The sequence below is a fragment of the Heteronotia binoei genome, chromosome 6 (assembly GCF_032191835.1).
Source record: "Heteronotia binoei isolate CCM8104 ecotype False Entrance Well chromosome 6, APGP_CSIRO_Hbin_v1, whole genome shotgun sequence".
NCBI classification, from domain to species: domain Eukaryota; kingdom Metazoa; phylum Chordata; class Lepidosauria; order Squamata; family Gekkonidae; genus Heteronotia; species Heteronotia binoei.
The window spans coordinates 19768408-19912586 of record NC_083228.1 but is presented as its reverse complement, the minus strand read 5'-3'; the positions used below and the strand labels follow the sequence as shown (position 1 = coordinate 19912586).

The window sequence follows — 144179 nt, the reverse complement described above, 5'->3', positions numbered from 1 at the left end:
GGGCAGCTAACAAGCCAGACTGCATCTGCTGTATTTCAACCAACTTCTGAAGACTAGCAGGAAAATGAAAGCAGAGCAGCTCCAAACAAACAGCAGGGCTCTGCTCACTTCTCTTCCTTTTACACACTTAGCAGGAAGACTCAGGAGCCCTCAGCCAACTGGGGGAAGGCCTTTTGCAGTTGTTTCCCTCCTTCTCCCATCCTCAGCCAATGGGCTGCAAAATACATTGATTGATGGTTTGACGGGCCAAAGGTTGATGCAGCATAGTCCCAACTAATCAGGGTGCTCCATTTTGCCATATCAAAAGAGCTTTTATATATATATATAAAAGATTGGCAGAAGCACCATTTCTGTTTGACTGTATATTTCTCTCACTAAAACCATGAACTACAGGCTCCTGATCTGTAGCTGTAGCTGTAGCTGGCACCTGCATTGTAAAAGTCAGTGAAATGTGCCACCTGGTGTGAGAGGGAGTGCCATTATTTAGATAGTGTTTGAGGTTTTATCCCATTCTTTCCCCTTTGAATTCTAATTCTAGCGTAGTCTCCTCCTGCATGTGTTCCTTGCAGCATAAAAAAAGGGTGTTGTTGGATTGCCAAATACAAGCCATTGTATCCTGTCTGCCACATCACACCTTTTGTGGATTGCCAGAAGCCTCCAGGGCTGTGCTTGCGCTGTAGGTGGGAATTTAAATTGCCTCTAAATTGAGGAGGCTTTGATCTAACATAAACTTGGCATGGAGGACGCTTCCGGTGAGGGGTACAACCCAAAGCAGCAAGAAATCACAATATACGTTAAAATTCCAGTGCGATGGGAACATTTCAAGTGAGGAATGCATTTCCCATTGAAACTAACTGGAAGAAAAACAAATGTTTATTCCAAAAATGAATAGTAGTAATTAATCAAACAGAACACATGAGTGGTACCTCAGTGGAACCGGCTTCCTCAGGAGGTGGTGGGCTGTCCTTCTTTGGAGGTTTTTAAACAGAGGTTAGATGGTCATCTGAAAGCAATGCTGATTCTATGAATTATAGAAAAATGATTAATAACAGTGTGACAATATTTACCAATATGAAGTTATACTTCAGTTTTCTGGATCCAAAAATATACAACTAACAAAGTAATAGTGTTACAAAAACAAAATTCACAAATACAATAGAACAACATGAACATCATAGAATCTAGTAGACAGGTGAAAAGTCCTTGTTTCCTTCCGGAATAGTCAATTCTCTGATGAGTAAAGTTCTTAAAAAGTCAATTTCATTGTTGTCATTCCAAATATCTTATAATCCCATAATAGTCACAAGAACGTCGACTTGGCTCTTGTTTCAATGTTCTTTCATTAGGCAAAGGATTAGTAAAATAAAAGTAATCAGGCAAGGGATTACTAAAATAAAATAGAGACCAGCGGTTCTCGCCCCCCCCCCCAAATTAACAAAGCAATTTGTTAATTTTACTATTCTGTCATTGGATCTTAAATAAGTACCATTTTGCATTCTAAACCACTGCCTACCAGCTAAATATAGCCCTGCTCACTGTACCTGATTCCTCGTCTGATGACGTGTGCTTGGAGCACACGGAAGCTTACGTTCTGAATGAAACTTGGTTGGTCTTAAAGGTGAAACTTGACTCCTACTTTGTTTTAAAGTAAAAGTGTAAATCACTGAAATGAAGCAATGAAGCTATACACTCCTCTCAAGATTTTCCTAGATCTCCATATGTACTTTACAAAAGGCAACTTGCTCAAATGGCTGCGAATGAGGCAGATTGTGAGAGGGAGGGCAGGAAGTTGGGCATCACTGCTTAGTTCTCATGCCCCTTTCTTACACACCCAGGGAAATGCTGAGCACCATTTTGGAGTCAGGCAGCAGTTTTTCTCCAAGCCAGTTTGGCCCCAGGGATCTTGGAGGTCTTTCTTTCTTTCTTTCTTTCTTTCTTTCTTTCTTTCTTTCTTTCTTTCTTTCTTTCTTTCTTTCTTTCTTTCTTTCCTTTCTTTCTTTCTTTTCTTTCCTTTCTTTCTTTCTTTCTTTCTTTCTTTCTTTCTTTCTTTCTTTCTTTCTTTCTTTCTTTTGCCATCTTCCGGGCATGAAGCAGGGGTCACTGAGGGCGTGGGGGGAGGTATTTGTGAATTTCCTGCAGGGAATTGACTAGATGACCCTTGGGCTCCCCTTGTTCTAGAACTAATTATAGTCATGCCATCATACCCTAGTGGGTACTTTGGTACAAAAATCTAGGACGCACGCTATTTTGCAATGTGTCGACAACAGTTCCCGTGCAAAAGTAGAAGTGATGTCATCACATCAGGACAACAGTCTATGATTCACTCCAAACTCTATGGTTAAACCATGCCATTTTAGGTGAATCCTGCAGCACTAAGCCAGCCCAGTGATACTACTTCTGGTTTTGCTGTGGATGTGAGATTATGCATTGGCATGGTGCTGAATTGCCCTCCCCACTCTTCCCTCACCCTGACTTTCTACCCTTACCTGAAGCGTCCTCCATGCCAAGTTCAAATTGCAGGATTTGCACATGCAGTCCTAAGCATGTATACTCAGGTGTTCATTTTGCTGAAGTCCGTGGGACTTACTCCCTACTAAGTGTTTTTAATAGGGTTGCCAGCCTCCAGATCGGGTCTGGAGGTCTCCAGCTTTTACAACTGATCTCCAGCTGGCAGAGACCTCTTCCCCTGCAGACAATGGCTGCTTTGAAGGGTTGACTCTACAGCATTACACCATGCTGAGGCTCCTTCCCTCCTCAAACCCTGCCTTCTCCCAGATCCACCCCCCAAAGTCTCCAGGTATTTTCCAACACCTGGCAACCATAACATTTAGTATTGCAGCCTTAATCCTTGTGATGTACCTATGTGTGTAGATCTGCATACCTTTAAGTGAGCCCTCAAGCATCAGTGTGTTTCTCCCTCAAGGCCCGTAGGGGGAGGAGGCCTTTCTTAGCTCTTGTTCTTAGGAGCAGCCCCCCAGCACGTGTGTGTATTTTCCATCTGCAAGTGTTCTTTTCCCGTTGGAAGCACTAAAGAGACCTCTTGTGAAGCACATGGAGTGACCTGTGTGCTGGTTAGGGTTGTCACCAGCTGCAGCTTGGGAGGGACTTCAGTGGGATATATTGTAGGCGTCCCAGCCTCCTGCTGGAGGCAGGGGCTCCCCAGTTTTGAGGCCCCCAACCCACTGGCATGGAGCTGTCCGGCGGGGGGATCCATTCCCAAAGAGCTCCACTGTGCCTGACATGCCTGGCGTGATGGCATCACCAGAAGTGACATCATCATGTGGGGGACACTACCAATTTGGGTAAAAACTCTATGGTAAGACCTGGCAACCTTATAATGCTATGGAGTTCACCTTCTATAATGGCCATTTTCTCCAGGAGAGCTAATCTCTGTTGCCTGGAGATCAGTTGTAATCCCAAGAGATCTCCAGCCTACACCTGAAGGTTGGCAATCTTAGTGCTTGCTCTAGAGACAGACTGAAGAGGGGACTGAAGAAGGAACAGTAACCACACCTCTACCCACTGTGTCTCCGAGGGTGTTGCAATTGCTATAATACACTAGGTCCTGCAGTCTAGCCTCAAGAATGTATTATAGAAGATTACAACTGTGCCTGCTGCTTGTTTGCAAGCCTTTGAAGTTTTATTAGACCATCAAGGACAGAACTTCCATAGAATGTCAAAACTACTGTCCCACACATAAAGCCACAGAGTTATCTGATTAACCCAGAACAAAACATGAGCTCAGATTCTAGGGCATGTCTGTGACATTGCTCAGATGCTTCTGTACTTTAAAGGGATGGCCCATCTCGGAAGCTAAGCAGGGTGGACTCTGCCATGTACCTGGATGGGAGACTTCCTTGGAATACCAGCAGTCGGGAGGACAGGGGAAAGCTTTATTTAGCCACTCCAGGCACACACACACACAAGATACAAAAATACCAGAGAGAGAGAGAGAGGCCTGAGGCCTCTATCTTTGTGTGTAGTTATGCTATAAACTATTGACACTGAAACCCCCTTCTACGTTATTCAGACAAAAACTCAGAGCTGAGTAAAGAAAACACTTAGCTATGCCAAACTTGATTTGTGGCTAAGCACCCTCCACAGTTCCTTTGGATCATTTTAGCAAACTGACTGAAATGGAAAACAGTTTGTCTTTGCTGATTTAGAATTCAAATGCAACTGCTTCAAAGCTACCATTCCACAACTGCTTACATTGCTATAAGAGACAAAAAATATAGTCTACTGGTTCATGCCTGAGCAAAATAATTGGTAGTAGGCCCAACCAGAGTACAAGCTTTTGAGTTCTTGAGAACACATCTGGCAGCATGTTCAGGACAAGAAGAAAAGGGGAAAGGAGAGAGAAAAAGAAGTTTTAGAGGAGAGTCCTCAACTTTTTTGAGCCTGTGGGCACCTCTGAAATTCTGACACAGCCACAAAATGGATCCCACTGGAGGCAGAGCCAGCCACAAAATGATTGGTGTCGCCCACCTTCAGTCACACAGTGAAGATTCTTGTGTTGTGGTGGTAGCAGCTGCAAAAGCAACATTTTTAGAAATCTTCACAGCCAATCAAATCTCCAGTGGGCCCACCTGGCCCCACCCACTTTCTAAAAACACTTGGCAGGCACCAAAGGAGGCGTTAGTGGTAGGGTTGCCAGATCTGTGTTGGAAAATACCAGGAGGCTTTGGGGATGGAACCAGGAGAGGGTGAGGTTTACAGAGGGGAGGGCCTCAGAGTAGTACAATGCCCTAGAGTCCACCCTTCAAAGCAGCTGTTTTTTTCCAGGGGAGCTGATCACTGCCAGCTAGAGATCGGTTGGAAAGCAGGAGATCTCCAGGCCCCACCTGGAGACTGGCAATCCTAGCTGGTGGGAGCCATGGTGCCTATGAGAATGACATTGGGGGCCCCTGTTTTAGGGCATAGTTCATTCTTGCCTATCCGTTTGCTAACTGAAGGATTATGGGATGATGCACATTATAACATCTGCAGCTGTTCTTCTTGTAACTTTCCTTTCCCCAGTATTTGTTGAGGTGTACTGTGGCTGCCTATTGGACAGAACCCTATTAAAATAACCATGTGAGTATTTGTTCTTTGGGAGCCAGAGTTGTGTAGTGGTTACAGAGTTGGATCTGGGAGATCCAGATTCAAATCCTCCCTTTGCCCTGAAACTTGCTGGGTGACCTTGGGCCGGTCATGTGTTCTCAGTTTAACCCATATCCCAGCATTGTTGCAAGTTTAAGATAGAGGAAAGGAGACTGATGTAAGCTACCAAATGTCTTAATTGGAAAGAAAGGATAGGTATAAAGTACCTAAGCAAATATTGGGAGAGAACTTTAAAAGTGCCACACTACAAACACTTTCCTGAAAGTAAGCCCTACTGAGTAGACTTGAGCAGGATTTTTAGTACACTAAATAATGCCCTTGGAACATAGGAAGAGAGAGCCCTGCTGGATCAGACCAACAGTCCTTCTAGTCCAGCATCCTGTTTCACACAGTGGCCAACCACTTCCTCTTGGCAATCAACAACAGGATGTAGAGGCTGAGGCTTTGCCCCTGATGTTGCCTCCTGGCTCTGGGATTCAGAGACTTCAACCACTAGGTAATACTATCCAGAGAGACTGCTATTCTTCATTAGCTGAGATGAAGATGATAGATAGATAGATAGATGATAGATAGATAGATAGATAGATAGATAGATAGATAGATAGATAGATAGATTGATTGATTTTATTTGTATCCCGCCCTCCCCGACCAAGCGGCTCAGGGCGGCTAACAGCATAAAATTCGATACATACATTGTATAATAAATAACATTTAAAACAGTTAATTAAATCCATAAAATTCTAAAAACATTAATACATTTAGTGCTATTCCATCAGTAAGTTTAGTTGGCAATTTAGTAGTATCAGCTGGTGAAGGCCATTTGGAACAGAGTGGTTTTGCAGGCCCTGCGGAATTGTTCAATGTCCCGCAGGGCCCGCATTTCCTCTGGGAGCTGATTCCACAGCTGTGGGGCCAGAACTGAGAAGGCCCGAGTATGGGTACTTTGGAGTCTTACCTCCTTTGGCCCGGGGATAGTCAGAAGGTTCTTCCCTGCTGACCTCAGTGCTCTCTGGGGTTCGTACGGGGAGAGGCGGTCCCTAAGGTAGGCAGGTCCTCGGCCATATAGGGCTTTAAAGGTAATTACCAGCACTTTGTAGCGAATCCGGTATACAACTGGCAGCCAGTGCAGTTCACGCAGCCCCGGCTGTATGTGCTCCCGCTTTGGGAGCCCCAGCAACAGTCTGGCAGCCGCAAGCGGACTCAGGGTGGCTTACAACAGTTGTTTACACGGTTTAAAACAATAAGTCAATAAAATCTATAAAACATTAATACAATTAAAATTTAAAAACTATTCCACGGTGCTGTGCCATTACTATATTGGCGGTTCTGCTTTTCAGGCAGTTGGTCACCGGAAACTCTAGCTGATGTCAGGTGGCAGCTCTCTCTCTGTTTAAACATCGAAGGCTTGTCGAAACAATTCGGTCTTACAGGCCCTGCGGAATGTAGGAAGGTCCCACAGGGCCCTTATGGCCTCCGGGAGAGCATTCCATAACTCTGGTGCTGCCACCGAGAAGGCCCTGGCTCGTGTCAGACGCAACCTGGCCTTCTTTGGTCCAGGGGTGGACAGCAGATTTTTTGTCCCTGAACGCAGTGCTCTCTGGGGGATATATGGGGAAAGGCAGTCCAACAGATAAACAGGTCCCTGACCATAAAGGGCTTTAAAGGTCAATACCAACACCTTGAAACGGACTCGGAACACAATAGGTAGCCAGTGCAGCTCTTTCAGCACTGGCTGAATGTGCTCCCATCGAGGGAGCCTCATTAACAGCTGTGCTGCAGCGTTCTGCACTAGTTGTAGGTTCCAAGTCAACGTCAAGGATAGCCCCATGTAGAGAGCATTACAGTGATCTATTCTTGAGGTGACCGTAGCATGGATCACCATTGCTAAGTCATTGTGCTCCAGAAAAGGAGCCAGCTGCCACACCCGCCGAAGATGAAAAAAGGTGGATCTAATAGTGGCTGCTACCTGGGCCTTCATTGTAAGGGAGGACTCAAGGAGTATGCCCAAGCTCTTGACCTTAGGGGCCAGTATCAGTGGCATCCCGTCTAGAGCCGGCAGCTGGACCCCTCCCCTTGGACCATCCCGGCTCAGATAGAGAACCTCCATCTTCGTCGGATTCTACAGTTATGAAGGACAGTTGAGGGTGGCAGTTAAAACAGTTAAGTTCAGTTAAGAAGAGTGAAGGGTCCAGAGAAGATCCTGACATCAGAGAAGTGGGACCAGTTGACCTTCCCTAAGGGAAATAGCCTCTAGTAAAAGTGGGTGATCCCAATCAGGAATTTAAGAAGATGATGATATTGGATTTATATCCCACCCTATACTCTGAATCTTAGAGCTGTCACAATCTTCTTTACCTTCCCTCCCCCCACAATAAACACCCTGTGAGGTAGGTGGGGCTGAGAGAGCTCTTACAAGCAGCTGCCCTTTCAAAGACAACTCCTGTGAGAGCTATGGCTGACCCAAGGCTATTCCAGCAGCTGCAAGTGGAGGAGTGGGGAATCAAACCCGGTTCTTCTAGTAAGAGTCCTCACACTTAACCACTGCACCAAACTGGCTCTCGAAAGAAACATGGAACTTGTGTGTGTATTCCTACCTTCACAGACTTAATTAATTTTAAGACAAGGATGTTTATGCCTGTTCATTTAAGCAGTTTTAAAGACCTGTCTGTACAATAAAATAGCTACCTGAGTGTGACAAACTATTGTTTATAATTATACAGAGTTACCTCATTCCTGTTGCCTGTTCTCCTGCCAAGTTTCCAAACCGGACACCTACCTGCTCATTTCCCCATAGAAGTGAAATAAAACTGTTTGTTTTGATTTACTATCAGCCTCTCTTGTGCCATAATCTGACATACACAAGCATTTTATGGTTTCTCAGCAATCCAGGCTGGGTCAGCATATATCTAAACTAATTTAAAGTCAGACAAAGAAGAAGAAAAGGATCTACTCAGCCAAGAAAGGGGGAAGCGAGGAGAATAATTATAACCGTAAAGAAATAAAATAAATGAATAAAATACCCTCTGAGTTCAATACATCAGTTATCTCAAAATCTTCTGTCCTAAAATTAGCTGCATTTTGCACATTCTACTTCCAAACAATAAGGCACCATTTCCTTTGGTAATAAGCAGTACTGCTTGTACTTTTAAAAGAAAACCTCTTGTTACAGATGGAGGAGATAAGAAGGAAGCTGGCAGGCAGGAAGTTCTAATTTCACATCAGCCCAGAAACTGCTGCCGAGAGCCAGAAACCTTTTGACAACATGCCCCAATGAGTGCTGAACTCAGACTTTTTTTTTAAAATTTACATTCAAGTTGCAAATGTTATTTCAGGTCCTACCCTGGATGGATGGATGATGATGAGGATGATACTGGATTTATACCCTGCCCTTCACTCTGAATCTCAGAGTCTCAGAGCGGCTTACAATCTCCTTTACCTTCCTCTCCCACAACAGACACCATATGAGGTAGTTGGGGCTGATAGAGCCCTTCCAGAAGCTGCCTTATCAGGGACAGCTCTACAAGAGCTATGGCTGACCCAAGGCCATTCCAACAGCTGCAAGTGGAGGAGTGGGGAATCAAACCCGGTTCTCCCAGGTAAGAGTCTGCAAACTTAACCACTATACCAAACTGGCTCTCTACACCGTTACACAAAACTGGATGCTGTGTGACTCAAATTCCACTGCTTTGAAGTTCACACTGGTAATCAATAACCGCTAATCCATTTCCCTTTGCCCAATATTACAGATCAATGCACTAATGCCGGTGAATATGTGTCATATAGCATCTACCCAGGGTAGGAGAGGTCAGGTCTTTTTTAGAGCAGGAACACACAGGAATGCATCAGGATTTGTGGCCAAATATATGAAAATAAGTTCCTGCTGGGCTTTTTCTATAAATAAAGCCCTGGGAGAGGCAAAACAAAAAGTTCTGCTGTTTGGTCAAAACAGAAGTCTAGCAAAACCTTAAAGAATAACAACATACCATTGGACTTGTGTTTCATTTTGCTACAATACAATACAGTACATTACAATAAAGTTGCCCCACTGGAATTAAAATAGATCACTCAGGTTCATCTCTCTGTCAGAAGTGTTTGAAACAAGTAGGCAAGTTTATGTATCTCTGGCAGGAATGTTTGGTAATAGGTTTGAGGAAGCAGGTATTTGAAGTAATTTGAAAATTTTGGGGATACACAATAACTTATGATCCAGGGATGGTTTTATTAGGCTTGACACACCGAGGAGTAAAGAAAAAGCATTAACATTTATATTGTATATATACTCACATAATCTGATAATATCAGAAAGATTATTAGTGGTAAAAACCCCCACAAAACTGTAAGCAAATAAATACACCCGCTGGATAATTGGTTTGGAAAATGGCTTGTGATGTTGATGAACAAAGCAACATGTTATAAGCTAGCAGGTGTATGTGAGTGTGTGTCATTTCTCTCTCTCACACACACATACACAAAAACAACCCTGGGTCAAAATTGGTGGCCATTTGGGCCCTGACCTGGATAGTCCAGGCAATCCCAGTCTCGTCATATCTCAGAAGCTAAACAGGGCCGACCTTGGCAAGTTCTTGGAGGGGAGACCTCCAAGGAATACAAGAGCTAGGATGCAGAGGCAGGCTGTATCAAGCCTTTTACCTGAACGTTCTCCATGCTCCAGTTGGGGTTGACAGAAATCTCCATGACTTCCCGGCATGCATGTACACAAATAGAAAAAAAAATACCCCACAAAATGTGGTCTTTTGTGATAAAGTAAAATAAATCTAGACTAAAATACATGTACAGACATTTCATCTTTGCATAGCACTGAGAGCCAGTTTGGTGTAGTGGTTAAGTGCATGGACTCTTAACTGGGAGAACTGGGCTTGATACCCCATTCCTCCACTTGCAGCTGCTGGAATGGCCTTGGGTCAGCCATAACTTTCTTATCTGAGAGAACTGGGTTTGATTCCCCACTCCTCCACTTGCAGCTGCTGGAATGGCCTTGGGTCAGCCATAACTCTCGCAGGAGTTGTCCTTGAAAGGGCAACTTCTGGGAGAGCTCTCTCAGCCCCACCCACCTCATAGGGTGTCTGTTGTGGGGGAAGGAGATAAAGGAAATTGTAAGCCGCTCTGAGACTCTGATTCAAAGAGAAGGCTGGGGTATAAACCTGCAGTCTTCTTATATGGGAGAGAAGGCAGTATGGTATAGCCTGATCTCATCAGAGCTTAGGAGCTAAGCAGGGGCCATAACTGAATGAGAAGCCACCAAGGAAGACTCTGTAGGGGAAGGTGACGGCATGGAAACCCCCCTCTGCTTCTTACTTACCTTGAAAACCCACTGCTGGGGTTACTACAAGTTGGTTGTGATTTCATGGCACATATATACCTATAATAGTTTATAGTAACATGTGTATTATCATGATGTTATTTTACTTTTTTTGCGGTCAAGTTGCAGTTGACTTATGGCTACCCTGTAGGGTTTCCAAGGAAAGAGACGTTCAGAGGTGGTGGTGCCATTGCCTGCGTGTTCCTTGGTGGTCTCCCGTCCAAATACTGACCAGGACTGACACCACTTCGCTTCCAAGGTCTGAGGAGATCAGACTAGCTTGAGCTATTCAGGTCAGGGTGTTATTTGACTATTAACAACATACTGTAAATGCTGTACCATCGCTTTTTTTGTGTGGAATTCTGTATTATTATCATTCTGTGTTTTATTTTATGGTCTTGATTTTTTTTATGAAATTACGTATGTTGCCCAAAGCCCTGCAGTAGCAGGGATTGGGCAACCCATAAATTTAATTCATTATTATATTTTTTTGTAATTTGCTTATAATAAAATCCAAAAGGCCATTAAATCAGGTTGCTATGTCCAGTGCTCCTGATACATACGCATTCACCATGTTGTCTGAACAGGAGGGGATGGACACATTTTACATCCACATTCAGTTTGGGTAGGTGCAAGCCAGAACCCTGGGAAATCCAGTGATTAATTCATGGGTCTCAAAGCTGCACACACATACAAAATATGCACATTAGTGCTACCAAGCTCTAGGGAGGGCCTGGACTTCTCCTACAATTTCAACTGATCTCCAGGCTAGAGAGATCAGGGAACAGCAGCTTCAGGCATCTGACTCTGTGTGCTGACCTCCATTCCCACCCCCTCCTCGCTGTCCTTTCCAGGCAACAATCTCAAATCTCCAGGAATTTCCCAAGCTGAAGTTGGCAACCCTAATTCATATCCCCCGTGTTTGGAGAACAGGGTGACTGCTGACGTGAGAATGATCTCTCTGTGCTTGTAGGGCTCTGGGAGTGACGACCTCTGTTTTCTATCCATAGCACTTTGTTGTTGTTGTTCAGTTGCACAGTCGAATCCGACTCTTTGCAACCCCATGGATAAAGTCACACCAGACCCTCATGTCTTCCACAGTCCTCCGAAGTCTGCTCAAATTCATGTTAGTTACATCAGTAACACTGTCCAGTCATCTCATCTTTTGCTGATTTATAAAATTCATTTTGCCTTCTGTCTTTCCCAGCATCAGGGTCTTCTCCAGTGAGTGCTCCCTTCTCATTTGGTGGCCAAAGTATTTGAGCTTCAGCATCTGACCTTCCAGGGAACAGTCTGGGTTGATTTCCCTTTGGACTGATTTGACCTTCTTGCGGTCCAAGGGACTCTCACGATCCTTCTCCAGCACCACAGCTTCTGCACTCAGCCTTCCTTATGGTCCAACTCTCACAGCCATACATTACCACTGGGAATACCATAGTTTTGACTATACCGACTTTTCTTGGTAGGGTGATGTCTCTGCTATTTATTATACTGCCTAGGTTCATCATAGCAGTCCTCCCAAGGAGCAAAGGTCTTTTAATTTCATGGCTACAGTCACCATCTGCAGTGATCTTGGATCCCAGAAATGTGAAATCTGTCACTACTTTCATGTCTTCTATTTGCCAAGGTGTGATGGGGCCGGATGCCATGATCTTAGTTTTTTTGATGTTGAGTTTCAAGCCTACTTTTGTACTCTCCTCTTTCACCCTCAACAAGAGGTTCTTTAGGATCTCTTCACTTTCTGCCATTAGAGTGGTATCATCTGCATATTTGAGGTTGTTGATGTTTTTCCTGGCAATCTTAATTCCAGTTTGTGCTTCATCCAGGCCGGCATTCCACATGATGTTCTCTGCATATAAATTAAATAAGCAGGGGACAATACACATCCTTGTAGAACTCGTTTTCCTATCCTAAACCAATCAGTTGTTCCATATCACATTTTGGCAGTTGCTTCTTGACCCTTATACAGGTTTCTCAGGAGACGAGAGGTGGTCTGGTACTCCCATCTCTTTAAGGACTTGGCACAGTTTGTTGAGCACTATTGTGCAGAAAACCTGCTGGGCTTTGTAGGAGCGGCTCCTCTGCTACAGCAAGGCTCTAACATGGTGTCTCTCAGGCACTTCTTATGACCAAAATGCTCCTCCTGCTCCCTGCGTTCTCATTGAGTGAAGTTGTTGTAACCAATTCCAAATTCAGCTCCATATGGGATCTCAGCAAAAAATGACTTTGTTTTTTTGCATACCAATAAATGCAGATGTGGTATCTGAAAACAGAGCTTCTATTTTTGCTGCCCAAGAGATGTATGGCTTTATGGCCTCTGAAAGAGCTTTCATTCTGCATGCAGTTTATGCATGCTTTGCTCCTTACAATATGTAGTAATTTCCCAGACAGTTCCAGGCAAATGCATTTCTCTGACCTTTTGCTCATCATAGCACATTTGCATCAGCTAGAGGACAATACGAAGAAATCGTTAGTAATATCAATGCTAATAAATGTAAAAAGCAAGCAAAACCCACAACTGAACATTGACCTGGGAGTGTGGGCATAGGAGTTTGTGCAGAGGCTGTGCCATGCATCTTCTTTTTGGCCTCAGAATAGAAGACATGGGGTTGCTTGTCACCCCACATCCTCCTGTTATGCTTGGGGGTTTTCTGGTTTTGGAGACCACCATGATTTCTCCTTGAATTTCCCCACTCTTCCTGTTCAGCTTCCAGGTGGATGTTCCTGTGCAATCTGTTCAACCCATACCCTTTCCTTTCTCCGTCACTCCCGTTTGATTCAAGTTGCATTTCATAGTGGCACGTTCCAGTAGTGTTTGTCCCTTCTCCTTGCTGGGATGCTCATACATCCCCCAGCTGGGATTGCTAATTGTGTTCAGCACCCTTGAACACTCTGATCGCCCTCCCCCCCAAAAAATTCTCAAATGTCCAAGTGTGTGCACATGTGTACTATGTGCTGTCAATTCACTTTTGATTTATGAAAGTCTTATGAATGAAAAGAGCCCCATGGCGCAGAGTGGTAAAGCTGCAGTACTGCAGTTGAAGCCCTCTGCTCACAACCTGAGTTCGATTCCAGCGGAAGGTGGTTCAGGTAGCCGGCTCGAGGTTGACTCAGCCTTCCATCCTTCCGAGGTCAGTAAAATGAGTCCCCAGCTTGCTGGGGGAAAAGTGTAATGACTGGGGAAGGCAATGGCAAACCACCCCATAAAAAGATCTGCCATGAAAACGTTGTGTAAGCAGTATCACCCCAGATTCGGAAACGACTAGTGCTTGCACAGGGGACCTTTCCTATGAATAAATGACCTCCAAAATGTCCTATTGTTAACAGCCTTGCTCAGGTCCTGCAAACTGAAGGCCGTGGCTTCCTTGATTGGGTCAATCCATCTTACACTGGATCTTCTTTCTCTTTTTCTTCTGCCTTCAACTTTTCCTCGCATGACTGCCTTTTGCAATGAGACTTGTCTTCTCATAATGTGATCAAAGTATGATGGCCTCAGTTTAGTTATTTTTAGCTCCTAGGTTGAACTAAGGCTTGTTTTGATCTAGAATCCACTTATTTGTCTTCTTGGAGACAAATGGTAAAATGGTAAAACAACCTACCAACATTGTGATCGATTTCCCACTCACCTTGTTTTGGTCTCACTGCTCTTTTTCCCTGCGGGGCTGCTGCTGGATTTCGCACAAGCTGCCCCGAACCGGCAAGCTGCCCCACCCCTTTTCAAGTTCCCTCCATGGCAGACAGAAACCAGTTTTCAGAGGATCCTGCCTGCTGCAGAGAGAACTTGAAGAGAGGCGGAGCAACTCACTGGTCCAGGGCAGTTTGTGTGAAATCCAGCAGCAGCCCCAAGGAGAAGAGGAGAGTGAGAGTGGCGTATGTTTAGTGGGAAATCAGTCTGTATTTCGAAGGAAAATGCCCATGGACTGGAAATGCTCTGCTCATGTATGTTCTCAGAGTTGTTTTTCCATTCTTTTCATAGAATCAAAGAGTTGGAAGGGACCTCTAGGGTCCCCCTGCACAATGCAGGAAACTAACAAATACCTCCCCCAAAATTCACAGGATCTTCATTGCTGTCAGATAGCCATCTAACCTCTTTAAAAATCTCCAAGGAAGGAGAGCCCACCACCTCCCGAGGAAGCCTGTTCCACTGAGGAATCGCTCTAATGGTCAGGAAGTTCTTCCTAATGTTGAGCCGGAAACTCTTGATTTAATTTCAACCCATTGGTTCTGGTCCTACCTTCCAGGGTGACGGAAAACAATTCCGCTCCATCCTCTATATGACAGCCCTTCAAGTACTTGAAGAGGGTGATCATATCACCTCTTAGCTGTCTCCTCTCCAGGCTAAACATCCCCAGCTCCTTCAACCTTTCCTCATAGGACTTGGTCTCCAGAGCCCTCACCATTTTTGTCGCCCTCCTCTGGACCCGTTCCAATGTGTCTATATCCTTCTTAAAATGTGGTGCCCAAAACTGAACACAATACTCCAGGTGAGGTCTTACCAGAGCAGAGTAAAGCGATACCATCACATCATGTGATCTGGACAATATACTTCTGTTGATACAGTCCAAGATTGCATTTGCCTTTTTAGCCACCGCATCACACTGTTGAATCATGTTCAGTGTATGATCCACTAAGACCCCTAGATCCTTTTTGCACATACTACTACTAAGACAAGTCTCCCCCATCCTATAATCCATGTACTGGATTTTTCCTACCTAAATGCAGAACTTTACATTTATTCCAGTTAAAATTCATTTTATTGATTTTAGCCCAGTTTTCCAGCCTGTCAAGGTCATCCTGTATCCTGTTTCTATCTTCTTCTGTGTTTGCAACCCCTCCCAATTAAGTATCATCTGCAAATTTAATAAGCATTCCCTCTATTTCTTCATCCAAATCATTGATAAAGATGTTGAACAAAACAGGTCCCAGGACAGATCCTTGAGGCACTCCACTTGTCACTCCTATCTAAGAGGATGAGGAACCATTCACAAGCACTCTTTGGGTGCGATCTGTCAACCAGTTACAGATCTACCTAATGGTAACAGGATCCAAACCATATTTAACCAACTTGTAAACAAGAATAGTATGTGAAACCTTATCAAAAGCCTTACTGAAATCAAGATAAACGATGTTTACAGCATTCCCCTGGTCCAGCAAGGTAGTCACTTTCTCAAAAAAAGAGATCAGGATAGTCTGACATGACTTGTTCTTGAGAAAACCATGCTGGCTCTTAGTAATCACATCCATTCTTTCTATATGTTCCAGGACCGACTGTTTGATGATTTGTTCTAAAACTTTTCCAGGTATAGACGTGAAGCTGACGGGTCGGTACTCGGTAGTTACCTGAATCGTCTTTTTTCCCCTTCTTGAAGATGGGAACAATTTTCGTCCGCCTCCAATCTTCCGGCATCTCTCCAGTTCTCCAAGAATTCTCAAAAATAATAGCCAGAGGCTCAGAAATTACATCCACAAGCTCTTTTAGAACCCTTGGATGCAGTTCATCTGGCCCTGAGGACTTAGTTTCATTTAAAGAAACTAGGTGTTTATGTACTACCCCTATGCTGATCCTAGGTTGGAACTTCATACCCTCCTTATATGTTCTGTTTTGCCATGTTGAGCACCGTTTCCCTCAGAAGAGGAGACTGAGGAAAAGCAGGAATCGAGCAGTTCGCCCTCTCTTCATTACCCGTTACAATTTCACTTTCTTGCCCTCGCAATAGGCCTACCATGTCCTTGCTCTTTTTCTTACTCTGAACATAAGAAAAGAACCCTTTTTTGTTGTTTTTAGCATTTTTGGCCAGCCTAAGCTCATACTGAGCTTTAGCTTTCCTAACTTTTTCTCTACAAGCACTGGTGATTTGTTTAAATTTATCCTTGGTTATAAGGCCCTCCTTCCAATTCCTAAAGGAGTCTTTTTTATTTCTCAAGTCTTTAGAGAGCTGTTTATTGAGCCACTTTGGCTTCTTTAGGCTTTTTCCATTTTTTCTTCTCATAGGAATCGTCTGTGATTGCGCTTTCAGTATTTTGCTTTTAAAAAACTCTCACCCCTCCTGAACCCCCTTCCTCATAAGTATTTCTGACCATGGAATTTTACCCAGCATAGTTCTAAGTTTATCAAAGTTTGCCTTTCTGAAGTTCAACCTATAAGTCTGACTAGGTATAGTTTTTCCCTTCCCTAAGACTGTAAATTCCAAAATCACATGGTCACTACTGCCTAGGGTGCCCACTATTTCCACTGCTTCAATCAATTCTTCCTTGTTGGTGAGAATCAAATCCAAGACAGCAGATCCCCTTGTTTCCTTCTTCACTTTCTGGAAAAGAAAGTTGTCAGTAAGACGTCAGGAATCTATTTGACTTTTCATTTTCAGCAGAGTTGGACTTCAAAAAGATGTCCGGGTAATTGAAATCTCCCATGATTACTGTATCCCTTCTCTTGGAGAACTTTGCAATCTGCTGTAGAAATATCTCATCCAAGTCCTCTGCCTGACTTAGTGCTCTATAGCAGACCCCCACAATAATATCACTGTTTTTTCTTACTCCTTTTATTTTTACCCAGAGACTCTCAACTGAGCTGCCATTCTCAGATTCACATATTTCCTCACAAGTATATACCTCCTTCACATATACTGCTACGCCTCCGCCCTTTCTCATTTGCCTGTCCCTTTTAAATAAGTTGTACCTCTGAATCCTAATATTCCAGTTGTGTGTCATCCCATCAAGTTTCAATAAGGCCTATTATGTCATAGTCTCCCTCCTTTATTAGGACTTCCAGTTCCTCCTGTTTGTTTCCCATACTTTGTGCATTAGTGTAGAGACATCGGAATCTACATTTTATGCATCCTGAGGTTTTAGTTTCTGTACAAGCCTGCAAGTTAACATTACCTAGCATATGCACCACTCTCTGCAAATCTTTGATGTTCTTATCCCCAGTTTCTGGCTTTGAATTATTGTCTCGCTTCCCCATACAATTTAGTTGAAAGCCCTCCTTATTAGGTTAGCAAGGCTGTTACCAAACACCCTTTTCCCTACTGCTGTAAGGTGCAAACCATCTCCCGATAGAAGACCACCATCTCGAAAGCATAAACCATGGTCCAAAAATCTGAATCTTTCCTGAGGACACTGACATAGCCAGTCGTTTATTTGACGTATTCTTCTTTCTCGTAGTAAGCCACGACCTTCAACAGGAAGCACTGACGAGAACGCAACCTGTGCTCCCAGCTCGTTCACCTTCTGACCTAGAGCCACATAGTCTTTTTTAATACGTTCAGGGGTATGACGGGCAGTATCGTTCATTCCCATGTAGATCAACAAGGAAGGATAGTAATCCGTGGGCTTGATAAGTCTTCCAATCCTTTCTGTCATATGTTGGATCCGTGCACCTGGCAGACAGCAGACCTCTTGGGATGACAAGTCTGGTTGGCACACTTTCGGCTCCACCCCTCTGAGCAAGGAGTCTCCATTCACCAACACCTTCCTCTTCCTATATTGGGGAGCAGAAGCTCCAGGCTTCTTATCCACATTATTTCTCCCACCCCTCATCTTTGTTACAACTGTGTTTAATGTAAAATAATTATAAAAAACATTTTGATCCTGGTGGGATGAGGGAAGCCGTGTGGCTCATCTGTAGCATTGAATTGTGCTCAAGCTGTTTGATTTAATGTTTGGATATGGACTGAAAATCATCTGTGCATGCACAGTCTTACTCTGATCTGCCACAGCTATGACAGAGAGCCAGCTTGGTGTAGTGGTAAGGAGCAGCAGACTCTGATCTGGAGAACTGGACTTGATTCCCAGTCCTCCACATGCAGCAGCTGGGTGACCTTGGCTCAGTCACAGTTCTCTCACCTACCTCACAGGGTGTCTGTTGTGGGGAGGTTGTAAGCCACTCTGAGACTGTGAGTAAAGGGGGGGGGGAGTGTATAAATCCTTCTCCTTGTCCTCCTACCCCATCCACCCAAAGCTCTTGTGAGATTAAAAAATCATTCAGAAAAAAAACCCCGTTTTTCTTTGGTTGATGAGGACAGATACTACATGGCTTTTCTGTAATATTCCATCCTTACTTGTTTTGCCTGCTCAGTTTCCAGTGTTGACTTGTGACTTAATACACAACTTTCAAATATTAAATGCAAAATATTTATGTGTTTTCACATCGCCATCTGGGAACTATAATTTGATACTGTAACCCACTGTTTCCCATTTGCAGGGTTGAGACCCGGTACCGGACCATGGAAGCCTCACTACCAGGTCACAAGAAAAACCAAAGCATGACCTCTGCTCTACTTCCTTCCTTCCTCAATCTCTGTGTTGTGCAGAGAAAAGCTAGCCTTGAAGACTGACACAGGCTGCAAAGCCTGAGCTCCACTTGGCTTCCCTCCTTCCCCCATCTCTGTGTTGTGCAGAGAAAAGCTAGCCTTGAAGACTTACGCAGGCTGCAAAACCTGAGCTCTACTTGGCTTCCCTCCTTCCCCCATCTCTGTGTTGTGCAGAGAAAAGCTAGCCTTGAAGACTTACGCAGGCTGCAAAGCCTGAGCTCCATTTGGCTTCCTTCCTTCCCCTGTCTCTGTGTTGTGCACAGAAAAACTAACCTTGAAGACTGACACAGGCTGCAAAGCCTGAGCTCTGTTTGGCTTCCTTGCTTCCCCTGTCTCTGTGTTGTACGGAGAGAAGCTGGGCTGCCTCTCCTACCTTCTCCTCCTCTCCCAGTGTTTGAGAGAAAAGCTGATGTCCACTGGCACTTTAGATCCATGAAGTGTTCTTCAAGGTATGAGCTTTCATGTGCCTTGCGGTATGTTCTTTTGGGAAGATTTCCCGGGAGGCCTGGGCGGCAAAGAATGAGTGTTTTTTTCAGCTGGGAGGGGCAGGGAGTGGGCATTTCAGTAGCTATTTTTTTTACCAATGAACTCTGGACAGAATTGTTGCTGGCTGGGGTAATCTGATGGTGATTAAGGCTTTTTTCCCCATTGTCCCCCCTTCTTTCTTTTTTCATCTGCAAGGGATGCTCTGTCTGTATTCTTGGTGCTAGGGGTGGGGGGAAGCAACAGTGGGAGGGCTTCTAGTGCCCTGGTCCCACTGGTAGACATTCTGGTGCTTCCTGGGCATTGTGTGAGAGAATTTTGGACAGGACTGTCCACTGGTCGGATCCAACATGGCTTCTCTTATGTTCTTTCTTTCCATGTCTTTCCTTTCCTTTCCTTTCATTCCATTTCATTCTTTCCCTTACTGGATGAAACTTTTCTGTTCATCATATTGTTGTTGCAGACATAGGAGCTCTGTCAATAAAAAAATGACATTCCCAGTTGTAGCCAGCTGGCTTTTCTATGAGATTTCTGTGTGAGTGAATGAGAGTTAGAGGTGTGGGGCAGAAAGAGATTATTGGAGATTACTGCTGTATATCTCAACAGCACTGGAAGTGATGGTACTATGAACTTGGTACCATTTTACTGGTCCTGCTTTTAACAGCTGTCTGACACCAAAATTAAACTCCTGTAGATATTAAAAAGGATGAAAGAAGTTCACTGGCTAAATATCTGCACAACAGGTTGCTTTTAAAGGCATGGGAAACACAGCCAGTAAAAATCTGCAAGCTTCTCATAAATATCCTTTTTGGGATAACTGCAGAAAAGCTTGTATGAACTTTATATAACTTGAAATTAATTCATTAATTGCAGTACAATTCTCTGCTACCTTTCACAGCAATTTCCCAGTGTTTCAGTTAAGGAAAAGTATGAAAAATAGCTGTCAAAAGATTTTCTTGAAACCAAGCAAGCTTGGTTGTAGCTTGAGGAAGGTTTCCAGTAGTAGCAGCTGAAGGAAGGGCCTACTAAATGTGTCAGCATATTTTGAGGCACAGCAGCTGCCAGGGCCCAGTGTGGGTGGTACACAGCACTGGCATTCCTGATGGCAATGGCAACAGCACTTCTAACTGCATACACTGGCCAGTGCTGTTGAGGAAGGGGTGTGTAAATGGTGCAGGCAATTGAACATGGGCATTAGGAGTGCTTGCAAGCTGGAGAAGAACACACAAACAGATAGGTGCATGAAGGTGTGAGGGTGGAGAGGACCCTGGGAATGTATGAAGAAGTTGCAGACCACCCACTTTCCTCCCCTATTTTGGCTCAGCATGAGTTTCAGAGAGATTTTTCTGAAAACAAAGTTACTTCAGAGGAAGAGGCAGGTTTGGGGGAATGACCTGGAAGTGACATCACAGAAAAAGGTGGAGTTTTGGTTTTGGTGGAGTTTTGGTTCAGTGTGCCCTGGAAGTGACATCAGTTGGCCTTGACCTGGAAGTGACACCACAGGAAATGACATAATTCCTGTCTCCTGTCTCCACCCCAAAAGTCTCCTGGCTCCACCCCCGAATTTTAGTGGGCCACGAAGGAGAAGTGTAAAAATAACCGGGCCACAGGAAAGAAAAGTTTGGGAAACCCTGCTGTAACCTATGCCAACAGGACGCCGACATTGCCAGTGTTGAATGCCACCCACTTCATATCACATATAACTTGAATGTAGTTGGTTTAAAATGCAGCATAAATGACCTGGGAGCATACATAAACCGAGCAAATCGTAAACAGACAACAAAGCATCTACTTGGTCAAACTTTAATAGCCATGACGATGATGATACTGGATTTATATCCCGCCCTATACTCTGAATCTCTGAGTGGTCACCATCTCTTTTATCTTCCTCTCCCACAACAGTCGCCCTATGAGGTAGGCGAGGCTGAAAGATCTCTCCCAGCAGTTGCCCTTTCAAGGACAACTCCTGCAATAGCTGCGGCTGACCAAAGGCCATTCCAGCAGCTGCAAGTGGAGGAGTGGGGAATCAAACTCGGTTCTCCCAGAGAGTCCACACACTTAACCACTACACCAAACTATGGCACATTGTGTAGACACAAAGCCACATCAATGTTGGTCAACAGAGAGCAAATTCTTGAGCTGATGAAATGACTTGTTTGACTCATTACACAAAGATTTTTATGAACAAGATAGGATTGAATGTTCAGCAAATTTTTTTGGGGGGGTGAACTTCACACGTTCCTTACTGAAACCACAAAGAAATTACTTTCTAGAATTGGATGAGATCTGTGGTGCTGTGGGGTTAGGGTTGCCAGGTCCCTGGTGGGGATGCAGGGTTAGGGGTTGCCAGTTTCAGGCTGGGAAGCTCCTGCAGATCTGGGGATGGAGCCTGGGGAGGACAGGAGGACATCGGGGGTGGGGTGCAAGGCTGTAGAGTCCACCCTCCAAAGCATCCATTTCCTCCAGGGGAACAGATTTTTGCAGCCTGGAGTGGAGATGAATTATAATTCCATGGGATCTCTGGGTCCCACGAGGAAGCTGGCATCCCTAAGTGGGATATGGGTACTCTTCCAGATCTAATTCTGCAATGGAGGTACATGTGGAACACATTCTAAAATGATAAATTAAAATACATTCTGTCACATTTGTTATAAGAACTCACCTAGGCTTGCCAATCCCCAGGTCCCAACAGAGGATCCCTGGTTTTGCAGGCTCCTCCCCACCACCAGCTAGCTGGCTGATGGGGGGGGGAGCCCTGCCCCAACAGCTACCATGTGCCTTTCCACCTTACGAGGCCAGAAGAAGCTTGGAAACTGCTCGCCTTTTGAAAGGTGTGTGTGCCTTTAAATCTCTGAAGCCAGTCTGAATGGGGGCAGGGCGAGTGGACAGAACAACATGACTGTTCCCAGTGAGCTGTGAGAAAGAAAAGGAAACTAGCACAGTCCCTCCGTTTGTTTTCAGAAGTCATTTGCACAATAAAATAGAGAGTAAAGTAGAACCTTTGGTTTCCCTGTGTTAGTCTGAAGAATTTGGTTGAATATACAGCAGATGGTTGGTTACATTCAACAACTCCCATGAGTAAATTGTCCCAGTGAGATCATAAAAATGTGTGCTTGCAAACTGCACTTATTTTGGCTGCTTTGTGAGAGTGTACATGCTTACTTTCATTGATTGGATGTGCAGCTGCTTTGGGGTGAGGAAATGAAGACTGTATTCGAGGGACTGCATTGCTGTATTTTTATTCATTTATTTTAGGGAATGGGAAAGTCTCCTGGCTCCACCCGCTAAGTCCCCAGATCTTCTCTGAGTTAGACTTGGCAACCATAAGTCACATAGGATAGGGCAGTCCTGAAATGTTTTGCGGGGTTTTTTTTTTGCTCTTCTTCTGCATAACCTGCCACTTCTCAGAAATAAAAGCTGTTTCCATCACTCTAAATCCCATCTAATGCATTGTTTGCAACTGCTCCTCCATTGCCTACCAACAGACCTTGGTGCCAAAATCTTATTTTTTCCCCTTCAGTTTATGCAACTTGCATTAACAAGCTTCTTGGAAGTTGTCCACATCTACAAAGCTTGGCTATTAAAATGTCTGCTCTATATTACAGCTCCCCTGTTCATTTAGGAGCCAATCATGCGTTGGTGAGTAATTTAGTAGACTAAATGAACATGACACATTTGGGAGCATCAAAGGATTGGCTGGATATATAGGGTATGCAGGCCTGTCCTTCAGGATTGTAGAAATTATTGTGTTGTATTAGAAGTACACTTTCTTAAGGTGGAGCATATTATAAAACAAAAAACCTCACTCAGCAAAGAAAGAAAAGCAGTAGCACATCTATGCTATGTGCCTCCCAAAGTGTTCATGCTTACAAGCTCTTCCAGCAGCGTAGTGGATGGCATTTAGGGTTCCCAACTCTGGGTTGGGAAATTGCAGGAGATTTGTGGATGGGTGGATACATGTTGGAGATGGTAGGGAGCAGGGAAGGGCAGGACCTTAGCAGCATATAATGCCATAGAGGACACCCTCCAAAGCCACCATATTCTCTAAGGGAACTTATCTCTGTAGCCTGGAGATCAGCTGTAATTCTGGGAGATGTCCCGGTTCCACCGGGAGGCTGTCAACTCTAATGGTACTACTTCAGCACTCCCTTTATAGTTTCTAGCGCTGTGGCCACTGATCTTGCTGCTGCAACCATGCAGCCCAGACTAAAGGGGATGAGAATGGCCCTACCAATTGTTTTAGGGAGTCATTGTGGCTCAGTGGCAAAGCACATGCTTTGTATGTGGTAGGCCTAGTTCCTGCCACTTCCAGTTATTTGAAAGCAAGTAGCACATGTTGGGAAAATGTACTACCTTGCTTGAGACCTTGAGGAGTCTACACATGCTCATACGCAGCCAGGAAGAAGCAATTTTCCTGGGTGCAGGAATAAATAATTTCCATGTATTTAATTAAACTTCACAATTTGCATTTGGCTTGTAAGTTTGTGTGTCTTACAATACTGATTACCAATGTTTTGGCATGAAATCTGGTACACAAGTTCAGAGCACAATTCTGTTTCAGGTTGGAATTCCTGCCCAGTCTTGCATCTATTTTCAAAGGGTGAGGAAAATGTAAAATAAAAGAGCAGGTTTTTATCCTAAGCAGTCTCAAAGCAGGTTGCAATCACCTCCCCTTCCTCTCCCCACCACAGTCACCTTGAGAGGTAGGCTGGCCTGAGAGAGCTGTGAGAGAACTGTGAGTGGCCCAAGGTCATGCATGTGGAGGAGAGGGGAATCCAACCCAACTCTCCAGATTAGAGTCCATTGCTCTTAACCACTACACCATGCTGGCAAATACAACACATTTGCAATATCTCAATTGCATCTTCCAAAAGAAATTTCTGAATTCTTTAATTTATCCAGGCTTTGAGTCATGATATTGCAGGGCTTTTGTTGTAGAAAAAGCCCAGCAGGAACTTATATGCAAAGCAAGCCACACCCATGACATCACCATTGTTTCACACAGGGCTTTTTTGTAGAATAAGCCCAGCAGGAACTAATTTGCATATTAGGCCACATCCCCTGGCACCAAGCCATCTGGAACTACGTTCCTGTGCGTTCCTTGTCCAATGATATTGAAAGAACTGTGTTGGTCAATATCCCTGAAAACCTGAGACTTGACTACCAATCCTATGCAAGCTTACTTGGGAGTGAAGTCCAGCTAAGGGTAATGTAGTTTACTTCCAGAAAAAAATTGCATAGGATCTCATCCTTATTCAGTATTTCAGTTGGAGCTCACTTTTTTTGCAGCTCTGATCTTATTGATGCAATTACAGTGCACACACAAGCAGAGTTGTATTCTTCTGAGTCCATTAAACTTAGACCTACCACAAAGAGGCAACCCTACCTGAGTAATATTCATCTTTATTTTAAGTAAGAAGGGGGGGGGATCAGTCCTTCAGCTATGGTTGGAAAGAACCAATAGGATAGATGGTATGATTTATGAATGTATCACGGAGGAATTTATTATTATAGCCAAGGTTGAAAGGAGTTCTACTATACAAAAATTATTTTAAAGTATATAACAAAGATATATTACCGTATATACTCGAGTATAAGTCGACCCGAATATAAGCCGAGGGTGGGAAACGCAGCAGTTACTATTCCTGTGGCAGGTAAGGCCACAATGCTGCCTGCAATGAAAGATGAGGAGAATGGTGATGAGGGAGTGATCAGCCGAAGGTTGCCAAATGAGGGAGACGACAGGGAGAGTTGAACTCCAGCTTTAGCTGTCCTTGGAATTCCGGGGATGCGGGCGGAATAGTGACTCGAGTATAAGCCGAGGAGGGGTTTTTTCTGCCCAAAATTTGGGCAGAAAAACTAGGCTTATACTCGAGTATATAGGGTAATTCCTAAAAATATGCTTGTAACATATAAAGGAGCTCTCGGTCATTTTTGCTATATGAAAATGGGGGAAAGTAGCTAAGTCAAACCCTAAATCAGGGGTGGTCAACCGTAGCTCTCCAGATGTTTTTTGCCTACAACTCCCATCAGCCCCAGCCATTGGCCATGCTGGCTGGGGCTGATGGGAGTTGAGGGCAAAAAACATTTGAAGAGCTACTGTTGGCCACCCCGCCCTAAATCATTACAAATTTATTTCTATGGTGCGACAGCATCTGCTGCCAGGTGTCTAAAATATTTTTTTCCTCTATAAAACCTCAGCATGACACTAAAATGTTATACTAGCAAAATTATTATAATCTCTTAGGGATCTCATTTAAAGGAGGCATGTTATGTTTTCAATATATGCACAAATCTAAATGTTACAGTACTAATTCTGGGGGGGATCGGGGCTACAGAGATGGAGGAAAGAGAGTTAACCCTTTCTTCTCTACCGTCTTCCCAATGGCAACTGATTTTTTTGAGCTACTATTTTATACAGGTGCAGATCTTTGCTCCATAACCCTACTTGATCCTGTGGGAACATAGTCATGGGAAAGTGCCATCGAGTCACAGAGAATTATGACAGGAGACGAAGAGAGGTGGCTTGCCATTGCCTTTCTCTGCGTAGCAACTCTGAACTTCCTTGCTGATCTCCCATCCAAGTATTAACTAGGGCTAACTGTGCTTAGCTTCTGAGAACTGACAAGATTGGGCTAGCTTGGGTCTATGGGCACACACCAGGCCTCAGATTCAGCAGGAGCTCATAGGAGCGCACTTCCTCCCCACCTACCTTGTTCACTGAATAGTAGGTACAGCTGCATAACAATCCCTGGATTAGGAAAGCAGGTAGCCAGCTAGCCACCATGGGCTTTGCCACACCCCCAGCAGCCCTCATTAACCCCTGGAGAAGCTCGCACCACCCATTCTCCACTTCTTATGTGATTTGGGGCAGCAGGCGGCTTGCTGGCCTTTTGGCCGGGGTGGGGGCAAGGAGAGCCCCTGGTGAGTGAGGCCTGATGGGCTGGCTGGATCTCTTGCCCAGGGCTCTCCTTTCTTGCATTGGGTTGCTTCTGGCTGGGGAGCGGCATATGCTAATGAGTTATGCTAATGAGCTCCACCACCTATTTATCTACAAAACGACCTCTGGCACACAGACTTTACTTATAAGAAACCCCCTTCTCCCTTTGCACTCCATTGCAACAAAATCCACATTCAAGATAGCTTTAATTTTATTGACACCCAGTATTTGCTTTCCTAGTTTAATTCCTACATTCTCACAGGTATACTTCTGTATTTGCACAACACTGTGAATTACAAATAATTACTTATTATAACAGTTTACAATTTAATTATTTCATAGCAAGTAATTTAAATGGGCATTTATAATTTGCATAAACTTCTCTTTGTTACCGTTTTGGTAAATTAGAGTTTTAAATAAATATCTGATTGGTCCGTTGCTGAACATTTTTGACTACTGAACCTTCTAGTCAGCATTATTTCCATTTTAATTATGTTATTTGAACAGTTTAGTTCAGCATCTTATATTCGCTTCAGCACACTTGCACTGGAGTTAAGAGAATGGGGAATTCATTGTAATGAGTGAATGGCTTCGTTTTTGAAGAGGGTGCATCTGGGTAATATTCCAGACTCAGAGAATTCCGCAGCTGTGTTATGTGGCTAGAGACCAGCTGTCAAATCATAGCTCCTTGTGGTTTATTAATGCAAAAAACTACCTGACAGGAGAACTCAACAAACTACCCACTATGTACTCTTTTTCTTATCAAGGTCCCACTCTATGCAACTGGTTGCAGTGCCGGTGCATGGGAGTAGGTGACCTAGGCAATTGCCTAGGGCGCTAGCTCCCAACAGGAGCCGTCCCTAAGCCTCTGACTAGATGCTTTCAGGCTTCAGCGCTGCTCATTGTTTCTGGGTGCTGAAGGGTCGGAGGAATTCCCCCACCTCTCAGTGGCCAGAAACAACTGCACTTTCAGGCATCAGTGTTCTCCTCGGAGAACTCCAAAGCCTGAAAGTGCCACTTGTTGTTTCTGGCCACTGAAGGGTCGGAGGAATTCCCCTGCCCCTCAGTGTCCAGAAACAATGGCACTTTCAGCTTCGGCATTTTCTTCGGAGAACGCTGAAGCCTGAAAGTGCCGCTTGTTGTTTCTGGGTGCTGAAGGGTCGGAGGAATTCCCCTGCCCCTCAGTGCCCAGAAACAACGGCGCTTCCGTGACTGACGTGATAATGTCACCTCTGGTGCATGTGCACAAAAATTTTCCCTGTGGAAGGGGGGTGGGTGCGCGTCCCTGACTGGTTGCTAATAGCTGCCTTAGTCGAACACAAGTGTATGATTGCTTTGAGCACCAGCAATTTCTGTACGATGATGCCCACTTTTTTTTGGCAGAGGATGCCAGCGTCTGTGTGGATGCTACAAGGCTAACCATTTAGCCTGCTGATGTAGAATTCAGAATTGTGAAACACATTCCCAGGGGCATATTCATGAGAAAAATCAAGTTAAATTGCTACCTTCCAGAATGTAAGCTGATAACCCAAGAACCATCTGCTGCACACCTTAGGTGAAAGAGGAAGTCCAGAATCTACGTCTGGAAAAGGGCGGCTAAGTAAAATCCAGCTGCCTCCTGTTGCTGCCTAGAACCTCACTAGTAGGACTCCTGCTCTAAGTCTATACCTCTTTGCAGAAGCAGGCCTTCATAGTCAACAGTTTGTTGCTCAGGAGACAGAATGACATCATCATTCACCCCTGGGCTACTGGGATAAGGCCCAGACACTTGCAGGGGCTACCACTCTGGTGGGGGCATAGGGGTGAAGGCTGATATCCTTGTTTGCAGAACCAGAAGTACTGGAAAGGTTAATGGGCTTGTGAGTTGATTAGAGGGTGGGAATTCTAGTCTTCAGCTGTTGAGTTTGTGCCTTGGGGAAGGAGCTGCCATTTTCCTGGTCCTGGAGGGAGATATGTGGAGTGCCTCAAGGATCTGTCCTGGGACCTGTTTTGTTATCAATGATTTGGATGAAGGAATAGAGGAGATGCTTATTAAATTTGCAGATGATACTAAATTGGGAGGGGTTGCAAATATAGTAGAAGACAGAAACAGGATACAGGATGACCTTGACAGGCTGGAAAACTGGGCTAAAATCAATAAAATGAATTTTAACAGGGATAAATGTAAAGTTCTGCATTTAGGTAGGAAGAATCCAATGCATGGTTATAGGATGGGGGAGACTTAGTAGTAGTATGTGCGAAAAGGACCTAGGGGTCTTAGTGGATCATATGCTGAACTTGAGTCAACAATGTGATGCGGTGGCTAAAATGACAAATGCAATTTTGGGCTGTATCAACGTGAAGTGATGGTGTTGCTTTACTCTGCTCTGGTAAGATCTCACCTGGAGTATTGTGTTCAGTTTTGGGCACCACATTTTAAGAAGGATATAGACAATCTGGAACGGGTCCAGAGGAGGGCGACGAAGATGGTGAGGGGTCTGGAGACCAAGTCCTATGAGGAAAGGCTGAAGGAGCTGGGGATGTTTAGCCTGGAGAACAGGTGGCTGAGAGATGATATGATCACCCTCTTCAAGTACTTGAAGGGCTGTCATATACAGGATGGTGTGGAATTGTTTACTGTGGCCCCAGAAGATAGGACCAGAACCAATGGGTTGAAATTAAATCAAAAGAGTTTCTGGCTCAACATTAGGAAGAACTTCCTGACCGTTAGAGCGATTCCTCAGTGGAACAGGCTTCCTCGGGAGGTGGTGGGCTCTCCTTCCTTGGATGTTTTTAAACAGGGGCTAGATGGCCATCTGACAGCAATGACGATCCTGTGAATTTAGGGGGAGTTTCCTGCATTGGTCGGGGGGTTGGACTAGATGACCCTGGAGGTCCCTTCCAACTCTATGATTCTATGTATTGGGAGATTTGGTTAATATCATAGCAGAATTTGTCCAGGCAGATGGGACCTGGAGATCCCACAAAATTGCAGCTCATCTCCAGACTACAGAGATCAGTCTCTCTGGAGAAAACGGATGCTGTGGAAGGAAGACTCTAGGGCATTGTACCCCACTGAGGTGCCTGTCCTCCTCAGACCATCCACAAATTTCCAACCTGGACCTGGCAACCCTAAGCCCCAACCCCTACCAGTGGTCAGGCAGGACCCGGCAATCTTACATGGAAGTGTGATACTGAGTGCAGTAAATAAATCTCCCAATGAGTATATTGCAAAAGAGGTAAACTAACATTTATTCATGTAGATCCAGTTCACATTCTGGTTGCAGTCGAAAGAAAAGAAAGAAGCCTGATCCAAAGAGTACTTTCACAAATGGCCAGTTAATCCTGCATCATGTGTATTAGAGTATGAAGGCATGTGCTCCTAAAGGTGGGCGACTGGGACATTCTGCAAAGGTGCCATCTACCCTGCTGCCCAGCTGTCTCTCTTCCTGAGCTAGCTAATTTGGCAGGGCCAGCTCGCCCACTAGGCAGTTGCCCAGGGCACCGAGAGGCAGGGGCCGCCGAATTGGGCTCCCCCCTTCTGGTGTCCAAGGCAACCAGCTAGTTTGCCTCCCACTCCCCCCCCCCCCCCGCTGCCGCCAGCCTCCTTTGGCCTACCGCGCTCCACTTGCCCCCTGCCACCGCTGTGCTCCACTCGCTCGCCCCCCCCTGCTCACCGCGACTACAGCCCTACTGGCTTCTAGCAGCCTGCGCCTGTGCATTTCGTTAAACGTGCAGGCACGGGCTGTGAGAAGCCTATAGGGCTCTTTTAGTTGCAGCGAATGAGGGGGGGGGGAGCGAGTGGAGCGCAGTGGTGGGGGGGGCAAGTGGAGTGTGGCAGCGGGCCAGAGGAGGCTGGTGGTGGCAGCAGAGGCGGGGGGAGAGGAGTAAATCAGGGGGGGGGGAGCAGAATGCAGCAGTGGCCCGGAGGAGGCTAGTGGAGGCCGCGGCAGTGGTGGGGGGCGAGCAGAGCGCATCTGGGGGGGCGCCTGCCTAGGGCGCTATTTGCCCACGAGCTGGTGCTGCAATCTGGTCTTGGGCATGCTAGTGGAGATCCCAAGACTGGCAGTCCTGGGAGACTTCAACATCCATGCTGTCAGAATGGCTCAAATTTCATGGCCTCCGTGGTGATCATGGGCCTGTCCCAAGTGATTAGTGACCCCACACATTTAGCAGGGTGTAGGTTTGGTGTATTACACTGCTGAGGAGGATGATGTGGAATACAGGGGGTGAAAGCTTACTTCCTTGTCACGAACAGATCATTATAGGGTTCAGACTTACTGCTACCTCTTTCCTCTGCAGAGGTGGTGGACCAATTAAGATGGCCAGCTCCTGGTGCCTGATGGGTTCATGTCACTGATTGGGGATTTTCTCACCCAGATTGCTGACAATTCTGTTGAGGCTCTAACCACTGTCTGGAACAGGGAGATGGCCTGGGGTGTTGATACAATTACATCTAAGCACCCTCTCCTCCCAGACAGAGTCAAGCAATCTCCCTGGTTCACTGGGGAGCTGATGGCGATGAAATGGAGGGATGATGGCTAGAAAGCAGGTGGCAGAAAACATGGAGTGGGAGTGGTCAAACACAGCATAGAAGTGGTAGAACCCACATTAGAGCCTATTCTATGGCAATGATGATGGTGAAAAGGCAATATTTTCTGCCACCACTGCATCTTAACATAATTGTCCAGCTGAATTGTTTTGCGTGGTTCAGAGATTGTTACATCACAGCCCCAAGGATTTGGACCTGGACATGATATGATCAATCTCCAACTTATTTTGCAGCCAAAATAACTCAGATCCTCTCTGGGTTAGATGCCAGCATGGATGTATGTCCAAATAATGTATCGTTTGGCATCTGCTTGTATGATTTATATGGATACTTTCCAGCTTGTAGGTCCTGAGGATGTAGAGAATTTTCTTGGACAGGTGAGATGTACCACCTGTGTTCTCGCGCTTGCCCTTCCTGGCTGATAAAAACTACCACTTCGACCCACTCAGCCTGGAGGAAGTCGACAGAGTCCTCTCTGCTGCTCGCCCGACAACATGTGATCTGGACCCTTGCCCCTCTTGGCTGATTAAATCCTGCCAAGGGGAGCTTAGATGTCCTTTACGGGACATCATAAATAGATCCCTTTTAGAGGGGCATTTTCCAACACCTCTGAAAGAGGCTTTGGTCCGCCCTCTCCTGAAAAAAGTTACAGCAGACCCGGCTGAATTGGCGAACTACCGGCCGGTGTCCAATTTACCGTTTTTAGGTAAAATTATTGAGAGGGCCGTGGCGCAGCAGCTACAGGGGTTTCTGGATGACGCTTCTGTCCTAGACCCATGTCAGTCTGGTTTCCGGCCGGGCCATGGGACGGAGACGGTGCTGGTCGCCTTAGTGGATGACCTCCAACGGCAACTGGATCGGGGCGGCGTTGCGGTACTGATGTTGTTAGACCTGTCGGCTGCATTTGATACAGTCGACCATCGGTTACTGACGCGCCGCCTCGCCGACATTGGGGTTGAGGGGTCGGCCTTGCAGTGGCTTTCCTCCTTTCTCCTAGGTCGGGGACAGAGGGTGGCTATCAGGAGCGAGCGGTCCCGGAGGCGCACACTGGATTGTGGGGTGCCTCAGGGAGCAGTTCTCTCCCCGATGTTGTTTAACATCTATATGCGCCCCCTTGCCCAGATTGCCTGGCGGTTTGGGCTGGGTTGCCATCAATATGCAGATGACACCCAGCTCTATCTACTAATGGATGGCTGGCCCGACTCCGCCCCAGGGAACCTCGACCGGGCATTACAGGCTGTTGCGACATGGCTCAGGCTGAGTGGGCTGAAGTTGAATCCAGCGAAGACAGAGGTCCTATGCGTGGGTCGCGGCGCTCTGGGAAGGGAAATAGCTCTCCCGACCTTTGATGGTGCGCCATTGAAAGCAGCGCGCCAGGTAAAGAGTCTGGGTGTTTTACTGGAGCCTTCACTATCGATGGAGGCCCAGATAGCAGCCACTGCCAAGTCAGCATTCTTCCATCTGAAGCGGGCAAGGCAGCTGGCCCCTTTCCTTGAGCGCCGGGACCTCGCAACAGTGATCCACGCAACGGTCACCTCAAGACTAGACTACTGTAATGCCCTCTACTTGGGGCTACCTCTGTGCCGGACCCGGAGATTGCAGCTAGTGCAGAACGCGGCGGCCAGGCTGTTGTTGGGACTCCCAAAACGGGAACATATACAGCCGGGGCTACGTGGACTGCACTGGCTGCCGATTATATACCGGGTCCAGTACAAAGTGTTGGTCGTTACCTTTAAAGCCTTATATGGCCGAGGACCTGTCTACCTGAGGGACCGTCTTTCCCCATACGAACCCCAGAGAGCACTGAGGTCAACCGGGAAAAACCTAATGACTGTCCCTGGGCCGAAGGAAATTAAATATCAGAGTACCAGAGCACGGGCCTTTTCGATCGCGGCCCCTACCCTGTGGAACCGACTCCCAGAGGAGGTGCGGGCCCTGCGGAACCTTGAACAGTTCCGCAGGGCCTGCAAGACCACCCTTTTTAAATTAGCATACTCGGACTGCTAGGAAAAACGGTAACCAAGGGTCCGCCAATGCGGTCTAAAGATCTATACCGCATCACAACTGTATTATTGGATTGGTTTTAAGTTAATATTTTAATGTTTTATTGCTCTATATTGTAATTTTAAGGTTTTACTTGTTATTGTATGATTGTAGAATGTTGTTAGCCGCCCTGAGCCTGCCGTGGTGGGGGAGGGCGGGATATAAATGAAATAAATAAAGAAAGAAATAAATACCAGAGGAGGACTTGGCTGAATGGATAAAGCGAAATGCTTCCTTGAGAGTGGGAGTTGTGCCGCTCATGCTCAAGGAGGCAATGATTAGGCCTGTTTTTTTTAAAAAAGGGAAAAAGCCTTCCTGAACCCTACTATGTTAGTTCAGTTTGTTTATTGCAATTAGCCATTGGCTGTTACAAGTCTGCAAGAATCTCAAGGAAAGTAAACTAGAAGTTAATGAACATACAGGGTATCATGTAAAACAAAAGGGTATAACAACAAATGCAATACAAAAGCCATGGCGATAGAGGTATACACATAAATCTATAAATCATCCCTTCCCATTGCTGTTAGAAAATTGCAAGTCAATAATACTTTCGTATTAAGTATTAAATTGCAACTCAACATCAACTTCAACATCCATGCTGTCAGAATGGTTCAGATTTCATGGCCTCCATAGTGACCATGGGCCTGACCCCCCCACATTACTGACCCCCCACATTCTTTACACCTGGAGGCACACCCCCAAATCTCTGGGAATTTCCCAACATGGAGTTAAAAATCCTGCTATAGATAACAGCAATTATTTGTTCTAAAGTCTTGGAAGGATGCCTATGAGTCTTATCTATGGACTGTACAGCATACAAAGAACATAAGAGAAGCCATGTTAGATCAGGCCAATGGCCCATCCAGTCCAACACTTTGTGTCACACAGTGGCCAAATATATATATATATATATATATATATATATATATATATATATATATATATATATATATATATATATATATATATATATATATATATATATATATATATATATATATATATATATATATATATATATATATATATACACACACACAATGTGGCTAATAGCCACTGATGGACCTCTGCTCCATATTTTTATCTAAACCCCTCTTGAAGGTGGCTATGCTTGTGGCCGCCACCACCTCCTGTGGCAGTGAATTCCACATGTTAATCACCCTTTGGACACTCTGGACTCAGAGAAATATAAGGCCTCAGGAGTTATATACTGCCTTTTTGTATAAGGCCAGTAAAAACACTTGTTGCCATTTTTTTTTTAAAGGACAGGTGCTTGTAAGGTTATCCTCTCCATTGAATTCCTCAGCCATGCTATTTTGTCAACTTATTTTTTGCTCATCCTGTTTTAGTTTTGTTTTAACACCGTCTTGCACCCCTTTCTTTGACCTGCTATGCACAGAACAAAAGGTCAGTAGTGCTTCTGTTTTGAATCAAAAAGAGCTGTGTTTCTTTCTTTTCAGGGCTAGCACTACTATCTTCTGATTTTATCTTAACAGTGCACGTTAAAGCAAGATGCAATTGGGGTATATGCTTTGTGCGACTGTGGTTAAAAGTCCTCATATTACAATCCAAAAATGCTAGCATTGATAGCTTTTAAAAAAATTACTTTAGTATTGGTCTCAGCTAAATAAAGGGAATCTTCAGACACACTCTTCCTAACTGATCTCTCCCCCTCCCCCAGCTCCCCTCTGGCACACACGTATCATGGTCAATGAAAGCAGCTGGCCATACATAATTAAGCAGTGTTCACTTCTGAGACACCATACCTCTTGTTCATCTCAGTGCATGCACTGTGTATCCACTGTGCTTCATTGTCCTTGAAAAAGAGAAAGATGCTAGTAGCTATAAAAACACAGAACAAAATTGAAGATGATGGTTACAGTCTGCCGTTCAAAAACACTTTTCAACCAAACACACAGCAGAAAGCAATTTAGAAATGGAAGAAGGCCAAACGCCCCATCTACAGCGATCCACCCAGTCTATTGTTACCAACCTAAGTGCTTTCTCTACACATCACATGTAATACATCCCCAAAAGCAGTTTCCATTGCTGCCTCTGATTCAGTTTCAAACATTATTTACTCATCCTGAAAAGCGATTGCTTTCTCTGTTTCCTTTGTACCTGCTGCCATCTGAATTAGATTTTGAGTGTCCTCTTTTATATCACCATTGGCAGCCTGCCTTAGCTTCATCTCTCTCAGTTGTCTATAACCATGGCAATTAATTTTTTCTCTGGGCAGAGACCCATTAAAGGATGATTGGAAATCATAGCACTTCTGGAGAGGACTACTAAAGAATTCTGTTCTTGTACAGTGTTCCTGTAAATATGCAGGCAAACATGGAGTGGCTCTGGTTTGGAAAAGTTGCCCACTTTCAATCAAAATCTTCATAAACAGATTGAGATCCAGCAGCTGAGTATCACAAGAGAACATAAGAGAAGCCATGTTGGATCAGATCAATGGCCCATCCAGTCCAATACACTGTATCACACAGTGGCCAAAAAAACCAGGTCCCATCAGGTCCAGCAGTGGGGCCAGGACACTAGAAGCCCTCCCACTGTGCCCCCCCCCCAAACACCAAGAATACAGAGCATCACTGCTCTATCAATATGCTGTGACAGAAGCTCTATCAATATGCTGTGGCTAACAGCCACTGATGGACCTCTGCTCCATATGTTCATCCAGTCCCCTCTTGAAGCTGTCCATGCTGGTAGCCATCATTACCTCCTGTGGCAGTGAATTCCATGTGTTAATCACCCTTTGGGTGAAGAGGTATTTCCTTTTATCAGTTCTAACCTGAATGCTCAGCAATTTCATTGAATGTCCATGAGTTCTTGTATTGTGAGAAAGGGAGAAAAGTACTTCTTTCTCTACCTTCTCTATCCCATGCACAATCTTGTAAACCTCTATTATGTCACCCCTCAGTTGATGTTTCTCGAAAATGAAGAGCCCCAAGTATTTACAGAGTGGCAGCTCTGTTAGCAAAATAAAATGGGAGTCCAGTAGCATCTTAATGACATTATAAGTATATTTAAGTCTCAACATTGCCAGAGACTGGGGCTATGGACAAATAAGATAGATCTTTCTACAAACCTGACAGAAGATCTAAGTTTGCAGAAAAATCTGAAAAAGGAAGAAAAGCTGAAGGGGAGGGGAGCTTATTAAAGTATAGCAAGAGTCCTTCCAGCATTCATGTAGAAATCCTGTCCCATATCCCTAGAACCTGAACTTAACACTTTTAATGGCTTTGCTTCTACAAAAGATGTTCATTTATTTATTTTGATTTTTCAACTGCCCTCCCCTGCAAAACCAGGCGCAGGACGGTGCACAACTTATCATATAAAATATCAATTAAAACAGACTCTAATTCATAAAAGCAGGAAGGGAACCAAAAGATGGCTCTATACAATCCATTTGTGCTGATGTCTCATGGGGGGAGGCAGTGGGACAGGAGTGCCAAGATGGAACCATCGCTGCCCTCAACCAAATGCCTGGTGGAACATCTCTGCCTTACTAGCCCTGAGGAACTGTAACAAGTCCCAAAAGGCATGGATGTCAGTCGGCAGTTTAGCAATGCGGTTCTCCTGGATTTGTCTTATTAAAGGGTTATTTACAACCTTTAATTCTGATAATACAAAAGGGGGTAAGTACGGTTCTTTGGGTATAACCAGAAAACCAGATAGAACATCTCCAGAACTTTTTTATCTTTTATTGAGATAAGAAGCTATTTTCTTTAACGGGCTAGACAGAATGAAATGCAAGTATGAAAAAATTAACCTACAATTACTGTGCAAATAAATGCTAAAATTATTAAAGTATCTACCATTACTTTTTACAAATAACAGTTTTAAACAAGAACCAGGTTTCAGCTGTTAGTCACTCTGCTTTTAGGGGTAATCAAACAGCCCAAGTTATCCATCAAAAAAATCTTACCTATTCTTTATCTGAGACTTCCATCCAGGGAAATCTGAATTGCTCATCACAGGAATACATATTTATAGAGAAATTCCTGTTATCAGATCTCTAAACCATGTCTATCATAATCATGTGATATTATTTAGCTAACTGATTGATTTATAAGTAACATAAATGCTGCTTAGCTTAACATAATCATGTGATATTATCTAGGTAACTGATTGGTTCATAGCTATGTAAGAGACAAAATGTTGAGTAAGCTAATCTGCAAATACATATGAGATATATCTGGTAAAGCAAGATAAGCAGGCCAATCTCAACTTCTAGCCGCTATTAAAAAGCAAATAACTTCCTGTCCAGGATGAAGGTAACTTGAAACAGAGTTCATGGACAGTTTAAAAGTTCTGGAGCTCTTGGTTTGAAAACTGAGCAAGAAAAAACTTAGTGATATCATAGCTACAGCTACAAAGGTGGGTTGGTTGCTGGGTGGGTGGGATGAAAGCAGGAAAAGGGGAGAGGCTTTGGGGGGCATTTGGGGAAAGGAGAGAATAGTGGGGCAGGGTAAAATTAGATGCCCCCTGCAACTCCTTGCAGGTCTCATAATAAAAATTAAATGCCTTCAGGTCATAAGCAATTCATGGCAATTTCTCCTGGGGTTTTGAAAGCAAGAAATGAACACGTGCTTTGCCACTGCATTCAGAGTACTAACCATGACTAACTCAGCTTACCTCAAACTAGTCTGGGCTACTCAGGCACTTTAAAGACTAACAACATTTATTCCAGCATAAGCTTTCCTGAGCTGGAGCTCACTTTCTCAGATGCTACTGCAGGAGCAGCAGTGGCTTTCTTAATTCAGGGCCTTTTCTGAACAGGAACACAGTTCTGGCTGGCTTGGCCTCAGGAGGTGTGGCCTAATATACAAATGAGTTCTTGCTGGGCTTTTTATACAGGAAAGCCCTGTGCCAAACAATTGTGACATCAGGGGGGTGGTCTAATATGCAAATGAGTTTCTCCTGCTTAAGATCATTTCCTTTCCTAGTGACGGAACATTATTTTTAAACAGTCTTTGAACAAGTGGGATGGGAAACTATGGAAGAAAGGAAATTAGAAAAAAAAATGCAGACATTGGTGCTGGTACAGAGGAAGTTAATTGCAATTCCCCTAGAATGCAACAATCACAAGCAGAAAATCTGCTACTTTATTGAGCAGCTGCTGCAATGACTTCCTAAACACTGAACATTTTTACATCAAGTTGTAAATGCATTCTGTTATATTTTCATTGCTCAGCTTTTTTATGTTGTGTAGTTTGAGTAAACTCTTTTCCATTTCAGGTAGACAGATATACCTCCATCAAGTCTGCCTCCTACTGAAGCACAAATAGATAAGAATTGACCACAAATATCATTAATTGGAAGAATGTTCAGAATTGTATGTAAATGCAAATGTTACTCTGAAAAGGTGAAGCTCTGATAGAAAGAAAATGATCCTGTACCTGGTATTCATTGTAATGGCACGTGCTAAATCCAACATGCACAAGAAGAACAAAGAACATTTTAATCTACTTTTTGAAAAGAGCTTCTTTTCAGAAATGTCATTTAATCCTGAAAATGTTATTAAGAAATAACTGTTTTGATATTTTAAATCCCTCAATACCTCCTGCAAAGACGAATATGAAAGATATTTGAGGCAGATATGGTTTTGTTTGCAAATACAAGACAAAACAATGCTTTCAAAGTACTCACTGGTCCTTGAACTAGGTTATATAGATTTATTTTCATCTGTATACTATCTCACATTTATATATCAGAAGTTGATACAATTAGCATTGGTGGAAACATGACAATCAGTTGTGGTACTTGTTATACATTCTTTCAATCCCTGATAGAAAATTATTTTGTTAGGCTGCATTCCAATTCAAGTACAAAAGAAGCCATCATGAATGTAGGCAATGTCTAGCGACATGATACTACACAAGGAATATGTGTTACAGCATCAGAATGTTCTCAAAGTGGCACTGTTATGTGTTATGGGTTAATGCCAAATCATCTTGTACTAGACTGCACTTTAGTTATTCAGAGGGAGGCGTCAATCAGCAGCATTTATTTTGTTCATAATCCCTGTTGTATGCTGATTTATTTATGGGAACTTTGATTGCTTTGGGCATACTTGAAGAGAATGGGCTTGCTTATATGAACTATGAATTTGCTTCATATTGAGCTAGACCCCTGGCCAATTTGTGCTATCAGGGACTCTCTAGTGTACCTAAAGGATGCATTCTACCACTAAGCTCTGGACCCTCCCTGACTGGGTGATTATTAGTCATTAGAAATCTTACAAGTATGATTCTAGGCATTATAAAATCTGAGCTGTTATCCAAGCAACTCTGTTTTATGACACTAACATGCAGTCTAACTGCACCCCTTACAGTGACAAAATCCTGTCCTTTCCAGCCATAATCGTAGGCGGAAACAAGATCGGTCTTGAATCAGAAAGTGGAGTGTTTTATGCAGGAGTTTGCAAAAAGAAGTAAGTCACTTCAAGCAGGTTTCTGAGACTGGCATTTTCTAAATAAATAAGAAACTAAAAGTAACAGTCCTGTTTTTCATGTGAGTTTTCCAACCTGTACTTTGGGACACTGCAAAGGTTTGCCTCATTGGCAAGAGGAGTGCAACTCAGTATTGTCTGGACAACTGCAATTAATTTGATTTAGGTATTCCTATTGTCTTTTAGCAGAGACACTCATCAGGAACATTTGCCATAGATCATGAGTTTCTCTTGGCTTTCATGAATGAAATAAACTTGTTTTCTTGGGTCTCCACCAAAATGAGTTCCTTACAGCCAAAGTGGGCTAGAGGGGATGGGGTAGGCTTCCCAATCGCCAGGTCCCAGCGGGGGATCCTCAATCCCCAGGTCCCAGATTCCTCCCCCTCGCCCCCAGCCAGCTGGCCGGTGGGGGAAGCCCCGCCCGGACAGTCACCATGACGTTTTAGAGCTCCTGCAGGTTTAGAAACCTGCGAACAGGTCTGTGTGCCTTTAGGGCTGAGCAGGAAGCAGGAAACAGGAAGGTCTTCATGGGAAAGGGTCATTAACAGTTTTGTAGGCGAACGGCCCCCCCTTTTCTTTTGCTTTCAGTTTTTAGAGCAAGTAAAGTTCTGCAGGAACAAGACCCAGTAAGTATTTGTGTGTGAGAGAGAGGGAGAGGGCAGGGGATTCCCTGGTTTGGAGGCCCTCCCCCCGCTTTAGAAAGTGTGTGTGTGGGGGAAATGTCTACTGGGCACTCTATTATTCCCTGTGGAGAATGATTCCCATAGGGAATAATGGGGAATGGGGAATTCCCGTGGGTATTGGGGGCTCTGGGGGGACTATTTTTGAGGTAGAGGCACCAAACTGTTAGTATAGCATCTAGTGCCTCTGCCCAAAATACCCCCCAAGTTTCAAAACGATTGGACCAGGGGGTCCAATTCTATGAGTCCCAAAAGATGGTGCCCCTATTCTTCATTATTTCCTATGGAAGAAGGCATTTTAAAAGGTGTGCTGTCCCTTTAAATGTGATGGCCAGAACTCCCTTGGAGTTCAATTATGCTTGTCACACCTTTGTTCTTGGCTCCACCCCAATGTCTCCTGGCTCCACCCCCAAAGTCTCCTGGCTCCGCCCCCAAAGTCCCCAGATATTTCTTGAATTGGACTTGACAATCCTAGGATGGGGGCTTCTCTGTTATAGTCTATCCCAGGAGTGTCAATCTTATTTGTTATGAGGGCCGGATCTGACATAAATGAGACCTTGCCAGGCCGGGCCATATGTGTTATAAAAGGTAACGCCAGGTAAGAGAGATATAAACTTTACAAAAGACACAAACACAATTAAAGACTTTTTTAAAAAGTGTAAAGTTTTAAAAACTTTGTGTTTCAAGTTTTTAAAAAACTGAAAATAAAACATGCTTAAAACTTTAGCACTCGGTCTTAAAGGTGCATTCTTTGTATCTCTCCCATGGGATCCAGGGAACTGGGCAAAGAAAGCTCTGGCTCTTTCCTTCATTCGCCATGGGGCCAGGAGGGGGAAAAGCCTCAGCCATTAGAAGGAAGAGAGGCTTGGCCCGGTAGCTTTGCTGTGCAATGGAGAGAGCCTGGCAAAGCAAGCTGTGATGCAGAAAGAAGCAAGAGAGAGAGAGAAGGAAGCAGATGACAGCTAGTTGCTCGGGGGCTTGATAGGAGCCCTCCAGGCGACTGATTCAGCCCCCGGGCTGTGTGTTTGACACCCCCGGTCTATACACTCAGTCCACACTGGCCCTGCTGGCACTGAGCAATTACCGATCAATATAGCTATACTATACATATAGATGGCAGCTATATTGTTATGGAGGATTCTTATACCACACTGGTGATGCTCCTTCAGGAACAACTTTCACAATTCTGCTTTTAGCAATAAAATCCAAAACTGCATATGAAACACTTCCAGTTGTTGTTTTATCAAGATACATTCACAGCTTTCGTACACAGGTCTCAAAACATTGCATTGAGTTAATGGAAATGGTAAGCATTTACATTCCTCCATAATTCTAGTCTGGGAGTATGTAGATGAGGGGTGGGTGTAGGGAAGTGGGAACAAACAACTCACGCTAGATTTAAATGAATAAAGTTATACATTCATGCATCTTAACAAGCAGCAAGGGAAACATTTATATGATAGTGAAATAAATTGCTGCAAGGAAAAGATATATATTATAGTGAAATGAATTCCAGTGTGCCTGAATTTAAATAAGTCGCAGTGCGAGTTTTAATCATTAAAAAAGCCTTGCAAATGCTTTTGTTTGTGAAAGGACTATAAATTGTGAAGACCATGCCTATCGGTAAAACAAACAATTTTATTTCAGAGCAGTTAAACTCCTTGTGTAATCGGCCAGCATATTGAGGAAAACGGTATTTGCATACTAACTGCTCCAACCAAGAGCTTACATTGATTGCATGGTAGCATCTGAGAATGCCAAGCAAGAAAAAGATCACTCATAGATAATCCTGCTGCCAGAAGTCTTGTAATCTAAAAACATCCAGTAATATCACACCACAGCCAGTAAGATCATACCATGTGTGGTAAATAACCATATAGCCTGCATGGTTTACTGGAAAAACAACTGGTGCAACTAATGGTCCTAATATGAATTTGATCAAAAATGAAATGAGTCAGTTGGATGACTCAGTCCCCAGTCAGTCTTTACATACAGCACAAAGCTACCATGACTTGTCTTTTAATGGGGAAATTTAGGCAGCTGATACACTGCAACAAAAGTCCTTTCCTTTGATTATTAGAAGAAACAGACTTGTGAAACATGTCATTTGGATCTCCATATTGTGTCCACTGACTCTCTTTTGTCTGCTACTCTGTACCTATGTACATATAAGAAAGCACATGTTTTTTATAAGTCAGGAGCCCCAACTTTTTTGAACTTCTGGGCAGTTTTGAAATTCTGAAAAGAGGCAGCAGCTGCGGCCACAAAACGGTTGCTGGTGTGGTGTGTGTAGCCACCCACAACAGTGATTGGCTACAGCTCCTGTGGCAAACACAGCATGAAAAGTGTTATCCTGCGATGAACACCTATGATAGTTACTCAATGCACACACACAAATGATGCCCCTTTTACATTCTTCATGCTCCAGTGATGAGAAGGAAAGCTAGGACTGGGTCTTACTTTGGAGAAGGAGTGGGCAACATGAAACACACTGGTGGGCACAGGGCCGTCTCTAGGGTGCCTGGTGCCCGAGGCAAGGCCCCACCCCCAAACCTTTCCTTCCTCCCCACCCTTGCCTCCTTGGCGAGGGAAATAGGAGAGTGCAGTGGCACGGCTCCTGTGCCTCAGAGTGTGCACACCCATCGCCATTGCTTAGCCTCCCAGCTCCCAGAAGCTTCTGAAACCCAGCACCCCCCCCCCCACCGGGCTCCCTGATGGATGGGCCAGCCTTGGGGGGCGGGGGCGGCATCATGATACCTATGGGTACCCCACTGAGGATCACTGTTATGAGCAGGGATGTCTGAACACCTAAAGATTCAGATTACAGCTTAATCACCAGATGCAAACATGTCTCCGATTTATCTATGACTGGATCAAGTATTCACCGAACCATTTGTTGGGAGTTGCTAGGAGGGAGCAAGCCTATCACTACAGCTTTGCTAGTGTGCAGCCAAAAACATTTTCCACACTTTGGGCTCAATATGTCCCCTAATTTGCATACCTATGGTACTCCAGGGCTCCACTCCATACACTCTCCATCCCAGATCTGGAACAACCTGGTTCACCAGGACAATGGGACTGCCCAATAATAAGGCTCAGAGAGCAACCAACTAGTAGAGCTAGTAGTGAAAAACAAAACAAAAACCCTACTGCGCAGATGCCACCCATTTTATAAGGCGTTCAGGGCATCTGCCGTGTCAACAGACTAATCCCAGCATTTATTCCTCAGTATGGAATACGGTAAATTCATCTGTATTGCTGCCATATAATATGGTGAGTTCATCTGGTAAGCTTATTCAAGATGAAAACTGTAAGTTGTAATGCGAAGGCAATGTAAATTAAACATGCACTATAAAGGACTATCTATTGGATTTGCTCCTCAAGGCTTAACTAAAACACAAAGTAGTTACACTCTGTAAACTAAGGGAACAGAAAATCATCCAAACGTGTTAGGTTGTGCCTTCTCTCACTAGCTTTGCTAGTGTGCAAATTCTATTCGGCTGGACCGAGAAAAATTTGGTAGGTCTGAAATTGGAACACCTATATGGTCTTATCTCCAAGCCAACTGGCTGAGCAGGTAGGATTTAGATCCAGAAAAATGGAGTCTAAATAAAAGGTCTTCCAGTAAAATCACACTTCGTTTTGGGATCCCTATTTTGGATCTTTTTGACGATGTTGAACAACCATCAAGTTGCCAGGTTTCTTACCGGTTTCTCTGATCCCAGGGCAGAGGGCGAGGATGCATGTACTGGCCATTGACACAGTGGTCTGCTGTATGCTTTCCTTCCAAGCAAGTAGGTCAGCTGAGGCCTAAATGAAGTGTCAAAGGAAGCAAAAGAGGTGATTTTCACAGCTCCCTTCTGGCACAGTTTTTGGGTCTTAGAGCTAGTGAAGATGTCCAGGGCTTTTTTGAGCAGGAATGCACAGGAACAGGCTGGGTTGACATCAGGGTGTGTGGCCTAATATGCAAATGAGTTCCAGCTAAACTTCAGGGCTTTTCCTACAGAAAAAGCCCTGAAGATGTCAGTATCTCCAGCAGATGGGAGAGAGGAGCAAACTCAACCAATCGAGTGCAATGGAACTTGAGTGGCAGTTGACAGGCCAATGGCTGATGAGGTGAGTCAGGATCAGTTTGTCTATACACACACATATATCTTAGAGGCACAGTGTTCCCTCTAAGCTGAGTTAACATCAGCTAGCTGTTTATTAGCCTCCAGCTCACACATTTTTTGTCTCAGCTCTGGAAAAACAGCCCCAGAGCAAACTAATTTATATATATAGTTATATTTTTATTATATATTTATTGTTTATAGACCACCCTTCCCCACAGAGGGCTCAAGCAATAAACAACTTTGATTTAAAAAAAAAATAAGTAAAATGTATACAATCACATTAGCACTTAAAACAGTAACACTTCTAAACAATTTTGGATGCTGCTTAAAGGCAAATTATATCTTTAACCCCGGGAAGCGGGGGGAGAAAATCTAGGAAGCCAGGCTTTATGAGGGGCAGTGTTCCCTCTAAGCTGAGTTAGTGTGAGCTAGCTCACAGATTTTTAGCCTCCAGCTCACGCATATCTGTCTCAGCTCAGGAAGGACGGCCCCAGAGCAAACTAATTTATGCAGTAGCTCACAACTTTAGTGCCAGTTGCTCACAAAGCAGAATTTTTGCTCACAAGACTCCACAGCTAAGAGGGAGTATTGCTGAGGGGCCATGCTTGAGCCCAGGGCTTTTTAAAAAGCAGGAACGCGCAGGAAGGCAGTTCCGGCTGGCTTGGTATCAGTAGGTGTGGCCTATTATGCAAATGAGTGCCTGCTGGGCTTTTTCTACAAAAAAGCCTTGTGTGAAACAATGTCAGGTGGTGCGGCCTCGTATGCAAATGAGTTCCTGCTGGGCTTTTTTTCCTGCATAAAAAGCCCTGCTTGAGCCCCTGTTGAGATTCCTAGGCTCGTTTATGAGAGAGTAATGGCGTGACTGGAAATGCTTCCCTTGCGAAGAGCCTCGTACCGGTTAACTGTGGTCAGTTTGAACCTGAGCGGGAAAACCCGTTGGCGGCCGGCAAACGTCAGGACGAGACTGCCGGGGGGGGGGGGGGAGGGGACGCTGAGGAGAAGGCTGACGCGGCTATAGTTAGACTGGGGGGAAGGCGGGACGTCTCGGCGGCCCCGCCCCCAGCCGCTCTCGCGCTCCGGCTTTTTTCCTAATGATTAACCGTCCAGGAGTGAGGGGGAGAGGACGGGGCGCGCGCACGTAGAAGGCGCGCGCGACAGAAAGCCGGCAGCATGACGTCAGCGTCAGCTGTCAGGCCCGGCGAGCGGATGAGGCGAGGAGACCGGTTGGTAGTTCCTTCCGGGGCGTGGCCACGAAGGGAGGCGGGTCCTCGAGGGGACGCTGGTTGGCCGGCTGGCCGGCCGCGAGACCGCTCTGCTCTCATTTTCTCCTCCCCCCCCCTCCGTCGCCGCTATCGCAGCCTGAGGAGAGTGAACAACCCCAGCGGAGCAGTGGAGGACGGCCCCTGGAAAGCGCTTCGTCCCTGGGTGGTGAGTAGCCGAGGTAGGAGGGGGTAATAAATAAACCGGGCGGCGGGGCGGTGCCTGCCCCTTATCTGTGGGGATGAGAGGGAGACCTGGCCTCTGTTTGCTGGGGGGTGGGCGAGTGGGGTGCAGTGGCGGGCTGGGTCTGAAGATATTGGTTGCCAGGAGACAAAGGGGGCCCGCCCCCAACTATGAGGCTATCATTTAATTTTTATACGAAATACATAAAATTTTCAAAAAATACATAAGTGGGAAAAAAGGCACAATTAAAACTTTTGTGAAATAAATGTGTGTATGTATATGTGTGTATGTGTACACATATATTACGTATTTATTTCGTAAAAGTTTTAATTATACCTTTTTATGTGTTATACCCACACACACGTAATTACAGTCTACATATAATGTACATTTTACTGGCAGCATGCAGAAAATATTAAATATAAATACAGATTGCATTTTCTCCAGAGGAGCTGATCTTGGCCAGCTGGAGATCAGTTGTAAAGCAGGAGATCCCCAGGCCCCACCTGGGGGCTGGCAACCCTAAATACAATGTACATTTTAGTGGCATTGCAGTAATAATATTGGTACTTTTATTATATTTTCAAGCTATTAAAAGGGGATTAACATTTTTAACATGTCTAGTGTTTAAGGGGGCCCACTTCATCAGGGGCCCGCTTGCCATTAGGCAAGTGGACACCCTGGCCAGTCTGCCACTGGTGGGGTGCTTCTCTGCACTTGTCAGCTGTGTCAGAACCAGGTCATAAAGACCAAGACCTTCTCCTCTTATTGCCTTCTGGCAGGGCTTTTTTTTGGTAGAAAAAGCCCAGCAGGAACTCATTTGCATATTAAGCCACACCTCTGATGCCAAGCCAGCCGGAACTGCATTCCTGCTAAAAGAAAAAAGCCCTGGTCAACAAAGTCCAGAATAACTGCTCCCCCCCCCCCCCTTTTTGGGTTTCCATTCTGTTTTCTTTCTCCATCTCTTCTCCCCCTCCCCCCTCCCAATCTCGTGATGCCGGGGTGGTGTGATTGGCTGCACAGCCCAGATTTGGAAGGGAGATGCTGCTGCAGCAGCGGCGGCAGCCCCTGTCGCTTGCTAGCCTCCCTTTCCCAGGCCCGAGGCGATGTCTGTGTCATGATTCAGAGAGGGAGGGACTGCCTTGGCGATGCTGGCTTCCTGGATGATGCTACGAGCTTGAGGGAACCCATTCTCCTTCCCAGAGAAAGGAAAAGAGGGTGGGTGGGATGTGCAGGGCTTGAATCTGCCGAGGAAAACCCGCCACCATCTGATCTGGGAGTTTTTCCTGAGCCTTGGGCTATGAGAGACTGTTTGTAGTCTCGCAGGGATGAGGGAAGTGCTTTGACCTGCCTCAGGGGTGGTGCCATCTGTTCTAATTCTTTTTGTTGTAGGGTTGAGCCCTGGCATGGATACCAGATGTTGGAGCAGGTGCAAGTAGGTCTTCACTTAGGCGCTATATGGGCTTGAATGTGCAGCAAAGTACCTTATCCCGCTTTTGAGTAATGGTCTATCAAGATCAGCCTTGCCTGACCTGGTTGCAACTCTCCAAAGGGCTTATATATACCACTTGCTAGCTGATCCTTTTAACTGGAGTTGCCTGGGATTGCACTTATGACCTTTTGTGTGCTGGTGTGTTGTGTCCCCGCTTCACAACACTTCTATGTTGTGTCCCCGCTGCATAAAACTGGCTTATTTATGTGCATGAAGACAAGATTGCTGGCTTTGCCTCCAGCTTGCTGACTGCTAGTTTGCAGCAGGACGCAGCCTTGTGGTGTTCTTTGCTTCTGGTGAGATTTTTCTGTAGGTGTGGCCCTTAACAATCTGTGAGGACAGCTTGTATGTGGAGATAGGTTGAGTTACTCATGCCTTGTGGGGCATGAGATAACTTATTTCCTTTTCTACCTGGGGTTGTGCACAAAGTGTTAGGGTTGTGATTCATTGAGTATCAGTCCTCTGAGTGTCTTTTTTCTTCCTCTAAAGTGACAGGCTAAGGATATAGAACTACAAAATCTCCCCCTCTAGTCAATGTTTAACAATTTAGAGTGATAAGATCAATTAGAAGAAACCTTTTAACCCATTATGGTGTGATTAAAACTGAGCAGTTGTTCATATACTTAAGTCGGTCTGAGTAATTCTAAAATTTTATTCTTTGTTCCTGATTGTCTGAACAGAGAACCATACTTTTGTAGGCCAGATTGAACTGCCATTGAATATATCAATCAGCAAAACTTGGCTTCTGTGGTTTTGTTAGTTTTTAAACAAAAACTTCACTTACGTGCTAGTGCCAAACAGGTATACAGGAAGCTGTCTTGTGGATTGTTACCAATAATTACACTTAATGTGAAGGCCTCAGTTCTAGAAAAGTTCCTGTGTTGTTGATAGGGCTGCAGAACCAAATGCACAAAAGAGGATTAACCCTCAGGAAAATGCCTCAGCTTCACCATAGGCAATGAAGGAAAGGTTTGCATCGCTACCACTCATGTAGCCAGGGTTTAGGATCTTATTTGTCTGGCCTGCAGACGTATTGGCTTACTTTTTTATAGAATTAGCAGTGAAGAATGAACTTTCTGAAAAGTTTGGAGTAACCTAAGGTTATAAATATTTGATGAGTTATGATTATGTAGCAATAATGGATAAAATGCTTTTCTTTTTTAAAAAAGGACACACATTAATAGTATGATTGGTCTTCTCTGAACTCTTGTAAGCATTTAGAAAAATTGATCACGTGGTTTCTAAAAAGTCAAACATTTTCTAGATGAGAGGATTTGTTGGCCTCTCAAATCTAGCTCTCATGCAAATTCATTGTGCTATGACTCATGGTAACTGGCTGGAGGAATCCTTTGAAAAGCTGTCTCTGCATGCGTCTGCTTAAGATTCCTTTTTTGATTAGGTTTATGATTAGTAGTCCTACACAGACTGCAGTATCCGATCTTGTGTAGAATTAGGCAAGCCTAAGTCTTGAAATCAATGGGGGGAGTAGCTATGCAAGACCCTGCAAAGGCTGCATTTCTGATTCCTGAGACGACAGGGACAGGTCCGCCTAGAAGTGGTTTGCGCTGCCAATTTATAGTACTTCAGATTTGAAGTGCAAGGAAATAGTAATGAACAAAAGCTTGTGCCACATTGTGCTTGGTTATTGAACAAGTGCTAAGTGAACAAGTTAATCTAAGTTTAAAAATGTTAGCTTTAACAGGCTATATAACTGGATGCTTACAAATAGTGGGCTGCATGTGCTGCAATAATGGCTTGTCTAAGAGAGAATGTATCTTTTGTCGTGATAGTTGCTGATGTTAATGGGAAGTTGGTTTCTAGATTTATTTTCTAAACCACATTATATATACACACACAAACACAAACTGGGAGGCAGTAATTACAATGCCTCAAAGTTAATATTAAAAAAAAAGATATCTCTTCTAAAAATAACATTTTGGAGCAATGGTTCCTAACCTGGATGTCAGAGACCCCTGGGAACTGTGGCATTATTGCAAAGGCATCCATGAATCTGGTTTATTTTCTCTATAGATACTAATACTACAACTGTTATTGGGGACTGGGGATATTGCAAAATGCCTCAAATTACAATAATTACAATAATTACAATGCCTCAAAGTTAATATTAAAAAAAAAGATATCTCTTCTAAAAATAACATTTTGGAGCAATGGTTCCTAACCTGGATGTCAGAGACCCCTGGGAACTGTGGCATTATTGCAAAGGCATCCATGAATCTGGTTTATTTTCTCTATAGATACTAATACTACAACTGTTATTGGGGACTGGGGGTATTGCAAAATTTTTGATGTTAGAAAAGGGTTCTCATGCTTCAAAAGGTTGGGAAATGCTGTTATGGAGCATAATACATATGTTACCACACATAGTAGTCTTAATTGGACAAAATTTGAGAACATCTGTGAGATATTTCTGAGTAGTCCAAGTGATTTAGACTTTGATGCTGTAATAACATTTTGTAGTTAAAAGCTGTGAATTGTAACAGGGTCGCTCTCTGGATTCTAGTTTTAAAAAGTATGTCTTCGAAATGCCAGGTATATGATCTGTGAAATACTCCTGGTATTCTTGCCTTTTCGTCATTCAGTACTGATAAAATCAAGGCAAAAGAAATACTTAGTGCATTAGAGCTGCACAATATACTGAAGGGGCTTAGTGGTTGGAGTTGGATGATGGATTGGAAAAATGCAAGTGCTTTGCCCTAATACTACTTTAGAGCTTTTATTTTCAGGAGTGTTCTAAAGTAAGTGGTAGTATAGTGATTTTGATGGATCTTGTAAAGTTGTAAAACTGTGCTATTAAATTGTCAAATTATTTAAAGCCAGATTTTATGATAATTCACGTCTGCTCCTAAAGCCCTAATCTTCCATACTAACAAATGATAGTTTAAAAACTGGGAATAACTGTTGGAGCACATGACTTGCGATTTCATTACACAAATGCTGGCACAGATAATTTAACTTGGCATGCTAACTTTGCCTGAATTGAGATTATCTGCACCTTCAGTTAAATTGTCCTGGGTCATTCTGCTTGAGGCAACACCAAACATGAAATATTTTGACACTGTTTTCTTCTGTCTTTCTGATTTTCAGTTCTTTATTCTGTCCTTATAGATATGATGTTGTAGCTATGTTTAATTTATTTATTTTATCCAAATGGAAGACAGGATTTTTCCAGATGTGTAAACTGCAGCACTGCAGCCCATGCTTTCCTCATGACTGGAGTTTGAAGCTGGATTCAGGTAGCCGGCTCAAGGTTGACTCAGCCTTCCATCCTTCTGAGGTTGCTAAAATGAGTACCCATCTTGCTGGGGGTAAAGGGTAGATGAGTGGGGAAGGCAATGGCAAACCAAGAAAAAGTCTGCCAAGAAAACTTTGTGATGTGACATCACCCATGGGTCAGTAATGACTCGGTGCTTGTAAAGTGATTACCTTTACCTTTTATCTTACATACGATCACATTATGACAGCAATAAAACCATTCTTGCCTGTTACATTTTTGTGTGTGTGTGTTCTGTATTCAGAGTTGTCTTCCTTCTGGGTATAGTATGTCACTAGTTCAGTATATCTTTGAGTATCTTGCTAACAAGATGAAGAATTGCAGATTTAGACCCCACCCTTCTCTCTGAATCAGAGACTCAGAGCGGCTTACAATCTCCTTTATCTTCTTCCTCCCCCACAACAGACACCCTGTGAGATGGGTGGGGCTGAGAGAGCTCTTACAGCAGTTGCCCTTTCAAGGACAATTCTTGTGAGAGCTATGGCTGACCCAAAGCCATTCCAGCAACTGCAAGTGGAGGAGTGGGGAATCAAACCCGGTTCTCCCAGATAAGAGTCCACACACTTAACCACTACACCAAACTGGCTCATTTGGTAGTACAAGAATTAGGAACTGATTCACAGGGAGGGCATTTTCCTTCCTAATCTTTTTGCAAGAAATGACAACAGAGTCCCTAGAGGCATGTTGCCTAGTGGTTCCTTCTATTGGTCTGCGAACTCGGGTCTACTTAATTTATCTTCCCTCATTTCTGTGGGCCCAGACCTAGAAGTCAAGTGGTTGTGCCATACTATTTTTTGACCAACTCAAGTCTTTTTCATGGGTGGGGTATAGTGAATGCTGCGTGGCAGACATCTATCTTAATAACGGATCAGTGTTTGTGTATCAGTATGAATCCCTGTAGGAGCTCCATTCTTCTGATCAATCCCTTCTCTTCAGCTTTTAAACAAACAGTGACTCATGAAAACAGCTGCTCCTTGAGCAATTTTCTTCTTCTTTCCAGTCATTTCCTCAGCTGTATGAAATTGCCTTCCCGAATAGGGATATGAACGTCAGGGGTGGGGTGGGGGAATGAAAAAACAAAAGTGTTCTTCGGATAGCCTTTTCAGATTCTCAGATTTTAAAACATTGGGAAATATGGAGGCAAATACCCATGCTTTGGGGTTTTTTTGGAGTAAAATACCTTTGTCGTAATTTCACTCTTTCCAGATGTATAGTATGAAAAAGGTTGCAAACTTCCTCATTTTTTTCCGATGGAAAAAATACAGAAATCTTTTTTTCTTATAGGTAGTCCCCTGTGCAAGCACCAGTTGTTTCCACCAGATGTTACCAGTATGGGGTGACGTTGCATCACAATGTTTTCACGGCAGACTTTTTATGGGGTGGTTTGCCATTGCCTTCCCCAGTCATCGGCACTTCCCCCCCCAGCAAGCTGGGTACTCATTGTACTGACCTTGGAAGGATGGAAGGCTGAGTCAACCTTGAGTCGGCTACCTGAACCCAGCTTCTGCCAGGATCGAACTTAGGTCATGAGCAGAGCTTAGGACTGCAGTACTGCAGCTTTACCACTCTGCACCATGGGGCTGCGTGAATCTTAGGGAACGCTAAAAAATAGTCCTACTATGAACTTCTCTCTTGGAATGAGTAAAATAAGGGACAATGTTTTACACAAATTTTCATAGTATAATTTTTAGTAAGAAATTCGTAACATTAGGTATTTTTTGTGCATGCTGTCAAGATAGCATTTAAAGTTTATTGTTTAAATACTTTTGCCAACAGTTATTATTCTGTAATATGTTTAATGATATCTGTTAAAGAACTCATGTTTTTTAGTGTATATATAGAACCAGAATGGTGTAGAGCAAGGGTGTCAAACTTTTGCTGCCTGGGGGCCGAATCAAGCCCCCAAGCAACTGACTGCCATCTGCTTCCTTCATCCTTTCTCTTTCTTCCTTCTGCATCACACCTTGCTTTGCCGGGCTTGCTAATCGCACAGAAGCTACAGAGCAGAACCTCTGCTTTCTCCACTGGCTGAGGTTCCTCCCTTGGGGAGGCATAGCTTGCTTTGTCAGGTTGTCTCAAATCACACAGCAGAGCTACTGAGACAAGCTTCTCTTCCTTTTGTTGGCTGAGGCTCCTCCCCCTTCTTGTCCCCTGGAGAAGGAAGGAATGAATGAGCCAGAGCTTCCTTTGCCCAGTTCCCTGGATCCCATAGGAGAGATACCAGGAAAGCACCTTTAAGACCAATGAGTGCTGATGTTTTAAGCATGTTTTATATAAAACTTTTTAAAAAAGCTTTGTTTGAGTTCTTTACAAAGTTGATATCTCTGCTACCTGGCATTACATTTTATGACACCCATGGCCCTGCCTGACAAGGTCTCATTTCTGTCAGATCTGGCCTTCATAACAAATGGGTTCGACACCTCTGGAGAGGTTTAGTGTGTTGGACTACAACCTGGAAGATCCAGGTTTGAATCTTCACTCTGCCATGACTGCTTGCTAGGGATGACCTTTGGCCAGTCAATACTTAAAAAGTTTAACCTCAGTACTCTTTAAGTTTAACCAAGCACACAGTGGTGTTGTGAGGATAAAATGAAGGAAAAGATCACAGTGTAAGTTGTTTTGAGTCCCCATTTTATAAGAAAGGTGTGGTATAAATTAAGTAAATAAATATAAAGTTTAACTTGATATCCTGCAGTATGCTGGTAGTCCTATCTGATGTTACTGTGTGAGAGTGTTTCTGTCCAAATAATATTTATTTTGTTTGCTACAGAATTTGTTTTCTACCTTCAACATTTTTTTTTACATCTCACATATTCAAAAGATATGTCAACGCAGAGTGGTAAGCTGCAGTACTGCAGTCCAAGCGCTGCTCACAACTTGAGTTTGATCCTGGTGGAAGCTGGATTCAGGTAGCTGACTCAAGGTTGATTCAGCCTTCCATCCTTCTGAGGCTGGTTAAATGAGTACCCAACTTGTTGGGGGTAAAGTGTAGGTGACTGGGGGAGGCAATGATAAACCACCCCATAAACAGTCTGCCACGAAAACATAGTGATGTGACATCACCCCATGGGCTGGTAAGGAGTGCTTGGTGCTTGGACCTTTACCTTTTATGCTATAGCAGCATAGGGTGTAGCAGTTTACAGCTATAAAGTACTGGGAAGACTTGCAGTTTTTCTTGTAGAAAATAAAATCATTTATATACATTTAAATTCCATATATGTTCAGAGTAGCACAATTTTACGTGCTAAATCATTAATGATATATTTTATGTTAAATTGTAAAAAAAGTTTGGTTAGGAGAGTGTTATATATTTCAGTTTTCTTCCAGATTTCCATTGTAATGGGGAAAAATGTTCTTTTCAATTTCCAGAAAACTTACATCTGTTTTTGAATGCTTCATAAATACATCAATTCTTTTAATTTTTATACAATTATGCAAGGTGGAAATTTGTGATACTTTGTTATAGTGATTTTTAAAGTTAAATGCTAGCATGTTTAGAACAAAATGAAGGGTTTTTTTTACATATGCAGAGACCAAACAGCAGTTACAAGCTAAGTTCATAGGGTCACCATTTGTTTGGATTTTATAAGGGAGGAAACAGTGAACCGATAAATATGCCTAAATTGGAGATGGATGACTAAAAGCGTCCCTCTTAGTTGTTAACGTTCCATTAGTTGAGACATTTCATTAAGTTGCATGCTAATTTGCTGCTCACCTATGTACAGGCATATTGTGTGTGTGTGTGTGTGTGAACTATTAACCTCCATTCCAATGTGCCTGAGGAAATGTGCAAACACACATTGGTCTTAAAGGTGCCACTGGACTGAAAATTTGTTCTGCTGCTTCAGACCAACATGGCTGCCCACCTGGGCGTATCATTTTTAGATGCCATTGTTAGTTACCCGGAGTCCTTTGCTGGAGAAAGGTGGTCTAAAATGCTTCAGACACACTTAAACACACTAAACGCTCTACCTATTCACTTACAAACCTGCACAACAGTTATAATCATGTTCTGCAGCTTTGCTTAGGGTACCCCTGCCTTCTGAGGTTAGGCAAATAGCAAACCAGGGAGGGCCTTCTCAGTTGTGATATCAAAACTCTGAAACTCTTCCCCAGAAATGCTTGGCTGTCTCCTTCTGTGGCCATCTTCCCTCAGTGATCCCTCCTTCCTACCCAGTGTTTTAATTGCTGTTTTAATGTTTTTGCTTGTGTATTTTAGCTTTCATTTTAGTTGTTTTAATGAAATATTGTGGTTTGATTTTGTTGGTGTTCAGGACCTGTTTTTATTATGTATGTATTTAATGTTATAAAAATACATAATAAAAACAGGTCCTAAACACCAACAAATTCAAACCACAATACTTCATTTTTTAATTATATATGTATTTAATTTTATAAGAGCCCTATGGTGCAGAGTGTTAACGCTGCAGTACTGCAGTCCTAAGCTCTGCTCACAACCTGAGTTTGGTCCTGACAGAAGCTAGGTTCAGGTAGCCGGTTCTTGGTTGACTCAGCCTTCTATCGTTCCAAGGTTGGTACCCAGCTTGCTGGGGAGAAAGTGTAGATGACTGGGGAAGGCAATGGCAAACCACCCCGTAAAAAGTCTGCTGTGAAAACGTTGTGAAAGCAACGTCACCCCAGAGTCAGAAACGACTGGTGCTTGTGCAGAGGACTACATTTTTTTAAAAAAATGTTAACTGCCTTAGTGGCCCTGCTGAGGATAGAAAGGCAAGATATACATTTTGTAAATAAAATGTTGTGTTAAATCCTGCAGTCTGTATGTGGAAGGCACTGGCAGGTGTGGATTTCTCCTGTATTCTCTTCCAGTCCAACAATTCATTTAAGTTGGAGAATCCATACAGACTAAATGGCAGATGGTTCAGGGTTATAGTAGGGAGGAGGTGAATTTGCTTTTGTCCCTCTTCTTTCAGCAGAGCTGAACTTGCAGAAGAAATAGGGGGCACACAGGTTTGCCCCATACCCTTTCTTGGCGTTGACTTCTGACCTGCGTTAGGTTGTTGGTCTCCTGACCACAGGTATCAACTTTCCCAGAGTCAGAAAGAGCTGTTGGAAACAAAAACTTGGTACCTAGACATGCTCCCAGTAACCCTTAAAGGATAGTGTTAAGGTGATACTAAGCCACAGACTATAAAAGAAAACAGTATTGTTTTCTGTGTGAAAGAGTGGTATTAATATGAATTGTTTCTGTGTATCTCCCTTATGGTTAGAATATGTTGTATAATCATTAGGACTTAAGGCTCGGTTGGTCTAAAGCAGTCAAAAATAGCACAATACAATTCCTGGAACCGAAGAGCTTATGCTGTTGTCCAAGTGAGTCCAGTGAACAAATTAAACTGAGCTATAAGACAGATAATGTATCACGAAGCTAAGCTTCTTTGTAGTTGGTTAACTATGGCTAACTTTAATTTGCTAACTATGGCTAACTTTTTAATCTGCTCAGTATTGATGTGAAAATCCCAATACTCAACAATTGCAAACCACTGATCATTTGGTAGTGACTTTGCTTTTGTAAGCTGCCTCCCCCAAATTAGCAATAATAAGCAGGGAAAAAATGTGAAGGAAAAGCAAAAGAAGCTGGTCACTGTAATCTCAGCATGACATAGTGATGGCCAGGGCTTTTGGTGTAGGAAAAGCCCAGCAGGATCTCATTTGCATATTAGACCACACCCCCTGACACCAAGCCAGCTGAAAAGCCCTTGTGATGGCATATTGAATGTGTAATCTTAGAACAGCAAAAATCTGCTGAAGTAAAGGGTTACGCTGGTCTTGGCAATGTCAACAGAAGTCCCTGCACACGCATGCCTATATGATTTAATTTTTGGTTTAAAGGGCAGGGTAGTGTGGCACAGTGTAGGGTTGAGCCAGAAGTTCAGATCCTTCCATATCCATGAAGCACACTGGATGACCTTGGCAGCGGCTGTCTCTCAGGCTAACCTTTTCTTACCTTGTGGATGTGATGATTAAACGGAGTGGGAGAGATCCAGCCAATTGCAAGTATGTTCTGTTGGAGAGAAAGGGAGCTGCAAACTGCTGTAGCTGGTGCTATTTCAGCTTTTATAGTATGTCATAGCCATAAACACTGAAAATAGAAACTGTTTTTGGTAGGTAAATGGAAGTTTATTATTTGGATTCCCAACAGTCTTTATTCAGTCACAACAGGAAGGAATATCAGTATATCTGGGTGCTGAAGACATTAACTCATTCAGTGTAGTATAATGCACACAGTGTCATATTGTCCACAACTTCTGTCAGCCACATTTAATCAAATGTGTCCTTGAGCATATGCTGTATGTGCATATAATGTACACTGGAGTTATCTTGTGCTGTAGGTTGTTACAAAGGGGGGGGGAGGGAGAAAATCTTTGAACCACCCAGTACTCGAGTGAGTGAAACCCTCAGAAAAGATGTCAATGATTGCAAATGAAAAATATTTCAGATGTCTCAGTCATCCCCCAGATTTCCAGTGCTCCTAACATGGTGTTAAGGGAAGGTATGGAATAAACTGTATCCTTACCCTGAAGGCCAGTGCAGTTGTAGTGGCTACAGTATGAGACTAGCAGCTGGGAGACCCAGGTTCAAATACTCGGTCTGCCATGGGAACTTGCTGGGTGACCTTGGGTCAGTCACGCACTCTCAGCCTAACCTGAGAGCCAGTTTGGTGTAGTGGTTAAGTGTGTGGACTCTTATCTGGGAAAACCGGATTTGATTCCCTACTCCTCCATTTGCAACTGCTGGAATGGCCTTGGATCAGCCATAGCTGTTGAAAGGGCAGCTTCTGTAAGAGCTCTCTCAGCTCCGCCTACCTCACAGGGTGTCTGTTGTGTGTGTGGGGGGGGGAGGTAAAGGAGATTGTGACCGCTCTGAGACTCAGATTCAGAGTATAGGGCAGGATATAAATCCAATTTCTTCTTTCTCCTCTTCCTCCTCCTCCTCCTTCACCTCCTCACAGGGTTCTTGAGAGGGCAAAATGGAAGAGAAGAGAATAGTGGAAGCCCCTTTGGGTTCTCACTGGGGAGAGATGTGGCGTATAAATTAATGAAGTAATCAATTTTGTTTCTGGGACTTCATTTCCATAATAGCAATTCAAAGCTGTCACATGGCAGGTCCCTGCTGTTGGGGTGGAGCTCTAGTAAACCCCCTTCCCATATGTTGCTCTGTATTGAGATGGAGCTATGCTGTAATGACTGTTTAGTTTTCATTCTCTTCTAAAAGAGTTCCTGGCTGTAGCTGGAAGGGGAAGTCTTGTGTAATATCTTCATAGTGGAATTCTGGTATGGAGACTGTCTATATAGCTTTCTTCCAATAGCTTTGGATGAGACATATCTGGCATTATTCCAACAAGGGAAAGGAGGTGCTGGAAGTACAGGGATGGAGAAAGGTATGGCTGCCTTCTGAATGGAACAAGAGATGGAGAACTGTGAATAGTTATTGGCAAGGCTGCATTAAGCTACAACTTTGTTTCACGTGACCTACATTTCACATTAAAGAATGTAGGTCATATCTAGCTTGAAACCACAGTTTGTAAGTTGACTGGAAATTGATTTGACTGTTCAGTTGTTCAGAATGTTACTGTAAGCCCTTCTTATAAACCATAGCAGCCTTTAATATTTATTATTTAGGTCTTCCTTTCAAAACACATTAACATTACTGAAGCTAGATATCTGTTCCTTGCTTTCTGCAGAATTCCCCCCCCCCCTTTTCCTTTATAACGAATTACTTTCTATAAAAGCTTGTGATCGGAGCAGATGAGGATTTGTAGGATTTTGGTTGACCCATTTCTAGCTTTAAAATTGCTTGCTGTTCTTAGCGGAATCAACAGAAATAACTTGCTGTGGGAAGGATTTGTCAGTTGCATCTGCATTTGTCAGTTAGTTACACTGTTTTAGACTGGGGCACAGTATGTATGTTTACTTTCCATACTATGCCTAAAGCTACAAACACATGTGTTTACGTACAGAAATCACAGAAACCTGTGAACTAAGTTTAATGTATGTGTTCTTCTCACATGCAGTCTGTTTAAAGGTTCTCTGGGGGTGGGGGGTGGGGGGAACATCTCAAATCTCTCTAGACATTATTAGGAAGCCTCAATCATGCTGCCCTTTTGCAGAGATAAGATTAAATTCCATGTTTGAATATAGATACAGTGTAATGTATGAACTGGCAATGCATCCGTTCATATGCTCAGATCGTTTTGATCTCTCTTTAGAATCTGAAATTCTAGTTTCATACCAGAACGTTGTTCCAAAAGGCTGTCTATTTAATTATCAGATTTGCCTCGCTTTATGTATGTGGGGAATAACTTTCTCCTTCAAAGGGGAACAGCTGATCCTGCTTAGAGTGTCGGCTTTCGCTTAGAGGAAGTGTTGAGAGGAAGTGTTGCTATTTTTCATGCCAGTAGTTGTTAATAGCTCTGAAGTATTGAATGGATAAATTGTAGCTGTTGCTGTAGAGCTCTAGGAAATGCTGCATGTCTTCTGGAGACAGCAATTATTTATAATCAGTGAGAACTCCTGATGAGGAGTAGCACTTAGGAAGTATACTGGCTTGCTCAGCATAACTTTTGACATGATTGCTTAATGTAGGCCAAAGAGTCCAAATAGAATCATGTGAAGTGGATCCAGCAGAAAACACTGTATGTGTGGTTCATTCCTATGTTTTTCTTTATGTGAAAAGCCCCGTGGCGCAGAGTGGTAAAGCTGCAGTACTGCAGTCCAAGCTCTCTGCCCAGGACCTGAGTTCGATCCCAGTGGAAACTGGGTTCAGGTAGCCGGCTCAGGTCGGTAAAATGAGTACCTTCCAAGGTCGGTAAAATGAGTACCCAGCATGCTGGGGGTAAAGTGTAGATGACTGGGGAAGGCAATGGCAAACCACCCCATAAAAAAGTCTGCCGTGAAAACGTCGTGATGCGACGTAACCGCAGAATTGGAAACGATTGGTGCTTGCACAGGGAGCTACCTTTACCTTTAAAACAAGTAATATCCCCGTGAGTGCGAAACATTAAGAATCGCTACATCATGAACAGATTTATTAAGATCTTCTTCCAACCCCGTGTCTGTTCCCTTAGTCATATAATTTCAAAATGGTTCTATTTGGCAGATTTACTTGTTCTATACTTGAAAGACTTGCAAAACACAAATGTGTTCCAGTCGCTTAGTTTGCTGTTTCAACAAACAGCTAGCTCTATTGTACAGGTATCTTTTAAAATGTATTTATTTTATACTTGTACAGTTACTAATATATATATATTTTAATCTCCCTCTCTCTAGAGTCAAGCAGCATTCAAGGGCTAGCTCTCATGGAAGGACTATAGCTCATGGAAGAAAAAAATCCCATCAGGACATCCTTGGTTTCCAGGTTACCAAAGTATGGAACAAAACCTGTTGGAAGTATCCTACAGACCGTTCCAAATGGGACAGCTCTTAACTTATCAGGGAATACTCAGAGAATTGACAAAAATTTCAGCAAGCACAATGGCACTCTTCGTATGTCTTCCTTTTCTTTTAACTGGAGAAAATCAAACAAGTACCAGCTGGGTGACGCGGTCAGTAGTGAATCTAGCTCCAGTCACAATTCCAGTGAAAGACTGACTGATTCTGAAAAGTGCCCTCAACAAGGAGCAGTTGGTAAAGAAGCACTCAGGATAGGTTTATGCAGTGCATCTTCACAACCTGGAAAACAAAGCAACATGTTTGTGTCTTCTGCAGAAGAATTAAGCCAAAAGTCTTTGCCTGGGAAGCCTCGTTCAGCTAAATTCACCAAAAGTTCGTTGTTGGGCAGGACTTTGTATTCTGGACTAAATGCTCCGAAATCACACTTGAATGGAATCTGTGGGACCCAGGCGACTGTAGGCTTGCAGAGGAACAGAGGTAATTCTACTACTCCGAGAAGTAGCTCAGGAGAGAGTCTGTCAAAGTCAACAGACAGTGTTACATCTTCCTGTGAAAAAATGGTTAGGTCGCAAAGCTTTTCTCATTCCATTCAAAACAGCCCGTTGCCTCCTGCATCCTTAACCAGGTCACATTCTTTTAACAGAGCTGTGGATCTTACAAGGCCTTATCAAAATCAACACCTAGCTATTAGGACATCTCAGAGATCAAATCTGTTGTCAAGAAGTGCTCGGCAACTGGAGATACCCAATGGTAATGAACCCCTAAGATACGGGTTTCCTAGATCTTACACTACTTTAGGGTTCTCTGGATTGAAGAAAGCACCACTGTCAAATGGCTCTGGGGATGCACCATCTTTAAAATTCAGAACAGGCCGTCCTTCTTTATTAAAGCCTAGCAACCAACATTTGGGGAGAAGGATTCCAGTGGATGGTAGCTCAAATAACGACCCTGAAAAATGCTTAGAGGAGGACTCAATAAATATCAGTGGAGATCCTGATGCGAAAGGCCCACAAAATAGTGAAAGACCAGAAGGTAGTGAAGCTGGGTATAATTTGCTGGAAGATGCCGGTAAAGTTATTTGCACAGATGGTGATGTAGATGAAATATCTATATCTTCCTTGTCGTCTTCTGATAAAAATGATCTGAGTGAAGACTTCAGTGACGATTTTGTAGATCTAGAATATCGAAACAGAACACTCCGAATTCAAGAAGAGGCGGTGTCTGTTCCAGAGCTGGAGTGTGGAAATGAAATGCCATTAGATCAACTTCTGTCTGTTAAGGAAAATGAAAGGTCCAATTGTAATTCTGATGAGTGGCTGGATATTCGTGTGTCTGGTAAATATGCTTTTTTTTGTCCTTTTTAGATAAGACAGCAAACTTCTATAATGTGCTGATAGTCATTTGTCTTCTAACCATATTTACCTGAAAGATGAGTCCCCCCCCCATATGTGTAGTCAAGAAAAAAAGGAGGGCATCTTACATTTTCATACATATTATGTTTATGTACAGTTATTTTTTTCCCAAAAAACCCCCCTCTTCTGTGTAACTTTTTTTTAGGAGAAGTAATCACCTTATATTCAGAATCTTCCTTTTCACGTAAATATGGTAATAAGGGGTCTTGCAACTTAGATTATGAATAATAAGAAATAAAGATTGTAGCTGCCTCATGCAGGTCTCTGCAGATACAACGTAAAGAATTAATAGAAATAAATAAATAATAGGAATGCTTTTTGGTTCTTCCTAAAGCGTAAGTGCTTTGAGATTATTTTTTTTTAGAAAAAAACACTGGGTACATACTAAGATGTCAAACTAGTTTGAGGACAATTTGTGTTACAAGGTTTTACTGTCTGCAGTTAAATTAAGGTGGTAGGAACAAATTTTACGAGAAATGATACCAAGGAACTCTGATCTGCAAAATAAACTTTTATTGCTACAGAGAACCACAGGTAAATGCAACATGCACACAGATCCAAGTGGGCAGCCGTGTTGGTCTGAAGCAGTTGAACAAAGGGGGAGTCAAGCTCACCTTTAAGACTGAATAAAACTTGGTTTGTCTTAAAGGTGCACTTGACTCCTGCTTTGTTCAACTGCAACATGCTCACAATCTCATTGCAGCTAATTGTCAAAGCAATTGCTTGTTCTGTGGTTTCGTTTTCTCCCATTGCTGTTCTTGAGCTTGACAGGTTGCTGTTCAGATCACTAGAACTATTGCACTGATAGAAACCTTGTATGTACAAACTTAGTGTTGAGTTATCTATCCAAAGCTAAGCTTATTTTAAGTCCGCTTTAATTTTATACAGAAGCATTAACCTACTTTTACTTAAAGAGAGGAGGGCACTGTGACAATTGGGGACTCTCCTACCCACAATCCCTGGAGACAGGAAATAGGGATCCTTCTGTCTCCACTGGGAATGGGGTGCCTATCATTCTTGGTTAACTCCTGCCTCTTTCTGAGAGCAAGTCGAAGAAAGAGTTCCACGCTTCTTCATTGAGCTCATAAACTGTTTCTTCCTTTGTGTACCTTTATTTCCTGGATGTGGCTACTCTTCTGTGCTCTTAAAAAGATGATGATGATATTGGATTTATATCCCACTCTGTACTCTGAGAGTGGTCACAATCTCCTTTACCTTCCCCCCCACACAACAGACACCTTGTGAGGTAAGTGGGGCTAAGAGAGCTCTTACAGGAGCTGCTCTTTCAAGGACAAGTCCTACAAAAGCTATGGCTTACTCAAGGCCATTCCAGCAGCTGCAAGTGGAGGAGTGGGGAATCAAACTCGGTTCTCCCACATAAGAGTCCATGCACTTAACCACTACACCAAACTGACTCTCTAAGAAAAGAAAGAAAGAAAGGCTGCTTCATTTCTACTATGTCCCATTTCTCCAAAACTTCCATTCAGCTACTGCAATAGTGTCAGTTGCTTCTTATCCTGCTTCATCATTAGACACTGTAGTGTCCTCTTAGTGAGAACGAGTGGCAGTCGTCCTCTGGCAGTGAGGCAAAAGGGCTGCACAAGCCAGGACCTCTTTGCACTGTCCAGCAACAGCTATTCAAGAGCAACACCAAACTTTGCAGGTGGCCACCATTTACATTATAGAGAGAAAACCAAGTGCATGCTGGGGAGGCCTGTGTATGGCATGGGGACTCTGTGGGAGCTTATACGGCTGGAAAAGGGGCATGCTCCAAGGTGGTAAGTAAGCAGCACATGGGATCTCCAATGTTTCTTAATGGGGGGGAAGGGGTGGATACAGAAGGCCTCTCAGTTCCCATAGCACTCCAGGTCGGGATGGAACATTGTTAATGTCCAGTGGGATTGCAGACATTGGGAAGTGCTCCTGACAGACCCACTGCATGTCCCCATGTGCCAGAAGTGACTTTCTTGCCAGTGGGGCACTAGACAGTGCAAAGCCTGTCCTACCAAGGCAGCCATGAAAGACACAACAGCCAGTTCGGTGTAATGGTTAAGTGTGCAGACTCATCTGGGAGAACAGGGTTTGATTCCCCACTCTTCCACTTACAGCTGCTGGAATGGCCTTGGGTTAGTCATAGCTATCGCAGGAATTGTCCTTGAAAGGGCAGCTGCTGTGAGAGCCCTCTCAGTCCCACCCACCTCACAGGGTATCTGTTTTGGGGGAAGAAGATAAAGGAGATTGTAAGCCACTGAGTCTCTGATTCAGAGAGAAGGGCGGGATATAAATCTGCAGTCATCTTCATCTTCTTCACCACAAACACTATCCCCCTGTTTCAGATCCATGAGGGATATTCTGTAACATATTCAGCAAACTCTGACCATTACTTGGTTAGAGAGGAAGGGGAATTGTCTGATGATGAAGAGTCCCTTCCCTCTGCTCCACACACCAAATGGCTTTTTTCCTCAGAGGACCTCCCCTCACTCCTCTGTAAAGCTCTGAAGATATCAAAGCTCTCTGTTCCCAAAGCAGAGGAGTCACAGGTTGCAAATGCAGAAGAATCAGCTGAAGGGGACCTGCAAGTTCAATCAGGGAGCTAGGCTTCATTTTCCCGTTCCCAGGTTCTTTCCCATAGAGAACCAGGTACTGTGGGCTATTCACTGTTGCATTCCTCCTTTCCTTCTAAGGTTACTAGGTTATTAACAATCCCAGCATTGGGCATCCCTGAATCTCATCTGGCCTTCGGAGTGTACCTCGCCAAGGAGGGAAGAAGGATACCTTAGGGATGCTGAGGACTGCAAGAACTATGCAGTTCTATGCCAGTCCCTTGGAGCAATAGCTTCTGTGGGTGCATCCTTCATGGTCAGAATGTTAGTCCTTTGGCTGTGCAAACTGCTCAACGTCTCCAGATCTTCAGCTTATTTGTAGCTTACCATCCATTACTGGGGTGGAAAAAGTCTAAGTCAATCCTGAGTGGGCAGATTCAGCACATAGCTCTTGTGTTCTCATCCCAAGGTTTTCAGGTGCCAGTATCACAGCTCATTCAATGAGAAGCCTTTGCACATTTCAAAACTACTGTTCTAGTCTCCAATATCTGTAAAGTTGCTACATAGGCACTGGCTTCCATGTTCATCAATGCTAGTTCACATTTCTTGTGTATTGTTCCAGTTTATAATGGTCTTTGCGGTTGCAAATTCTTTTCTGCCTTCTGTTACCTCACATGTGCAGTGTGCTATATTTGTGAGTATCCTCTCCCATAGAGCTACCGTTCATTTTGAAGAAGGCATGGTCCGTGATGAGCTACATTAGTGAAGGAAGTCTCTGGACTAAGAATGGTGGGCACTCCCTCCCCACTGGTGGGAACAACCTATTTCCTGGCTCCAGGGATTGTGGGTAGGAGAGTACCAAGGGATTGTGGGTAGAAGAGTGTCAGTGTCCTCTTTTTCAGTTAAAAGGAACCTTAGTGATAATGTTCCATTTTTCTTGCCCCAGTTGGAGTCAGTGTTAACATATAAGAACCATGGAGTTTATGGTTATCTACAAAATACTGTGATTTTTACGTTCCTAACTGCTTGCCATCTGATTGCAGAGTAACCTCACTTACTTGAGGCAGTTATTCCATCATTCGTGTTAAGATTTTGCTCTTAGAAACAGCATTTGAAAATTGCTTCAAAATTACACTTGAGTAATGTTGTTTGCATGTACAGTTCAAGTACAGTTTTAACTTCTTTTCGTGCTTGATCAGTCGATGACAAGAGTGAAAGTGCAAAGCATCCTTCCGGGAACGTGATTTCCTCTGACATGGACTACAGAGCTGGCTCCTCCTTTGAGCTTTCTCCATCCGATAGCTCCGATGGCACCTATATGTGGGATGAAGAAGGACTGGAGCCCATTGGAAATGTCCATCCGTGTGGAAGTTATGATTCTTCAGAAATGAACAGTATAGTATGTATAGCTTTTATTGTTCATGTTTTTTTCTGAAATAAGGTCACGATTTCAGAAAGTGTAAAGTCAGGCTGCTGCCTGAAGGCTCGTAATCTAAATTCAGGCAAGACACAGGAAAGAAGTAGCATAGACAAAGAGATATTAGAATATATAAAGTAATGCATTATTAAAGGACACTGCACTTTTGTAAACACAGAATCACTGATAGCTGAAATGGGTGTCATTAAAGTTTACTGGTATTTATACATTAAACTTTGAACTATGTGGTGATAAACTGTATGTCTATGTTAGTTTCTGTAGCCTAAGTTGACTGGCAGTGGGGCTGTATGCTATGAATTGCACGATCATATCCATTCATTAATTGACTTAGACCACACTCCCGTGTACACTTTTCTGGGAGTGAGCCCTATTGAGCATGGGGGATGCGGGAGACTTGCTTCCTAATAAGCATAAGATTGCACAGTTAGTGCTGGAAACTTTAATTAGTTGGCTGATGGTCTTATTTTCTGACTTGTAAAATATGTAATGTTCTTAGCAATTAATGCAGTTATCTTAATTGCAAAAGCTGTTCTTACAGTTGCCTTATAAACTTGTTATACATGAATGTCTTCTAAAAATGGCACAATATGCTTGCACTGTGGATGCATTTCCTGCAAACTGAGGTTCTCAGTGAGGCTTAGTTGTGTAGACAGGCAGTGTACTAGACTAGGAATCATAAGTAAACTATGGGGCACAGAGAAGAAGGCCTATGTGAGTAACATAAAGAGTGCACACTTTTTCGTGATGTTTCCTGTTGTGAAGGTGGTAGTGGTGGTGAAATGGGCTCTATTGAGCTATATTGTGATCATTCGTGGGTGCAAATAGATCGAGGTGGCCAAACTAGCTTAACGTAAGAGCCATGTCGAATACATGTCAGAAGTTTGAAAGCCCCAAGGAAGGAAGGCAAATAGATGGGGAGAGGGAGGAGAGGTGAAAAGAAAGTAACTTTAAAAGCCACTAATTGGCTTGGCTTGTAGAAATGATTTAAAGAGAGAAATGCCTTCTCCAAGCTAGCTGATGGGGTGGTGGGGGCTTTGAGAGCCACACAATATTTGTGAAAGAGCCACATGTGGCTTCTGAGCCACAGTTTGGCCACCCCTGAAGTAGATCATGCCCATAGATTTTTTTGTAAGTACTCATTACAGTATTTTAAATAATGTTTGGGTGTCTCCACATAAAACAGAAAAACAACCACATAAACCTGAGGGTTCTTGGAGCATTTTCAAAATTGCAGCCATAGTTTGATTTTCATGGGAATCGCATCTTAATCTAGAGTTCAGTTTCTATTCAGTAATGTCTAGGGGGGTTTCAGTTTTTTCCAGCTGTTTTCTGGCATTGTTGTTTGCTTCAAATCATGAACTGATGCAGAAAATTAGTCTTATAGCTTTGATGTAGCTACAAGACTAATTACTAGTGGGAAAATAGCCTAAAGATAATTCATTTTATAGAGCTGAAGACAAGATGTCATTGGAAGCAGGCAGTAAGCTTTAATTTGTAGTGTAGTCTGCTTAATGTGTACATTAACTGGTGAAGGCTGCTGATAATTAGTAGGTCACAGTTGTTTACTTGAGTTTACTTTTGGTTCTGGTATATTACTCTATGGATGAAAAAGTGACCTTATAACAAGTAGTAAATTTAATTGTGCTATGTTATAACACACTGCATATCTCATACACCTATCTTTGGTAATAATGTAATTGAATCTTCTGCCTTTTAACTGCTTAATCAAGGGGTGTCAAACTCATTTGTTATGCGGGCTGGATCTGACATAAATGAGACCTTGTTGGGCCGGCCAGGGCCGTATCTGACTGGGCCATTTGTGTACCTATTTAAGATCAGGTAGCAGATATAAACTTTCTAAAGGACACAAACACGACTAAAGTTTTTTTTTTTTTTTTTTAAAAACCCTTAAAACATGCTTAAAACGTTAGCACTTTTTGGTCTTAAAGATGCTTCCTTTGTATTTCTCCTGTAGGATCCAGGGAACTGGGCAAAGGAAGCTCTGGCTCTTTCCCTCCCACCCCAGGGGACCATGAGGGGGGAGGAACCTCAACCAATGGAGAAAATCCAGATTTTGCTCTGTAACTCCTGTGCAATTGAGCAAGCTTTGCAAAGCAAGTTGAAATACAGAAGGAAGCAAGAGAGAGGGAGAAGGAAGCACATGCGACTGTTGCTTGGGGGCCTGATGGGAGCACTCCAAGGGCTTGATTTGCCCCTCGGGCTGCATGTTTGACACCCCTGGCTTAGTCAGTAAAGTTTTATATTGGTTGATAACTCTAATTAGGCTACATCATGTGCTTGTTGCTTTTGTAAAATAGATGTTTGGTAGCACTATTTTTGATGTGCTACCTCAGACTTTCTACATTTATTCCTGCTCCCTAGGATTGGTTATTTTGAACATAGACTTTATTTTTCTTTCAAAATAAGTTGGGCTTTGGCTGGCTTCCATATTGTCTTGGAGAATGGATCTAAGTGAGGTGTGCAGGGCTTCTTTTGTAGCAGGTACTCCTTTGCATATTAGGCCGTACACCCCTGATATAGCCTCCTGGAGCTTACAGTAGGCCCTGTACTAAAAGCCTTGTAAGCTCCTGAAGGATTGGCTACATCAGGGGTGTATGGCCTAAGATGCAAGGGAGTTCCTTCTACAAAAAAAAAAAAAAGCCCTGGAGGTGAACAATTCATTGCCTAGAGCAGGAGAGGGCAGACTTTATTCTGGGAGATATTTAATTTTTAAAAGAGCTTTGGGAGCTCACTGGCCACCTGTTGGACAGTTTTTACAAAATGGCAGTTTTTACAAAGATTACAGTATTTCAGAGCTGGTCTGCATTGCTCAGGTGGGGAAATCTTTTCTTTGTTTTCCAAGGATATACAAGGACCACCCCAAACTTTAACTCACCTGCATGGGAATATGTGCAATTAACTCTGTTTTCCCTGGGAGAAGCAAGTAGCAGCTTCAATTCAGGAGGAAAAGAGTCAATAGCATTCTCCTTCCCTGCCCTAGGCAAGGGCTTGTGCATGCAATATGAAGGAGGAGGTGAGGTAGAAGGGAAAGGGTTGCACTATTTTAGTGCACGTGCTGTCAAAATGAGAGGTTTCCCATCCACTGTGAAGATACTCGTGTGAGCTCTTTCTTTGTACAGAAGAGAGAGAAGCTACTGCTGTAGCTTTATGCAGAAGAACAAGAAAATGATGTTAGCAGCCTTGAAAGGGAAGCAGAGAGGCTTGGAGAGTGACTGGTCACTTCCAAGTGACCTTCTGGCTACCCTGATTTAGGGCCCTGGTTTTCATACTGCGTTCCAGGGAAAGGTTAGCAGTAATTGTGGACAAAGTTTCCTGAAAGTCAGATTGCTGAACCACCACGATGTTTCTTGCAGCATGCAGCTGCGAACATAGTCTTGGTTTGTGAGACCTAATGGTGAGGCCCAACAGGCGTGTCCTGTGTAAAGTGCATGCTGTGAGGCAAGCTGTAAATTTTCTCCAACATACAGGTGTTCTGACACGGTAGTAAGATAAGTGCTCTGTAACAGTAGAAGGTTTTTGAAACTACTGATTTACTGTGATAAACATCAGCTGATGACAGATATCAATAATGTGAAACAGCAAATACTCTTTAGCTTTGAGGAGAACGTTCTTAATGAATGGGTAGTTCATCTCACTGTATTTAGGGGGCTGGGGCTCCTTTAGTTAGAATCATAGAGTTGGAAGGGACCTCCAGGGTCATCTAGTCCAACCCCCTGCACAATGCAGGAAACTCACAAACACCTCCCCCTAAATTCACAGTTGTTTATCTTCTGGGAGACAACCTCTTCCAGCTCTCTATAGGACGCTTTGCAGAATCTAGTATTTCCCCCTGAAATAAAAGGCTTGCTTTAAGAGGCTTGTGTTGTGCTGTGACTTGATTTAAAACAACATTGGCTGCTTCTGGCGAGATGGTTCTGTTGGCCAAGTGTTCTTCACACTGCTGCCTCCTAGTGAACATACGTAGGAATTGTGTCAGAATGCTTAACTGAAAATGATTAGAGCTCTGTAAATATGCCTGTTGTTTTTAAAGCTTCAAATAGTTATTAAACCCCCGCAGTCGTGATCCAAACTGCTTATTGCTATGACAGCAGTTTCTACTTCAGCTTTCCCTCCCCTCCGTATCATAATTCACACTACCACCAAGGCCCTGAAAGCTGTTTCAGGAACACGTTTGCCAGATGTGCTATATATAAGGCGGCACTCACAGATTTATTTTCCGTTTGACATTTTGACAGAATTTTATTTAATTTGCATAATTTATCCAGGGTGTTGAATTTTTATTGTTTGATTCAGTAATTGCAACTGTTTTATTTCTAGCACACACCCACGCCAATGAACTTAATACTGAAGTTAGGTTCTTGTAGCTGAATACTACAGTGAACAGTTGCACAATGACCGATTGCACAATTTCCAATTGTTTCCTGAATGTTGTTTTTAGTGGTTTATCTCTTAGCTTTTTGTGGTTACAGCTACCACACTAGCACCCTCTCTCTCTCTCTTTTAGTGGAGAAAGCCTCTAGTGGTGGTTGAATCTGCTCCACTATTGCGGAAGGAGTTTTTTTTTGTCTTATTTTTGGTTGAGCGTCTCAGTCAACCAACATCCGTTTTTTCCTTTTTAATTACAGTGCTGAAATGGAGGTGCTGCCTAGGGTGAAGTGCAAAGCGGAACCCTGAAAACTAGATACAGTGGTTTTGGCTACTCACATTGAGAATTCTGGTTTTAATTGCCTTTTGAAGGAACATAACAGATGTGTTAATTGCACCTGGAATAAGCTATAATTTTGATGGAGAAACTAGGTAAAGATTGTACAGATTTAACTGTCTCATATGGGGACTGGGGGTTTCACTTTGAACCTGGGACTGTGCTGTTATGAAAAGCCTTTTAAGATAGTGTCTTGATTAATTTCTTGGGAGAAACTTCAATTTAAAATTGTAATTCACCTTGCTTCATCTTTCCTGAAATGTTTTTCAATAAAGCTAAGACACTCACGTTAAGATAAAGAAGCCACAGTGAAGTTGTGTGTGTTAAGTTGTATTTTGCACTTTTTTGTTCTTGCAGAGCAATCCTATTCCTATCTCTGTATCCTACAGAAAACTAAGAATCTGGTAGACTGCGCCTGTTCAGTTTCACTTATGAATGACCAGCACAAAGGTCAAATGACTACTCTACCATAGATGCTTATTTTTTTTACAGAATGGATGATTGCAGGATCTCTGGTCAAACGCCTTGTGCAGACATATGGCAGATCCTGTTTCTTTCTTTCTACAAGTGGATTGCATCTCTCCTGACATCCTTGTGTTAAAAAATCAGTATTGTCTTCTGGCAGTGCATCATTTCCCACCTTGGAGGCTTCGTGTAGTCCTTCAGACTCTTACTAAGATCTGAACTAGACATGATGGTGTTTTCACGGGGACACTGCTGCCATTTTAAAATGCTGCAAGGTTCCAATTTTGATCAGGCTCATAGCATGATAATCTCGTCTTCCCCATGTCTTATCAAGTGTTGAAACAGCTATTAAGGGTGTGTGGTTGGAAAATCTGCTGGGGCATGTGGTCATTTCAACACTTAACGAAGTATAGGGGGAGGAAAAGAGCTGCTCAGTCTGCTGTGCCACAGGCCAATCGGGATCAGGCGCTTTCAGCATTTAAAAATGGTGGTGGTGGCCATGAGGAGATAGTCATGTCTAGTTTGGCCCTAAGTCTCTGTTTGAAACCTCTTTGGAAGTTTCTCTGAAATATCTTGCCCTTAAGGTTCTGTTCATAATGGTGTTTACTTAGTAAGGAGAGTGTCAGGACAATACATTTCCCATCTGTACAGGGCTTTGCGTCTTCTTCAAGGTAAGATGATCTGTTGCGTATCTCCGGCATTCATCTCAAAAATGAATCCAATTTTTTTTCTTTGAGGTAAAGCGATTTGATTGCCTTCGTTTTATCCAAAGCCCATTCATCTGAAGAAGAGCTGCTGGTACATGTTGGATTTTTGCAGGGCTTTACATGCACATTTACTAGGGAAACATCCTTTTGGATGTTTATGTAGATTATGCAATATAAACAGAACTAAGGAAACATCCATCTATATACACAGATCCCATCAAATTAGCATTTTTAGATTTTCAGTACTCTTATCAGATCACAAGTATACGTCACTCAAAGTGACAGACACCAGTGGCGTAAGTAGCATACTTGGTGCTTGGGGCAGGCGGTTCTTAACACCACCTCCTTTATATATATATATATATTGCTGTCAAGTCACAACTGACTCATGGTGACCCCGTTGGATCTTCAGGGCAAGAGACATTCAGAGGTGATTTGTCATTGCCAGCCTCCACATCAGCCGTACTTAGCTTCTGAGATGTGATGGGATCAGGCTAGGCTGGGGCTATCCAGGTCAGGGCCCATCCTCTATATGATAAAATCAGGACTTTTTTTTTTTTTTTTTGAGAAAAAGCCCAGCAAGAATTTATTTGTATATTAGGCCACACCTTATGACGTTACCATTGTTTTGTGCAGGGCTTTTTTGTAGAAAAAAGCCCAACAGGGACTCATTTGCATATTAGGCCACACCCCCTGACACCAAGCAAGCCGGAACTGTGTTCCTGCTTAAAAAAAAAAGCCCTGGATAAAATTATTTGCAGTAAGAATCATGAAATAAAACAAATAATAATAATGGCCCGGAAATAGATTCAGGGGAGAAGCCGTCTTAGTCTGAAGCAGCAGAACAACTCACTCAGAGCTGGTTCGGAGAAGGGCGGACTATAAATTGGAAATAATAAAGTTGGTCATAAAAGCGCCATTGGACCCAAACTTTCTTTTAGCGGCCAGAAAAGAAACTCAGACAGTGAGAAATTTAACTTCGTATACATAATCATGCCAGTAAAAAAAAAATTGCTGGGTGACCTTGGGCCAGTCACATTTCTCTCAGCCTAGCCTTGACATGGATAGCCTGATTTTGTCAGATCTGAGGAAGCTAACCAGGGCTGACTTGGAAGCAGGTAATGTCAAACTACTACTGAACATCTCTTGCCTTGAAGATACTTTTAATCTGGAGGTATTGATAGGATTGGGATGTTAGCACCACCAGTGTTTTTTTAAGTTTTGAAAAGTAGAAAATTGTACATCTTCCAGTAAAGTCATTATCTACTGTCCCATTGTAAAGGGACTGCGTGACTGTGAAAGTTAAGGGCAGTGTATTTCTATTACTTACAAGTCTCAGGGCCTCAACCACTAGAAAGTATCACCACACACTCTTTAAGAAGGACATGCATATCTATGGCCTTAACATCTGAATAGCAGACATGTGCAAAGTAGCAAAATACATCATGCCTATCGTTGTCAGGCACTCTAGTCTTAGGCAGCCTAAGCTGGTGCAGTCTTTGGCCATAGGATGTTCTAGCATGTTCTTTAATACAGTAGTTGGGGATCCTTCCTTTCCAATTGTGCAGTTTTTTTAACAATGCAATATTCAAAATTACAGACTTAGATTCTGATGAAAACATTAGATTTCACTACTATGGACATAAGAGTCTTGCTGGATCAGACCAGTAGTCCATCTGGTCTAGCATCCTGTCTCACATGATGGCCAACTGGTTATTACAGTGGGCCAGCAACAGATCATAAGGCTGAGGTATTCAAGAGTTTATTGGCCTGAATGTGGAGGTTCTCTGTAGTTGTCATGACTAGTAGTTACTGATGGATGTGTCCTCCATGAACTTTGCCAACCCCCTTTTAAAGCTGCCTATCCTTATAGCCAGGGGTGGAATTCTAGCAGGAGTTCCTTAGGCCACACACCCCTGATGTAGCCAATCCTCCAAGGGCTTACAGAAAAGACCCCCATCTCTATGATATCCTGTTTAAGGTTCCGTAAACCATACTCCACACAGGGTTCCAAAAGAGGCCACACCATAGATCTGTACAGGGGTATTATAATATTGGCATTTTAATATTTAGTCCCTTTGCTAAGAAATCCCCAGTGTGGAGTTCTCTTTCTGGGGCAAGTGATGCTCTGTATTCTTGGTGCTTGGGAAGGACAACAGTGTGAGGACTTCTAGTTTCCTGGCTCCACTGACGGACCTCCTGATGGCAGCTGGGTTTTTTCGGCCACTGTGTGACGCAGAGTGTTGGACTGGATGGGCCGTTGGCCTGATCCAACATGGCTTCTGTGTTCTTATGGAGTTTGCCTTTTTCCCTGTTGATGCACACTGAGTCAGCATTTTCATTGAGCTGTTTCAGCATGACCCCAAGGTGCCTTTCCCTTTCAGTTGTAGCAATTTCACATTCCATTAGCATACACTTAAAGTGATTTTTCATTCCTGTGTGCCCCAGTGTTTGCTTATCTGAGTTGAATTCCATTTGTCACAATGTTGCCTACTCGCTCAGTTTGGAGAGATCCTCCAGCAGCTCTCCACAGCCTGCTATACTTTCCAACTTTTTGAATAATAATTTTGTGTCATCTGCAAACATGGCCACTACACTTCTCACCCCTACTTCCAGATCAGATTGGACCAGATCAGATTTATTTTCAAGCACACTAATTTCTTGACCATTTTTCACTGTGTAGAGAGCGTGTATTAGGTCTGCTCTCCTCCATTATTTACAACCCAGAGGGCACGTAGCAAAGCCATCTGGCATTGGGATGTTTATGGTATGGGCTAGCAGTTGGTAACTCAGGGTATCCTCCCCTGAAGAGCCATTTTGGTGTAGTGGTTAAGTGTGTGGACTCTTATCTGGGAGAACCGGGTTTGATTCCCCACTTGCACCTGCTGGCATGGCCTTGGGTCATCCATAGCTTTGGCAGAGGTTGTCCTTGAAACGGCAGCTGCTGTGAGAGCCCTCTCCAGCCCCACCCACCTCAGGGTGTTGTGGGGGAGGAAGGTAAAGGAGATTGTGAGCCACTCTGAGACTCTTCGGAGTGGAGGGCGGGATATAAATCCAATATCTTCTTCATCTTCTTCCCCCTTGCTTCACACAGACAAATCTTATCTGTTCACAGAGCGGTGTGAGAATGTTTCTGATGTTCTTTAGTAGAATAGAATGCTTTAGTAGTAAATAGATAGTTGCCTAAGTAACCTGTGAACCTGTGACTCAAGTATGCCTCTGTATTGTAACCTTTGATGATATCCTATATTGTATTGTAACCTTTGATGATATCCTTGGTACCCCATTACTCCCAAGGCTTGTGTCCTTGGTAGAGTTCCTGAGTTTCCTGAAATAAAATGATCTTTTGAATTTAAACAAAGGACTCTTGTTATTGGGAAATACCGGTGCTTGACATTTATATCCCGCCCTCCCCTAACGGGCTCAAGGTGTCTCACAACAATTAAAACAAACATAACATATTAAAACGATGTACAATGAAATAATTCCCTTACATTCTACAGTCGTTGCGCCCAAGGTATGCATTGATATTCTGATTATTCCAGTGTTTTTGGTTTCAGTTCTTCCAGTTCAGTGAGATTGCCGGTGCTGCGGAATAAAAGCCACCTCCCTCTAAACGTTGAATGTAAATTTTAACAATTCGGTCTTACAGGCCCTGCGGAACTGGGACCCCACCTCTTACAGGCTTTGTGGAACTGGGATCTTGTGGGACCCTGCCTCTTGCTTTCCTCTGTTGAGAGAACTGCCAGTTTATTGCTGTTCTTTGCTTCTGGTCGTTTAATCAACTTTAAACTCATGATTACTTTCATTCACTTTTCCCCATCTGCGAAGCTCGCTCAGGCATCTTTAGTGAGGTACCTTATCAAATGCCCTTTGAAAATCTGAGTATATACTATCTACCAGGTCACCATAGGCTACATGTTTGTTCCCTTTCTCAGAGAACTCCAAAAGGTTAATGAGGCATGACTTCTGTTTGCAGCAGCCATGTTGATTTTCTCTCAGCACACTTTGTTCTTCTGTGCGCTGATCAGTTCTCTCTTTAACAGTTTCGGCTAATTTACCCGGGACAGACATCAAACTAACTGTCCTGGTTTTCCTTTGAACCTCCTTTTAAAATTGTTGCATCTGATACTCTACAGTTCTTTTTGCTGAAATGTGAGGGGATCATTTTGTTCCATCTTGTTGATTAGGGGAGGTTTTGCATACCTTGGCAAGCCACATTTTCTTTGCATTCTGCTGGCTGCTTACTTACATGTTCATAGTTCTTATATTTATCATAGTACACCTGCTTTTTTAACATGTTCCTAGTATCATATCTGTAGCTGTAGACACTATGCAGTCTTCTCTCAGACATGGCTGTGAAAGTCTCTGAATAAAACATGGTGGATGCCACCTATGGGTGGAGACTGAAACTGCAGCCAACACCTCACTTTTCTAAGATGGGAAAAGATGGTATCTAGTGTTCATTTATGCTCGGGGTGGCCGACCAGTGGATCAGGAGCCACTTGTGGCTCTTTCACACATATTGTGTGGCTCTTGAAGCCCCATTACCCCATCAGCTGGTTTGGAGAAGGCATTTGTCTTTTATTTATTTAGCTGACTTCTATTTTGCCCTCCCTGCAAGTGTGCGCAGGGCAGATTACAACATATAAAATAACATAGTTAGTTAAACATAAAAATATTAACCAGTTAAAATAAGAATTAAAACAAACTGCTGTTGGCCAGGAATACACAGAATTAGTGACTGGCGCTGGTGAGTACAAAACTTCTCAAGAGTTGGGCCCATGCAGAGACGGCTGCGGCAGGGAGGCCAACTTAAGTGAAACGTTAGGTTTTTGCATCACTACTTCATCCTCTGTTTTTATGCCAGTAAAGGTATGAAATGGGAATGGAAACATCACTTCTCCAAGCCAGCCAGAGGCTTGGAGAATGCATATAAAGTTAAAGTTGTTTGCTTTCCACCTCCCTCCCTCCCATTTATTCTTTGTGGCTCTTACATTAAGCAAGTTTGGAAATTTGAAGGTGATCATCACCTGTTCAGTAATCCAGCAAGTATGTTCTCATCTCTCAGGGAATTGAAATTGTTTTATATGGATGGCTTGGGACAGTTGTTCTACTTAAACTCCCAACAAAAAGTATCATTCATTGCTTAAATATTGATTTCTGTTGAAAGAGTGGTTTTTGACTGGTAGTGAAACATTTTTTCCCCTTAAAACGTTTATTGACTCTCAGTTTTGTATACACCCAGATCACAAGGGATGATACTCTAGAGAATTTTAAGATAGCAGTAGAGCACTTTAAACAGGGCTTAGTCATCAAGATTTCCCCTCTCCCCCAAACACCTACTATCAAAAAGTACATGGAAAATGGAGGCATTTTAATGGTAATAAATCATGCTAATGTAAAATTACTTCATTATTTAAAACATTACTACATTGCCTTTCATGGTCCCCAAGGCAGCAAACCTTTGAACGCAAATATATATAAAATATTTAGGCACGGAAAACACGGCCCCTGAAGATGAACAGAGTGGTCAGGCATGTTTGTATTGGAGTAGGTGGTCCATCAGCTATGCCATATAGGGCTGTAAAGGTCAATACCAGCTTGGAATTGTGCCTGAAAGCATACTAGGGGCCAGTATAAGATGGAGCAAGACTGGAATCATATGGTTCCCACAACCCACAACAGTTAGCATTCTGGCCTCAGCATTCTGTAACGCCTTCAAGAGCAGCCCCATGTAGAACACATTGCAGTAATCTAATCTAGATATTACAAGGGCATACATCATAGTGGCAAGATCTTTCAGGTGAGAGGCTGAGGATTTAGTCACATACAGCAGTGGATAAATATTTGTTTGTTTGATTTAATAGTAATAACCTTCTTAAGTTAAAAAGATGCATCAGGAGAGGGCAGTTGACAAAATGGAGGGGGCGTTGATCCTTTTCAGGCTCCAAATAGATTACCTAAGCATCATTCCCGAACTTTGGGAAATGCTTCCATATTTTTTCAATTGATTGAATTCTATATGATAATGACTATTCTAATGCTTGGTAAATTCACTCATGAAGTCTAGGTGGCAGCAAAGGAGCATTGTTATGCTATTAGACTACATTAATCTGCTGTTTTAAACATTATTCAAGGCATACCGAATGTCTGCTTTCATGTCTCCCCTCTCTCTGCAATCAGATGTCAAAACCTACAACTGATAACAAATGTCTGTAACTTTAGGCAAATCTGGTTATATTAAGTGAGTAGCAGTTTGGACTGTGTGCTTCCTTGTGTCTTTCTTAATGAGAGCTGGGTCTCTGCTAAGTGGATGTCTCATCAGTTAGAAGCTGGCATAGTTTTACTTTTTTCCAAATTAAATCGTAGTTAAAACCTTCTAGTCCAGAAAATTGTGGTACAAAGAAAGACTAAAAGTGCCGCATCTATTTTCTGTTTCACAGATGATCTTGATGCGGTTTCCATATAAGAAACAGATGTGCAACCGCCTGTTAGGGTATTGGTGGGCCACTTTAAATCTGTTTAAATCTTCCTGCAAGGGAAGTAGTTATAGGAAGGGAGTATGATGACTAGTACTGATAGTGATGGATCTTTCAGGCAAAAAAATGCTAAGCAGGTATAGTTTTAAAAATGCCCTATGAGGTGTTTCACTTTTGTTAGCAGTATCACAAAGTATACTATGCTGTTTTCTATATAAAAATCAATGTAAACTTTTTGTCCATTTGAAAGCTGTATTTTCTCACAAAATTTAACAGAGTTGCTGTCCTGATGTTATTAAAAAAAAAAAAAAATCCAGTATTACCGGCAGGTGTCTTTGAGCATATACTGCAGAAAGGTGCCTGAAAAGGCATGTTTTTTTTAAAAAAAAACATTCTTGCATGCAATTTGGTCAGTCGGCTTTATTTTTAGCAGGACGCTGACAAGTACCTCTTTTGGTATATGCATCTGAATCAATAGGACAGTTCAAAGCGGTTTATACCTAAATTTATTTTAAATCTTATGCATTAAGATCCCAAATAATGAAATTACTGGTTTAATTAATCCTGCAAATTGCAGGAGCCACACTTCTAGCAAGGATTCTTTTGGCCTTTTGGGGCTGATTCCTCATGCTTTTTCCAGCTGCCGACAGAATGCCGGCAATCATTCACATAAAGGAAGTCGCCGGAATTAAGGGAGTTGCTGCTTCCGGAAGCATCACAGAATAGTCAAAACGACGTAAGAAAAAGGAGGTGTGGTAGGAAAGGGAAACAGTCCAGTGTTCGAATTCCAAAGGGTTTTTTCTTTCCTTGCATAGTAATGTTAAGTTTCCCAGTAGTGAAAACTGCATATTCATTCAATTCTATGAAGAGAAATTATGGAGACATCTGGGAAAAGGGCCAGATGCTCCTGGTCAGATATTTTAAATAGGTGCCACCGGTATAAGTATGGCTGTCTATTTCCATATTTGTTTGGGGGGAAGGATGGGGTAGGCTAGAAATGTGGTAAGAGATCTATGGATAGAGCCCTGTGGCAGTATGTCAAAGGTGACATAATCCTATTGTAAATTAGTTGGATTAATTGTGTGCTAAATTGTGAGGATATTAGCACAATACCTAAAAGTGCAGCCTCTTGAACTCTTCCTTGGGTAACTCCAGTCTTTACACATAACCTCAACAGAACATTATTTTTTAAAAAAAAATGTAATGGGAGAGCATCATAAAACAGTCATTAGAGTTTATAAAATAGGTCCAGTTCCTAGATATCCTGCTGTACCTGTTGTTTATCAGCAGGATTCCTGATGTACTAATTCTCGGCTTTTAAAAAGTTTGACTGCTCCTTCAAAACTCTACAAGTTGCTTATGACTCTTACTTAGCTTCAGGGGCCTGCCAGCTTTTCAGAGACGCATGGGTGCTTGCTTCTGCTTTGGATAAAAACTGCTTTAGCTGCAAGAAACTTGTTGTTTTTATTTTGTTTCCAGGCATATTAAAATGTCACTTGCTGCTTCTTGCTATTATTTAAAGATTTGCCTTTGGCAACAAAATGAAATGCAGGGCTGCAGAGTTCAGGCCTTGCCATGCTGTGCAAGTGTGAGCCCATAAAGAGGAATGTTGATGTTTCTCAGGTTTTCATCCACTTTGATTCCAGTCTTACAGAAATCATTAACAGTTCCATTGTAAACGCATGCTACAGATACGACCTAGTATCCTTGTATTCTGAACGGAGTGTAGGGTTCTTCATAGAAAGTGTTTATAGTTATGTAATTCATGGTGTCTAGTTACGATGGTTAATATATTGGACAGCCAATGTTTTTTGGGGAAAAACAGAAAAGCAATCCTAATAAGAGTACAGAGGATGGCAATCCAATCTTGGCTTCCATTTTGTTAAGAAGCATACTCTTAATGGTTTTGAGAACAATACTTCCAATAACAAGTCTGATTTCTAGCAGTCTCGCATCTGACCTTCAGCGTGCGCATAGTAAGCAGGCTACCACAAAGTACCTTGTTAAATGCAGACGGATCTTATTCATGCTGCCAGTTGGCGTTTGTCCAAATAAGTTTTCCAGTAATCTCCAGTTCAGCACACGTTGAGGTTCATTTTGCATGTTTTGCCTGCCTTGAGTGACCAGTGAAGGAGGAGGCGGAGGAATAGTTAGTTGCACAGTGCTAATAGTAGCATTTGTTGTCCCCATGACAACAGGCATAGCCAGCCCATGCGATTGTGGCTTCAGAGAGACTGAAGATGCAGGCCGTGTCAGTGGCTGCTGCATCCTGATTGGATAGCAGGTTTATTAGGCTGGAAGGCCTTCCTGACTTTGCCATAAGACTGTCATGGTACCAGCAATAATAGGCCCAAGTCCAGCCTCTGCCTATAGCTCCTGGTCCACTCACTGAATTATTTTTATCATTCATCCTCTTTCTTTTCTTTTCTTTTCTTTTCTGAAGGTACGAACATTGTACAATGCTGATCATGTGGGGGGTGGTAGGCAACTCTGACAGGCAGGGGGATTTCAAGCTACCATGAACTAGAAGTTTAGGTTTTGCAATTTTTGGTCTTTTATTTCCTTTTGAAGGATCAGTGCCACCTTTATAGCCAAGGTTTTCTGGTCTGCACTTTGTCACATGCTGTAGGTAAGACAATGCGGAAAGTACAACTTCACCGTAACTTCTAATTCTGTCATGTACAGTATGACATTGAGCCTGGCATTGTGGCATGGCCAGGGGAAATGGCATCAGGGTTTAAATTAGATGACACCAATTTATATACTGCTTATCTGTATGATGTACTACCAATGCACTTCTTACTCTCTGTTTTCCTTTATTTATCTTAATTATGCAAGGTGATTGCATGTTAGAGCCTACCAGGTACATTTGAGATACAGGACTGCTCAGTTCTGTTGTGAATAGATGCATTTTGGTGCTTTTAGTAATGGGAAGTAATGCATCTTTTAAACAAAGACTTTCCAATTCAAATATATTCTGGTCAATTTTTGAATAAAATGAGAACTGCTTTATGTGTTAATGTTATGCCTGAACCTATTAAACATCACTGAACTTCAAAAAACACATTTGTAAATGTTTCCATGATTTGCTTTTTAAGTTCCTGACTCAGGGAGTATGATTTTGGAAATAATTTCTACTGAAACTGTCTTTGACCTGACTTTGCTGTCTCTCTCCTTGAGTCGCTTAGTAGTGGGTCAGGAATGAGTGTGCTACACATGTTGTGTGTGTTTCTGTTCTCAGACCTATTCCCGTGTCTGTAGAAACGCCAAGGAAGGCCAAAGGAGCTAACTTTTGCTGGAATGTTTCCAGAATCCTGAGTAGATAATGTGCTTTTATAAAATGTTGCAGTTTGGTAGGTTCTTACTCTGCACATAGATCTGTGTACATTGAAGAAGCAGGCTGAAATATACATACTTTCTGTAGCATGTGTACTCCTTCCCTTATAGGATATCTTGAATAACCTTGATTCATGCGACCTTGAAGATGATGATCTTATGCTTGATGTCGACTTACCAGAAGATGCGCCCTGTGATAATGGTTAGTGGGGAAAAAAATCTGTTATGTCTTACTGCACAAAGTGTCCGCCCACTACATGGATTGCCTTCCGCTTCCCACCCTCTGCCTACCACCATCATGACGAACTCCATATTCTCCCAAGGATGCCAGCAACCATATCTCTGTTCTGGGCTTCTGGAAAGAAACTGTTTAATTCTTCTGAAGTATCTAGTGTGGGAGAGTTCTATGCAGCTGCATTTCCACTAAACCTTAAAACTATTATCTGAATTTTAACTACTTATAAAGAGTGCTCCCTATTCACTATGTAATACAGTTCATTCTGCCTCACGTTTTAAGTAACTGTTTAAGCAAATGAATTGCACATAATGCTCAAGAGCTTTGTCACAGGGGTGTTGAGGCTCTCCGTAAAGACTTTCTGATAATCTTGCATTAAAGCTGTTCATTCAACAGTTACCAGAATGTTGTCTAGATGTAAGAGTGTTTTAATCCAGGATTGAGTAGAATATTTAAATATACTTTGAGTCAGTCTATAATTATTAAAATCATCTTTTCAGAGGCAAAAAAAAGAACGTTAGAATAGTTTTTAGGTTTGTTATTTCCCTTGTTCCATTTTTAAGTCTGGGGTGAAACTTGCACTCTATTTATAGCAGCTGCTCTAGTGCAACAAGTATGTTCTCTGTGAAGGAGGATGGTAGTTTTAAATCACAGGGTCAAACTGGGCTCACTTCCCAACAATGCGCAAGAAGGGGATAGGCAGGAAGGAAGGCCTGTTTACCACTCTTATGCAAAACTGCTGCCTACTCAGACACAGAGTAAGAGACTGCTCTGTTATGAAAAGCCACTTGCAGTCAGGGGCTAACAATGTGAAGACGAAGTATTCGGGTAAGTTGAATGCCTAAAGAATTTCTTGAAACTTTCCTTGTTTGCCTGGAATTTATGTTTTGGCTTAACTTGTCATAAGTAGCTGCCAGATGAAACTTTCTCAAACCAACCTATCTGCAAAGTGACAGCCATTTTTAAAAATCTGTTTCATCTTGTGCAGCCTAATGAATTGCTTTCTGTAAGGGTACTGAAGGAGAAAACTGCCTTATGAAATGAAATGCTGTGTGTCAGTTTAAAAAGTTCTTGGGAGTGGTAAGATTCTAATAGCAACGAGATTATTCCTTGGCCTGAAATACTACTGCATTCGAAAGTCACCAGTTTCAGCCTTGTTTCCAGTCTTCCAAATTGAAATAACCCATTGCTTAATGAGTATTCCTAGTGTTAAATTTTTGTTGCTTCAAATTTAGGGTAATCTGAATGTGAATTTAGACACTTAAGTTAATGTTGGAAGAGTAATGAACCTAGCAAACGTGCACAACCTGATTAAAGTGCAGCTAAAGCTTGATTCAGGAACTGACATACTTGATAGTGAAGAGGAGAGCCAGAGAGAATGTCCTAACTATATCACTAGCTGAGGGAGAGAGTAAATGTGGAACTTCTGAGAAGAAGCACGATATTGCCCTAAGAGTAGCAATCTGGAGACAGACAAGGAATGCCACTTAATAGAAGGAAAGGTGTTTGGCCTCACTGTGCTAGCTAATTGTCTTCTTGCTGCCCTCTGCAAGATCTTTGTATCTTCTTTGCACGCAAGACATTGCCTGATCCAACGGTTCCCAGGCAGTTTGCCTCTCTTGTCCTTATAGCAATAATTAGAAATAGAAAACATCACAATATTATAAAAAGCAAAAGAAGCAAATTAGAGCAGTTTAATACCGAACTTATTTACATCAAGTGTTTGTTATAAATTACTGATAAGTAGTGACTAATTAAAAAGCCCCATGGTGCAGAGTGGTAAAGCTGCAGTACTGCAGTCTGAGCTCTCTGCTCACGACCTGAGTTCGATCCCAGCGGAAGCTGAGTTCAGGTAGCTGGCTTAAGGTTGACTCAGCCTTCCATCCTTCCAAGGTTGGTAAAATGAGTACCCAGCTTGCTGGGGGGAAGGTGTAGATGACTGGGGAAGGCAATGGCAAACCACCCTGTAAAAAAGTCTGCCGTGAAAACGTTGTGATGCGATGTCACCCCAGAGTTGGAAATGACTGGTGCTTGCACAGGGGACTACCTTTACCTTTTTAGTGGCTAATTAATTCCTCCTTTAGATTTCTGGGAGGTAATCATTCTCTTTGTAGACCAGTGTTTATGAACGTTCTCCTAACTCCAGTAGATTGCGAAAATATGAATCGTTATGAGCGACCAGAAAGAAATATCAGACAACAGAAGGAAGGGTTGTGGAAGAGGACACCACAACGCTGGACCACTCAAGATCACTACCATCTTGGCCATACTGACCACTACCACCATGGCAGAAATGATTTTAACAGGTAAGGAAGAGATAAATTCTGTTGGTAGTAACTGTATAGTGGCATTCCTGTATGTGGTGCTTTACAGATCAGCATAAGCAAAGAAGCTTCTTCCCTAAGTATAGAATCTAAATCTGAATGCATGGGCTGAGGGTAGGCAAGACCCGACTTTTATTTAGAGGGGTAGTCCCATCAGTGATACTTTTCATCTAGGAAACATTTTTTAAATATAGCACCTAGTGGTCTAGTGCAGGGCTTCACAGGATGCTGACCACAAGTACCAGGGCACTCAGCTGCACCTCCACCTGGCACCTACAGAGCTTTTTAGAAAGTGGGCAGAACCATTGTAAAGCAGGACTTGTTACTGGATGGCTTCGCTGAAAATGTTTCCTGCCTTCAAGAGGACTGCTAAGCCCCTGGCTTTTTTTAGTCAGTGTATGGTTCCATTCCATCTTCAGGCCATCCTTCTTTTTAGTCCTCAGTCTTTTCTTTCTCAAGAGCCCCGTGGCGCAGAGCGGGAAAGCGGCAGTACTGCAGTCGGAGCCCTCTGCTCATGACCTGAGTTCGATTCCAGCGGAAGCTGGTTCAGGTAGCCGGCTTGAGGTTGACTCAGCCTTCCATCCTTCTGAGATTGGTAAAATGAGTACCCAGCTTGCTGCGGGGAAAGTGTAGATGATCGGGGAAGACAATGGCAAACCACCTCATAAAAGGTCTGCCATGAAAACGTTGCAAAAGCGGCATCACTCCAGAGTCGGAAATGACTGGTGCTTGCACAGGGGACCTTTCCTTTTCTTCCTCCCTCCTGCCCAACTTCCTTAATTCCTTTTTTGTTCATTTTTACCTTTCCTCCCTCCCTACTTGGACTTTCCTTCCTTTCTTTTGACTGCCCCTTTCTCTTCTTTGAGAACGAGCTTTTATAAAAATTTTTTTTACAATAAGTAGTTTTGGAAAACACCTCCTGCCCCCAGAGCCTGATAGACACTTAAATAATTTGAGTACTAGCAAGAATATTTGCCAGAGTGTTGATCATGGAATAAAATGCGGCTGAGGGGATGAGAGTGATGGTGTGGAGTTTGACTGTTGCCATTAGCTTTCTTTTTCAAAGCACAAGGGGAACTTTGTTCCAGTCACAGTGAGCTGGGCTGTTGCATGAGGGGACATGAATGGCCAAGAGTAGAAGCCTGCCCCTTCCTTTTCCAGACTTCTATCTTCCCAGTGGTCAGAACACGCTTCCAACCCAAAGTGCAGGAGATACTAACCTTGACAGACCAATGGCTGAGCTTTGGACAAGGCAGATTCATTTGTTTGAAGTGGTTGTCATGAGATTCTTTTGCAAAATGAGGAGGGAGGTTTTGTGTTTGGCTCAGTTTCCTAAGGTGGCCATTTTGATGTCCTCACCCACACCCTGTCATCATTTTACGAGTGCCAGTGGGCTAAAAAATGTCGGAGACCCCTGTCTAGTATTTTCTTTTCTCACTGTTTCATGGATAGATTATCCTTTAAAAGTTAATCCATTAAAAATTATTTTATTTATTTATTTTATTTTATTGGGTTTGTATCCCACCCTCCCCACCAAAGCAGGCTCAGGGCGACTCACAACAGTAAAAGCATTTACAGATACTAAACATTAACTAATTAAAACCTTAAATAATATAACAATTAAAACATTTTTGAAAACAATTTGGTGCTAATAATACATTCCAGTAATTTCAGTCTCTTTGAGTATCCTCATATGAAGGTTGCATCTATATTCACTCACTTGATTATCATAGTGCTACCACTTAGTGTTATCTAGCATGTTTGGTTAAGGTGCTGCATTTTTTGTTTTATTAATGCTTTCTCTCTTGAAAAGATGCTGGAATTAATGCCCAAATAAGTATAGGATTTTATGAATTGATTTAGTGCTGAACACCTAAATTTTGGTGTCTTTTTGTATGAATTTGAGATTTCTGTCATGAAAACATTCATAAAATGAATGTCATTTATGGACCAGAATGTTAGTTTACCTTTCAGTATATGATCCCAATATAATGTGCTTCTTTTTGGGGAGGATTAAACCATCTTTTTAAAAAAAGTCTAGTGTCAGTGATATTTAATTCTACAATTTGCAGAGTAAACTGTTACTCTTCTCTTTTTACCTTACAGTGCTAATAGTAGCATTTAAACTGCAGAACTGTAGCTCTTCTTAATGCATCAAAAAAGAATCCACTAGCTTTGTTAACTCTAATTTAAATATGCTCTTTGATTAAACCAGGGATTCCCAACTCTTTTCAGCCTGTGGGCACCTTTGGAATTCTGGCAAAGCATGATGGGCCCAACCACAAAATGGCTGCTGCCCCAGAACTTACCTTTCCATCACAGAGTGACTGCACAGCCAATCAAATTGGCTACTCAGAAGGCTTGCTGGGCAAATGCCCCACCTGGCCATACCCACTTTCTAAAAAAAACCCTTTGGTGGCAGGGAAGATGTCAGAGGGCACCATAGCACCAACAGGCACCATGTTGGGGACCCCTGAGCTAAACCAGTATGCAAGTTTTCATAACGTTCTTTCTGCTCAAGTGCAATATATGACTGTCCTTAACTCCTCCCCTTCCCACATCTTTCAGGACGTCCAACTATTTAGACCCTCCTGCTATTGGTCATCTCGAAGGGTATGGAGCACCGTGCTTGTACCCACCCTTTATGGGCTTGCCGCCCAACACTGTAATGCTTGATGAAATGACCCTTCGGCATATGGTTCAAGACTGCACTACTGTGAAGGCTCAGTTGTTAAAAATGAAAAGGATACTTAATCAGGTTTGTGAGACACTTTCTCTGTTATGTCTGTCCTGTGGATGTGCTTGCTTTCACACAGCAACACTATTCGTAAAAAAAATAATAATCCCATTTTTGTAACCTTGGCTGGGAGATCCATGAATTTCTGTATCCTCTCTGACATGGAAGAGTAGTGGAAATCTGTTCTCTGTTATGCATATTGTATAATGAGTAAGGTGTCTGTTGCTACATTTGATTGTTGTCTTTTTGACAAAAAAAAAGGTTTCAGTATTGATTGTCTTGCTGGTGGTCTCCGTTGTATATTGGATTGTCACGTGCCCTTTGTCCTTATGGTGGTTGTTTTGTGCTTTTGAGAGAACTAATAGTTTGCAGCACTGTTTTGATAGGTCCTGGGCTTTTTTTATAGCAGGAACTCCTTTGCATATTACACCACACACCCCTGATGTAGCCATTCCTCCAAGAGCTTACAGGGCTCTTCTTACAGGGCCTACTGTAAGCTCCAGGAGGATTGGCTACATCCGGGGGGGCGTGGCCTAATATGCAAAGGAGTTCCTGCTACAAAAAACGCCCTGGCAGCCTGCGACCAGAATAACCTTTGTTAGTCTGTCCTATATCACAGACTCTGCCCAGTTCTTCCATAGCGCTTTCATTGGGAGGCGTTTAGGCTGGGTGATAGGCAGAACTGGTTGGAAGTGTCTCTGGGGGAAGTAGGTGAGTGCAGAAGAGAGAAACGTGCTCTTGAGGAGAACCCCTTCTCTCAAGAGCTGTCCCTTTGCTGTTGAAAGGTAGAGCAAGAATAGGAAGAGGCTGGGCCTTTCAGTCACTGAGTTTCACAGCATTTTTCATGCAGAATAATTGCAGTCCAGTTAGAGTTGTAAAATATCAGGATATTTTGAAGTTATTTGGAAAGTGAAATGTTGGGGAAATTTGAAATACATGTAATACTTTCCCTGTTGAACCTAAATTTCTCTTACTGATTTAAAAACATAAAATACATATTTTATATCTTAGAGTAAGAGATTGTATGGGTGGGCATATTTACAGAATTTAAAAGTATAAATGCCTTCATTTGCTATGAGAAAAAATTGCCAAGATACTCTGTATATGAGAGAGAACTGCAAACTACTGTATCCTATTCTTCCCTCGGTAGCACATATTTCTGCCATGTTGAAAGATTGGGGTGGGGGGAAAGTTGAAGGTAGAAAACAAATTCTGTAGTAAATAAAGTGCATTTGGACAGAAACATTTTCACACACTCACAACATGTACGATTACCCACATATTTGAACATTAAACTTCATAAAATTGGGAACACTGAATTCTTTAATTTAAAAGCTTATAACATATGGTTTGCTGAAATTATCTACATTTAAATGAAAACTGAATCCTGGGAAGTCCTCTCTTTTTCTTCCTTCATGCCCCAGCCCTGACTGTGTGGAGGAGTCATGTTTGTGACATCACAGATGATGAAACCCATTTGAAAAACTGAGCTCAGCATTCTATGCTCCTGAATGCAGTTATGTAGCTTTTTGTCAAGGAGGTTATGTTTCTTTCATCTACACTGGAAAATATACTAAGGCTTCGATACAGGCCGTCTGGACAAAAAGAAAAATTGGTAAATGATGTTTTAGTAACTAGGGATCTTCTAAAGGAGACGTAGTCTTCATAATCCTTGATACTTACAACTTCCATACATTAGCACAAAGCTAAAAAATATTTAGATGCTCTTCTGTTTATTTTACTTGGAGTAGAGCCTTGTGTAGTTCTGTCACTCTTTCCTAGCAGATTCAGTTCCTGATCAGACATGTACATGATGCATATACATACTCTGTGTGATAACACTACATTTTTAGTTTTCTGTAGTATAGGCATTTCCATGTAAATGTTTTATTGCAGCTTTATAGCTTGATATATTGCAGCAAAGTAAATAAATGGAGGGAAAGCCACTGTGGGGGAGGCAAAGGGGAGAATAAATTGTCTTTTAGACAGCCTTCTGTGACTGCTCTGACCTGGAGAGCTAGTTTGGTGTAGTGGTTAAGTGTGTGAACTCTTATCTGGGAGAACTGGGTTTGATTCCCCACTCCTCCACTTGCAGCTGCTGGAATGGCCTTGGGTCAGCCATAGCTTTGGTAGGAGTTGTCCTTGAAAGGGCAGCTTCTGGGTGAGCTCTCTCAGCCCCACCTACCTCACAGGGTGTCTGTTGCGGGGGGAGAAGATTTAGGAGATTGTAAGCCGCTCTGAGTCTCTGATTCACAGAGAAGGGTGGGGTATAAATCTGCAGTCGTTGTCTTCTTTGGATAGCCCAGACTAGTCCAGTCTTGTCAGATCTTGGAAGCTAAGCAGGGTCAGCCTTGGCTAGCATTTGGATGGGAATACCAGGGCGGTGACGTGGAGGTAGGCAATTGCAAGCCACCTTTGAATATCTCTTTCCTTGACAGCGCTACAGGAGTTGCCATAAATCAGCTCGATTTGGCAGCACTTTCCATCACCAACAGGCTTAATAGCTTTAATCTCGGTTTAGTTAAATGAAAGGGCCCTAGTTAGAGATTCTGAATGGGATGCATCAGTTGTTTGTGACAGAGAAGGTAGAGTGGAATCTAAACAGATATACAGTGCAATCTAAACATACAAACAGATATCTAAACAATTATACAGTGCAATCTAAACATACAAACAGATATCTAAACAATTATACAGTGCAATCTAAACAGAGTTATGTCTTTCAGTTCATTGAAGCCCATGGATTTTGCAGCTTCTTTAAAGCTGGGCTTTAACACCTCAGTGAGAGTTGAAGGCTGACCTGTGTCTAAGCTGTATTACTTCATACTGCAAGCAGGAACACCTCCGTAGCTAAGTCCCTTAAATACAAAACTAGAGCATCAGGAAGAGTGTCCCCTGAGTGCTTTTGTTTGTTTTATTATTGGCAGATTTCAGTAGTTGGTTTTATAATTCTGTGTTTGACACAGAAATGCTGACCCAAGGTTTAGTCGGAGCTCACTGTAGCTCTCCCAACTGACACTTCCTTCACCCATTGTAGTATTAATTCAGGGATGACTTTTACATGGCCGGCAAATAAATGGGGGAAACTTTTCTCTCTTGTAGAATGATGAAAATGTGTCACTCCAAAACATCACTCTTTCACTGCCTCCAAGTCCAGATCCTCAGGAGCCTGAACCGATATGCAAGGTAAACTTGACTGTGTTTGTGGCAGGGCAGAGCCTTCTGAATTACTGGCATCGGTAGAAAACTGAAGGGAACATGTGCTAAGGAATAATTCCATGGAGTTATTTTGTGGAGGAGGTAGCCCACAGTGAAACAAACTGGGTTGGAACCTATAAGCTGTCAGTGCAAGGAGCTTGTGGAGGAGCATCATGCATGTCTTCTCCTTCTCCAGTGGCTCCATGTGACCAACCCAATTCCATTCCTCGTGGCAGCCTTCTGTACAGATTTCCTGACCCATGGTTGTGCCTTTTCAGGGGTCTTAGACTGTTGTGCAGAGATTTGCCACCCCAGGCTCCTTGGCCAGTCGGTTTGTCAGACCCAGCTTTCTGTAGTCATGCAAATGCTGGTTGCTTTGTGTACATTTCTGTTTTACAGTTTATTTTTTGTTCTTTGTCGTTGAACATTTGCAAGAGCAGTTGTTCGCTACAATGGCATTTAATAAGTTTTTGCTGTGTTTGATATTCATTATATCAAGAGTCAAGTAAGCATTTCAAATAAGCTGTTTTTGTACGGTGCCTTGATAAGAGAAGCCTTCCCAAGGGCTTATTATTTAAGCTGCAGAACAATACAAGAGAGGGAAAGAAGAAAACAGTGGTATGACCAATCAGATAATAAAATTAATATAAATAGAATAGTTCTACTTATTCCATAAGGAGCCCCGTGGCGCAGAGTAGTAAAACTGCAGTACTGCAATACAAGCTCTCTGCTCACAACCTGAGTTCAATCCCGGCGGAAGCTAGGTTCAGGTAGCTGGCTCAAGGTTGACTCAGCCTCCCATCCTTCTGAGGTCAGTAAAATGAGTACCCAGCTTGCTGGGGGGAAAGTGTAGATGACTGGGGAAGGCAATGGCAAACCACCCCATAAAAAGTCTGCCATGAAAACGTCATGATGTGACGTTACCCCAGAGTTGGAAACGACTGGTGCTTGCACAGGGGACTACCTTTACCTTTTACTTATTCTATAATGGGGGTCTTTCTAGAAGGGATCCATTAGGTTTCTAATCAATACGATTTCAGCAGGTAATGCATTTCAGTCAAAGACAGCTATAAAGAGGTTGTGAAAGAGTTAAAATAGAAATTCGGTCATTACCAAGAGTAAAATGGAAATAAAGAAAACAGATGTAAAGGACTCTTGCATGCTTGACAAACTTAAATTGGCTATAAAAAGGACAAGGTAGCAGTGAATAGAGAACAATAAAGGTATTAATGTAATTACATTTCTTAGCAGAGGAAATGTCAAAAAGCCGAATGAAAACCTGGTGTTTCAGGCATCACAGTCATTCAAATGAGAGTGAAGTAAACAACAATCGAAGTCAAGAAAAAGAAAACTGAATGATAGATTATAAGTGTCTTAACAATTTAGCAATAGAATGTGTGAGAGAGGAAATGGAAGGGCCAGACGCCTGCGTTCCAAGAATAATGAGAAATGATGCTAGCCCTAGATAAACATAGATGGGATGAACCAGAACCAGAAGGATGAAAAATAAGGTTCATTTTTAGCAAAGTTAATTAAGTTAGTTAAGCTTGAAGCAGTAAGTAGACAGTAGAGGAACAGATAAATTGGGGTTGGGGTGAAATACATTTGGGGTACATTTAACAATACTATCTGGTGAAGCCTTTAGATATATAACAGAGTAGTTCATACGTTTATTCTCTTGCTTAACAAAAACCAGTTATGTTTATGTATTCCCAGAGTTGCCATAGAATCTTAAAATGATGAAATCCCTGGAAATAAGAGCATGTAATAAAACCAGGAATACACAAAATGACATGCTGTAATTGTATCTTGTAGAACAGTATCTGCAGTTTGTGTTGCTTTTTGTCATATGGTTATGAAACCAGAGTGGAACCTAATATTCCAAGAGGGAGGTAGTTTCAAATAAAAACAGGGAGAACAATTTTGCCAGAAACTGTTTTCCTCTGAGAAAGGTAATTAGGTAAACATTTCACTAAGTAAGAATGTAGAAATTAGTCTCCTTTTGTATTTTATGTGCCAGACTGATGAGCTGTTGAGTGAGATCACACAGCTTAAAGAAGACTTAAAGAAAAAAGATGAAACAATCAGACGACTTGAACATCGGCTTGTAAGTATATTAAGTTTGCAGAGAATGCCATCCCCAAAGTACCGGTAATTATTTTGAATAGGATGCAGTTAGACTTCAGGTATGCACACAGCCTGTAGTTTGCAAGCATGACTGAACACCTTTACGTTGTTGGAATGTTGTATTGACATTCAGTGAGGTTCACAATTATACAGCAGCTGTCACTGGTGTTCAAAGGATTTCCTGGTTTGTTTGTTTTTTGGCGGGCGGGGAGGGGTCATCGAGCTCCTCAGTGTTTTAGTGAATGGGGAAGTCCTTCCCTAGGAGCAGCAAAGTGAATTGGAGCTCATGAGGAAAAACCCTTAGATCAGGGGTGTCAAACATGTGACTTGGGGGTCGAATCAGGCCCCCGGAGGGCTCCTATCAGATCCCCAAGCAACTGGCTGTCTGCTGCCTTCTCCCTTTCTCTTGCTTCCTTCTGCATCTCAGCTTGCTTTACAAAGCTTGCTCCATCGCACAGGAGCTACAGAACAAAACCTCTATTTTCTTCATTGGTTGAGGCTCTTCCCCCTCCTGGTCCTTTGGGATGGAGCACAGGTCCATCAGTGGCTATTAGCCACAGTGTATGTGTGTATATAAAATTTTTTGCCACTGTGTGACACAGAGTGTTGGACTTGATGGGCCGTTGGCCTGATCCAACATGGCTTCTCTTATGTTCTTATGTTCTTATGAGGCAGGGAAAGAGCCAGAGCTTCCTTTGCCCAGTTCCCTGGATTCCATGGGAGAAATACAAAGAAAGCACCTTTAAGACCAACAAGTGCCAATGCTTTAAGTATATTTTATTTTTAAGTTTTTTTTTTTTTTTAAATTTAGTCATGTTTGCCTCTGGCCTTAAGTAGGTACACAGATGGCCCGGCCCTACAAGGTCTCATTTATGTCACATTCAGCCCTCATAACAAATGAGTTCGACTCCCCCCTACCTTAGATTGTGTTGTGGCACCTTTTTGGTTGCTGATGTATGATATTCACTTGTGCAGGAAATTTAAATGGGGAAGCCTTGTTACAAAAAATAATATGCATTGCTTGTGATTATATGTATTTATAATAAATGGCTTTCTATGGTCAAGGATCAGCAATACTACTGTTCAATTTAAAACCCCATAAAAGGTTTTGAAGCAGTTGTAAACTATTTAGAAATCTTTGATGTTGATATCAGGAAAGTGCCGGTTGGCTGTTCTTGATAAGACTGCAAGTATCACAAACATCCGCTACTGTTGTTCATGCCTAAATAGTACACGAGTAACTGCTTCTAAGCTGTCATGTGAACCAGCCATCGGACTACATTATCAAACAACAAATGTATTTGTCTCAAACACAATGTATTCATCTTCACCCGATGCTTTGTGCTTTCTGTATGTCTAAAGTCCATTCAGTGTGACTGCAACAAAGACAGCCAGAAATCTGAAGAGGCTGGGTGCACGTATGCTGACAAATATACCCAGACTGCCTGGAGGAAAAGTGCTGTGAGTAATTCATCCACATGTCTCTATATACAGTGGCTGCTTGTTTGAATTCATTCACTTTTTTGGTTTGTTTGCTTTGCCGTATTACTTTGCTTCGGAGAAGACTGGTCTCTGTTATATGTCAACGTGTTTTCCTCCTCTTTTTAAAGATTTTTTTAAAAAAATCAGTAGGATTCAGATTTTAGGCCTTTCTGATTTCTAAGCAGCCACTTTATTAAGAATGCTGCCAAAATATAGAGTTATTGAATTTCAGTATGGAGCTGCAGACATACCAGAATCCAAAAATTATTTGAAGAAGAATTGCAGATTTATACCCTGCCCTTCTCTCTGAATCAGAGACTCAGAGCAGCTTACAATCTCCCATATCTTCTCCCCCCACAACAGACACCCTGTGAGGCAGGTGGGGCGGAGAGGGCTCTCACAGCAGCTGCCCTTTCAAGGACAACCTCTGCCAGAGCTATGGCTGACCCAAGACCATTCCAGCAGCTGCAAGTGGAGGAGTAGGGAATCAAACCCAGTTCTCCCAGATAAGAGTCTGCATTATCTCCCAGATAAGAGTCTGCATACTTAACCACTACACCAAACTGGCTCTCTGACTGGGTTCTGAATTTAAGGAGAAGTATATGCTGAAATCCATATATAACTTATTCTGGCCAAATACTTTTTTTCAAAACTTGTTGCCAATGCTCTTTTTCTTCACAAGATTAATTTTTCATGCCTCAGCTGCTTAAACTGCCAATTCCATAATTGGAAGCAGATGTCAGGAATGGATCTTAGTGGCTGTTTACTTCTTGGTAGGCTTTATGGATGGCGAGGAGGCATTGCCAACCATTCGTAAAACACAGCAGCAAATGAAACATGCATGTGGCCATGAATCCTTGTCTAAACACTTGATGCTGTCAGGATACCAAACGGTACAGCTAGCAGATGGTTTAAGACATTCCAGTTGGTCTGAACATGAATTAGAAAAAATGGATTTCTTTTTAAAAGAGTATTGTTTCAACACGCTCATGAACCTACACAGAAGGGAAAGAAGAATGTTTTCTTTTGTCAGAAAGAACATTCACACATCATGTTTCGGCACTGATGGCTGAGAACTTTTTTCTATGGTAAAAGTAGCCATTTCAATGGTGGCATTTACTTCACATTCCTCTGGTTTTATGATGGAATGGCATAGGTGTGCACAGGGCTTTTTTTGTAGCCGGAACTCTTTTGCATATTAGGCCACACCCCCTGATATAGCCAATCCTCCTGGAGCTTACAACAGGCCCTGTACTAAGAGCCCTGTAAACTCTTGGAGGATTGGCTACATCAGGGGTGTGTGGCCTAATATGCAAAGGAGTTCCTGCTGCAAAAAAAGCTCTGGGTGTGCATTCGGTAGTCCATGCATGGCCAGCCTGCAGAATGACTGCCACAGATGAATCAGCTACATCTCAAGCAGGAGGACTGCTGGCCCTCACTGTAGCCCAGTTAAATCTGCATCTTTGTCTGCCACTCTTACACTGTTACCTGCTATATAAGATGGAGGCAAAACGACAGATTCTGTAGGACATCATAGAATGTCAGTGCCTCCCTTGGCCACTGAAGGACACTGTTACTCTTTCATATAAGTTCGTACATGTCACAAATCTAGTTCTCCCCCCCCCCCCACCTTGTGAACCGGAATCTCTATTTGATGTAGATTTTTTGCCAAGAGCCACATTTTACGTAATTTGTGGGAACGTGTATTTTGTGAATTTTCATGTTTTGTTTGTAAATAGATGGCAAAGTGCAATATTGATGACATTTTAAACCACTTAAAAAAAAGTAATATGTGATTAAGACAAAAATATATACCCAGATTAAGTTCTGATTTAACTTTGACACTTTAATCTACTTCTGATTATTGTTCTGAAGGAAATCCCTGTGAGCCTAGTTACTTCATCAGTAAATTCTATAGTATCCTATATGTTCTTTTTCCTAGTTCTCTCCTCTCCTCCTCCCCTCCGTCCTCCCATAACTGTAATAGCGAGTAAATATATTTTGGAAAAGTGTGTTTCTTCTGGAAAAGTATGGTCTTGGAAATGTATTTTATGTTATATTCATTTATACAACCTTCTCTCCCCCCCCCCCCTTTAACACTCATTTTCACTATAAAAATCTAAATTTCTTTTGTGTTAGCTGATGGAGCTCTGGTGCAAAAAGGATTCCCCCCCCCCAAAAAGAATAAAATATACCCCTCCCCCCAATTGAGGTATTAAAAAGATTTTACTTTCCTGGGAGAAAGAGAATTGCTTCCTCCTGCCCCCCCCCTTTTTTTGGCTTTCCTCATGAGCAGAGTTAAATAATCCCCTTCTTTCCAAAAAAGGGCAGGAAGGAAGGAATTCCTTTGAATCACTTGGTTTTCCCTTAATGAACCCAGGTTTTAGCTTAATATGTAGTGGCTTCCTATTTCCTGCGCAAGCACTAATTGCAGAAATATCAATCAAGAACTGCAAATTTTGCTGTCTGCCTGTTTGGTAATATGGAATTCCAAAATTCAGGAAGAATATTGGCAGATGGGAGTTCTGTAAGCATCCATACCAAATGTCTGGATTTCCTGGGAGCCCTTATGAATACTTTCTCAAATTCTGAACCAGTTAATGTGTCTTAACTAGTCCTGTGCTTCTTCACCTACTATTGTGTTTTCCTGTCCTTTCCAATTTAAGGGCAGAGAAAAAAAAATGAGTTATTTGTGCTGCTGTATATATCTAGTACTTTATCTCACTTTTTGTCCAAGGACCTCTGAGTAGTGTAAGTGGTCCTCTCTCTTAGCCTTAACCTATCTCACAGGGTTGAAGGAGGTTAAGCTAAAAAAGGCTGGCCAAAGGTCACCCAGGAAAACTTACTGGCATACCACAATTAGGTAGGGCTGTTTTATGAAGTTAGGGCAGGGACTGACTGTTTGGCCTTGACTTCTTAAATTTTTGACACCCGCTCCTTCAGTAGTAATGCTATTTAGTCGATTCAGAACTGCTAAATAGCTTTGTGTTAGAAATTCCCCTGTTAAATATTTTACAAAAAGTCCATAATGGTGTGATACCTTTAGTTATTTACAGTATTGCCCAACAGTTTCAGGCACAAAAATCTAGAAACAGGTCCATTTCTTTGAAGGGTTAACTGGTTACAGTAGGTCACTCAGACCGCAACAAATTGCAGTGAAATGCTGGTTGTGCACTAACTCAAGTTTGTTGCCATGCCCAGATGTGTGTCTCACTCCTCTCTCGTTTGATGCAAACCTTCCCTGTGTGATCAGGTAAACTAACAATAATGGATTGGCAATAATGTTCAAGCGCAAGCAAACATCACTTAATTGGGGCTCATTTCATTTTTACGTTCCAGGAAGGAGCAAGGGCCACGTGCAAGCGCAGCAAACTGTGTTCATGTATGACTAGAGTTCCTTTGCATTTGCTTGTGATATATGAACGTAGCCTGTGGTATTGTAAATCTTAAAAGATGCAGGCATTCCAATTGATATACGATGCAGAACTAAAAAGAGCCGCACTTTACCTTGCTTTTCATTAAGCCTGACAGCATGCCCTTTGGTCTTTAAAGAGCTGAAAACCAAACATTGTTTGCTTAGGTAGTTAGAGTAGGCAAGTGCTGGAATAAGGTGGGAATGATCACCAGTACCAGCGCTACAAGTAACAAATGAAGGATACATTATCTTTTGTACCCAAATAAGGGTTTGATATCTGCACTGTGTCCCAAATAGGATCAATGCACTAAAAATGGACATGGTTAATATTCTTCACGTTAAGTAAAATAAGTGGTAGCGAGACCTCTGGGCCATTCAGCGTAGCAGAAGGAAAACGCCATCTGTGAGCATCGCAGAGTACTCTGCAAGGAAATTCATACAGTAGAATAACGTTTTAGGGTTTTGCATTGAGTTTTAATAATGGCATATTACATTCAGTGTTACTCAGAGAGTGTTCCCACAAAGGTGGGAGCGCTGGCATACATGCTAGCTGATTTAGAATGCAAGCATTCAGGCACTTCATTATTGATAGTAGATTTTTAAGAACCACCTGGGAAAAATCCTTTTTGCATTAGGGTTCAGTCAAAGAGGAAAGTGACAGCGCTCTTAACTGCATCGGTGAAAATACAACTGGGGCCTTTTCACATGCTTAATAAGCTTTCGTAATGTGTAACCATCGCTTGAAACCTCATGTAAACCAACAGCCTTGTCTTTGACTGGTCGCGGTGTCTCTCACTGTAACGCTGCGTGAATCATCCAGTTTTCCAGTCATGTGTTGGTATTGAATGTCAGCTTTCAGACTAACTCTTGCTATGAGCTCACTCTTTAAAAAAAAAAAACGTTAAGCAGAAAATCGTCTGGGTTAGTTTGTAACTCACTAGGAAATCTGTAGTACTTCCTTTGCAGCACTCTCTATGCATCCTGTCTTGTACAACTCAGCCTCTGCAGAGGTCACTGAAGCCTTGAAATTGAAGCCAAAGGAGGGGGGCGGTGGATAGATATTCCATCAAAGTTTGAGAACTTTGACAGAGAAGAACCAGGGGTAGAGAGAGAATTGCCACACCTTTTTTTTTCCTTGCCCATTTTATTCCCAGTGTTTTCATGCACTGTAGAAACAAAATAAGGACCACAGGGGAGCCTACTTTGTGCAGCATGGAACTGCATTTGCTGAATCTTGCTTATTGGCTGTTGTAGATTTTCCGGGCTGGGTGGCCGTGGTCTTGGCATTGCGAGACCTGACATTTCGCCAGCAACTGTGACTGGCATCCTGTGACCGGCACAGTTGCTGGCGAAACATCAGGTCTCATAATGCCAAGACCACGGCCACACAGCCTGGAAAATCTACAACAGCCAATGGACTCCAGCCATGATAACCTTCAACAACAAATCTTGCTTACATTGTAAGATTGTGCAACTGTGTTCTTATAGCATTTAGTTGTTCCCAGAGTCCCACAATTGCACACCTAGCAGGAATGTTTACAGAACACGTTGTAAGTGCAAAAATGCCTGCTCGTTGCACCATTGTAGGGGTAGAGGAAGTGATTTTTGCCAGCTAGAGTAGGCTTTCGAAACACCGTGGGAGAGCACTGATGTTAGTAACCTTAGTAAATGGATTCATGAGAGTGCATTTGCCAAGGTCAATAAATCGAGATCTGACTGTGCTTCAGTAGTACTTAGAAATAAATTTGTTTTCCAGTGTCTGCGATCTCTGCCAAAACTACAGGGGGAAAAATTGGGAGCTGTTCACTTGATTGAACTGCTTATTGGAAGTCCCATGAAATGAAATTCAATTAGATGAGCAATCCGCCCCTTAATAGATTGGGTACTCATCCCTAGGATAGACCTTTTCTTCCCTGCTCACCTGGGGATGATTTCTTAGCTCAGGCAACTGGACGAGGAGATATTTATGAGTCTGATTTACTGCACTGTGCCATCTATTTTGCAGGGATTGCACTGGTTCAATGGATTGCTTCCATGTCGAAAGTGTCAAATTGTTTGACATCTAACTTCAGACACTGTCAAATGCTCTGCTTGTGTAACGAGTTTTTGACCTCTCTGTGACTTATAATAATGGGCACAGCTTGTACACGCAGCTTACAGATGTGAAAATATTTTCTTACACAATGCCCTTTCAACACAAGTTTGACATGTGCCTAATCTTGCTAGTACTAGGCATGAGGCTAACAGTTGTGTTTCCCCCCCTCAGACTTCGTTTTCTGCTGTGGAGGTGGATGAGTTATTGCTATGGGTTTAAATTGAAATTAAATTTGTATTCTTCTCGACATGATCCTGAGCTTTGGAAGAGCTGAAATCAGGGTATATACGTTTGTAAAGTAAGCCCTTTCCTAAAAGAAAACGCCCATTTCAGTAAAATACTACACACACCTTTAAAAAAAAATCTTAAAAGTTTGGAACTAACATGAAGAGAGTTTGGGTGTAAGAATTCCTTTTCTCAAGTCCTGCTTAGATTCCTTTGTTTTAAATAAGCAGAATCTTTAATAGTTCAGTCAGAACAGGGCTGCCATGCTGTGCATACATACTTACGAGTAAGTCATACTGAGCTCTTTCGGACTTCTGAGAACAACATGCATTGGATTGGGCTGCATGAATATCCCTGCTTTTCCAATAAACATTTTCATATCGCATATCTAGATGATAACTTTGTATTTGTGTTATGTGCTGTCAAATTGCTTACGATGAGTCTAGGAATTAGTGGCCTCCAAAATGACCTATCACTGACAGTGTGGCTGTGGTCTTGCAAACTGAAGACCGTGGCTTCCTTTCGTGAGCCAATCTATCTCATGTTGGGTCTTCCACTTTTTTCTACTGCCTTCAACTTTTCCTAGCATTATTATCTTTTCCAGTAAGTCTTATCTTCTCATGATGTGACCGAAAGTACAATAGGGTCATGTTAGAGCTTCTAGGGAGAATTCAGGCTTGAAAACGTTACTAATGCAGAATTGAGTTTGGCAACTAGATGTTTAACTTCAACAAATCCTCTGTTCCCCCCAGTGACCTGTGGCTGCTGACCATTTTATCCAATCCCCAAGTGTTAGCTAGCCAAAGACAAGCATTTATGGGTAGATACATGAATGTTTTGACACAGCAGTTTTGAAAACAAAAGTTAGGACATGGTTGTTGTATTCCTCCCCCACTGCCAGTGTAATGGTGACATTCAAGTTTGCACAGCTTTTTCTAAGCCTGGGTGAACAGTTGGTCTTCACTTTATGACTGCCACCTGGATATCACGTGGAACGGACAGCTTCCATTGTGTGGAGAGCTTGCATGTCACCATCAGAAGCACTTCCACAGAGAAGAGGGCTTTTTTTTTTGCTGACCCCTTATTTGCAGAATATTCAGCCTTGCTGGAGTCTAAACTGAACAACCTTTGGAAGCCTGTGAATACTTTATTAATGCTTCACCTGATATTTGGGGACCAGAGACAAACGTTTCTAACTTCTCCTGTGTGGTATGTTGAATGGGTGTTAGCTACTTTTTCGTCTGTGGAAGTGCACCTAAATTTTGGGATGGAATAACTGTATTTTATGTGAGTGTTTAATTAAAACGATCTAGTCCCTCCTATATGTCTAATATGCTGGCTGAAGTCAAGTGAATTAACATTTCTTCACTGGAGTATTCCAGCATAATGTAATAAGAATAGTAACTCATTTGTGTAGCTGTTCAGAAGGTTACTTAGACTCGATTATTATTTAAAAAAAAAAAAAACCAACCCTCAATACCATGAAATTCTCCAGCCCATTGTTTCAACATCTGATTTTTCATCTGGTTTAGTAAAAAGTTTCTCACCCCTCTTTTTACTTTGTGGCGACAGGTTTTGGCAGTTCCTTGTAAGAAGTACACCATTTATTTTCATAGTTGCACCATCTTTGGTGTGTGCATAGGGCATCTAAGTATTTTTTAAAATGGCAATTCTTAGTTACTGTGGAGAGCATAGAAGACCCTTTCCCCCCCTGGTTCTCATGCAAGAACAGTTTCATCTTCGACTATATAGCCTCAAGTTAGTTAGACTAATCCCCCCCCCCCCCCATTCTTCTATCTGTAGTATTTACATGACCAACCGACAAGGCAGTTTTTGGTAACTAATAGTCAAAACCACCTGAAAATGATATTGTCCTGTATGGATGCTCAGGCTGCTTCTTGTCTTGCCATGAGTCCAAAAAGCAAATTGCAACACGATGGTTACTTGGGTGTTCCTGGAAAAAGTCAGGAGTTGCAGCTTAGCTCGGAGACTGAGGGACTGCACATCTGCTGTTAAATGAACTGATCGGCCACATGAAAGCTTTCTGGCTTTAGTATGTGCCCTCCCCACCTCAGTATGATCCACTAACATGGTTTCCAAATGTCTTGAAATAGTTAGGCGACTGAAAGCCTAATCTAATTTTTTTTGTTTCTTTATTACTTAGTGGCCTTTCCAGATTTTGAAATGCGCAATTTTTTTTACAGAAGTCCTCTTTGTTTTCTTTGAAAGTAGTGGCTGTTTGATTTTGTGGTAAGAGACAATTGTGACAACAGGTAATTAGACACCCTCACATGTGTATTCAAATACTGTTCCTGTCTTGGCTGACTGGGTGCTGTAGTCACCAAATACATTGTAAATGCCTAAAGCCGTTTTTTCCCCCCCTTTAAACATCTTTCAGGAAGGAATTTTTATAAAATGGAATGACATAAACCTGTTGAAATAGGAACTCTGCCCAGAATAATGAGAGTTGCACTTGAAAGGGTTTTCTTATCTTTTCCAAATAATTCGAGGTGGCTGTTATTAAAATTTGCTGTGTTTGAACAAAAATGGAACAATTTGGCTTGATGGTGTTTATTCCCCCCCCCCATTCTCTTTTTTTTTATTATTATTCTTTTCCCCCGTCTCTCTCTCTGCACAGGGTGGGTATTCTGCTCCTTCCTTCTCTCCCTGGCAGGGCTCACTCCAGGGCATCCCTCGGACTGTTCCACCGCAGCGCAGACAGAGTGAGTCTGTACCTCTCACTCATATCCCTCCCCTGTGCTCCAGCAGCAGCCTCTCCTTTGCACGCACCGTCCATCATGTAGCGTTCCTCTCTTCGGAGCAAAGCCAGAAGGCACACGCCGTTGTGCGGCATAACCTCCGCGCCTCCTTCCCTTACTATATAACCACGGCTGGCAGCTTTACCAAAAGCACAATAAACCTTAAAATAGAGCTGAAAACCTGGCGTCCAGTCCATCCCGCAACATGCGTCTTGCCGCTTTTTTCTTTATCCTCCTTGTGGCTTTTTGGAGTGTGTGTCTGTCCTGTTCCTCCGTGTTATCTGCATGTGTGCTTATCCAGATATAGTTGCATAATAATATTTGTGAACGTCATATATAAGAATCAATGTAAAGCTTTGCTGTCGTTGTTAGTTGTGTGTTAAGAAAAGCAAAGTGCTTAATCAGCAATGTATGTTGAAAGCAGCTACATTGGAGTCACATATTACATGCTAAGGAAAAACTGGCTTTTCCAAATGATGCATGGCTAATATATAATAATATACAATACTAATAACAGTAATCATTTTCTAATATGAACAAGCAACTGCTTGAACTAAGATGGGGTCTTTGATATATGAAGAGAAGACAAATTTGGTGATTTATACTGTACTTATATAGTAGAAAAATGGTAAGTGTTTATCTGTTATTAGTCAGTAGCTTAACATTGCACTGTGGGAGCAGTATAAAGTGAACACCGTATTTGGCCAAGCATTTCAATTTGTGAATGGCGGTTCATTGAGTTTCAAATACTCTAAAGCTAAAATACAAAGCACTGATTTGTGGAAAACACTTGAAAAAAACTTGTGCACTCTAGTAAGTTTGTAAAAGTAATTTAAGGAACAGTGTCAGTATTTCAAATGGTAGCCAAATAATTCAGTATCAACAGAGTAACAGTTTGCATTATGGAAAACTAGCGTAGTGCCATACCGCACCAGTGACATTTTCTCCATTCCAGTGTGTTACATACAGTTCTCTTTACGAGGTGCAGAAATTACGACACCCATTTATTTGGATTATTTCTGAGTATAGCAACAAGCATAGGGCTTGAGATGCGGCCAGCTGTTTGGTTCTCCTCTGTTGGCTATTCAGAGAGTCACACCTTGCAGACTGAAGCAAGAGTCACTTGTTTTTCCAGTCAGCACCAAACTCATTTGTCGTTTTCACTTGAATGTCTGCTGTGCTACAGAGTGTCACACTGGACTCTGAACGCTTAAGCAAGAGGGATCCTTTGACCCTTGTTTTGGGGCTTGGACCTGCCATGCCTCTTGTTCTGCAGCAGCAGACTAGGGCTGCTGCTTTGGTGCAGAAGGAAATCTGTACGGGGGCATAAAAGGAGAGTGGGGCACCTCTTGCACGGAATGGCCACAGAGTAGACTGAACACCTCCTGTAACAGAAGTGCAGATTTATGCCTGCAAGGACATGTAGCAGAAGAATTTCCCCTTTTAGAAATAGGCAAGGTAGAACTGTCCAGCTGTGCCTGGCTGGCTGGTTGGAGTGCTTCAGTAGCTGTTGTCAAGTTTCTGTTTGTGCTACAACAGCAACTGGAATAGGCACAAGTGAGCTGTAACAGCAGCAGACTGCCTTGTGTCCTGAAGAAGGGTGGGTTCAGTGTTTTATGTGTTTACTCCTGTTTCCTTTTAGCTCCTTGGGTCGTGTCAGGTTTGCTTGCAGAAGTCCCATACTATAGTAACTGAATGACAGATGAGAAACAGCTATGCTTAAAGATGCATAAAGGGAAAAAAATGCTCTGAGCCTGTTTTTGGGAAGGGCAGGATAGATAGATTAGAGAGAGAGCATTCGTCTTTGGAATATTGCATGGCATCGTTAACGACTGATGCTAGTCAATGCATGCAATATTATGTGCAAATCTGCATAAATCAGCGAAATTTAGATGATTTCTTCCTCTCCATCTGTTGTGTTTTTTCTCCCATTAATCCCAGTGAATGGGAGGGGTCGCCCTATGATACTCCATGTTTTAAGCTGGATGTTATGAACCTTTACAACCAACAATGCTTTACTTGAGCATTTTCTGTCCAGACTGTAAGCAAGTTGAAAGCTACATATTATAGGCTGATGCAGAGAATCATGGGAATGGGTTTTGTTAGAATATGGACAGGCCTGTGTTTGAAATCCTGAGCCCTCTTCAAAAAGCAGTTGCCAGTGGTGACTTGGTTGAGAACCATGGTGCTTAAAAGTGATTGAAATTGGCTTAGATTCATAGCATAGACATACCACTATTTCGTAACTTGGCGACACATGAATGCGATAGGTGGTTGTTTTGCTTTTTGTTTCCAAAGAAATTATACCTTTCTATTCCTGGAGAGTTTCGGTTCCAAACAAGCACTAAAAATCTAGCTGGTGCTGAAACATACCACTTCTTACCCATCTCTGAAGTGCTTCAATAGTAGGCAGTCAGAGCAAACAGCTCATTAGTACTTTCTGATGAGGTCAGCAAGGATGACTGCATTATCTTTCAGTTCTGTTCCCTTTGCCTAAATGACCTGCATTTCTAGGGATTTAGGATTAGCTCAGTGTGGGCAGAACAAAAAGGCAGGATCAGGGTTCATGAATCCATTTAGGAACTTGCATGCAAATAGACTTGGACTAGTTGGGCACCTCTTCTTGACTAAAGTTGCAATCCCAAGAACACTTTACTTGGGAGTAAGCCCCGCTGAATAAAATTGCTCCCTAGCAGTCAGATTTACATCACGATCCTATGCAGTTACTCCACTCTCAAGTTAATTGAAATCAGTAGGCTGCGATTAAAGTAATTTTGTTTAGGATTATTCTGTTAGAGGCATTGTATGTAGTTGGAGAAAAGTGCAGACTTGCTCCTAGGATTGACACTGTTCTTGCGAACTTGACAATTCAGAACCGTGTTACTGTAGCTAGAGCAATCCCTTACAGCCAGTTACTTCCAGTTTTCTCATACTATGTGCTAAACTATGTGTTAAATGTAATTGTCACTTAAACATATTGTATTGGAGGGAATATATTTAAATTTACCAGTAAATTATTCCTTTACATCTTAACTTGACAAGAGAATGCTAAAGAAAATAAGACTTTAAAGAACAAATTCTGCATCTCAACTTTTTCATTAGTGTTCAGATCTGTCTTTAGATCAGAGGTGGGAAACTTTTTTTGGGTCGTTCAGCTCATTTGGTGGTTCCATCTTCTCGCAGAATGTCAAACTAGATGGGCCTTTAATCTAATGCAGCAGGGCTTTTGAATTGTCAGTATTTCTGAATTGCACAGTCTACCATTCACCCTCTTATAAGCAGTGACATTTTTTTTAGAGACATTTTTTTAGAGAAGCACAGTGTAACATAGCTGTGCAACTTGTCAGATAAAAGTTCTGAGATGTTAAAAATGAGTGTTAACTACATAAAAGTGTTCAACAACCTTACCCTTGTAAGGAGGAAGCAGTTCTGTAGTGCTCATCTTACTGAATTGGGGCATGTTGGTAGTCTCTCTCCCCCCCACCCCCAGACATATCCTAATAGCTTTTTCAGAAATTCCCAGCAGGGAATTGAATAAACCGAGTTGCCAGTGGCAAATGCTTGCCAGTCAGATCTTTCTGCCTCCCTCTTTCTCCAACAATCCATGAGGCCTTTGAAAAACTGATGCAGGAAGAAGAAGAAGACTGCAGATTTATACCCCGCCCTTCTCTCTGAATCAGAGACTCAGAGCAGCTTACAATCTCCTATATCTTCTCCCCCCACAACAGACACCCTGGGAGGTGGGGGTGGGGCTGAGAGGACTCTCACAGCAGCTGCCCTTTCAAGGACAACTCCTGCAATAACTATGGCTAACCCAAGACCATTCCAGCAACTGGAAGTGGAGGAGTGGGGAATCAAACCCAGTTCTCCCAGATAAGAGTCCGCACACTTAACCACAACACCAAACTGAACAGCATGAACAGCAAGCCCACATGGTCCAGGTGCTGCCGTGAGGAGGGGAGTTTAATAAAATATTCCTGTTTTGCTTCTGCCTCCACAGAAGCATCACCGGTAGAAGAGGGGATTCTTTTGCCCAGCTCCCCCCTCCTCACTGCAGCTCCTGGTGGTATTTTGTGCAAATGGGTCCCACAGCTTCCAGCATTGCCGGTGGGTTGCAGGGGGAAAGGGGAGGGTCAGGAGAGATCCATGAGTGCCCTTGTGCTATATTGGATCCAGCCCAGGGTGTTAGCTGTTTTAGCCACAAACTGCAGTGCAGTGATTGGTGAGGTGAATAGGGCTCTCATATTGTCAGTAGTTTCTTTTTTTTTTGGAACAGCCTTTGATAGGCCAGCTTAGTCAGACTATTTGGCGAAGCTATTCATACAATAGATGCAAATTCATACTGCTGTGGAAAAAGGTCAACCTGTGTTCACAAAACCCCCCCTTATCAAGAAATCTGGGGAAATGGTCTTATCAGCCACCTTTGTTCTGATGTCTACCATAGTAGCTGGTACCCTTTTCCCATGGCAGTGCAGTTGCTACTTTTGCTGATCCTCAACTCTGGCATGTTAACAATTAGAGATTTAAAACAGGCTTTTGGATAATCAGGAGCAGATCTTAACATGACTTGAGACGGGGTGACGGAAGCAAATAGACTACAGTCTACATAATTACAGGGTAGAAAGTTGCACAAGATACTGTTGGACGATAGGCAGAGCAGTTATGCTTTTAGTGAATATGAGTAATGGGAATGTGGCTTTAAAAGCCGAAAAGGAGATACATCTGCAGTGCACCACAAGATGTTTTGAAACGTGATAATGGGCAGCAGCAGCTAAATATACGTGCCCCTAGTTTATGAAGTTAAACAGTACTAGAAGTAAATTAAGAGGTTGGGCGGTAGGGAGGAATCATAAATGGAGTAAGTGCTGTTGTCCTGCTGAAGGTGAGTAGAAAGTGGGATTTTGGTGCCTCAAGGGATTTACCATACATGCATCAAATTCAGGAGTGTTACACACGCCATAGGCTTTATTCTGCTGAAATGGAAACCGTACTCCAAAGTGCCCAAGTGCACATGCCTCCATGGGAATGGAAGAGGCTGTTCTTTGGTCATGACAGTTGCTCATTGTTACGTCTTGGTCCTCTGACACCATTGTCCTTGTCTCTTTCTTGTCTCTGCTTTCCATTTTGCTATGGGCAAGGAGTTGAGGAGTTAGTCCATTACTTCTATGATAAAGCGTGGTACAGTACAACTTCAGATTTCTCCCCATCTCCTCCTCCCGCATCACCATAGTGCTCGCTCCCTGCATGGTGCATGCATGTCAGAGTGGTGCATGCCGTTGTCTTGTTTCATCCATACGTGCGAACTGTTTTGTGGTTCTTAACGGAATCAAGGCCAGCACCTTATTTCACCTTGTTAATAGTGTTACGAGCAAGCTAATTGCCACACTTTCATGCCTGTATCCCCGCCACATTACTGAGTGACATCAAGCTGGGGGGACTTGCTAAACATATGAAGTGATTTCCAGTTAAACACATATTTTAAGTGGTGATTCTCTTCATTGATTTTCCTGCCGTCGAGCAGCCCACGACAGCTAATGTCGAAACCAGCCTTCACAGAATGCTGCTATTTTGTGCCAAGGGTATGTTGGGTCCTTTGTAACCAGTGTATCTTGAAGTCTGGTACTGCTTCTAGAAAGTGTACCTCTGCTATAAAAATATCTCCCGCTGAGAATATTGGAGGTCCAAAATAGTGCCATTGTGTATGCTTGCACTCTCTGTAATGTTGGTCTCCATGGCTGCATGACATCGGGAATGTTTTATAGCAGATTAATTAATTTAAACTGTGCGGTTTTAAGTGCTCAAAGCATTTCATATATATTCTTGTTAATCCTTACAACATCCCCATAAGGTAGGCTTGCACTATCCCCAGGGCTTTTTTTGTAGCAGGAACTCTTTTGCATATTAGACTGCACACCCCCGATGTAGCCAGTCCCCCTGGAGCTTACAGTAGGCCCTGTACTAAGAGCCCTGTAAGCTCTTGGAGGATTGGCTATATCAGGGGTGTGCAGCCTAATATGTAAAGGAGCTCCTGCTACAAAACCCCCCTGATTCTATCCCCTAGTGAGGCCTACAGGCTCCCGTGAAGCCTGTATTAAAGGGCCTACATTTCCCAGTATCCCTTCTGGCCCCCTGATTGGGTGGTCCAGCGGGGGTCGAGGGAAAACTTGCCCAGCGGAGGTAGGCCCTGGGAAGACAGAATAAATAGGCCTAGCTGGAGAGAGAGGGTGTTCTCCCTGGGAATGCTGAGCTGGATAGAGGTTGTAGCAAGACGAATCCCTCATCCAAGGAGGGTGAGTGAGTCTGTTTGGGATTAGAGGAAGGAAACATATAGGTCTTTTTCTTTCTCCTGACCTCCACTGTTTTCATATTCACTGTTGCACTAAAGTTTTTACAAACCATTGGTTGTTTCTGAGCACTTATAATAAATTTGGTTATTGTACTGCCGGGGCCCTTGCATCTCTTTGGTCAGCACTAGAAGGGGTTTTGCTAAAAATGAAGACACGGATTGAGTGGGTGCTCCGGGCCCTCCCAGGTAGACCCTTGCCAGACTGGTGGCAGCCAGTAGAAGGCCCCCCTGCTGTGGGACACCGTGGAAGCTTGCTGGGTGACCATGGGCCAGTCAGAGACTCAGCCTATAACCTAGTTCACAGGGTTGTTCTGAGGGTAAAATGGGAGAGAGGAGAGTGATGTAAGCCACTTCAGGTCCCTGTTGGGGAGAAAAGTGGGGTACAATGTATCATATAAAAAATAAAATACATTGATGGGGCGCTCAGTAAAGCCGTTTAACAAGTAGAGCTGAGGTGAATGTTTGCTCATGAGCATTGCAAGGTGGAAGTAGTGTTCTTGGGAGAGACAAACTCCAAGCCAGGGGTGGGGTTGAGGGACAATTAGGCCTAATTCCTTGTAGCTACGTGAAACTGTTTACAGCCCAGTTCTGCCCTTTGCTTCCAGCTGAGCACTACTTTTTGTTTGCCCCTTGAACCGATTGGGGTTCAAGGGGGAATATGAAAACATAGAGTAGCCATTCCGATGTAGCTGTGGTGCTCATACTTCGGCCTTTAGGGTTTGGAGACTTTGATGCTTCAAGTCTTGCTGTAATGGTTTGCTTCCCTCATCCTCACTGCCACCCACAGTTTGCAGTGTGACAGGATGGTGTAAGTCAGCCCAATTTGCCTCCGCAACAGTGATGCATCTCTTCTCCCCTGACACAGGTAACATTTCCCAATTCCGTTTTTTAAAAAGCTAAATGTAGTCCCCCGTGCAAGCACCAGTCATTTCCAACTCTGAGGTTACGTTGCATCAGTGTTTTCACAGCAGACTTTTTATGGGGTGATTTGCCATTGCCTCCCCCAGTCATCTACACTTTCCCCCCCAGCAAGCTGGGTACTCATTTTACCGACCTCAGAAGGATGGAAGGCTGACTCAACCTAGAGCCGACTACTTGAACCCAGCTTCTGCTGGGATCAAATTCCATAGTGCACTGTAAAAATAAACAAGCCTCAAGACCACTGCTATTTGTGGGAGGGAGATATATTTCTGAGAAAAACCAAGCCCATCTCTACTTAGGTCTACATTCAGTGCACTTTAACCCATTTAGGGTTGCTCGTTCACCCCGCATATAGTGTTTAATCAGTTAGGTTAGTCCAAGCCTGCATTGTAGCAAGTAAATAGAAATAGAGGAGTAAATAAACCCATATTTAACAAAGTCAAGTGAAGAGCCCTGGACACCATCACTCCATGCTGAATAGTCTTGAATTTCATTGTGAAAAAGCCCTTTAGGCAAATTGCTGTTTTGATGTAAACATTTTCCAAATATGGTATTCTCTTCCATTTTAAGAGCCTTCCATCATACATAAATAACTGCACGAATTCCACCTTAGCTCTAACATGTTCTGGCACAGTAGACGGGGCTTTGAGTACATTTGCTAGGCATTTCGCAGAATTTTCAGCTTTTCGGTGTCTGTCCTCAAATACTGGCCCGGTAAGACAGCGAGGAGAAAGCTTTTGCTGCATATAATTGAAAAGCTTCTAGCAAAGCTGATGCTCTCTGAAATTTTAGATTGGGACAGAGTAGATGGTAGATTGAATTACATCTGCCCATGAAAGTGACTCATCAAACAATTAAAACTGCAGACTTAGTCAGTGACATTGCTATCAAGTGGCCATTTATGGCAGGCTGGATACTTTCCAAAGACAGTAATCGTTGTTTCGGTCTAGCTGTCATTCAGCTGTTCTTTCTGAAGTTCTGTTAATAACTGTCTTAACCCGCTTTAAGCGTTAAAGAGAACATATCCTCCACAGGTAACAATAAATTACGGGACAGTGATAATGAGGTGTTTTTTAAAAAAATTCTTCATTAAATCACTTGTGTACAGCTTACAGTATTTTCATGACTCTTCATGGGGAGGGGCAATAAAATTGGGAGTCATGGCCAAAGGTCTGTTCTACGGAGCAAAAGTTTTACTATGCAGTATGTTTGACGTTTCTTTTTCATTTCCCTTTTTCCTTGCCTGCTTCAGTTGATGGTCGTATTTAATGCATTCTGCCTTGAATGCTCCATAACCATTACTGTGCTTTCCTAATACAAATTCCCCAGTTTAATAATCTGTTCTGTTTGTATTTGAACTAATATTTGTGTAAATACTCCATGGGTGATTTATAATGAAATGAAGGAGGACAGCTTTTAATAGTGACAGAAGGGAAGAAGAGAGAGGGAGAGAGAATCTGCAGTAGACCCATTAAACTATCCTTCTTGCCTTCATAATAGCTTCTGCAGATGTCTTAGGGACAGGCAGGTAGGTTAGCGTTCCTGACCTTCCTTTTCCACAACAGGACTTATTCCAGGGGTGGCCAAACTTGCTCATTGTAAGAACCACACAGAATAAACGTCAGATGTTTGAGACCCTCAAGTAGGGAAGGCCGGAAAACAAATAGATGGGGGAGGGATGAAGATGATGATGATATTGGATTTATACTATGCCCTTCACTCTGAATCTCAGAGTCTCAGAGCAGCTTACAATTGCCTTAATCTTCCTCCCCCACAACAGACACCCTGTGAGATGGGTGGGGCTGAGAGAGCTCTCACAGAAGCTGCCCTTTCAAGGACATCTATGCGAGAGCTATGGCTAGGCCAAGGCTATTCCAGCAGCTGCAAGTGGAGGAGTGGGGAAATCTGGTTCTCCCAGATAAGAGTCCGCACACTTAACCACTACACCAAAATGAGGGAGGGAGAGGTGGAAAGAAAGCAACTTTAACTTTAAATGCCTCCTCCGAGCCAGCTGATGGAGTAGTGGTGGTTTTGAGAGCCACACAATATGTGTTGAAGAGCCACATGTGGCTCCCGAGCCGGAGTTTGGCCACCCTTGGCTTATTCCTTAATACAGTCCCCTTTTCCTCCCCTCTGGAATGCAGTTAGCTTGCAAAGTTTAGAGTATTCTTCTGATTCCTCTGCCTGTTCTTTGTCTATTTCTTCTTTCCATCTCTGCCTCCGATAAGAGCCTGTCTGCTCATTAGATGACAAAAACAAACGCTGCCTGTATGTCGGTGTTAGTTCAGTTAGTTCCAGCAGCATTTGGATGATTGCACATTTGGAAGCCCAGGACTTTTAAAAAACAAAACAAAAGCAAATGTTCACACTGATCCGGGAGCCCTGGTGTGCATGCAGCAGTTGTGACCGTTGTATAATGTGTAGCTGCCTTAAAATCAGGAAATAACAGGTTGGGACATTAAATTGTTCAATTGGTTTTACAGAAGCTCCCATAGAGAAGGCAGTTTTAGCTGCCATGGGAAAGGGTATTTATGGGCACTCAAAAGTGAATCCTGGGAGTTCAGAAGTAGGTTACACATAGATATAGGGCACTGCGCTCTTATATGATGAAATGGAATAACTGTAGGTGCAGGGATATCAGTAGACTGGTGGAAAGAAGGGCGTTTGGGTTCTGTAGGATCTTGTGGTATAATCCAGCATTTGGTATATGTGTACCTCTTTCTATGTGTAATTTCTTTGGCAAAAGATTGAATAGAACATAAGCGTTGTGTGTTGTATTTATATAAGCTAGACAAAAATGAAGAAATTTCTAGGAAATGTGAACAGTAAATATGTTATTAAACTACACATTTTTATTGCTGTTCTCTAAAACCTTGAATGTTCTGAGGACTTGTTCACACATTCCTCAATGCCTGTAAAGTAAGCTAATTTTTTTAAGAGTCTTTTGTGCTGTGTCCTTCCTTCCAGTTTCATCACTGGATGTCAAAGGTAGTTCTAGAGCATGATGATAACTCGTGTTAACGACACTCCATCTTTCCTACTGTGAAGTGGTATGACGGAAGGGGGTGGGTGTGGCGCCGTGAGACCGTCTCACTAAAGGCAGAGATACTGACATGGGTAAAAATCACAGGTCTCCAGCTGTAAAATGCAGACAGCAAGTTTTTGTAGCCCCAGTGTGTATGGGGCTGTGTAAGAAAACCAGAGAAGTTTAACCCTGCAACCTTCACTTGACTTTGCTAGTTGAAATATGCTTTCCAACACTGCTGTGGGTATCTAAACGGAGAAAAAAACAACCCTTTCCCCTTTGAAAACAGACCATCCCCATTAAATGCTAATAGCAAAGTGGGGAGAAGGACCCAAATATTTTTCCTGGACGCGGAGTTTCCATTTAAGTATAGCTCAAAAATTGTTGTTCAGAAGTATACTGCCTCTAAAGACCAGTTTAGTCTTTGTTATGTATAGTCTTGATAGACCTAAACACACACACAGAGATTTCCTGATTAGGATTGGCTTTCTCCTTGAGCAGAGGCCATTGCTCTGGACAGAATGCTGGAATTGGGACATTTTTCTGATCCTGTGAAGCAGTTCTTCTTTCTTTTAACCCATATGATGCTCACAGGTGATAAATCCTTGACCACATTTACCTCATCGTTTGGAATTTGTACACTCTGAAGAGTTGTTCAGAATTGTAATCTGTACTGGCCAGGGACTTCTAGAAGAAGATGCATAAAGATCAATTATAGGCTAATTTGGTGTTGCTAAATTTGTGTCTTCCAAATAATGAATAACGTGAATGATTTTTAGAATCCTTGCCTGCAAGAAGTAGTTTGTGCTTGTGAATGATGCTAGAGTAAATGCTAGAGACCTGTTAATCCCAGAATCCCATTTCCTGCTTCTCTTTCTCTTCTTCCAGGATTTCCTGGGAAGTACAGGCTGTTTTGCTTCCCTATCTAGGAATGAAGACCTTATAATATTACTTACTTTTAATCAGCTGCTGCTTTTGCTGCATTTAGGGGCTGAGTTGCAGTTTCTGTTCAAGGCAATGGAGTGATTTTTTTTTTTTAAGGTCCAGGTCATGTTCATTAGAGCAATGCCCTCCCCTGCCTGTGAAATTGTCATAGCGGCCCTTGATTTATTGTGCTGCATTGCCCAGCTGCTCCCAACTCAAATACTGATTTGAAAAAAAAGCTGGGCTGTTAACACATTTCACTAATCTGCAGTGTCCTGGCCTCTGAAAAATGTGATTGCTAGGATAAGCAGTCTTCCCCAATTTGTTCAAGATATATATATTTAATGTCTTCGTTCATTTTCCCCAATTTAATCTGCAGGTTATATTTAAAACATAGAAATTGATTTCAGTAGTTCATTTGGTAAAACTTGAACACTCTTGCATCAAATGCAATGAATATAAAATGACTTCTCTTGCCCAATTGTGTCTGGAAACGTCTTGCCAAGGTTCAGGCTGAAACTTTTCCTGCCCTGTGGTTTAAAATCCTTTGCAGGGGTGGCCAACGGTAGCTCTCCTGGTATTTTTTTTTTTTTTTGCCTACAATTCCCATCAGCCCCAGCCAGCATGGCCAAAGCCTGGGGCTGATGGGAGTTGTAGGCAAAAAACATCTGGAGAGCTACCATTGGCCACCCCTGCGAGATTGCACCTGGTTCTTGCATTTGCAGGGTACATACTGTCACAGAGCCAAATTGAGACCCTCTCTGTACTGAATCTTGCTGTGTTGGGGGATGAAGATTACCAACCAAAAAGGCTAGTCACAAGCTCCCTTTTAGTAAGCAGTGTTTATGCAGAGTCCTTATTTTTTAAAAAATGTATTTGAGCTCACTGAATGGATTAGGGTAAATATTTTAATCAAGCACTCACAAAGGAAAATCTTCAAAATATGTTACAAAACCCTTGTAAAACACTTTGAACGTACATTTGGATAGCAAATCTTTACAACCTCTACTTTTAAAAAAACATTTCTGGAAAACTGTTGTAGAATAGAAAACAATAGATACATTCATCCATGTTTGTTTAAGTTCACTGGTATCTAAAAGTACCAAATCCTGAGGCATTAAATGAGCTAGATTTAAATCAAGTCGCCATTCAGAGACCAACAAGATTTGGGGCATATAAGCTTTCGAAAGTCTCAAAGCTCCCTTCGTCTGATGGAGCTTTGACTCTCAAAAGTCTGTGCCCTGAAAATGTCATTGATCTTTGAGGTGCTACTGGACTCGAAACCTAGTTTTTCTTCTGTAGACCAACACAACTATCCTCTGGAACTATCTTCACTGAAGTATTAAATGTCTTTTTTAACACCACTGTAGATGGAGTCTCTCTGTGTTGAACAGTTCATTTGCTATTGCCGAGTTGCGTTCCTTTGCACATGTCTGGGATGTGTTGTGGTTTCACCTGTGTTGTAAATGTCAGCTTTTAGTGGTTTAGTGAATCGTTGTGTCTTCTGTTCTTTTCACTGATTTCTATCCTAATCTCTTTGGCATGTGATTTTCTCTCCCGTAGCCTCAAGTACTACAGCCTTCCAGCCACCTTCCCCGTTTCACAGACCTCGCCCAGGGAAGAGTAATAAAAACATCACACATCGTGGTCCCCAGTGAACATCCCAGTCAAGACCAACAGAGAAAGCGTGGCCACGAATATCAAAATGCTGCAAACGGCTCCTTCACCCGTAGCCTAAACGAACCAAGCACTTTAAGTATGCAGTTAAAGAAGCCAGAGGAGAATGTGCATTCCGTCAAGAACCTAAATGCCAGAGTGGAAATAGGAGAGCTGGCAGGTAGAAAAATGAGTACGCCGCAGCCTTATCCCTCCTCTTTGCCATCGTCTCCCCAACTGAGTACACAAGAAGTCCAGGCCAAATTAATCCCGAAAAAACATCGCTTACGGACAAACCAGGCTCTGCCGCCAAAGACTTCAAAACTGTCAAAGCCCCCCAATCAGAATGATTTAGTGCCTCCTTCAGCCACTGTTGCAGCAGCATTGCCGGAAGACTGTTCTGCTCCAAAGGAGCCTGAGCTGCCCCCAAGTGGTCCGTCCCAACGGCAGCTGGCATCCAGTCAATTGAGCCTGAATAGTAAGAACCAGAGAACTTCTAAGCTCCGTCCTCCAACAGTTTCCTTTAGGCCCAAGCAGACAGTAAATCCCAAACCCCCAGTACCTCCCGAGCCTCAGAATACCTGGTCAAAGGCAAACCACTCGAAACCACCAACGCAGGCAAGAGAAAACATGCAGAATCAAAGTTCAAGTGTTCATTCTGGTGACAGTGGGGCTTCAAGTTGGCATTCCCGCCTCCCTAAACCAAAGACATATTGAAAGTTATGACTTGCGTATGTACATCTCAGTGTCTTGTATCGCTGCGCTGCTACTGTCATCCTTTCTCACTTCGATCAAGGTTCTTCATTGAAAGCCTGCAGGCATTGGAATGATGCCTCTCTGCTGATATTTGACCAGATAGAAATAGGAATCGTTCCTGCAGAATGTGGTCTATTGAATGGTTGCAGAGGCCTGTGGTGTCCATCAACGGCATTGAAGAGAACGGCTCGAATGAAATCTCTTGGCAAATGCTAAAGCTTGCAGTGATCACAGGTGGCTCTATAGTCCTGCAGTTTGTTTGAGGAGGACCAGGGTGCTTGTTCAAAATTCTAGTCACATTTAGTTTGGACAATTGAATAATAAATGGTTAAGGCTACACTTTTTAAATTTGGTTCTGATTTAGCAATTGTAAGTGATGGAATTTGATCGAGAGGTGATCTTTTATCTTCATTCTCAGCCATAACTGACTGCATCTCAAAGGCCTATGCAAGCTATCCCTATTTATAGCAACACTTTACCCAAGACTTTCTAAAGGATGTATATTTGGTATTTAATCTAAGTTTTGTTTTTGCCACAGTGGGTCCCAACTTGCTCTCATTGCTATTTTTGGACCTGCATTCACAGTTTATTTCACAGGATCTTAGTTGTATTTAAATATTTAATCTTTCCATGTTTTAGGGATCCTGTGGAATGCTTCTGTATTCTATAGGTAATGTGGTTGTAACTGTACACCAACAGTTAGGATTCATGTTCAAAATTCTCTTCATGCAGGCTGTTGTGAAATAGTGTATAATAGATCTCTGGGCCTAAAGGTCTATGAGGCCCTTGGGGAAGATGTTCATAACATGTTTAACTGAAGGTTTAACTTTATTGTAACATTTTATTTATTAATTTCTGTTAATATTGCAGCTTAGACTTAAAATACCCAACTTAAAATACCCAACTTGAAATGTTTGCACAAAACTCTGCCATAAATGTAGGGATTTGAAACTTATTATTTTCATAATAAAAGCTTGTTTTCAAAACAATTATATTTTAAAAACATCCCACACATTTGCTTTGAGGAGTCACAGAGATTAATTATTTTGGTTTCATTGCAAGTTCCAGAGTAGCAAATAGTAAAGGGGAAGGGACTGGGAGATTGAATGAGAAGCTCTTTTGAAAAGTGATCTGTCTGAAGATGGTTAAAGCCAGATGTGTATGGGGACATAAATCATGGGAAGAAACCACTACTTACAAAAAAGCACATAAGGAATGAAAAGTTGGTTGAGAGGCATCATAGCGTACCACAAAATCAAACCTTTTATTAGTTTAACCGCATCTGTGTCTTACTCCAACCAGAGAACAGTTGCCAGCTAGGATATCTTCAAAGGTAGTGTTCAGTGACACAAATGTGCCTACTCCACATCAAGGCGTTCAAGTCCTTCAAATATTATTTCAAAAGATGGACTTGCAAGGGGTATGTCGCCAGAGTATTTGTAACTGGCTTTTATTAAGCTTAAGCATAAATACCTCCCTACCTCCTTTGGAAGGGATGCTGAGATATATGCTTGAGGACCCAGTGTCAGCTGAGAGCATCCTCTTGTGTTTATGCTCTGTGCATCACTTTAAATTGACAAAGATATGCAAAGAAGTATTCTTGGCTGCTACCTTCAGTTGTGGAACACTCTGACCTTGATACAATCACCAAAGCGAAAGTCTTGCTGTTCTCGTAAACATTTCATTTGCCTTTCGGTGACTAGAAGTAATTACGGTGTTAGGACTAAGTTCTGAGATTTGTAAAAAAAAAAAAAAAAAAAATTCTTATAGTATTAGCCATCTTGAGCTTTTGGAATATAGAGGGCTACAGACCACATTTTCATGCTGTTCAATCAGTCTGACTAAACTTATTTGCTTATATATTCAGCCTGTTGTGACACTTCAAAGACAACAATTGTTTATTAGGTGTTCATCAACAGACATTATAGCGGATATTTTAATAAAGCAGAACAGGTTTGTTTTAGCAGAATGTTTTGGTTTTGGTTGGAGTTGAGATGCAGGTTGGAAAGAAAAATATATCAGGGTCCCATTTAAGAATCCTGTCCCCGTTGGGTTTTTAAAAATATTTTAAAAATTTAGGAAAGCCCAGCTCTTGGTTCACTCTTAGGTCTACCTGGATTTGTTTGTGTAGTTCTAAGACTTACTGCCTAAATGTTGTTTTGACTTGACTGCATCCGATTTCTACCCTATTTCTACCCTGCATCCTAGTCTACCCTCACTATGTCACTTTCAGTCCATTCAGTGTATATAAAACCCACTGGTCCACCAAGGTGTTATTTTATATGCAGCTAGCACAGTGAGTCTCCGATCAGCTGCTTTCCAAGCAAGAGTTGCCACTCGTCCAGGGCATTAATGTCAAGACTGTGCTGCAAGCAAAGCTTTAGAGATCCTTACCTAATATTTTAAAGTCTGCTTTGATTTTGAAGTGGGAATGCTTCTTTTTTAAAAAATGCATATGACTAAAGTTACTTGCATAGCATTCTTTAGAGCACTTAATGAGCAGAAAACCCTGGAGGCAGGATGCGGCTTTTCCTCGTATGGTAACTTCAGCAGTACGATAATTAGTTAAAATGTTTTCTAGAGATAAGTTTAGGATTCCACATACTCGGGTTTTTTTTTAAATAGGTAACTAAGGTGAAGCGGAAGACGGCAGACCGACTGCAAACAGGGTTATGATAGATAACGTAAGCTGTATTTGTGTGATGCCACGCTAAGGCTTTTGGGAGTGAATTGGCTGTAATTTCATTGTTTTCACTGCATGCTGGATGATGGTGGTTCATTCAGTGCACAGTTTTGAGTCACTGCCCACTCAGTTATCTGCTGGGAATCCAGACTAGAAGATGGCGGCTTTCCCAGTTGGTATCTGACTGCCCACTTAAAGTGGAGGTGTGAGAATGCTCCAGCGCGTGACTCTATCGAAGAATGTTTCAGTGTATGTTTAGAAAGTCCAGAGTATGAGGCGAGGCTCATTTAGTTGGGGAGAGGTGAGACTGAAGGGCCACTTCAGTGTGGAGTAGGTTCTTTATGAATGTCAGATCAAAAGCAGAACTCGAACAGATGGAAGTACACATTTGAAGCGATACGAATACTTGTTTAAAGTGGCAAGTGCCATCAGTACCAGTGCAGAAGCTTATGATGAATACATAAATTAACCATTGGGAATTAACGTTTAGGTTTCTTTAAACGTCTTGTGCATTTTATCCTTTTGGGTTCTCCTACATTATGCAATAATTTCTAAAGTATTAATCTGTTCCTCGCGTTTATAGCGAAAGTATTGGTCTTTTTAACAAAGGATGTGAAAATGGAACAAAACTAATTTGCACTTTAAATAATAAGCTCCAAATAATAATAATAAGCTCCATTGCTTGGAGTTGTGCCTAAATTAATCTAAATGCCTGTGGCTGATTCTTTGTTGTGTGTTGTTAAGATTTTTGTTTTAATGGAAGTTAAATGTGGACAGTACAGTCCATAAAATACCTCCTGCCTCTTCCTGTCTCTGCTACCAGTTTTTTGTTGTCTCTGGAAAATGTTCATAAGACTCCAGGACTTGAACCCGCACAGGGTCATCCTAAGCCGCCTTCTGCATAATGTTGCTGAAAACCGGCAAAGAAGATAGAGAAAGAAACCTGTTGAGACGCGCTTGCAGAAATTAATGCTCCGTACCTAGCAGAGGTTCAGCCTTCCCAGGTTATATGTCTACATTTGATTCCCCCCCCCCCTTGGAGGTGTTAAATGAACCCATGTGCAATATTAATCCCCCCCACCCCCTGAAAATCAGCCAAGTGAACTGCTGGGTTAATCAATGAGCACTGAATCTTTCCAGTGGCTCACTGGAAAATGTATTATGTTAACTCTAAATCCAGCCATGGGCTCAGTTTCTAAATCAATCAATGGTCTCAAATGCTGATGTCTGTTTTAACGCAACATAGACAATACCAATGGCATTTGCGGTTTATTTCATCCCTTGCATGTCAGCCCATATGCATTCATGTAGTGCTTCATATACTGGTTAGTTAGCATGGGAAGAATTATAATTACTTTTTTACATTTTTGATAGAGATGCATTCTCATACTATTAAAATGGTTATCAGGAATGTTCCCCCCCCACCTCTTTATCTGATTGCAGTGCTTCTTTGAACACGATGGACACAAATCTGGCCATAGTTAAGCACCTCTAAAGCCCATTGAGACCGATATCAGTTAAGTTTGCACTTGGCTCTCTCCCCACTGTAATCAGCAGGACTTAAATGCTGAGCTTTGGCTGGATTGTGCCCAGCTGGAAAGGATTGTGGATTCTGGCTTTGGACTATTCTGCAGCCGTTGTCCATGAAAATCTGAAAGTATTTTGATCACTGCGGTGGTAAAAGCTGCTCACTGCCTACGTAAACGTCAAAAGCACCGTATTAATCCATATTAACGACAGTGTTAGTATTTGTTTTCAATTTCAAAACTCTTAACACATTCCCCCCCCTTTAAAAAAATCATGTTCAAAGTCAATACTGTATATTGGAATTTGCTTGTAAAGATGATTTAAGATCTTATATGTAAAGACTTTCTGCACTGTTGCTTTAGTGAATAAAATTCATGATTCTGAGTGTCTTGTGTTTAACTGTCGTTTTGTCTGGTATGCTTTCCTGGGTAGATGCTCGCAACCTTGGTTCTGTAATCTTGACTTCAGAATTATTATTCTGCCACCTTGTGTTGTCAAGTGAAATCTTTAGTGGTAAATAGCCTTTGGCTGGCTCTGTAAAATGCCAGCATCCATGCATTTTCCCAGCATGGGAGATCTCCAGATCCTTTCTAATTGGAGATGCAGAATGATAGAAAAACCATGTCACATAGTCGCTGCTCTCACTGTAGTGTCTGACATTTGTTTCTCTGATGTTCCATGTTTTAAGTTTTTGCCCTCAACATTTTTATTGATGGTTTACCAAAAAGAAAGCACTTTTCTTCCTAGGCACTGCCATACAGATAAAGGCAGTGGAGCTGCTTGAGATTGTAGGTCTTCGTTGTTTGTGATGTTTCAGCCCCAGTCTAATTTCTCCCCCTTCCTTACACCTGTCTTGTACACTTCTCCATTATCCAAAACAGTCCTTGTGCTAGGTTAGTCCTGTGAAAGGTATCCCCTCATAGAATCATAGAGTTGAAAAGGACCTCCAGGGTCATCTAGTCCAACCCCCTACACAATGCAGGAAACACTAATACCTCCCCCTAAATTCACAGGATCTTTATTGCTGTCAGAAGGCCATCTAGGCTCTGATTAAAAGCCTCCGAGGAAGAAGAGGCCACCACCTCCCGAGGAAGCCTGTTCCACTGAGGAACCGTTCTGTCAGGAAGTTCTTCCTAATGTTGAACCGGAAACTCTTGATTTAATTTCAACTCATTCGTTCTGGTCCTACCTTCTGGGGCCACAGAAGACAATTCCACACTCTCATATAAAGAACCTGGAAACATGAGCATTGGGCTATGTCAAGACCTTGAGGCTGATGTTTTACGCAGATCCCAGTTTGATGCAGTGTATCTCCCAGTGAGGGAAAAATGGAAGAGAAGGCAAAGTAATTTCTTCTTAGCCCATACAAGCTGTGAATCTCTGAAAAAGCCATGAGCAAGTAATTATATCATGGGAGCCAGTGAAATTTAGTAGCTTCCCTGATGGAAAACAACATTCGGTCATAACTGACTCGTGGCAATCCCGTTGGGTTTTCAAGGCAAGAGATGTTAAGACTTGATTGGCCAGTTGCCTGCTTCTGTGCACCAACCCTGGACTTCCTTGGCCAGCCCGAACCATCCAGGTAAAGGCGATAACTTTGGCACAATCCTAATATTCAATTGTAGCAATTTAAACAAAATGCTCATTTTTTTGTTTTTGTTTGTTTGAATTGTGTTCCACCCACATGGCTGGTTCAGAGGAAAGCAGCGAGAGAAGATTTTGGGAGGAAAAGCCAACCGTTAGATGGAGCGGCTGCAGACAGGGAAGAGAGACAAGAAGCCAGAACGCATAGGGAAGTGTGGAGATTGAGCTCGTGGAGGGGACAGAATGGGGATGCTGTGGAGCAGGAGTCCAGCTGTCAGCAAGACAGTAGAAGAGACGGATTATTAAAAGTGGAGATTACCCCTTGAATCAAAGGTCCTGAAGAGGAGGGTCCCAGTACTTTCAGATCTGTAGGGTTGGGGGGTGGGAAAGAATTCAGTGACTCAGCAAGGGATGAAAGTCCAGAAGGGTGATCAAATGATATTTCAGCCTTGAGCAGAACCAACTACAAATGGTTGAGGACTGGTGATGCTGGTTCTAATACAACAGTTTGCTGTTTGCCCAATCTGGAGAGGAACTCAGATCTTCTGTGGAATCATCATGCTTTGGGATCTAGTTGCCCATTGGTGGACTTTGGTCTGTGTTCTGATTGGTGCAGACTTAAGATCCCTAGTGGGGAGTGGGGGCAGAATATAAATTGGAACAAACAGGTCCAGAATCCAGGCTGTGATAGGGTAGTCTAATATTTGTGTAAGAAAAGGGGTACCAGAATATATCTTAAGATGTTTCTGATTAAGGGTTTTTTGATTTGACAAGCTGAGCTTCATACAGAGATGCACAGATGCCCCTTGACTTGATGACAGAGTCCCAGGAACTGAGTTTATCAAGGAAATCTAAATAGTTTTGATTATCTTGCAAAACCAGTGTTGTGCGTTAGGGCTGAAAGTTTTAAGGGACTTCAGAAAAATCAAAAGGCCTTTCGTCCATGCCTCTCTCAATGTATCAAGCACATCCGAGCTATTTCCATATAAAGAATGTTAACCAATGCTATACTTTCACCAAAAGCAGGACTTTTTCTGAGCAGGAACGCAGTTCCGGATGGCTTGATGTCAGGGTGTGTGGCCTAATATGCTAATGAATTCCTGCTGGCCTTTTTCTACCAAAAAAGCCCTGACCCAAAGTATCAGAAAATGGGAAATATGCATTTCCCCCCTTCTCTGACTTCCAAAGGTTCTTGGGCCACTGTGCTCGCACATTCCTGATGTTTGGACCACTGTACTCTTAACATTCTTGATAGTTTAAAGTTAGGTGCCGCCTTATGCCAAATCTTTTTTGGGGGATGTACCCTTAACTTGAGCTTCCAACTCCTCCCTTCCCTTCCCTTCCCCTTTCCCCTTTTTTGATTGTGTAATCAAAACTCGGGAAATGACTCCTGCAGCATCTGATGAAATTGAGCTCTAACTCAGAAGCTCATGCTGGACTAAATGCTACTTTTTAAGGTATCCACAAACCTTTGTTGTCTTTGCAGCCTGGTTATGGCAAGATGCAAAAGCGAGGGCCCCTTTTTTTTGGTAGTGTACGGTTAGTTTAAGTTTGAAATATAGCAGTCCCGAATCAGCTTTGAAAAAAGCTGAACCAAACAGGAGGAATTCAATCCCAAGCTGTTCCAGTTAGAGATGAGCATGAGCTGGGAAAATGTGATTTGGTTTGTGAGTCAAGCCATTTTGCTGCCCTGCAATCCCTATTTGCAGAAAGTTGGAAAACCAACTGAGTGGCAGGGGGCAGGCTGCTCCCTGCCACACAGCTGTTTTTTGTGGCTTTCATGGGGAACAGAAAGCAGGGGCTTTTAAAGGGCTTGGAGACCCTTTAAACCCCAGCTTTCTGCTCCATCCACAGATTGCTTTAAAAGTTTGTGACAGTAGACCCATCATGAACTTCTTTCGCAAACCGCAAACAGTGCAAAATTGGTGGCAAATTTTGCATCGTGGTTCAGTTTGTGTCCATCCCTAGTTGTTCCTGCTGTTTAATATTAAATCACAATTCCTATTCCACAAGCAGTGCAAAATTGGTGCTGAATTTTGCATCGCGGTTTAGTTTGTGTCCATCCCTAGTTGTTCCTTCTGTTTAATATTAAATCACAATTCCTATTCCACAAACAGTGCAGAATTGGAGGCGGATTTTGCATCACGGTTTGGTTTGTGTCCATTCCTAGTTCCAGCAGTTTAATATTAAATCACAATTCCTATTCCAAAAGTTTTTTATGGAAAGCCTGCCTTACATTTTCTAAATCTGAGTAAGCAGGTAAGTTATCGCCAGTTCTGAGAATGCATTCCAATCCCTCTGTTTCTCTGTGCTTTGGTCCTGGTCTCCCAAGAAAAGAGCCCTTTAAGCAGGGCACCAGTTGTATTGAGGGGGTGGGGGGGAGTTAGCACCTCCCACCAAATAAGCCTTTGAATAGTCCTCTTGGTAAAAGTGCATTGTAATCAGTATTACAAAATATGGTTAATGGAGTTACAAGTGGCTTGATTTCTGATTTACTCTATGCAACAACCTTGTAAAAAGCATTAGATTTGCATTAATTAGTACAAGATCACCCAAGTCAGTTTTGCTTCTGAGTGGATGCGAGTTCCAGGTCAGACACTTAAGCAATTATATGCACCGACTCTCAACCAGATTCTAAACTCTTAGAGTGAAAATGTTTTATTTTTGTGTGGGCACCCTGTGGCATCCTGAGTCTTAACTATGAACTATGAGGTCCTAGTTGTACAAGTATGTGTGCATGCACATCTTAGAATCACAGGTACATTAGGCTATTCCATAGAAGTAGATGGCTTTTTTTATTAAGATAAACTGCAGGCCTTATTGACTTCAGTAAAAATAAAAACGGGCAACTTTAGATGCTAATAAAGCTCTGCTTAACAGGCAGCATAGATTTAAATAAGTAAGAAAGCTGCAACTTTAACTAATCATTAGCAAAGCTAATTAACCTGAAGACTCTGAAATTGCTCTTCTGCTGTGATGGAGATGGGAGAAGACCTTGGGAGTTTATAACAACATGCAGAAGATCTAAGCAGCTCCTGCCAGTAAAAGCCCTGCAAGAAGTTCTACAAGCACCCGGAGATGGTTAGCAAGCCAAGAAGGAGCAAAACAGGTAATTCCTACATGAGCTGCTTGTCCTGGCTTCGGTGCTATTGCTTCCCTCTGGTACAATCATGCACTTCCTGTGGTCTCCAGAACTTTTCTCCAGCCTGCTTTGCTCTGCACCACTGTAAAGTCTGGATAGCTGCCATGTTAGTGGGGGAAGGTTGGATTTCCCCCCCATGTGTCAGCCATTTTCCCTCACTCTGCCCCTGCAGCTGCCATTTTCCTCCCCTTGTCACTGGGGTGTGTGTGCTTCTTTGGTTTTTAAGTTAGCAATTAAATATCATTAATGTTGATAAAACATTATCTCTGTACCTGGGTCTCTGGATGCTCAGCTTTCATTAAAATAATAATAAAAGATCTAGGGCACTTTTGCGCAGATATAAGCCATTTTCTCCTGGTGAGCTCATCTCTTGTCGCCTGGAGACAGGGAACCAGTTATAATCCCCGAAGATCTAGAGTTACCACCTGGAGCTCATTGACCCTGTATCTTGGGGAACCAATCTCTGTAACCTGGAGACCAGTTGTAATTCCAGGAGATTTCTAGCTATTACCTGGAGACTGGCAACCTTCCTAGAGACTTATTTTTGAAAGCCGAGGATTGAGATGACCTCATGCACAGATTTTCAACATTATTTATAACTAGGAGTAAGGCCCATTGTGAAGAGAAATACAACGGGCTCTCAAAGAAGACACCAGGCGAGTGCTCCCCATTGCTGCCTTCCCACCCACCCAAGTGAAGTCAGGGGAGCTGATCTCTGCCATCTGGAGACCAGTTGTAATTCTGAGTGACCTGCAGCCCTCACCTGAAGATTGGCAACAATGGTTCCTTAGGAGGTGGCATTTGTACGTGTCTGAGGCCCCATCTTTCCTCAAACCCCACCCTCTCCAGGCCCCACCTCTTAAATATCTAGGAATTTCCTAACTTGGAGTTGGCAACCCTATATCCTTCCATTTTTCTGCCCCTCTGACTTTCCACGGCCTTCACCCTCCCTGCAGTCTATTCATAGGAAAAGGACAGTCTTTCTCCACAGTGTGTGTGTGTGTGTGGGGGGGGGGACTAAAACAGCTTACATTATTCTCTGCCCCCTTTGATCTGAACAACAGCCCTATGAGGCAGGTTAAGCTGAAAGTCTGTGACTGGTAATCACCCAGTCAGCTTCCACAGCAAGAACCTGGGTCTGGCTGACCCAGCTCTGAAGCCCTAACTCCCATGCTTTCCTCAAATTCCACCACAGAATCTCCAGGGATTTCCCACCGACTTGGAACTGGCAGCCCTAGTCAGGACTGACCCCAATGAGTTCTGCCTCAGAGGCCTTTAGTGATACCTTTCAGACCAGCAGTCTTTCTCTGACTTTCTCTGGCTGTCTTCCTCCTCGTCCCTCCCTCAGCCAATTGAAGGAAAGTTTTCTTTCTCTCCTCTGTGAATCAGTGCAACTGGTGACTCAGCCAATGGGAGAGAGTAGGGAGAGCCAGTAACTGCCAGATCTAAGATTGGTTGTGTTGTACTGACAGAATCAGCTTTGCTGGATAGTAGCAGCCACTTGGGTGGGTGAGATGAGCGGACTCAACCAATGGCACGCAAGTACTCTTGATTGATAGTTTGATGGGCCAAAGGTTGATGAAATGCAGTCCTACCCAGTCCCAACCAATCAGAATGCTTGGATTTGCCAACATGAAACCAGTTTTATGTTTATGGATATTTAATTGCCAATTAAAAAAACAACAACCCTGGTCTGTGTGTGTGTTGTGGGGAGGGGGGGAACTGGGGCAGGGCAACCTGACGTGGAGGCCCTATTACTGCTGCATTTTATCAGTGGATGCTGCAGCATCAGGGAACCACACAAGCCTGTCCTTGTGTAGAAATCGGTAGAGAGTGAATGTCTTTCAGGAGGAACAGGAAGTGGATTTTCCCTCCCAGCTTTAAGGACCTTTCACATGTCACATTAGCAGCTTTAAACATTTATTCCTTGTCTTAGCCTTTATATCTCTTGAAGGACTGCCTCATCCTGTACGGTCTCACCTGTCACTTCAGATCTGTCCTCCAAGCCCCGCTGTCTGTGTGCAGGCCAAACGTTTCTTTTTACCCATGTGTTTTGGGTTTTTTTTTAAAAAGCCATTTTATGGTCTGCTTCTGACATGAGGTCTGTTTTATGGAATCTTTTCCAGCATGTGCAATGCTCTTATGCCCCTGGCCTTTCTTTAATGCCTTGTTTCCAGTGGTTTTCTGTGTTTATGAATTTATAGCATTGTTTTTAGTTGTAGGCTCTAAAAGTGCCTCTCTCTTTTTTTTTTTTGCTATTGAGCCACAGCCAACTTATAGTGACCCCGTAAGATCTTCAAGGCACAGATGTTCAGAGGTTGTTTGTCATTGCCTGCCTCTACATCACAACTCTGGACTTACTTCCTTGGTGGCCTCCCGTCCAAATAGTAACCCGGGTTGACCCTGCTTAGTGTCCCAAGATCTGATGAAATCGAGCTAGCTTGGGCTATCCAGATCAGGACAAAGGTAGCGTTATAAGCGCTGAAAACAAATCTAATTTGTATGCTACAGTTCTCCAAGGAGCTGAGATCCATAGATGGGATTTCGTGTTTATCTTCACAGCAGCCCTTTGAGGTAAGTCGGTCGTTGGCCCAAGGTCACCAATGAGCTCCATGCCTGAGCAGTGATTTGTGTTTCTCTACATCCACCAATCTACACTGCACCCTTTGGTGGCCTTCATCCAAATGGGGTTCAGCTTTGTGTCGTGCTGGGAGGGTAGGCCCAATAGGCACGCCACTTTGAGGCAGATCAGACTAATAGGGAGGGATGTTGGCTCAGTGGTGGAGCATCTGCTTGGTAAGCAGAAGGTCCCAGGTTCAATCCCCGCCATAAGAAATTAAGAGAAGCCATGTTGGATCAGGCCAATGGCCCATCCAGTCCACATTCTGTATCACACAGTGGCCAATACATGCACACACACACTGAATGAGCTAAATTAGTTGGCATCTCCAACTAAAAAGGGTCCAGGCAAATAGACATGAAAAACCTCAGCTTGAGACCCCGGAGAGCCGCTGCCAGTCTGAGTAGACAATACTGGCTTTGATGGACCGAGGGTGTGATTCAGTATAAGGCAGCTTCATGTGTTCAATAGTTACCCCAGCTCAGATACCCAGTGAGCTCCGCTAGTGAATGGAGATTTGAAAGAGTACTGAATCAGACATTATGGAGTTAAAATCGGTTGGGGCTGAGCTCACCATGTGTAACAACCAGATGTTATTTTAAGTGTTCTATTCCTGGTTTGGAGTCCATGTTCTGTGAGGAGAAAGGGCTTCAGTCTCCTTTTTCCCACACACACACACACTTTTTTCAACCAGAGCCAGCATCTGTTACATTTTAACTATAAAAGGTAAGCTTTTGAAGTCCCAGAACCAGGGCTAGCCCTGTCACTATATATGAAGCTGCCTTATACTGAATCAGACCCTTGGTCCATCAAAGTCAGTATTGTCTTCTCAGACTGGCAGCGGCTCTCCAGGGTCTCAAGCTGAGGTTTTCCACACCTATTTGCCTGGACCCTTTTTAGTTGGAGATGCCGGGGATTGAACCTGGGACCTTCTGCTTCCCAAGCAGATGCTCTACCACTGAGCCACCGTCCCTCCTAGGCAAGCTAGGCGATTACCTAGGGTGCCAGACAGTCTAGGGCTGGCCTTCCCCAGAGCATCCTTTCACTGCAGCCACTCCCATTTCTGCTCACTCTGTGGTTCTTTCAGAAGACCCGATCTCTGTGTCACAAAGCCACTAGTCCAATCACTACGCACTGACTCTCATTATTGTACCTGTAAGGATGATGTTAAAAAGGCAAAGGCGACTGTCCCCTGTGCAAGCGCGGAGTCATTATCGACCCATGGGGTGACGTCACATCATAACGTTTTCTTGGCAGACTTTTTACAGGTTGGTTTGCCATTGCCTTTCTCAGTCATCTACACCTTACCCCCAGCAAGCTTGGGTACTCATTTTACCAACCTCGGAAGGATGGAAGGCTGAGTCAACCCTGAGCTGGCTACCTGAACCAGCTTCCGCCGGGATCGAACTCAGGTCGTGGGCAGGGCTTGAACTGCAGTGCTGCAGCTTTACCACTCTGCGCCATGGGGCTGCCTAAGGGATGATGTTACAGTCATAGAAAACATAGAAAAACCTCTCTTCCCTGCATGCTTGTGGAGGTAGTTCTCTTTTATTTTAAATATTTAGAGACCTCCACTTCGCAATGCCTTTAGGCAGCTTAGAATTTGAAACAACTAAGAAAACAATATATCTCCAATAAGAAACAATTTAGCTCATTCAGTATGCTCTCTTCTACTCAGTAAGCATCTGGCTACCTCAAAATTAAAAGTGGGAAAGGGAGGGTTTTTAAAAGTGGGAAGGGAGGGTTTTTAAAAGTGGGAAAGGGAGGGTTTGGGGAACGCGGAGCTTTCCCTCAGTTTCTAAAAGATAGAAACAGGACGAAAGAGCCTCATTTAGGCTGCTGGGCAGCAGAGGGCACTGTGAGGCAAGCAGAAGACAGGATAAGAATTTAAGAAGTGCAAAATCCACCCCCTGTATCTAAAAGAACTTCCTAGCACCCATACTGGAGTCCTTGCTACAATCTGCCCTTCACTCCTCTCCTGATTTGGGGGTGGGTGGGGAAGTTACACAAATGAACTCTTTCTGCAAAAGCAAACAACTAACTTGGTTTGAAACTTTGCGGCTGCAAAGAATAATCTTTCTGATGGGAGGAGGGAGTTGAAAGTGGATTGATAATGTGATAAAGTGTGTGGGTATAATTAGAAACAGAATGTTTATTAATTCATACCATTCATAGGTCTCTTAAGTTTCCAGCTGGTTGCATTTATAATTCATAGCTCAGCCATCGCGGAGGAAAGGAGAAGCAGAAAACGGGGGCCAGTGCTCGTATGTCGGAGAGGCCGTATCTCACCTGGAATGGGAGCTTAAGGAGACATTCAGCAGGGTTCATGTACATGCAACAAAATAATTTATAAAACACAAAATACATGTGAAGGAATTGTGCTGCATTTGTTTTGATCATTAGCTGCCTGCAGCCATTTCTGAGAGCAGATTTTAAAATCCCAATTTTTCTTAGCTCTTTTGATACATGTTTATTTCTCTCTGTATCTACAGCGTACACAATTCCCCTCTTTCCCCCATTTATCTGGGTTCTCTTCAAGTTCTGGTGCGTGCCTCCTATATGCGTTTAAACAAAACAAAACTACATTTGTAAGAAATAGCTTATATAAATAGGGATGCCAGCCTTCAGATGGGACCTGGAATTACAGCTCATCTCCAGACTACAGAGCTCAGTCCCCATGGAGAAAATGGCTGCTTTGGAGGGAAGACTTTGTGGAATTGTACCCCGCTGGGGTCTCTGTCCTCCCCAGGCTCCATCCCCAAATATCCAGAAGTTTCTCGACCTGGATCTAGTAACCCTATCCCCCTTCCCCCGCTGGTGGCCTGGAGGGACCTGGCAACCCCATTGGAAGGGTTGCCAAGTCCAATTCAAGAAATATCTGGGGACTTTGGGGGTGGAGCCAGGAGACATTAGGAGTGGAGCCAAGATTAAGGCTGTGACAAGCATAATTGAACTCCAAAGGTATTTCTGGCCATCACATTTAAAGGAACGCCACCCCTTTTCAATACCTTCCTTCCATAGGAAATAATGAAGGATAGGGGCACCTTCCTTTGGGGCTCATAGAATTGGACCCCCTGGTCCAATCTTTTTGAAACTTGGGGGGTATTTTGGGGAGAGGCACTAGATGATATACTGAAAATCTCGTGCCTCTACCCCAAAAAACAGCCCCCCAGAGCCCCAGATACCCGTGGATCAATTCTCCATGATTTTCTATGGGAATAAATCTCCATAGGGAATAATAGAGTTCCCAGCAGACATTTCCCTCCCCTCCCCCTGCTTTCTTACGACCCTAAAGCGGGGGGAGGGTCTCCAAACCGGGGGATCCCCTGCCCCCACCTGGGGATTGGCAACCCTACCCATTGGTGAGAAATAACCAGTAAAATTTTATTATCGATAATTTCCAAGCAGTCAGTTCAAAGATGATACTGATAATCATATCCAGGGAGCTCATTAGCACAATTCATTTGCCTATGCCACACACCCAACATCACTGGAAGGTGTACTAAATTGTATCAGCTCAGCATCTTCCTTAAAAGGCTTCTTGAATTAGAATTGTCATCTGAAAACCTTAATCCCATCATACTTTTTAAGTTACAAAACAGCAGAGCAGAAGGACAGAGATAAATACCAGGAGAGCTGGGAAACTAATAAACTATTCAATTTAGTAGAGTAGATAAGATTAAAAATAAAACTTGCATTCTCAAGAGCACGTCTGCTCCATTGCCGCCATCTTGTCCTTCCCTCCTTTTTTACTTCTATGTGGCCACAGCAACATGATGAAGACTTCCATTTGTCTGCTTGATATGTTTTGGTTATTTTCCCATTTTTTGTGGGGAAAATATAAGAAAGTTTGTCGGATCTTAGAGTTCAGCAAAATTCTCACAGGGGGTTTGAACAGTGGAGCCCAGAAGCAAGTATTGGGGGGTGGGGGGTAAAAAAGAAAGAGCACAATAAAATGTAGAGGTTCTGCAGCTCTGTTCCTGTGAGCTCCTGCCCAAAATGAGGCCTGATCATATCCCAATATTTTGCACCATGGGAGAATATAAGAGGAATACGTACCTCCAGAGTTTGATTTTGGGCCAGTAATGATCTTTCAGCCCTAACCCATCTTGCATAGTTTTCATGAAATCTTTGATTGTGCTATAGATGCTTTTTGGGAGGGAAAGAATGGGATACAAAAAAACCAGCTGCCAACTTTGCCTCGCAAGGAGTTACCAAGAAACTGAGCTATATAGATGGGAGCAGATTGAACACTTGATTGCTCTGAAATAGACCCCCCCCCCCAGTGTCCCAGTGTCCATTAAACTTTTCCAGGGGGTGCCTCCATAGTCTTTTGAGCAAATGTGAAACATCCAGGGGTGGAATTCTAGCAGGAGCTCCTTTCCATATAGGGCCACACCTTCCTGATGTAGCCAATCCCCCTGGAGCTTACAGCAGACCCTGTACAAAGAGCCCCGTAAGCTCTTGGAGGATTGGCTGCATCAGGGATGTGTGGACTAACATGCAAAGGAGCTCCTGCTAGAATTCCACCCCTGGAAACATGGCATTTGCCAAGATAGTTGCATTACTCATTAATAGGGGATCCTACAAGAACAAATGTGGTACATCAAACCAGTGGTTCTTCTAGTCCAGCGTCAGCTACCCAGAAGGCTGTGGAGATCCACGAGCAGAGCACAGTGGTCCTGTCATGTCGATGCCCCATCACTGCTATTCTGAAGTTTAAGAGGTTTATTACCTACTGTACATACAGTCTCATCTAGTTATTGTAAGTAGTAACTGTGTTCCACCAAGCTGTGCTCTTCTATGTTACGTGGTGCACGTGAGTAGGCCACTCGCATGAGCTGTTGACCCAGATCGGAGCGGACATTACGTATGAATAAGCTTTGAGTAGATATCTTCCAGAAGAGCCCCGTGGCACAGAGTGGTGAAACTGCAGTACTGCAGTCCTAAGCTCTGCTCACGACCTGAATTCGATCCTGGCGGAAGCTGGGTTCAGATGATGATGAAGAAGAAGATATTGGATTTATATCCCGCCCTCCACTCCGAAGAGTCTCAGAGCGGCTCACAATCTCCTTTACCTTCCTCCCCCACAACAGACACCCTGTGAAGTGGGTGGGGCTGGAGAGGGCTCTCACAGCAGCTGCCCTTTCAAGGACAACCTCTGCCAGAGATATGGCTGACCCAAGGCCATGCTAGCAGGTGCAAGTGGAGGAGTGGGGAATCAAACCCGGTTCTCCCAGATAAGAGTCTGCACACTTAACCACTACACCAAACTGGCTCTCCTCAAGCCAGATAGCTGGCTTGAGGTTGATTCAGCCTTCCATTCTTCCGAGGTCGGTAAAGAGAGTATCCAGCTTTCTGGGGGGAAAGTGTAGGTGACTGGGGAAGGCAATGGCAAACCACCCTGTAAAAAGTCTGCTGTGAAAACATTGTGAAAGCAATGTCACCTCAGAATCGGAAATGACTGGTGCTTGCACAGGGGACTACCTTTACCTTTTCTTCTTTTTTTTAAAGTATCTTCCATACTTATAAAAAAAAAATTGAGCAAGTCTTCTGGATCTGATAGCGCTAGTTCTTCCAAGCAGACTTTTGAAAACAGATTGACCACTGGTGCGTGCTTCTTTCTCTCCTCTGAGTGCACATAAATTGTACTAGCTTGGCTTTTTCACTGGTTAGAGAAAATCAATGCAGAAATTTTCCACTGTACTTTCGTACATATAGGCCAGTCATATCCAAAGGCAGAATTATGAGCCGTTTGCAGCTGCTAGGCAATTCGGCTGTAGTTCCCAGCTAGATCAAGGAACTGTGTTTTATTTTTAAAAAGTAAAAAAAAAAAAAAATCCCCGATGTATCTTGTTTGAAAACCTTTTGCATTTAATGCGCTCACGGTAAATAGGAAACGTTGAAATGACTGTCAAAATATGTTGTGCCCCGTGCACCCATTAATTAGATTAAATATGCATTTTCACAATTGGTCGTATGATTTAAAATGTACATCTCTCGAGCACTTGTGGACGCATGGTGCTATTTAAAGCTATTAATCATTTTAATCTGTGTTATGGCAGTTCACTCAAAAGAAATCTTAGTTGACTGATCGTATGAATTTTAATTTGCTAATTGAGTATATCTGCATGCATTTCCATAAATATAACTGTTTCGAACTGGGGGTGGCTGGGTGGGGAGCATTTTGTTTATCCAGTACATTTATATACATTGGCTCTGAGTATCAGCCATCGCTTATTCTGAAGCCGTTCCAGTCCCTGCTAGCCACATATTCTGAAGCTGACCTAAAAGGCTAGTGTTGGGAATCTGTTTCTGAAAGAGTAGCCTTTGGCCAGCTAGACTTCCAGCATCTATTGAAAGCACAGTGTTTACTGTGCTTCGGACAGCTGTGACTCACGCAAGGGTTGGATGGTGGTAGTGAAAGATAGGGTTGCCAAGTCCAATTTAAGAAATATCTGGGGACTTTGGGGGCGGAGCCAGGAGACTTTGGGGGTAGAGCCAGGAGACATTAAGGGTGGAGCCAAGATCAAGGCTGTGACAAGCATAATTGAACTCCAAAGAGAGTTCTGGCCATCACATTTAAAGGGACGGCACACCTTTTCAATGCCTTCCTTCCATAGGAAATAATGAAGGATAGGGGCACCTTCTTTTGGGGCTCATAGAATTGGACCCCCTGGTCCAATCATTTTGAAACTTGGGGGATATTTTGGGGAGAGGCACTAGATGCTGTAACGAAAATTTGGTGCCTCTTCCTCAAAAAAACAGCCCCCCCAAGCATTAGATACCTGCAGATACCTGTGGAATCAGCTCCCGGAGGAAGTGCGGGCCCTGCGGAACCTTGACCAGTTCCGCGGGGCCTGCAAGACCGCTCTTTTTAGGCAAGCCTATGCTGATATCTGCTGAGTTGCTAAGAATAAGGAGCCGCCATCTACTAGATTATGGAACCATCTAAACTGGCAGAACCAGCGCCAAACAAGTTTACTGCTGCCAGATTTATTCTATGTAATGAATTATGTATTTTAAATATTTTAACTTAATTAACTGGTTTTTATGTTTAATTTCTTTAATTGTCAAATTTTAAAGTTTTATCCTTTGTTAAATATGTGAAATGTTGTTAGCCGCCCTGAGCCGCCTAGGCGGGGAGGGCGGGATATAAATGTAAATATAAAATAAATAAATAAATAAATAAATAAAGATCAATTCTCCATGATTTTCTCTGGGAATAAATCTCCATAGGGAATAATAGAGTTTCCAGCAGACATTTCACTCCCCCCCCCCCGCTTTCTGACGACCCTGAAGTGGGGGGTCTCCAAACCAGGGGATCCCCTGACCCCACCTGGGGATTGGCAACCCTAGTGGAAGAAGAAGAGTTGCTGTTCACTACGCAAAGGCATCTCAGAGTGGCTTACAATCTCCTTCCCTTCCTCTTCCTGCAACAGACACCCTATAAGTATGTCCGGGGCTTTTTTTGAGCAGAAACACACAAGAACGCAGTTCCGGCTGGCTTGCCATCAGAGTGTGGTCTAATATGCAAATATTCCTTCTGGGCTTTTTCTGCAATAAAAGCCCTGTGTGAAACAACGGCCATGTCAGGGGGTATGGCCTAATATGCAAATGAGTTCCTGCTGGGTCTTTTCTAAAAAAAAAAGCGCTGAGTACATCCACATGTGCGCATCTGCCTCCCGTCCCGACCACAGCCCGCCTGGGGCTGGATTAAAGCTGTCTTGGAAAGGCATGGCTTACAAAGTGGTGCCTAAATTCCGAGGTGACTTTGAAGTGCTTCCCGGTTGTCTGGTGCACAAGCACTCCAGAAGCTCCTCTGGGGCGCACAGAGCACATTCCTGTTCCAGGAGCAGGCCTTGTGCCATCTGGAGGCTCCTCGCTGCTCCGTTTCCATCTGGCTCTTTGGGGCAGCTTCATGCCGCCCTAAGCCGGCCGTCTGTTGTCAGCCATTAAATAACGCACTTTCAGTGCTCTTTCCAACTGTATTTTGCAGGTTCACACAGTAAAAACCAGTTGGAAAGTGCATTAGTGTGTGTGATTGCAGCTTGTGTGAGGTAGGCTGAGAGAGCTCTGACAGAATTGTGACTGGCTCAAGGTCACCCAAATGGCTGCATGTAGAGGGGACTCAGACTTGGTTCTCCAGATTAGAGTTTGCCACTCGTAACCACTACACCACTCTGGTTGGAACTGGAGATTCCCTGTCAGACTGAGATTTTAAATCTCACGAGCCTCTTTTTTAAAAAATTTCCTTGTTACAAAAATCAACAATTCCACCTTGTATAGTCCATTTTGTCAGTAGTGCGTGGAAGTCCCGCAGTATGAGTGTGCTGATAAGAGCAGCCTCGAGTAAAAAGTCTACAAAGACACAACTTCAGTAAGCCGGTTGAAACAGTTATATTGGGGTTACAGCAAAAGAGTGGTTAAAGGCAGTCCAAAGTAGTCAATGCACAGTTAGTCAGTCCATCCAGGTCAGAAGTACAAAGTCACAAATCCAAAGCTTAGTCTACACATACCAGGGTCATTGCCATCATCAGTCAAACGGACAGAATAACGGTCTCTGATATCAAATAGCTCTCCACGTCTCCAACACTCCTTCCTCCTCATCCACCCAAGGCAAAGTCTAAGGACTAGGTTGCTGGTTCTTATGGTAGAGCTGGCCTATCATGTTACACCCCACTTAACTAGCTTCACATGCCTCTCATTAGCTAGTATAGTTGGAGTTACATAATGTTGCATCAGCAGTTTTCACCTTAAAGTGCCTGGTGCTAACACATTTTGATAAATACCGGTTGAAGGGTCTCCATTTGAAGCCGTCCAACTTCAGCCAAGTGCTGCTGACAGTGATGAAAGATCAGTCCTCTTCCTTCCACATTCCGAATGGCAATTCTTTCCCCCCATGAACTAGGACACCATTCTTAATGTAGCATAAATGTGAGGCAGCTTTTTGATGTCAGCAAGCCTGAATATGACCAAATGTTTGTTTCCCCCCCAGGCTCTTGTCATAAATCCTGCTTTCCCCCCTCCTTTGGAGCTCAAGGATTACAGCAACAACCTGCTGCAAGGGAGGCGCAGATGCCGCTGAAAGGACGGCTTTCGAAACGGGAGGGGGGAAAATTCATAGGAGAGGTCAAAGATGCCGTTGCGGGTGCATCATTCAGCAGGAACTGGACGGCCGGATTCTTTTCCCTCCCCCTCAGTTTACTGTGTTCTGCCTGAAAGCACCTGTTAAATTTGTGCCGACACAAAATTAGGCTACATCTTTAGGTTCTAGCGATTCAGCGGCTGAAACGTCTACAGAAGCTAACCGAAGAAGTTCTTCAATCAGGCCAATGAGGTAGATTATTTTTTCCAAAAGGTTTTTGAAAGCATCCTCTGTCGGCATAATTACAGTCACTAATTCTAGATTTTCGTTGAATTAATTCAATTATACCCTGCCTTTCTCTTCAGTGAGGACATCAAACAGCCGATGTACTTATTCTCTCTCCCATTTTAGCCTGACAACAACAACCCTGTGAGGTAAGTTAGGCTGAGAGCGTGGAACTGGCCCAAAGACCACCCAGCAAGCTTCCAGGGGCACCAGGGGGGATTTGGACTTGCATCTCTCAAACAAGGCTTTGATATCAAAGATTTCAGGATTTCACGGCTGGTAACATCATTAGGGTTTGTAGAATCTTTCGGGATCAACTGCCGTGTTCTACTGGAGAAAATTTTCCTTCCAGACGTTTCGTTCTCAGCTGCGGAGAACATCCTCAGTGGCGTTGCAGCTGACAGCAACCTGACAGCAACACCCACAGCCAGCGAAAGTGGTGTTGCAAGAGAGAACAGTCTTTTTTTGGGGGGGTCATACATTCTCAGCCAGGAACCAGCAAACTGGCCACTCAGTCCCCCACCCCAGCCCTGAGCTAGCAACAAGGAGCCAGTTACCGGTCAGTTCAGACCCTCCCTCCCCCAACCAGAGGCCTGGGAATGCCAGAAGAGGAGGAGGAGGAAGATTTAGCCCACAAACTGGATGTTTGACACCCCTGCTTTAGTCCATCAGCAAAGGTTGCCACGATTTCTAGGTACACACACATGCATGCGCACACACACACGCACGCACATAAAAATGCAACAAAGGAGTCTTATTCACTGGTGGAAGGCAGTAATAGAAGTGGACAGGCAAGTCTCCTTGAGGAGAGAGTTCCAGAGTTTTGATGCCAAGACTACAAAGGCTGTCTCCGGGGTCACCATCCACCTAAACTCAGAAGCAAGACCTTAGCAAAAAAAAGGCCAACGCCATGCTGGGAATTATTAGGAAGGGAATTGAAAACAAATCAGCCAGTATCATAATGCCCCTGTATAAATCGATGGTGCGATCTCATTTGGAGTTCTGTGTGCAGTTCTGGTCACCGCACCTCAAAAAGGATATTATAGCATTGGAGAAAGTCCAGAAAAGGGCAACTAGAATGATTAAAGGGCTGGAACACTTTCCCTATGAAGAAAGGTTGAAACGCTTGGGACTCTTTAGCTTGGAGAAACGTCGACTGCGGGGTGACATGATAGAGGTAATGCATGGGATGGAGAAAGTAGAGAAAGAGGTACTTTTCTCCCTTTCTCACAATACAAGAACTCGTGGGCATTCGATGAAATTGCTGAGCAGACAGGTTAAAACGGATAAAAGGAAGTACTTCACCCAAAGGGTGATTAACATGTGGAATTCACTGCCACAGGAGGTGATGGCGGCCACAAGCATAGCCACCTTCAAGAGGGGGTTAGATAAAAATATGGAGCAGAGGTCCATCAGTGGCTATTAGCCACAGTGTGTATGTGTGTGTGTGTGTGTGTGTGTGTGTATAAAATTTTTTTTGCCACTGTGTGACGCAGAGTGTTGGAGTGGATGGGCCATTGGCCTGATCTAACATGGCTTCTGTTATGTTCTTAGGTAGGTTAATAAGGGTGTGTTGAAATGTGCCCAGGGAAAAATTGAGAGCCTGTGCAGATGGGTCAAGACTGGAATGATGTCGTCCCTACACCCCACTTTTTGACTGCATTATGCTGCAGACAAGTTTCCAAATGCTTTGAGAGCAGCCTCTGTAGCTTGCATTACTGTAATCTAACCCAGATGTAACCGGGACACGCTCCGCAGTGGCTGGATTTTCTCATGCAGGGCTGGCCCTGCTGCTAGGCAAACTAGGTGGCTGCCTAATGGGCCGAAATGGGTGCCCCCCATGTGACTCAGTGACATCATCAGTGCAGGGGGAGGGTGCCAGAAGTTAGCCTTGCCTAGGGTGCCAGACAGTCTAGGTCAGCCCTGGTTTTCTGACCAGGAAAGTCCACAGCTGGCTAACCAGACAAAGCTGGTAAAAGGCACCTGCTGATCCATCAGTAGGCTTGGGTCTGAGAGCGTCGTGAGACTATGGACCTGATCAGGGGTTGTTTTGTAGAAAAATAGGTGGTGGAGCTCATTAGCATAACTCATTAGCATATGCTGCCCTTACCCAGCCAAAAGCAGCCTGACACAAGAAAGGAGAGCCCAGACGAGTGAGGCCTGCTTGGGCTGGCTAGCAGGCCTCACTCACCTGGGGCTTTCCTTGGCCGCCTGCCCCCCCCCCCTCATAGTTAAAAGGCCAGCAAGCCACCCACTTCCCTAAATCACATAAGAAGTGGAGAGAGGGTGGTGTGGGCTTCTTCAGGGGTCAATGAGGGCTGCTGGGGGTGTGGCAAAGCCCCTGGTGGCTGGCTGGCTGCCCGCTCTCCTAATCCAGGGATTGTTATGCAGCTGCACCTACAATTCAATGGACAAGGTAGATGGGGAGGAAGAGGGGGAACCCTCAGAAAGGTTCAGGAGCTGCACTGAATCCTGCTGAATTCAAGGCCTGGACCTCATCCTTCAAAGTGGAGTGTAACTGCATTCAGAATGGTTGACAGTTTAAGTCCTCATTTGAATGAACCAATCACAGTATGCAGGTCGTCTCTTGACACACATATTAGCCACAAGGCCAGCAAGCCACAAGGCTTGCTGTGGCTATTAGCCACATTGTGTGTGTATCTATCAGTCAGTCAGTCAGTCAGTTTAATACGGCTCTAGGCCAATCAACAACAACAGATAGATGTATCTATCTATCTATCTATCTATCTATCTATCTATCTATCTATCTATCTATCTATCTGTCTGTCTGTCTGTCTGTCTGTCTGTCTGTCTGTCTGTCTGTCTGTCTGTCTGTCTGTCTGTCTGTCTGTCTGTCTGTCTGTCTGTCTGTCTGTCTGTCTGTCTGTCTGCCTGCCTGCCTGCCTGCCTGCCTGCCTGCCTGCCTGCCTGCCTGCCTGCCTGCCTGCCTGCCTGTCTGCCTGCCTGCCTGCCTGCCTGCCTGCCTGCCTGCCTAAAAATTTTTTTGGCCACTGTGTGACACAGAGTGTTGGACTGGATGGGCCATTGGCCGGATCCAACATGGCTTCTCTTATGTTCTTATGTTCACATACCACCCATCATCACAGTGAGCATTTCACTGCTAGTCATAAGAATGGGTCCCTTGCCTGAATGAGCCAGTGCAGCCCGATTTCGTCAGGCCTCAGCAGCTAAGAAGAGTCAGCCCTTAATAATATTTGGCTCAGAGACCTCCAAGGAAGTCCAGGGTTGTTGTGCAGAGACGGACAGTAGCGAACCACCTCTGTCATCTCTTGCCTTGAGAAACTACAAGGTCACCAATGCTCCCTCTAAGCTGTGGAGTCTCGTGAGCAAAAATTCTGCTTCGGGCACTGCTGCCATTAAAGTTGTGATTTGCTGCATAAATCAGTTTGCTCTGAGGCCATTTTTCCTAAGACAAAAAATGTGTGAGCTGGAGGCTAAAGAACGGTGAGCTAGCTCACTGTAACTCAGCTTAGAAGGAACACTGAAGGTCACCATAAATCAGCTATGACTCAACAGCATTTTTTATCACCAGTGATCTGGAAATGTGAAGAATTTGTGAATGAGGTAAATGGTTTGGAAAGCCCATCTCCCACCTACCCAACTCTTTCATTTTGGGGGTTCAGCAGGCCAATTTTAACACTTCCTTCTGGTGTTTGCTCTCTCTCTTTAACTGACTTAGTCACTTGAATGTTGGTCTTGTCAGCCACCAGCGAGCCTGCAGCAAACGTGGACTATTGCACCCTTCTTAAATCTTCGTTCGCGAAGCCAAGCCGAGAGAGAGAGAGAGAGAGAGACACTTGAATGTTCTATGCCTCCTGGAACAAGTTTTATTTAGGGGGAAGATTCTTTCTTTCTTTCTTTCTTTCTTTCTTTCTTTCTTTCTTTCTTTCTTTCTTTCTTTCTTTCTTTCTTTCTTTCTTTCTTTCTTTCTTTCTTTCTTTCTTTCTTTCTCCCTCCCTTTCCCTCCCCTCCCTTCCTTCCTTCCTCTTTCTTTCTTTCTTTCTTTCTTTCTTTCTTTCTTTCTTTCTTTCTTTCTTTCTTTCTTTCTTTCTTTCTTTCTTTCTTTCTTTCTTTCTTTCTTTCTTTCTTTCTTTCTTTCTTTCCCTCCCTCCCTCCCTCCCTCTCATATTCCCTACTTGCGGGGGTGGGGGGAGTCTCTTGAGTATATAGAAACACCAGAAGTCTCAAGTGATAAAGATGGACTATAAATAAAGTTAATAAATGGAATTCACACCTTCTCTGCTCCTTTCATAATTGGCATGAGTCATCCTCTTCTTGTTGGATATTAGTGACAACTGAGAGGCCTGCAAGCCATCGTGGGAGCAGGGAGCAATTTGGAAATCCTCCTGCATCCCCCAAATCACACCTTGCAGTATTCTCGAAAAACTATTCTTTGCCTTCTCACCTCCCCCCACACCACCCTTTGAATTGATTGACACAGTTTGCTCACAGCATCCCATGTTCTGGACCATAGTCAGTCCTCATAAGCCTATTTCTGATTACCTCCCCCCCTTTCCTTTTGATTAACTGACAAAGTCATATTTCCTCTGTGTAGCTGAGTAGTTTCCTGAACCTGTAGAGCAGGGGTGGCCAAACTTAAGAGCCACACAGAATAAACATCAGATGAGGCACCACATTTTAAGAAGGATATAGACAAGCTGGAATGGGTCCAGAGGAGGGTGACGAAGATGGTGAGGGGTCTGGAGACCAAGTTCTATGAGGAAAGGTTGAAGGAGCTGGGCATGTTTAGCCTGGAGAGGAGGCGGCTGAGAGGTGATAGGATCACCATCTTCAAGTACTTGAAGGGCTGTCATATAGAGGATGGGGTGGAATTGTTTTCTGTGGCCCCGGAAGGTAGGACCAGAACCGGTGGGTTGAAGTTAAATCAAAATAGTTTCCAGCTCAACATTAGGAAGACCTTCCTGACCTTTAGAGTGATTCCTCAGTGGAACAGGCTTCCTCGGGATGTGGTGGGTTCTCCTTCCTTGGAGGTTTTTAAACAGAGGCTAGATGGCCATCTGACAGCAATGAAGATCCTGTGAATTTAGGGGGAGGTGTTTGTAAGTTTAGAGCTGTTCCTCAGTGGAACAGGCTTCCTCGGGAGGTGGTGGGCTCTCCTTCCTTGGAGGTTTTTAAACAGAGGCTAGATGGCCATCTGACAGCAATGAAGATCCTGTGAATTTAGGGGGAGGTGTTTGTAAGTTTAGAGCGGTTCCTCAGTGGAACAGGCTTCCTCGGGAGGTGGTGGGCTCTCCTTCCTTGGAGGTTTTTAAACAGAGGCTAGATGGCCATCTGACAGCAATGAAGATCCTGTGAATTTAGGGGGAGCTGTTTGTGAGTTTCCTGCATTGTGCAGGGGTTTGGACTAGATGACCCTAGAGGTCCCTTCCAACTTTATGATTCTAGGAAGGAAGGAAGGCAAATAGGTGGGAGGACAGAGGGGGAGATGGAAAGAAAGCAACTTTAACTTTAAATGCATTCTCCAAGCTGCTGGCTGGGTTGGCTTGGAGAAGTGATTAATAGAAGAAGACGACATTGGATTTATAACCCACCCTCCACTCCAAATCTCAGAGTCTCAGAATGGCTCACAATCTCCTTTATCTTCCTCCCCCACAACAAACACCCTGTAAGGTGAATGGGGCTGAGAGGGCTCTCACAGCAGCTGCCCTTTCAAGAACAACCTCTGCCAGAACTATGGCTGACCCAAGACCATTCCAGCAGCTGCAAGTGAAGGAGTGGGTAATCAAACCTGGTTCTCCCAGATAAGAGTCAGTGCACTTAACCACTACACCAAACTGGCTCTCTTTTCTCAGAGAAAATAGAGAAATGTTTTCTCCAAGCTGGGCAATGGGGGCTTAGAGGGCTGCACAACATGTGCGAAAGAGCCACATGTTGCTCCTGAGCCACAGTTTGGTCACCCTGGATATTGAGGATGCTACCAATTTGGATGCCAGCCTCCAGGTGGGACCTGGGTAGCACCTGGAATTACAGCTCATCTCCAGGTTACAGATGGAGAAAATGGATGCTTTGGAAGGCAGACTCTGTGGCATTGTACCCCATTGAGGTGCTGTCCTCTTCAGGCTCCATCCCCAACTATCCAGGAGTTTCCCATCCTGGATCTGGAAACCCTCCCCCTCCCCCCCCCCCCATCTCTCACTGGTGACCAGGGAGGACCTGGCAACTCTAGCTATTATGGCTGGCTATTTTGTTGCCTTTATGACTGCCACAGTGACTTGATGAAGTGTGCATGCACCCGAAAGCTTATCTCCAGGACTAAACTTCGTTGGTCCTAATGGTGCTGCTGGACTCAAAGTCTGTTGTCTTGCTTCAGACCAACAATAGCTACCCACCTCAGCCATTTTACTCATTGATATAGTGGCATTGTTTTGGGCCATCAAGTCGCAGCTGATTTATAGCAACCAGTTAGTTATGACGGCCCTGTAGGGTTTTCAAGGCAAGAGACATTCAGAGGTGGGTTTGCCATTAAGAACATAAGAGAAGCCGTGTTGGATCAGGCCAATGGCCCATCCAGTCCAACACTCTGTGTCACACAGTGGCCAAAAAACCCAGGTGCCATCAGGAGGTCCATCAGTGGGGCCAGGACACTAGAGGTCCTCACACTTCTGCCCCTCCCAAGCACCAAGAATACAGAGCATCACTTGCTGCAGACAGAGAGTTCCAACAATGCACTGTGGCTAATGGCCACTGATGGACCTCTGCTCCATATGTTTATCCAATCCCCTCTTGAAGCTGGCTATGCCTGTAGCCGCCACCACCTCCAGCGGCAGTGAAGTTCACTTGTTAATCACCCTTTGTCTGTCTCCGTGTCATGATGTTGGTATTCCCTGGTGGTTTCCCATGGAAATGCTGGCCAGGGCTGACCCTCATTTGCTTTGTGAAGTCTGACGAGATCAGGCTAGCCTGGATTATCTACATCAGTGGTCCTTACTGCTTGATTAGCATCTCTTTTCTTCTCTGAAGTTTTGTATTAATCTCTCTCTCAGAAAACGATCTTGAGATCAATTATGTACCTCCTCTTCCCATCGTTTCACAATTGCGTGTACCACTATCTCTCTCCCCTCCCTCCCCCCCCGGCTCTCATCTCAATCTGATTACATTTTGTGACTTTGGTTGCCAGTAAATTATCCCCTTCCCAGCCACCCTGGGGTATTGTGGGGTTTTTTATCATTGTATGTCTGGCTTGACACCACCCTTTCATCAACATTAGGTAAATTGACATTGAATTAACCTCTTACCGGGGAAACCACAGAAATCACTTTTTCAGCCGTGCTCCTTGCTCCTTGGAGGTGCCTGAACCCCTTAGCATCAATCTTCTTTTCCATCAAAGGTACGGCAATAATTAATTTTTTCTGTGCTTTGGGGGTTTGGCTTATTTCTTAGACAAACAGAGGAAACATTGTCAGGATTTATTTCCAGTTACTTTTCTCATCTCTGCAGCTCTGCGGCTTTGATAAAAGGATCTCATCTGTGCAGGTTGCCTTTAATCTACTTCAATAAAATATGAATAATCTCATCAGGGCCTTTGGAGACCGAGCTCCACCCAGCTGGAACACAGAAGCTGTCTGGTGTGGTTGCCAGGCAATGGGTTTTGCGTGTCCAGGGCTTTTTTTCGTGGTGAAAGCCCAGCAGGAACTCATTTGCACATCAGGCCGCACCTCCTGATGCCAAGCCAGCTGGAACTGCATTCCTGCTCAAAAAAAGCCCTGTCCATCTTTACTGGGTGTGGGGAGGAGGAGGAGGAGAAGAAAAAGAAGAAGATGATGATGGATTTATATCCCACCCTATACGCTGAATCTCAGTCTCAGGGCAGCCACAATCTCCTATATCTTCTCCCCCCACAACAGACACCCTGTGAGGTGGGTGGAGCTGAGAGGGCTCTCACAGCAGCTCTCCTTTCAAGGACGTCTGCCAGATCTATGGCTGACCCAAGGCCATTCCAGCAGCTGCAAGTGGAGGAGTGGGGAATCAAACCCAGTTCTCCCAGATAAGAGTCCGCACACTTAACCACTACACCAAACTGGCTACACCAAACTGCTAGTGGGAGCAGGTGACAAAATCATTGCTTTGGTTCTGGGGTCAGGAGGTTGATCGACTTCTGTGCATTTTGTCCTGTACAATCTGATCAGATGAATCAGAAATCAGAGTTGTGAACTTATAATAGACAAAGAACAATTCCGACCAATGCATTGTGGGAAATGCGTTGGTAGATATCAGACCAAGTATTGGCCAGTCAGATGTTTCCAGGAAGGTTAGAAGCTTGGC

At 43.2% G+C, this 144179-nt stretch overlaps 1 protein-coding gene across 1 annotated transcript; it reads left to right on the top strand.

Annotated features, from left to right (window-relative positions):
• Positions 1–45193: 45193 nt before the first annotated feature.
• Positions 45194–115935, top strand: CCSER2 (coiled-coil serine rich protein 2). Its single transcript, XM_060241081.1, has 12 exons — positions 45194–45406; positions 59493–60950; positions 64770–64969; positions 80833–80923; positions 83103–83262; positions 85849–86038; positions 89120–89203; positions 91236–91322; positions 92705–92803; positions 101198–101282; positions 106457–106496; positions 114098–115935. Exons 2-12 carry the CDS (start codon positions 59540–59542, stop codon positions 114159–114161), a joined length of 2511 nt encoding a protein of 836 aa, XP_060097064.1. The 5' UTR covers positions 45194–45406; positions 59493–59539; the 3' UTR covers positions 114162–115935.
• Positions 115936–144179: the final 28244 nt, after the last annotated feature.

Excerpts from the sequence above, each read along its gene's own strand:
- CCSER2 (XM_060241081.1), top strand. The coding sequence starts at position 59,540 with ATGGAAGAAAAAAATCCCATCAGGACATCCTTGGTTTCCAGGTTACCA. Across the intron at positions 83,263-85,848 it reads GGCAGAAATGATTTTAACAG|GACGTCCAACTATTTAGACC; the intron begins GTAAGGAAGAGA and ends CACATCTTTCAG. Across the intron at positions 86,039-89,119 it reads TGAAAAGGATACTTAATCAG|AATGATGAAAATGTGTCACT; the intron begins GTTTGTGAGACA and ends TCTCTCTTGTAG.